The following is a 144,179-nucleotide window of genomic DNA, read 5'->3' on the forward strand; positions in this document are numbered from 1 at the left end:
GAATAAAAATATATATAAAATAGACTTATCACAGAGAGAGAGAGAGAGAGAGAGAGAGAGAGAGAGAGAGAGAGAGAGAGAGAGAGAGAGAACTCTATACGAGTTTTTAAACAAAAGAAAAAAAAATACACGAAATACTCTGCGTATCATATTTATTATTGATTGTTAGTTATTAATAATTGTAATACATCTTTCATTTCTTAACATAAAATTGAGCAATACACGCTTTTGAGTTTTGACAATTGTAATAAACCCTTAATTTCTTAACATATAATCAAGCAATATACTTATATACTCTTTTAACAATTAATTAGTGTCGGGAATTTCAAGCAAAAATTGATTTTCCTCCCTTCTTATTGTCATCTTTCTCTATTATGTCTTGGAAATATTTCGAAAAGTTGATTAATCTCTTAAAATTAATGTTTTTTTTATGGAGTGTTATAATTATCTTGAAACTTAAAAGCACCTTTTGATGAATTTTAATCCTTCCTGGTAGTGCTATTGGTGAGAAATAGCTAAGAGCAAGAACTGAAAAAATAGTTAAATTTGAATACACGGGCAAGCTTAGACAAGCTAAGCTAGCTAATTTGACAATAGGTTGCCAACTTGCCATTGGACATATTCTTGTACATAAGTCGTCAAATACAATTATAGTTTTCTTACTTAATTTGCATGACTAATAAATGTAAAAAGAAGAGGCAAGGGTAATGTTAAGTGTATGTTACACTGTTAGTTTTTCGATACAAATATGTTGTGAGAGGTAATAATTTAGTGGTAATGGTTACCGGCCCCTAGAGAATGCACGAACTGTGTTAGTCTATCTTTAACATTTTTTTTTTGAACACTTGATAAAAGAAACAGTTATTTGATTCCATTTTCACCCATACCAGACATGTTCTACATGAAACATAAAATTAGCTTATAGTAAGAACGAAAATCAAGCAGTCAAATTTATGGGGTTTAGGACAGGAGTGGACCGAACCGAATACCAAAAAAATAAATTTCTCAACCTAGAGACCGGATCAGTTAATTCGGTCCGGTCAGGTCCAGGTCATTTTTTCCGGCCCGAATTGATTTTTGGACACCCCTATTTATAATAGTATTAAAATTGATCTAATCAATCTCTATATTTAATTTAGTTACAATCAATTAATATACAACTCGTCTTGTGTGTGGCTAGCCACACCGTGTGTCCAATCATTAAAGAACAACGTAACCCATATGACACTGACCACGTAACCCCTGCAATACTGATCAAGTAACCCCTATAACATTAACCGAGTAACCCTATAACACTGACGAAGTAACTCCTTTAACACTGATCAAGTAACCCCTATAATGATATTATACTGACGAAGTAACCCCTATCACACGATGTTACTAGCCACATATAAGACTTTGTGATTAACATAAGATTGAACACATTTCAAAACCTAATGATAATGAAAGTTCGTGATAAGATGATGGTTGCTATTTTCATCTATCTTAGAAGGCAACCTCGCTCACTCGTACAACGATGCTTTTTTTTTGAGGGAACCGTAGAATGAGTTTTCATTCACAATCACTCCAACTATTTGGTTTGACAATTTTGTAGTAGCTTGATCTTATTCACACATTCATAATACAATTATTGAACTATTTTCAAAGATCATAATCTTGTTTTAATTAAGGTAGGAAAAATTGATTCTAATAATCCCACCTTTACTCGGTTCGCTATTAATAGTCCCACCTTTAGATTATTATTTAATAATCCCACCTTTATAGGAGATCTTCTTTTATTGGTCCCTTATGACCGGTAACCTGTACTATGGGTAAACTTTTTAAAAAAAAAAAAAAAAAAAAAAAAATTTGAGTGACACATGTCACTAAATAATTGGTCAAAAAAATTAAAATAACTATTTTTTTTTGGTTAAAAAAAAAAAAAAAAAAAAAAAACCAGCCCACCCCCTGTTTCAACCTTTTGCCGGCAGCCCCCTCTCCTTGCCCCGTCGACGACAATGCCACACTCCCCCGCCGGTCGCCAAAACCTCCCCCAACGGCGAGATCCATCCCGACACTCGCCAGCTCCACTACCAAAAATCGCCCCTCAAACCACCAAAAACCCCAACGAAATTACCCAAATTAATCCAATTCGAACCCAAATCAAACACGAGTAGCAGGAATAGGGTGGTTCAAAGAGGTTTCGACGATTTTCAGGGAGTTTTCGACTGTTTTCGGCGGATTCAAGGTTGTGGCTGTGGTGGTTATGGTGGTTTCGAGAGGGAGATTTGGTTCAGGTGTTGATTTCGGGGGTGACTTTGGGTCGACGGGGTGGTTTTAGGTATTGGGGGTTCCGTGGCTGGCCGTTTTCGAGGGTTTAGGGTGGCTGCCGGCGGGTTTTGGTGGGGCTAGGGTAGGGAAGATCGAGGGTTTCACGGTGGGTGGGAGAAAGTTGGTAGGTGGTGGTGGGTTTTTTTTTGACCAATTACAAAATGACATGTGGCATCTTAATCCATCAAAACCAGTTACCAACAAGTTAGGGACCAGTAGAAGAAGATCCCCTATAAAGGTGGGATTATTGAATAATAATCTAAAGGTAGAATTATTAATAGCGAACCGAGCAAAGGTGGGATTATTAGAATCAAATTTTCCTTTAAGGTATCTCATTAATATTATTAAGTGTTGAGCCCATGAACAACCACATGTGAGCATTCTCTTGTCCAACACTAAAAACACTAAACACTAAAAGGGAGAGTGTAGTGGTAATGAAATCCCACATTGAAAGAATTCAAGAGTTACCACCACAATATAAGACTAAGGGGCTACTCCTCTCGTTGTCATATGGTTGTGAGGTGGAACCTCCTTGGTCTTGTAAAGTGGTGCACTTACACTCTCCCATGACGGGTCTGGCCTAGACTCATATTTATTAACATTAAGGTATCTTATACAGCCTAAAAAGCTCTTTAGTCAAACTAGATTTAGTCACAAATTATTATTTTTTTTATTCAGATCTCATCTCTTCATTTCGTAATTAATAACAGAGTATGGACTACATTGTATCGGGTCTGGCCCAGACCCGTATTTATTAGCATTAAGGTATCTTATTCAGGCTAAAAAGCTCTTTAGTCAAACTAGATTTAATCACAAATTATTTTTTTTTATTCATTTCGTAATTAATTACGGAGTATATGGACTACATTGTATCGTACCTTAATTAAATAAAATTTCATTTTTTGTGTGCACGTGTTTTACAAGGCATTAAAATTAAAGCCGGTAAATGTGGCATGGTATGACAATATGATATTAACCAGTTATGAAAAAATAATAGGGCTAGCTTCGTATCAAGAGTTTTTGACACAAAATGGGTCAAAAACACGATATGACAAATTAACTTAAATAAGGAAAAAAAAAGGACATTTAAACGACAACACAACACAAAGTCGTACGTAAACATAGAAAAAACGAATGAGTGTTCAATTAAACGAGACAACACGACATGACACATTTGTAATATGGGTCGATTACGTGGTGTCGTGGTGATGAGGAGGTGGTAACGTAGGGGTGGTTATGGAGGAGTGGTGGTGGTGAACAAGGTGGTGAGGTGGGAGACATTATAGATTTTTTTTAATGTGATGAGGAGGTGGTAGCGTAGGGGTGATGTACTTAATGTGAAAATTATTTATTTATTTATTTATTTTTACTATAATTTGATGTGAATTGAAGAATTTTCGTCCATAATATTGCATGTTTTACATTTGTTCAAAAAAATAAAATAAAAATTGTCATCATGTCAAAAATTGACATTTTGCACATTTAGCTCAAAATAAATTCATATATCTCATTTTAAGGATCTTTAATTTTTGTATGGTATGATTTTGTAACACGTACTATTAGACGCGTGATTGTATCATAAATTTTAAAATCATAAAAGTATAAAATCAAGAAAATCCCTCAACTGTAAATGTATTTAAATCGAAATTCATATATCTCATTTTAAGGATCTTTAATTTTTGTATGGTATGATTTTGTAACACGTACTATTAGACGCGTGATTTTATCATAAATTTTTAATTCATAATAGTATAAAATCAAGAAAATCCCTCAAGTTTAAATGTATTTAAATCGAAATTCATATATCTCATTTTAAGGATCTTTAATTTTTGTATAGTATGATTTTGTAACGAGCACGTATTATTAGACACGTGATTTTATCATAAATTTCTAAACCAGAAAAGTATAAAATCAAGATATCCCTCAAGTTTAAATGTATTTAAATCGATAATTATTAATAATTAAATATGCATGTGCTGATGTAATTTATTTTAGCTACTTTCTTGGCCATCCAACCGGCAACCGTAACACTTGAATGTTTTTGGGACTTTACTAATTGAAATGGACTATTTTTGCCTTTTTTTTGTCAACTCTTTAATTACGTATTTTTGTAAAAACTACGTTTCTTTTAAAATTGGGTCGTCTTCACTTACCCTTTAATTTCTTAGTATGGCTTACTTCGTAATTCGTACTTCGACTGGTCTACATATTATAGCTTTATCATCAATCTTCCACAAATTATTTACGTGACAAATAAATACGGAGAGTGTTAAATAGTGATAGAGGGAGCTATATATTGTATGTACTCCATATATTCTAGTTTGCTCCCAATTTTTATCATAAAATAACCAACCAATTAACTAAGTATGTTTTCAGGTGCTTTATGTTTTCGTTTTATGCGATTACATTTTCGCATTACTAATTAACTAGTATACAATTATACAATAATTACTGATTACTAAGCTGAATGTAGGTGTTACATTCATATAAAGAGAGCAAAAAATGGCGTTTACGGTGATTTGTGCTGATGAATCACAAGTATTGCACCAGGATCCTATTGTTTCTTACTCCCTAGCTGTTGCTAATGACAGTAATGACGACGTCGAGGCGAAAAGGGAGCAAAGTGACAATGGCCGGAAAAAGAACACCCCTTGCAGCCTTGACATCAAGGAACCCAAGGCTAACGATGAGCTGACCGGAGAAACGGAAGCTTATATGGCGATTGTTTTGGCAAGATACACGGAGAAATGGCATGAGAGGACCAAAACCAACCTAGGTGACGATCATATTTTGATTTCTCTAATTCTATTTCTAATTGCTGATTATTACTAGTAATCCTTTTTTTTTTTTTTTTTTTGAAATATTATTAGTAATCCTTATTATTAATTTATATGATTTCATAAACTTTTTAGCGCGTATTTTGTGCAGTTTGGCCACGAGTGGTCGATTGTAAAAAACGGGGTAACCCATGTACATTATTTAGTAATCTCTTATTATACTTATTAAATAACCTTAAATAACATAGTATTCCCTATAACATATATTACCAACTAATTAACGCATACAACCCTAACATAGTAGTCTTTATAGCACAAATCGAGTAACCTCGTGAGTGCATGGCCACATCGTGTGGACGTGTGACCAACCACATTAGTGCGAAGTAAAGTTTTTAGTTTTTTTTTTTTTTTTTTTTTTTTTTTTTTTTTTTTTTTTCATAATTAGTATCATTATATATAAAATATAATATATATGTATAGACATGTCTATGCATCAAATTTTTATCCCATGCATGATCACTGCACCCACGTACCATGCTAATATAGGCTAGCTAGGAGGGTTTGGATGCATATATATATATATGTATAAATGAATGTTTACAAGAAAATGGATTGGTAAGTATGGAAGTCAAAAGTTACCGTTGAGCCCATGAGAAAACCCACATGTGAGTGATGTATTGTCCCACATTAAAGAGTGTAGAAAGTGTTGAGAAGTGTATCCCACATTGAAGAAATAAGAAAGTTGTGTCCACTTTATAAGGCTAAGGCGCTATTCCCCTTATTGCTATATGATTTTGAGGTGTAACCTCCTTGATCGTATAAAGTGGTTTCAAGAAATTTTAATGACTATAATTCCTAAGCATGACCACACTTTATTTTTTGTTGAAAAAATTACTATCCAACCATTTTTTTGTTAGATTTTTTTTCGTATTGTATATTTTTGTGGCCATGTTCGACCAACTAATAATCAAGCGCCACAGATTCTTATATGTGGGCAATGCAGTTGGCTACACGGGCGTGACCAGACATTATAGGGGTTATTTCATTAGCATTACAAATGTTACTTTTTCAACGTAATAGGGGTTATTCGGCCGGTGTTAAAGGGCTTAAACAGCCAGTGTTAAATGTATTACTTTGTTGTTTTACAAATGGTCACATGGTGTGACTAGCCGCACACAAAACGGGCTAATCAAGCATGACCAACCTTTGTAATTTAATTGATCGAGCATCATACATTCCATATTTAATTTGTGTTTAAATATTGTCGTATATTATTATTATTATTTTTTTGATAAATATTATTATTATTATTATTATTATTATTATTATTATTATTATTATTATTATTATTACTCGTATTATAATTATTACTGTAATTTTTTTTTTACTGTTATTAAAACTATTACTCTATTATTATTAAGTGGACAAGCTTCTTCTTATAATGGTACATTCAACAAATTATTCTGTTGTTGAAACCCATTGTAGCCCACTTATTTGAGTATCCCACATTGGAGAAAGAGGAGAAATCGTTTCACTTTATAAGGTAGAGGAGTACCTCCTACTATTGCCAATTGGTTTTACTATGGAAGCTCCAAAGTCTTGTTTGTGGACCAAACTTTCCTCCTCCTTATTCAGGTTGCTCGGGGCCATTTCATATTCTCTCGAAATTTAACATCTATTTGATATAAATTATTTTTAAACTTATATGTAATTATTTAATTCAAATTTATTTTATATTAATGAGAAATTCACATAATTTTATTTTTACAATAAAATAAAATAATTCAAAATAAGATGAAACAAACGGATCTAATTAAACATGAAATTTATTGAGCTACAATTAACACGAACGATTAAATGCAGGATTTCAGCTGAATTCAGGCTTTAATTATGATGCTCTTGGTCCTTTGCAACGATTATCAATTAACAACGCCGGTGATCCATTTATTGAGGGCAACTATGGTGTGCACTCGAGGGACTTCGAAGTAGGTGTTTTAGATTGGTTTGCTCGTCTTTGGGAGATCAATAAGGGTGAATATTGGGGATATGTTACCAGTGGTGGAACAGAAGGAAACCTCCATGGCCTACTTGTAGGGTAAGTGAGCACGATATTAAATTTTCAGTCAATAAAAATAGTAAATAATACTTCGTATATACGGTGTATGATAAAAAACACTAAATTTATTAAAATCAATTTATTCTATTCTGTATAAAAGTTTGTTTTAGTAAAATCACTATTCGCTGTTTTTTACATTTAAAATTAAACTAGTGTGTGGCACGGGCGATGCCCCGGTTGCTAGTTTGTAGTTGTTGGTTTCGAGTTTAAGTCTTGCTATCACATTTTTTAGTTGTCAAACTCAATCATTACCTAATGAAAATAGTATAATAAAACACCCATTAACTTATCTAAGTTAATTATAATTTTGTTAGATAAGAAGACACAATTAATAAATGGTTAAGATGGTAAGACTTGTAACTTAAGACTTGTTGGTCTTGAGTTCAAATCATGTTATGAAGGTGACATGTCATGTTTATAGTGACATGTGGCACATATTGTTGACATGTCGAAGTTAAAAAAGATGACACGTGAAACATATTCTACGCTTTTTAACATATAAGTATAGATTGTCAAATCTCATTCGTTAATTTTACTGATGTGATAATTGTATATTTTTTTAATTTAGAAATAAAATGCAAATCTCTTTTTATCATTGTTTAAAATAAGCCCTTGCATGCTTAACCGTTTAGTTATTTTTTTAGGATTAACTTTATTCAAGTTAATGTTTATTAGAAATCATAATTTGTTACGTTTTAAAAAATCATAATCTTACGTGGTGCTCATTTTTTTTTAAAAAAAATCAAAATCCTACGCAATGCGAAGTTGTAGACATATTAATCATATTTTTTATTAATTTTTTTTTTCGTCCGTAGGAGAGAAATATTTCCTGATGGAATTTTGTATGCTTCGAAAGAGGCACACTACTCGGTCTTTAAAGTAGCACGTATGTACCGAATGAATTGTGTTAAGGTGGAAACACTATCTTCTGGGGTGATTGATTGCGGAGATTTGAAAGAACGTCTTCTTAAGAACAAAGATAAACCTGCCATCATGAATTTAACCATAGGTAATAATCTTGAGTACATGATGATGCTCGATCTTTCAGTGTTATAGATAATAAGAATATATTTTGTTCACAAAAAATATTGTACTTATAAAATTAGACTTATATCAATTAACCCATATAAACGCGATGGTATATGACCCATTTGCGGTCTCTTGTTGCAGGGACTACGGTAAAAGGTGCAATTGATGATATCGATCTTGTGGTACAAACACTTGAAGAGTGTGGTTTCCCACGCAATCGGTTCTATATCCATTGTGATGCAGCCTTGTTTGGTCTTATGCTGCCATTCGTAAATCGAGTTAGTAACGACCATCTTATAAAGCGTTTTTCTTGCATTTTAGAACTCTTAAGATCCTTGTATCTCATACCTAGCTTGTCAATTTCATCTCTTTTTATATCTAGCAGTCTAGCTAAACACATTTTGGACTACATGTTTAATACGAAGTATATAGTAAAGACATATTACTCTAATAACACTCACATGGCTAATTGTGACGAAGTGTTACGTTAATCCAAAGACGAATTCTTGTACCAAATTACAAATTTAATTTATCCACCAACCTATCTTACTAGTAGTCATCATCCTAAACAAGTAAGACTAGGGCTTTTGGTTCACCTTATTTTTACTTATTAGAACTGCTTTGATCTGATTTGAACTTATTTGATTTGATATGGTCCGATCCGATCTGATTGTTTGATTTGACCAAATGTTGAACTTAAGTGTACGATTATCTATAAGGAATTAATTTATCAAGTGGGGTTTTGTTAATTCGTAATAATGTGTATTTTATTAATTAATATATGTTTTTTATAATTTTTTTCATTACAAAATTAAAGATATTTAGCGATAAAAATTGCACATAAAACAATGACCTAGTCTGAACTTATTTTTTCTGATTTGATCTGATGTGTACTTAGTTTTTCTAATTTAATCTAATCTGAACTTATTTTTTCTGATTTGATCTGATGTGTACTTATTTTTTCTAATTTAATCTAATCTGAACTTATTTTTTCTGAAATAAGTAAAAATAAATTGAACTAAACAAGGTCGTATACTATTGCCAATGCAAAATGGTGTAATTCGCTTAACTTGCTCATGCATGCATAATTTGTGGTATGGTAATAAGTATTCACTCATCGACTTTCCTCAAGCATGGAAAGTATTCATTCATCGACTTTCCTCAAGCATGGAAAGTATTTATCTGTCGGTTTTCCTCAAGCATGGAAAACATTATCGGTGGATTTCTTCAAGCATAGAAAACCGCCAAAATCATCTGTCGATTTTCCTCAAGCATGGAAAATGTTATCCGGTAGATTTCTTCAAGCATAGAAAGCTACCAGATTCATCAGTCGGCTTTCCTCAGGCATGGAAAGCATTTCAGCGAAATATCATCCGGTAGATTCCTTCAAGCATAGGAAGATACCAAGCATCATTTGTCACCGATACACTGGTGTCAGATACGCATCCTACCCCTTTACACTTTCATCTGTAGAACTAATGTTTTTCTGCAGGTATCGGCGTATACAGAGTGATTTAGGATCGCAGAACGTCTTAAATCATTCTCCGTCCCTATCGAATACTTTGACTATCGTTTTCGAAACTTACGTTTCTACAAACTCAGTCAAAGTGGGGGCTTCTGTAGACACCTAAAAATGTCTCCCCAAAACCAAACCCGATGATGAACAACCTTTCACCGCCACTATTGGTCGGGTTTAGTATTTAATCCCAAGAGTGCTTAAAAATCATATTTAATTAAATTCGTATTTCTGAATAGCCCGTGGATCAGTCTTGATGTTTGGTAAAAGCATAGTTTTAATTTAGGCCCAAACCTTTTATTTATCTCTTTTTAATTATTTCTTATTTTAGCCCGATTTTAATAAATCAGAAAAATGGCCCGAAATTATCAATCGGCACCTAAAATGCTGAATGAAATTAGGGTTTAAAATGAATTTAGACGGAAAAAGGACAAACTGTCCCGTGTCACGACAAGGAATCCCGCGCCACAGGGAACATTTCCGTCTGACGGCAAACTGTCCCGTGTCACGGGAGACCTAATGTGACACGGTACAGTTTGTGTCCCTTCCGCGTTTTCTTCCCCCGTTTGTTTAAAAGTCTCCCGTGTCACTCAAAAGTGTACCGTGTCACGGGATTCTCTCCCGTCTGACGGTGGAATTTACCGTGTCACGGTACACTTTGCCATGTCACGGGATACTGTTTTAGGGTTTCTGTCATTTTAGGGTTCCGTGTGCTCCTTCAGCACATTTTTTCTATAAATAACCCCTCATTTCTGATGTACGGGGCATCAAATAATTCTCTCATTTTCTCTTCTATGCTCTAGCCTAAACACTAGTCTACCCTTCTCTCTTTCAAAATACCTTCTTTAAGCACTCCAAGGAGTCCGTACTTTACCCGGGGTTCTGTCCTTAAGCCACGGCGTGAAAGGTAGAATTGTTTGAGGGTTTGGCCCCAAATCAATTCTCATTTAATTTAATTTAATTCCATTTTAATTATTGTTTAATTATTTTCCTTGAAGTTACTAACGCGTTTATTGTTTTTATAGTAGCAAGCAAACAAAATCAAAGTAAGGAATCATGTTCCTTTTATTTCTATTATTTTTCTAACGATTTTATATTGTTGGAATTATTGTTAGATTGCTTCCAATATTAATGTTTATTCTATATTTTTGATCACCATATTGCATGTTTAAAGGGAATATGTAATTGAATATAACGACTAATAAGATAATTTGGACAACCGGTTTAGGTTCCTTTTAATCTTACTATTAAATTGAAGTGATCACCAATATTATAGAATTATGTGTGCATTAATATTAAACCAATTTAGCATAATAATAGTTTGGAGCAAATTGAATATTTTGTTTGTATTACTTTGAGATCACAGGAATACTTTTCACAATAAGAATCGAGTAGAGGCCAATACGGGCGAATGTGACTCCATGACTCACTTTGTACCATCATCCCCGATCCTCCTTTCGTGGTTCCGAATCATATGGAGTTAGTAATCTCATGGATTATGAATGGGGTGTAACCTTCACGGGTCAATCGTTGTTGCCTATCGTTGTCCCTTAATCGTGGTTGCCTTAAATGATCCGTGAACGGTTTACAAGTTCCTTAAAAACTTGTTGGCGGCTCCCTACTTTATTTGTCCCTAATCGTTATGTCAATTCCCACTTCCTATGAGTGCCAAGCATATTCACACCATGCTTTAAGTAGGCGCACTTCAAACGACGCCTACAGTAATGCGCCTAATTAAACAATGAAACTTACGGAGTATTATATTTAAATTAGATACCATCATGTTTTAGGAAATTAAAGATAATAGATTTTTGAGACAATAATGCATCATCGTATGTAGCACTTCCTTCCTTTTTTTTTTTTTTTTTTTTTTTTTTTCACACTTATGTATTTACATTTTCTTGTCCGAATGTACCATATCATTGTTAATAGGCGCCTCATATAACATTCAAGAAGCCAATTGATAGTGTATGTGTTTCGGGCCACAAATTCGTGGGAAGTCCGATCCGATGCCTTGTGGTGTTCAAATGGTTAGGATGGAACACATTAAGGCTCTATCAAGGAATAATGTCGAGTATTTAGCTACAACGGATACTACAATCTTGGGAAGTAGGAACGGCCTAGCCCCCGTCTACTTATGGTATGCATTGAACCGCAAAGGATACAATGGACTCAAGAAAGAGGTTCAAAATTGCCTAATCATAGCCCGTTACCTTAAAGAACGGCTTAAAGAGGCCGGTGTTAGTGTCATGCTCAATGAGCTAATTTAAGCAACACCGTGGTATTCGAACGTCCACAAGATGAGGAGTTTATACGATACTGGCAGCTCTCTTGTCAAGGGAACATAGCTCATGTAATTGTCATGCCTAATATGACAATGAAGACGTTGGATACTTTCTTCGACGAGCTAGTTGAAAGGCGTTCGATTTGGTTCAAAGACGGGAAGAATCAACCTCCTTGTGTTGCTTCTGATATTGGCAAAGAGAATTGTGTTTGCCCTTTGCATATGTGAACGTACATTTGCTTGCTAATATGGTGGTTTCTATTAAGATGTACAAGTAATTTATTTTTATTTTTATTTATATGCTATAAGTACGTGTATCATGTTATTATTTAATTAAATAGTGTGTTTGAATTATTTATTTATATGCTTAAGTATGTGTGTATCATGTTATTTAATTATATGACATGAAGATATACATGTATATCATATAAATAGTGTGTGTGGATTTTTTTTATTCATTCAATGAATAATGTTTTTTGTTTACAAATTTTAGAGCAATTTTCTAGATGTAATCCTCAAAATTTAAAACCAATTAATAGCTAAATATGGTGGCAACTTTTAATTACTTGAATAGCAAAAACAAAGTAGTGGATCTCCAACATCAATCCTATGATGACACCAAGATTTGATGTAATTGCTTGAGAATTCACCTTGTAATTTAAAGTTGTAAACTAATTGCTTGAGAATTCACCTTGTAACTTAAAGTCGTAAACTCTCAAATGCGATTTATGCAAAGTTGTATGTGCGCGAAGGTGGCAGCCTGAGGCAAGATGGCAATTGCGGAAACCATAGCAATCGAGGCAATTTATAAGCAGTGATACATTTGGTGGCTGCTCTATCGGGCTAGCTTTAGAGGAGCCACGACTTGCTTTGAGTTTCAAGGACCAGCTATGAATAGTGCTCAACAAAAAAATTGGGTAACATCAAAGCATTTTTGGATGATGACAATTGACAAGGGAAGAGTCAAGAGAGAAATTGAAGTCAATTATAAATTTTGGGTCTTATTGGCACTTATAGGCGGCCCTAATCATGCAGGCCCTAAAAGGTTAAAAGACTTTGGGTGCAAAGGGGCAATATATAGTTATATACTTATATACCCACATGTGTTGGGGTGTCATTGCTTGTTTGCAAATTTTAAACATCGGTTATAATTCTTATAAAATATACAAGTATATACGAAGTATGAATTTTGTTTAAAATCATATGTTTTATTTTAACCATCAGTATAAAATCGAGTTATATATATTATCTAAATAGTTTTAAAGTAAAAATGTTGCGTTTTAAAAAAATTGGAGGGACTACTATATGGTTAAAGCTAGACTTGGACTGTCTACTAAAAAAAAACTTGTTAGTGAAATAATATTCAATCAACAAAACAAATTTACAAAAATAAATTGGTAAGTAAAAATATAAAAATAATTTGTAATATTCAATCAACAATAAAACAAATTTACAAAAATAAATTGGTAAGTAAAAATATAAAAATAATTTGTAATAAGCAAAATTTCTTATATATAACACAACGTCACAACCTTAGTACCTAACTCATGAATTTGTGATGCGACAATCAACAAAAGATACGTTTTATTCAACTTAATTTGACATCTTGAATTTCATTTTCTCGATCTCTTGTCATCTAATTTTAACTTGTTGGAACGTATCACCTATGTGAACTGGATTTAATGAAACTTATACATACAAACTTTTGAACTTATCTCTTTCAACTCTAATCTTATTATAATCACATTCTGTGGCCAAAAAGGGAAACAACACCAAGGAAGAGAACTTAAATGATTATCTTATTATAGAAAGATATTTGATTATGTGATAATGACTGTAATTGAATATACAATTAATTTAAAAAATTTATATCAATATTTAACACCTAATACCCATCTGGCCATCTCTCATTTATTTTCTCTTCTTAAAAATGTGTATTGCCCTAGCTCCTACTCCACATGTAGCCAACAATCCTAATGGTATTAATTATAACATAATGAATAAAATAACTTGTGCTCATCAAAGTCACATCTCCCACCTTTTATTCCAAGGAAGAGGTTGGTAGTTGAGGGGTGGAAGGGGGAATAATTAAATCAAATCAAGTTACGTTGTACTTTTGAAATGAAAAAAAGGTCCAACATATATGAAATATTATATCAAATCAATTTACGTCTATTGGGTTCGTTTGACATCATTGTGGTTTTCTGTTTCTTATATTTCAAAACCATATGATATATATATATGTCATACATACGGAGTATAATGAATTAAAAAATAAACTTATAAAAATCATGATAATATTAAAAATTTACAAAAAAAAAAAACAGAAAATTAAAAACTAAAAACGATGTCAAACAAATTGTTCTCATCGCAACATCTACTTGATACAAAACCTAGTAATCTTACAGTCAAACATCACTCGTATTTTGTGTACAGTATGTAGAATTTCTAAGAATTTAGTGTATCTCCGTGTACTCGTACTTGATTTCACATCACCATCAATCAACCACTTCCAAATTTCTAACGAACTCTTCCAAGCACTTTATTGATGTATTTATTTGAGGTAGATACTTTAAATCTCCATTTGTAAAATTATAAATATTGGCCCATACGAAATATAGTTTTGTACATATGGGTGAAGACGTGAAGTTACTGTGAATACCATCATAATATGAGAGCTACTCTTACGGTGAGAATCATATAATGATATAATACTCCCTCCATCCCATAATACAATGCTTCTTTTGAGCATTTATTCCTTACGTAATAAAGAGAAAGAGGTATTGTATTAAGGGACAGAGGGAGTATAATGTATATGGTACATAGCTATGAGGTAAATAATAAAAATGAACAAATTAATTAAAAATAATTTTTTTGAATATATATTAGAATTGAGATATTTATAGAATTGAGATCATGTAAGAACCTAGGTGAATAATAACAACTAGGAACCAGTCTCAGCTATTGATCGCGCTCTATCTGATGGCTCACGTTTTACCCGCCCTCATTAATGGCATTTTGTAACTTCGCAGTTTAAACTTTTTCCAGTTTTTTTAACTTTTAAGATAATTTCATTTACTTTTTAGAAATGAAACTGAAAACTACTTTGTAAAGTTAAAATATTACGAAATGACATTAATGATATTATGGAAAACATGTCAGTCGTCTAATTAACATGATCTAAGGGTTATATAATTAAGAAAATTAATAGCGAACAATTTTATGTTAGTTGGCATGCATGTATGAACATGTACATTGTATGGATTATTAATGATTAATAGTAGTAGTGTAAATTGATAATATATTTCATGAGATAGCTCAATTGATTAAATTTTCTCCGTTCTAATTAAATTAAGATATCTTGAGATCAAATCTCATTATTTTTACTTGTGGCTGTCTAAAGTCTAATAAACACCAAATTCACTAATTAATAAATACAGACAAAGGTAGAATTGATTTCATCACACCACCAAATCTTTTTTATTCGTCGAAACCATATCTAGGTAGCTTATTGTTGTTAGCATATACAAATGAAATTGAAAAAAGAATGATTGTTATATTAGAATTTGATTATAAAAAAAAAAATTTGGTTAAAACTCAAAATAAATAAATAAATAAATTGAAAAAAAAATCACATAATCACATGCACCTCATCAACTGATCATTGAAGGCTTATCCAACTTTGTGGTTCCTTCACCAATGTCATTAAGGGGGTGTTTGGTTCAAGCATATTAGGTATAACGTATGAGTTTGGAATGAGCAAAACCCATACCTTGTGTTTGTTTCTTGAAATTTCATTTTTCAAACCCATACCTCAAACCCCAAGGTATGGGTTTTTGAAACCCAAGGGGGGAGGTGGGTATGGCTTATACCCATACCTTTAGGTTTAAAATTAAAAGGAAAACTATCATTCCTAGATAAAAACCAAACACATGAAATCAAGTATCAAGTTCCAATCCCATACCACCCTGGTTTCATTCCTCATTCCAAACTCATACCATTGTTTGAACCAAACGCCCCCTAATAGTTAGCGTTTATACGTACCTTTCCATATTGGTCAAGTAGTTGTAATTATGTTTTCAAAAAAAAAAAAAAAGTTGTTGTAATTATAATAGAAACTTAATTAGAAAGCTAAAAAGATATAACCTATAAATAACATATATTCTTATAAGTTGTATTATAACCTATATTATAGAAAGATTTTGCTCACGTTTTTTTTTTTAAAATCTAAATAACCGTCTAGCTAGCTAGGTATGTTTTCAGGTGTTATATTTATCTTTTATGCGAATAAATTTTCGCATTACTAACTAATAATAACTCATTACTATGTTAATTTTATTTATTTATTTTTAATAGTAACTCATTAGTCGTTACTAAGATGTATATGTAGGTGTTACGTTGAGTAATAGAGAGCAAAAATGGCGCCGACTGTGGTTTGTGCTGAATCACAAGCATAGCACCAAGATTTTTGCCCAACAAGTTTGGTTTTTGAGTTAGTTCCCACTGTTTCTTACTCTCTGGGCATTAATGACAATAATGTTATTTTTGACGGGAATGACAATGTTGTTGAGGCGAAAAAGGAGCAATGTGATGGCATTGGAAGAAAAGAGATTGCTCAAGGCCAGAATATGCACTCTCCTTGTTGCCTTGACATCAAGGAACCCGAGGCTAACGATGAGCTGACCGGAAAAACGGAGACGTATATGAAGGTTGTTTTGGCAAGATACACGCAGAGATGGCTTGAGAGGACCAAACACCATTTAGGTGATGATTTATCTTCCTTTTCAATTATTTCATCTTTGGACATGTTATTCTCATGATTTATGATATATGATATATCATACTTGTATATCATATATTCATATATGATATGTTTATGAAGTTTTGACCTATGATGGTTGCACCATGCATATTAGTATAGGCTTAAGGGGTTTGAAATTTCGCATTGTTCACAGTTTATAAATTTTCACACATTAACTTTCATTTATTTACTCAACGATTACCTAAAAGATTTAGGTCAAATAATAGGGATATACATTTAAGAGGCCAAAGAGGGTGTCCAAAATTATCAAAGATATATAATACAAAGAACGTATCATATCTGATCTATAATAATGATATCAAAGCTAGTACGCAGTACAACACAACACATATGTATCTCTAGTACTGTAATAAGTGATAATTTATACTACGTATATGGAGTATATATATGTGTGAATTTATTTATTTATTTATTATTAATTTTTGAATATCCTAGTGATAATTTCCTAGCAATGTCCGTTACCTAACTAAATTCATAATTGAACTTGTGCTTGATCAACTTTATTACAAAGCGGATTACCTTTTACGTAGTTTACAGTTAGTTAATTTTGATTTATTATTCCCTTAGATTATTTGAGTATAAGTCTCAATTTTTATTATTTTCAATTAAATCATTAGATGTAGAACTCATGTAGTTGTAAGTTTGTAACTAACATTTAAATGCAGGATATCAAATAAATATGGACTATAATTACGACGATCTTGATCGATTGCAACGATTTTCATTTAACAACTGTGGTGATCCATTTATTGAGGGCAACTATGGTGTGCACTCGAGGGACTTCGAAGTAGGTGTTTTAGATTGGTTTGCTCGTCTTTGGGAGATCAATAAGGGTGAATATTGGGGATATGTTACGAGTGGTGGAACAGAAGGAAACCTTCATGGCCTACTTGTAGGGTAAGTAATATGCAACATAAATTATTAGTCAGTGAAAATCAATAATTTAATACCACGTATAAAGATATACTTTCTCTGTTTTTTTTTCAGTTGACACCTTTTTATTATTACACTTGCCAACACATGTTTTTAACGCTTAATAACTTCAACTAAGCATTATAAAATTATAAAAAGTAGATATTAATAAAATATACATATATACGATTCAAACAAGATCCCACATGAATATGTTTTATCGTATCTATAAACCACAAAAACGAGTCAAAGCGTGTTGTGTGAATAGTGTAAAAGTCAAATGGTGCCAACTAAAAAAACCGGAGGAAGTAATAATTAGTGAATTGATGAAAATCGGAGGAAGTAATAAATATTGATTTTTGAGAATTTTGACTATACGGAATAATCATTTTTGGTTTATATAGCTGATCTCACTTATGGGATTAAGGCTTTGATTAATTGATATTTAGTATCTGATCTGATTTTATCGATCATGAAATATTTTCAGGAGAGAAATGTTTCCTGATGGAATTTTGTATGCCTCTAAAGAGTCACACTACTCGGTCTTTAAAGCTGCGCGTATGTATAGAATGAATTGTGTTAAGGTTGAGACATTAGTTTCCGGCGAAATTGATTGTGTCGATTTAAAGGCAAGTCTTCTCAAGAACAAAGATAAACCTGCCATCATGAATATAACCATAGGTAATTTATACATTCACTTCATTAGTTCATTAATTACCTATATTTATGTTCATGATGTTCATTTGTATTTATTTCACTCACAATGTACGTAATTCTCTCTTAAAAATTAAATAGTACTCATAGTATGTATTGTATATAGCCTAATTGATTCGTATGACCCATTTGTGGCCTCTACTTGTTACAGGTACTACAGTAAAAGGTGCTATTGATGATCTCGATCTAGTGATACAAACTCTTGAGGAGTGTGGCTTCCCTCGTAATCGGTTCTATATCCATTGCGACGGAGCCTTGGTTGGTCTCATGCTGCCATTTCTAAATCGAGTTAGTAAACTATCTTTATAAGTCATTTTTATTACTACCTCTGTTATTTTTTATGTGCAACTTTAGGGTATTATTTGTGAGATATAAAATATTCCAAAGTTGCACATAAAAATTAACGGAGGTAATATTGCATTTTTGGAACATTCATGATATGATCCTAATTGTGCATCATATCTATTGTCTTGCATGCCTATTTCATCTTTCTTATGTTTACATGTTTTTAGTAATGACACTCTTACAACACTCACATGGTTCTATTGTGACGAAATGTGTCAAAAGGCGAATTCTAGTATGAGACGGTAACAAAATTAATGTCACCCAACAAAGTGTAGCTATTATCAAAATGGTGTGATTTGCTGGACGTACTAGCTATTGATCATAGATTCATAATTGAGGGGTTTTGGTAGGGGTTGCGCCTAATTAATGCCATATTGAATTAGGACCATCATATGATAGACAACTGGTATATATTATACAAAGTACAGAGTATCAATTATTATTTGATGATCGGGACGTTTTTTGAATCTATGTCGTTAATAAAAGTAGATAAGCTATAATTAATAAATAAAAAAAATTCAATTTCTTAAATGAACATATATAATATCAAATCAGTAAAATTAAATTTTTAATTGTAAAATTAATTTAATAGTAACCATAGTTTAATTTTAGTAAAAATATATTATGCATTTATTTAAGCTAAGTTTTGTAAAAATAATTTCAGTCAAAAATCAAGTGAAGAGAACAAAGACATAACATTACACTTTACATATTTTCTAACTCTTGAACGATTATACCTTTGTCTCTAAATTACACTTTACATATTTTCTAACTTTACATAACATTACACTTTACATATTTTCTAAATTCATCTTGTGTTTTATTAATTATAGGCGCCTCAAATCACATTCAAGAAGCCAATTGATAGTATAAGTGTTTCCGGCCACAAATTCGTCGGATGCCCGATGCCTTGTGGTGTTCAAATGGTAAGGAGGGAACACATTGACTATTTATCAAGGAATGTAGAGTATGTAGCATCACGGGATGTTACAATCATGGGAAGTAGGAATGGTCACGCGCCCATCTTCTTATGGTATGCATTGAGCCGCAAAGGATACAATGGATTAAAGAAAGATGTACAAAAATGCCTACACAATGCACGTTACCTTAAAGACCGGCTTAAAGTGGCCGGACTTAGTGTCATGCTCAATAGGCTAAGCAACACCGTGGTGTTCGAAAGACCTCAAGATGAAGAGTTAATTCGATATTGGCAACTCTCGTGTCAAGGGAATATAGCTCATGTGGTCGTGATGCCTAATGTTACAATAAAGAAGTTGGATACGTTCATAGGTGAGCTAGTTGAGAAGCGTTCGATTTGGTTAAAAGACGGCGAAAATCAACCTCCTTGTGTTGCTTTTGATATTGGCGAAGAGAATTGTGTTTGCCCTTTGCATGTGTGAGAATCTGCTTGCTAATTTGATTGTTTTGTATTAAGATATACTCCATTATTTATTTATTTTTATTTTCATTTATCATGCAATTTGTTTAATAAAAAAAATTGTACAATATGTAGAATATTGAGGTCAAAATCATGAAGATATATATGATTCGTGATGAATGTAAAGACTATTTGTCCAATAGTTTACATTTACAGATAATAGAACAATTTTTATGTGATCCACAAAAATTTAGAAACATGTTACATGCATGTACATTGACATAGATTTATGTTATTAATCACTGTACAACTAGCTTAGAATAGTACGTGACAATATATATACACAACTTAATTGAATGGAAAATAGCAAAAACATAATATAGTGGGGTTCCAATAATGTCAATCCTATCTGTCAATCATCAAGGTTTGGTGTAGACGTATATATAGTTGGTTGTAAGGTCGAATTATCCTAATTGTAGCTATTAGAGGTGAGGATGTCTTAAACTTAACTTTCCCCTTATTTCAAATTAAAGTGTGTAAACATATAAAAACTACTTCCTCCGTTTTCTTTTAGATGCAATACACCCTTTAGCGCAATAATTAAGAAAGGTAGGGTTTACATGATATACAGTAATAAACTTTAAAATAGGATGAGTGGTTGTTAGGAGTGTAATTTAGTGGGTCATGTGTTTTAAATAAGGGATATAGAATAGTTTTCCCTAAAGTAACTTTCCTTTTATGGTGTGTTGCAAGTAGCCAAGTATTGTGAAATTTCCTTTTTAGGAAAGTGTTGCAAGTAAAAGAAAACGGAGAAAGTATATGATATTTATAATTTGATTAATTCAAACTTTCAAAGTGAATAACTAGACTTTTCATTTTAGTGCAAAGGAAGTAATTAATATTAATCCACTTGCCTACTTGCTGCTCATCATTAGTAGATGATATAACCCCTTCACAAAACAAAAAATAAAAAATAAAAAAAAAAAATAAAAAAAAAAGTAGATGATATAATCATTATTAATCGGTAAAAAATTCACGATACTTTTTCCTTAATTCAAGTTGACTTTTTGCTTGATCTGTTTACACAAATGAGTTCAAGTTGACATAATTAATTAAACAATTAATCAAGTAGTAAGTAGTGAGTGGTGATACATGTTTACAAAAGTGGCAAAAACATGGGTCTCCAATATCTTTCATTCCTCTCTACTTGCAAGTCAATCACAAATTTAAGCTCACAAATCAATCATACTTAACCAAAATCTTATGATCAAATCACAAATTTACATCTTACTTATCCTGCTTCTCTCATCCGCATCATCTTAATACAATCACGATGGCGGTTGCAGAAGCCATAGCAATCGAGGCTGCAAAAGCCATGATACAATTAGTGGCTACTCGCCCATTAGAGGAGCTTCGCCTCGCTTGGGGTTTCAAGGATCACCTACGAAAACTCAACTCAAAACTAAATTACATTTTAGCATTTTTAAACGACATGGGAAGCGCCAAGAAAGAAATGGAAGTCCAACTTGTGAATTGTTGGTTACAAAACATCAAAGATGTCGTCTATTTTGCGCAAGATATCATGGATGAATACGCCTATGAAATTCTTCGTAGGAAACTCGAGATAAATAGTAGTAATGCATCGAGGAAACGTTTACGTCTCCAAAATGTGATGTTTAAGCGATCGAATCGAATCAAGTTCCGTTTTCGGATGACTCGTAAGGTCACGGAGATCCTTGCAAAGTTCGATGAGCTAGAAAATGATGCTAAAAATTATGGGCTTAAGGCCGTGAAGTTGGCAACGGATGCACGTACATCTACTTATAATGATGATAATATGAATGAATATTATTGTATGTTGAAGCAAGCTCGTGAGAATGCGGGTTTAGAAGATGCATCTGAGTTTGTTGGAAGGAAGATTGATGAGGAGAAGTTACTGCAAATGATTTGTTCTTCACTTGGAAATAACAGTAATTCTGGCTTGTGTGTTAAGGCCATAGTTGGAATAGGGGGTAAGCTCTCTCTATTTAACACCCTCTCATATATGTACTCTAATGGTAATTGTTTATATGTATTCCCTCCGTCTCTAAAAGTTCTTCCTATTTGACGTTTTGTTGTGAAGTAAAAAAGTCCAACTTAAAGTAGGAAAAAGTTTTAAGGCCTTAGACCCATTTCACATTTCATTCCGAGTATACGGGTCCGGATATCAATGGACCATACTCAGACCCTACGCATTGATATCTCTAACTACACCCATTTCATATTTAATTGCAACGATTAGATATTATTTTTAATATGAAATGGAGGATCTCACCAAAAAATGATTTTAATCCAACTTGAAAATGATTTGAGAACACACTGTTTTTGGGCTGACAGCGAATTTTGGGTACAATTTTTTTAAATCTAACTTGGGCCCTGTTAGACCCGGGCTTGCACATGATCAGGTGATTCAAGTCCAGTAATTGTGTAATATTTTATTTTATTTTATTTTATTTATTTATTTATTTATTTATTTATTTTTTAATCACAATCTTCAATTCACATCTGAATATCAAATCTTCAATACACATCCATTTTGTTTAATGACAGACGATTTACAAATTATATATGATTATTTATAACTTGGATTTAGAGGGGAAAATAAAATAGTACAATAATGTTTAGTTATTTTCCCTTTAACAACTAGTTGATTGAACATTTGATCTAATTTTATTTATTTATTTAATTTTTTTTCTTAAATGACTATCTATGATGATGCAGATAGAGGTGTCAAACCCGAACCGACCCGAAAAAAATTATCCGTTTCGAACTGTAACCGATCCGATTTGATCCGAGAAATTCAAGACCCAAACCCGATCTGTAACCGAACCGAACTTAACCCGAATCCGAACTTGACCCGATCTGAACTTAACCCGGCACCGATTTAACCCGACTTGAACTCAACTCGAATCCGATTTGACCCGACCTGAACTCAAACCGAACCGATTTGACCCGACTCGAGCTCAACCCGATCCGAAATTGACCCGAAAAAATAACCGATCAGATCCGATCTGTTTTGACCCGAACTGATATTAACCCGACCCGATTTTAACTCGATTTGATTTTACCCGATCCGAATTTAACCCGACCATAATTGTTTATTGACCTTTTTATTCAAGTTCTTATACTATATATTTACTAATTATTAATAAATTAACTTTCTTATTACAAAGAAATAGTCTGGAGTCTTAAGTTTACTACAAACCCATCACGTGAGACAATTTGACCAAAAAGTAGGTGGGGTCCATATAAAGAGCTCTCTCTTCCTATCTCTCTCCTTTTTTCTCTCTCTACCATGTGTTTTAAGAATATTTTAATCGTTGTTATGTATTTACAAATACATAACATTCCTTCATTACTACTTCCTCTACAACTCTGCATTATCCTAGAATTATAGGCATTATACATCGTACGGTTATATACACATTACATACATATGCAATAATTTATGCTCAAATAAAAAGAATGTACATAGTAACAATTAACTATCACTATGTATAATGTCAAGTTTTTAATATAAAAATTGAATTAGTAATAAAGTAATTCTAACAACTCTAACAAATATCTTATACAAATTGAATTAGTAATAAACTAAACTAATAGTACAGAACTCATAACCTCGCAAAATGTACAATTAATGAAGAGTTGTAACCTTGTAATAACCTTAAAAAATTGATATTCTATTTTGTATATATCACCATATGTAACTATTATTACTCATCAATACATCACTAGCTCGGTCTCACTTATATAGGTATGATAAGTTATCGATAATTATTCAATCTCAATCTTCCTCTAAGATAAAAATTATACATAACTTGATCAAATGAGAAAACTAAAACTTCGTGCTTCATAATTAATAATCATATTGAACCAATAATAAGGTAAAAACTCAATAATATCTCCAGATTAAAAATAACCTTATTTGGATATGAATTTGGTCAGCTCGACCAAAATCCAGCCAAACATAAAAAGGAATTGAATCGAAACTGACCATTTGATGAATCAACGGATCAACCTTATCTTAATCAAACCGATCTTGACCGAACCGAAATCATCCGAACCGAAATCAACTCGACCCAAATTCATCCGACCCGAAGTTATCCGGTTAAACCCGTTTTAAACCCGATCCAAATTTATCCGAACCGAAAGTGAACCGATCTGGAGTTGACCTGACCCATATCCGACCCGGACTCAATAGACCATGACCCGAATTTGACCCGACCCGAATTTTACCCGATCCGACCCGATCCAAGTTAAAAGGATAATTTTGATCCGAACATATCCGACCCGAGCAGACCCGACCCGAACAGACCCGACCCAAACTCCATCCGGTTATCCGAATTGACACCTCTAGATGCAGATTCTTACAATATATAGACATTGATATATATTTTACCCTCTTAAACAGGTCTTGGCAAGACAACATTAGCAAGGCGATTATATAACCATGAGCAAATTGTTAGGCATTTTGCTAAGCGAATTTGGATATCTATGGCGGAAGATTTTGATGCTAAAAGAGTTTTGAAGGAGATGGTTGAATGTCCTACAAAAAAAACATACTTAACTAGCACTCATGCAATCATAAATCAACTTCAAGAAGAGATGAAGTCGAGTAAATTCTTGCTCGTCTTAGATGATGTATGGAACAAAAATGATGATATGTGGAGTTCTCTACACATTTTGTTGCAGAAAATCGGGAATTCTGCTCAAAGTGTGATTTTAATTACTACTCGTAGCAACGAAGTTGCAATGGAAGCCGAAGCTCACACACACTTGTTGGAAGGATTATCAGATGAGGAAAGTTGGGCTCTTTTCGAGCAACAGTTTAAAGCTAGTGATACATTGCTTAATGTTTCGTGTTTTAAAGATGTTGGGAGAACGATTGTAAAGAAGTGTAAGGGTGTTCCGTTAGCAATAAAAATGATTGGAAGATCACTGGAGTCGAAGAGGTATTTGTATGAGTGGGAAAAAATAGAAAAAAGTGAGCTATGGCATGTAGAATATGCTAAAAACCATATCCTACCATCACTAATGTTGAGCTTTCACCATTTACCTTCTTTGTCATTGAAGCAGTGTTTTGCTTATTGTGCAATTTTCCGTAAAGACCGCCCTATGGAAAGAGTTGATTTGATTGCTCTTTGGATGGCGCAAGGCTTCCTTCACAAACATGAAACAAGCTTAACAATGGAGGAGATTGGTGAGGAGTTTCTAGAAATACTGTCAAAGAATTTGTTCTTAGAAGGAAAAGTAAGTGAGAAAACAGGACAAATCTTTTTTTATGAGATGCATGATTTGGTGCATGATCTAGCAGTGTATGTGTCGCGTAAGGACTTATTGGTATGGAAGGAAGAAGTAAATCCATATAATGACATTGAGTGTAGACATTTAGTAGGCAAGTTTGGTTTACATCAAACATTGCAAGAAATATTTCCTGCAGAATTTTCTACGAAGAAGCTACGAACAATTAATCTTTGGGCAGGTTATCCAAGGAATTTGTATACAGTAAAATACTTGCGTACTCTAATAGCTGATGGGATTGGCCTTCGGTTGGTGTCGGCTTCCATTGGGAACTTGAAACTTCTCAGGTATCTAGATTTGTCAAACAATCCGTTCAAAACATTACCAGAGTCAATCACTAAGCTCTACCAATTACAAACTTTGAAGCTTAAAGGCTGCGAAGAGCTGACAGAGCTACCAAATGAATTGCATAAGTTGACAAACTTAAGACACATTATGACAACAGATCATAGTGTGTTTGCATCTAAAGGGTTACAACAATTAACATGCCTGCAGACCTTACCTGACCTTGCTTTGCGTGATGGAGAAGGATGGACCATTGATGAATTAGGCTCTTTACATGAAGCTAGAGATGGGATCTCTATCTCAGGTCTTGAACATGTGAAGAGTGAAGCTGAAGCAAGGAAAGCTGAGCTCGGAAAAAAGGTCAAGCTTTTGCGATTGCACCTAGTTTGGTCTGGTAATAGAGTAGATAGCAGCAGTAATACTGATGAGGAAATTCTGACTGGCCTTGAACCTCACCCAGGTATAATAGCACTGGCCATAGTTGGCTTCAATGCCGAAAACTTTCCTTCATGGATGATGAAGATGGCTGTTAAATTCGGGGCACCAAGAAGTAAGATTCTACCTCTTAGCAATCTCAAAGCAATAAAACTCGTGCACTGCAGAAGATGTCGAGTTCTTCCCACACTCGGTCAGTTGCCATTTCTTAAGTATCTATACCTAGATAAATTGGCCGTGGAACGCATAGACGTTCACTTCTATGTTAGTGATCAGGATCTTCACAAGCAAATAGAAAAACTATTTCCAGCTTTGCGAGAGCTTCAGATCTGGAACTTTAATAGCCTGACAGAATGGATGCAGCCATCCCCAACTCTAGGGGCAATCACCTTTCCTTGCCTGGAAATTTTAGAAGTTATGAATTGCCCTCTACTAGGAACAATACCAACCCTGAAAAATGGATCACTGAAACGTCTAAGAATTCAAGATTTTACTGGTACTAATTCCTTGGACATGGTCAAATATAGCAGTAGTCTGACATCATTAGAAGTGTGCGAGATTTCAAAAATAAAGAGCTTGCCTCAGGAGGTTTCAAACTGTACAATTCTACAGAAATTGCATATATGGGGATGTCAAGAACTCGAGTATTTGCCCACTGCACTGCCAGCATCTCTGAAGACCTTGGACATAAGAGATTGTCCTGCCCTAGCTTCGCTTCCTGATGATCTTTTTTGGGACCTATTGTCTTTGGGTAAGCTGAGTATTTTCAGATGTAGTGGATTAAAAAAGCTTTCAGCTAGTTTACAGGAATGTGCATCTTTGAAGGAGTTGAACATACAGCATTGTCCAGCAATAGAAGGTCCGCTACCAGATATAAGCAAGTTGATTGGTCTCGACAAGCTCTGGGTTAAAGAAGCAGGAATATTAACGACTTCCACAATGCAGGTACTGCAACATCTGAAATCTTTAATGGAGTTCAGCATTGGTGGATTTAAAGACGAAAAAGAGGTCAACACTTACTTCGCAAACATGGCCCCCTGCCTCACTAGCCAATCCATCAGCCTTAGACGACTGATTTTGGATGGTTATCCAGATGTCAAATCGGTACCTGAACAAATCCAACTCTTTAGCTTCCTTAAAGTCTTGGCTATTTGGAATTTTGATGAATTGGAACACCTTCCAGACTGGATAGGCAATCTGTCATCACTCGAGGAGTTGTCGGTTTGCCAATGCAAGAATATGAAATTTCTACCTTCACAACAGGTCATGCTGCATCTTACTGAGTTTTGGCATCTGGATATTGATGACTGCCCACTGTTAACAGAAAGATATGCCAAAGACAGTGGCCCCGAATGGCATAACATCTCACATATTTCTTATATTGTCATTGATAACAACATTGTCCAAAGTAAAAAATGAAATTGATTCGTTCAGATGTAATAGGCTACCAATGATAAATTAGATTTTTTTTTTGTTAGAACCATAACTTCTGTTATTAGACTTGTTATGATTAAAAATATCAAGCATATGATTTTTCAGATTTGTTATATAGCCACAGGAACATTTACTTGGATATTATAATGTCAAATTCTCTGAGAAAGTTTCAATGGCACAATTTTGGCCTCAAGGTTGTGATTAATTCATTCAAAACATTACCAAAAATCATGCCAGCAAAAGTAAAAATGTTAATCAAGGAAACAAAAGTTTCTATGGAAACTTACGAAATGCTTCTAATAGCGCATATCAGCAATCAGCAATAACATGTCATTGTTATTAAATATAAACTAGCATCTATGATCAGATTATATACCTTGATTCCTTGATATGTAGTCGCCATTTGCCAATGACATGTGCATTGTCGTTTAGGGTGAAATCAGATTTTTTCTGTGCAGAAATGCAAATGTTAAATTAGAACAGAATCCAACAAATTATTTCTCAAAGTGATCAGAACACATGCCTTTGTAATTTAGTAGACTAATAACAACCCTTGTCTATATCACCTTCTAGCCTCGACAAACGATTTAGAGTAACACGGAATTTCAATGCGTAAATTTAATTCAATAATTACATTAGGAATTCCTCTTGCGAGGAGGGTTTCCTAAAAGAGTATCTATGAGTCATGTAAATCCATGAAGAAAGGCGGTGTATATCTTATATAACTATCTTTGAAATGCCAATTGATTTTGCCACTTCAAAATTGACCTTGGGACTCCATCTATGACAGCATACAATGTTGCCACATTTAATTACAGACCTAGATGCTGAAACTTACTTAGCAAATAAATATTAACTGAGCATCAAACCCATAAACAATTTATACAAACTGACCAATTTATCCCCTTAGTGCCTGCAACAAAGCTACCCATAACTACATTTGCAATTAGTCATATTATTCAAATTCTTTACCTAAACTAACCTAAATCGAGCTGCAATCAATACCCAAATCGATTTTCCAATCATGATTAAGAATGCATTAACAATGTTTAACAAACCACATAGAATCATATTAAAAAAAAAAAAACACAAAAAAAAACACACACACAAAAAAAAACAACCATCTTTCTGACAATAATCAAGGCTGATGAAGGCAATTTAGTACTAATTTATCAAAACAATCACCAAAATGCAATCAATTCAACTAATATTAAAAGAAGAGTAACTATCCCAATAAACCAAAATGCACAAATCAATAAGAGATTCAAACCAAAAAAAACCTAATTATACATATACACTAATCTTAAACCGAATGTAAACAATTTGCAACAATAACATAACAAAATTAACAAACCTCATCAGCAATTTCATCTTCGCAGCTCTGCTCTTTGATTTTGTGACAAAAAAAAAAAAAAAAAAAAAAAAAAAAAAAAAAAAAAAAAAAAACAGAGGCGATTTTGTGATTTATAAGAGTATTTTTATTTATTTTTCTCACAAGATAAATGGCAAATTCATAATTTTACTGTTCTAATGAACAACTAGGTTAAAATCCGGTTGTTAAATATTTTTGACAATAATATTACTAATTTAGAAATTTAAGATTATTTCTTTTGCATATATATAGAATACAATTATCAAACTGGAAAGAAAATATCATAAGATACTATAAATAATTTACTTAAAGATTTTGCAAAAAAAAAAAAAAAAAAAAAAAACAACTAAATAAGGCAAGCAAAAAGTTAAAGGCAGGAAATAATTTTACAAGGTATATGGATTTACTTTTAATATAGGTTAATAGACGGATGTATAGATGGGACAAGATTTATAAGGTATGAGAATCCTCTTTTTGCACCTATTGATGTCTCAATGTTTGTTTTTGTGTGATTTAATGATTTTACTTGGTCAATTGAATGTATTGATCGATATAAAAGTTAACATTCGTGTGACAAACATATATTGATATAAAAATTATAATTGGCGACAAATTGGTAATAAAGTTAACATGTGGCAATATATTTGTATATAACCAACGAATTGAAGTAACGAAATTTACCTCTAATTTCTCGTCGAAGGATATGTGTACGCACACGCTTATCCTACCCACTAACATATACTATGTATCTTGTTTTATTAAAGTCAACAATCCATGCATTCACAAGAATCACAACTCTAGCTAGAAAAAACAAAGAAAGAAATACTCTGTTAGATAATGAAGTTGACAAACTTTTAAATAAAACGGATGTTCAGTAATTAATGTTCAGTAAATTACTGAACATCCGTTATAAAGTGACAATAAAATGTGCAAAGGTTACACTAAAACGCACAAAAGTTACCTTGACATATACTTCGTAGTTATTTATGCTTTATTGATAAATTTGACAAAAGTGACACTAAATCTGACAAAAGTGTACTCGATGTACAGTAAATTACTGAAAAACCGGATGTATACAAAAGTTTTCCAATGAAGTTTCGTTGATTCATACTCTAGCTTTGTACTTTGTAGATAATTGTATTTTGATTAAGTAAAGGTAAATAAATAAGGAGGAATATTCAACCATTAAAATTTTAAGGATTAATCTTGTTCATTTATTTGTTTGACTTAAAAAAAAATTAAGGAAAAAAATAATAACTATTTTATTTAAAAAATAACTGTTTGTTTTTTTAAAAAAAAAAAAAAAAAAAAAAATTGTTTTCGTCGCCAACACAAGGAGGTTATTACTTTATTTGATTTACCTAACAAATCTCACCATCTCCGTTAATTGTAAAGTAGATTATTAACATGGTTAACTTGACATTTTCATTAAGAATATGAATATAAGAAATGTTATCCTCAGCTCCGATCCACAATAAAATAATGAACTACTCTGTGGCATCTTCTTTTCCGCAAAACAAAATATCACCCAACACCATTGTTATACAAAATACATCATCATACTAAGGGCCTGTTCACATTTACTTAATTTCAGTTCAGTTAAGCTCCAATCAGTTCAGTTCAGTTCAGTTCAGTTCAGCTCCAATCAGTTCAATTCAGTTCACTTCAGTTCAGCTCTTAATTTCCCTCTCTCATAAAATATTCATTTCAGCTCAGTTCAGTTCAATTCAGCTCCAATCAGTTCAGTTCAGTTCCAATCAGTTCAGTTCAGTTCCAATTAGTTCAGTTCAGCGCAGTTCAGTAAATGTGAACAGACCCTAAGTCGAAATTCGAATCAAACGTATCAATGGAAGAAAGAATTGGGAAATATACTTTAAGGCTTTTCTTAAAAGTAATCGATCAATTTTAATTTTGTTTAAGGAAAAAAACTATAGTAAATTTTATTTATTATTAAAAAAAAAGAAAAAAAAATTACGGAGTGCTCAACTCAATAAACGGTTAAGATTAAATACCAAATTTTAACGGTTGAGATTGATAGATTACAATGGCTACAAAATTAATTATTGTAGTCATTGCAAAACTGTCCGAATAATAAACTTTTATTTTGACGTGAAGGGAGTAATAACTAATAATTAACGTTAATCCACTCCACTTGTCTATTCAATACTAGTAGACGACATACACAATATTAATTGCCAAAAGTTTCACAATATATAAAGTCGTCAAGTTGACATTTTTAATTTGCTTGATTTAATTTGTTTATCAAATGAACTCAAGTTGATATTCTTAAACAATTTACCAAGTAGTTAGTTGTGACTAGTGAGTGCCTGAGTGGTGATACATAACTTTGTTTACAAAAGTGGCAAAAACATGGGTCTCCAACATCTTTCATTTCTCCCTACTTCCAATTAGCTTATCTCATAAATCAATATTAATCATAATAAACCCACAATCTTATTATCAAAACACAAATTTACATCTTACTTATCCTGCTTCTCTCATACACATCGTTGTAATCTCAACCAAAAAAAAAAAAAAAAAAATGGCAATCGCAGAAGCCATAGCAATCGAGGCTGCAAAAGCCATAATACAATTAGTGGCTACTCGGCCATTAGAGGAGCTTCGCCTCGCTTGGGGTTTCAAGGATCACCTACGAAAACTCAACTCAAAATTAAATTACATTTTAGCATTTTTGAATGACATGGGAAGTGCCAAGAAAGAAATGGAAGTCCAACTTGTAAATTGTTGGCTACAAAACATCAAAGATGTCGTCTATTTTGCGCAAGATATAATGGATGAATACGCCTATGAAATCCTTCGTAGGAAACTCGAGATAAATAGTAATAATGCATCGAGGAAACGTTTACGTCTCCATAATGTGATGTTTAAGCGATCGAACCGAATCAAGTTCCGATTTCGGATGACTCGTAAGGTCACGGAGATCCTTGCCAAGTTCGATGAGCTAGAAAATGATGCTAAATATTATGGGCTTAAGGCCGTGAAGTTGGCAACGGATGCACGTACATCTACTTATAATGATGATAATATGAATGAATATTATTGTATGTTGAAGCAAGCTCGACAAAATGCGGGTTTAGAAGATGCATCTGAGTTTGTTGGAAGGAAGATTGATGAGGAGAAGTTACTGCAAATGATTTGTTCTTCAACTGATGAAAACAACAGTAATTCTGGTTTGTCTGTTAAGGCCATAGTTGGAATGGGGGGTAAGTTTTCTCTATATTACACACTCCCTCACATTTCTAATTGTAATGATTTAAATGTATGTATTCCCTATTCCCTCTGTTTTTAGGAGTTTGTTTGGCATCACTGTGATTTTCTGTTTTTTAGTTTTTTGTTTTTTAAAAGTATATTATATATGTCCCATAATGAATCAAAAATTATTTAAGCTTATAAAACTCATAATAATTTTGAAAACTGACAACAGAAAAGTGGAAACACCTTAATCTTGTTTCCTGTTTTTGGTTTTTAGTTTTCAAAAAAATAGAAAAGTCAAAACCAAAAATGATGCCAAATGATTTTTTGTTTTCTGTTTTTTTGGTTGGTTAAGAGAAGGGCCATATCGGGCCGAACCCTCTCACGGGTCCTTTCGATTCGAATTAGAAAGCTAGACATTTTTGGTAGGAGGAAGGCTGAAAGGGTAAGGGAATTATTTGACCTTATTTACTACAGTAGTTTTTAAATTTTTTTTTTATTTATTTTGTTTGAACTTTTTTTCTTTAAATTTTCCTATATTATTTTGTATGAACTTAATGTATTTGAAATTTTTTTTTTACGGAATTTTATTGAAATTATTTAAATAAGATTTTCAATTATTTTTTTATTTTTTGGGTTCAGGACATCTAAAACTATTTTTGGGCTAAATAGTGGATTTTGGGCCCAATTTGTTTGATATAACTTGGGCTCTGTTAGGCCCAACTTGCACATAATCAAACTAATTGTATTACGTAGTATTATTTGTTCTTTCACATAAATATTTGATTCACATGAATCACATCTGCCTATCAAAACTTCAGTACACATCCATATTATTTAAGGAGAGACAATGTACAAATCAAATGTGATGATTAATAACATGTAATCAGAGGAGAAAAAAATTAATATTCAGTAATGACTATCTAATTATCTATAATGATGCAGATTCTTACAATATATAGATAATGATATATACTTTACCCTATACTATAAAAAGTATGCATGTGGAATTAAGAGAAAATTTGTTTTTTTTTTCTGAATATTCTTTTATTAACGTGATAATAAAGCATATATGAGGTCGGATCTAGCTTTAAAATTTTCCTAAAAAAAAAAAGAGTTTTTAAATGACGATGATGCTTATTCTTACAATTTGTGAACATTGATAAATTTACTTAACCTTATTTAACAGGTCTTGGCAAGACTACTTTAGCAAGGCGTTTATACAACAATGACCAAATTAACGGGCATTTCGCAAAGCGAATTTGGATATCTATGTCTGAAGATTTTGATGCTAAAAGTGTTTTGAAGGAGATGGTTGAATGTCCAACAAAAAAAACTTACTTAACTAGCACACATGCAATTATAAATCAGCTTCAAGAAGAGATAAAGTCGAGTAAATTCTTGCTTGTCCTAGATGATGTATGGAACAAAAATGATGATATGTGGAGTTCTCTACACTGTTTGCTACAGAGAATCGGAAATTCTGCTCAAAGTGTGATTTTAATTACTACTCGTAGCAACGAGGTTGCTATGGAAGCCGAAGCTCATACACACTTGTTGACAGGGTTATCAGATGAAGAAAGTTGGGCTCTTTTCAAGCAACAATTTAGTGCTAGTGATACATTGCTTAATGTTCCGCGTTTTGAAGAAGTTGGGAGGATGATTGTTGAGAAGTGTAAGGGTGTTCCGTTAGCAATAAAAATGATCGGAAGATCATTAGAGTCAAAGAGGTATTTGTATGAGTGGGAAAAAATTGAAAAAAGTGAGCTATGGCATGTAGAGTACGCTAAAAAACATATCCTACCTTCGCTATTGTTGAGCTATAACCATTTACCTTCTCTGTCATTGAAGCAATGTTTTGCTTATTGTGCAATTTTCCGTAAAGATCGCCCTATGGAAAGAGGTGATTTGATTGCTCTTTGGATGGCGCAGGGATTCCTTCACAAACACGAAACAAGCTTAACAATGGAGGAGATTGGTGAGGAGTTTTTAGAAATACTGTCAAAGAATTTGTTCTTGGAAGGAAAAGAAAGTGAGAAAACAGGACGAATCTTATCTTATAAGATGCATGATTTGGTGCACGATCTGGCAGTGTATGTATTGCGTAAGGACTTGTTGGTATGGACCAAAGAAGCAAGAACGAATAGTGACATTGAGTGTAGACATTTAGTAGGCAAGTTTAGTGTACAGCAAGCATTTCAAGAAATCATTCCTGCAGAAATTTCTACGAAGAGACTACGAACAATTAATCTTTGGGCTGGTTTGCCAGGGAATTTGTTAACAGTTAGATATCTGCGAACTCTAATAACTGATGGTATTGGCCTTCGAGTGGTGCCAACTTCCATTGGGAAGTTGAAACTTCTCAAGTATCTAGACTTATCAAACAATATGTTCAAATCGTTACCGGAGTCAATCACTAAGCTCTACCAATTACAAACTCTGAAACTTACAGGCTGCAAAGAACTGACAGAGCTACCAAATGATTTGCATAAGTTGGTTAACTTAAGACACATTATGACAACAGATCATAGCGTGTTTGCATCTAAAGGATTACAGCAATTAACATGTCTGCAGACCTTACCTGATCTTGCATTGCGTGATGGAGAAGGATGGACCATTGATGAATTAGCCTCTTTACATGAAGCTAAAGACGGGCTCTCTATCTCGGGTCTTGAACATGTGAAGAGTGAAGCTGAAGCAAGAAAAGTTGAGCTTGTAAAAAAGGTGAAGCTGTTACGATTGCACCTAGTTTGGTCTGGTAATAGAGTAGACAACAATACTGATACTACTGATGAGGAAGTTCTGACTGGCCTTGAACCTCACCCAGGTATAATAGCACTGGCTATAGTTGGCTTCAATGCCGAAAAGTTTCCTGCATGGATTATGAAGATGGCTGTTAAATTTGGGGCACCAAGAAGTAAGATGCTACCTCTCAGCAATCTTAAAGCAATAAAACTCGTGGATTGCAGAAGATGTCGATTTCTTCCCACACTCGGTCAGTTGCCATTTCTTAAGTATCTATATTTAGATAAATTAGCTGTGGAATGCATAGATGATCATTTCTATGTTAGTGATCAGGATCTTCACAAGCAAATAGAAAAGATGTTTCCAGCTTTACAAGAGCTTCAGATCTGGAATTTTGACAGTCTGACAAAATGGATGCAGCCTTCGCCAACACTAGGAGCAATCACCTTTCCTTGCCTTGAAAATTTAGAGGTTATGAACTGCCCACTTTTGGAAACAATCCCAATCCTGAAATTTGAATCCCTGAAACGGTTAAGAATTCAAGGATTTCCCGGTATTCAATCCTTGGACATTGTCAGATACAGCAACAATCTCACATCATTAGAAGTTTGCGAGATACTAAAATTGAAGAGCTTGCCTCATGAAGTATCAAACCATACAAACCTACAAAAATTGAGTATATGGGGTTGTCAAGAACTCGAGTCTTTACCTAATAGACTGCCAGCATCTCTGAAGACCTTGGACATAGGAGAATGTCCTGCCTTAGCTACACTTCCTGATGATCTTTTTCGGGACCTATTGTCTCTGTGTAAGCTGAGTATCTACAGATGCAGTGGGCTAAAAATGATTTCAACTAGTTTGCAGGAATGTGCATCTTTAAAAGAACTGAACATAAAGCAATGTCCATCAATAGAAGGTCCACAAACAGATTTAACCAAGCTGATTGGTCTCGAAGAGTTGTGGGTTAATGAAGCTGGAGAATTAACAACTTCCATACTACAAGCACTGCAATATCTTCCATCTCTAATGGAGTTGAGTATTGGTGGATTTAAAGACAAAAATGTGGTCAAAACTTACTTCGCAAACATGGCCCCTTGCCTCACTAACCAATCCATCAGCCTTAGAAGACTAATTTTGGATGGTTATCCAAATGTCAAAACAGTACCTGAACAAATCCAACTCTTTAGCAACCTTAAAGTCATGTCTATGAGGAATTTCGATAGATTGGAGCAACTTCCAGACTGGATAAGCAATCTGTCCTCGCTTGAAGAGTTGTCGCTTTACCAATGCAAGAACCTGAAATTTCTACCTTCGAAACAAGCCATGTTGTCTCTAAATGAGTTTTGGCATCTAAATGTTGCTGATTGCCCACTGCTGACTGAAAGATATGCCAAAGATGGCCCTAAATGGCATAACATCTCACATCTTTCATATATTGTTTTTGATGATATTATTGTACAAAGTAACGAACGAGAATGATTTGTTCAGATGTAAATAGACTATCAGTTATAAAAGGAGTTTTTTGATTTTTAAGACCATATATAAGTCCATAACTTATGTTGTTAGACTTATTATGAAGCTTACACAAGTAGATTTTTGATTAATTTTTAGATTTTTGATTACTTTTTTCCATACAAAAAATTATTTAAATTGTCCTAAATATAATTATCATAGATATTACACAAATAGTCCATGTTATGTACGACTGGCCACACCGTGTGACCGCTTCTAAAATTCCCCAGATGTCACCCATCACTACCCCAAGTCAAACACACTTAACTAAAAAGTATCTTAGCATATTAGCTCCTTATAAAAAAATACTTATTTTGTTAGTATGGATAGTATATTAAATTAATTTAAAGTAATCATAACGGTATTACAATAACATTAACGAAGTAATCCTTATGGTGACAAACCAAATACGAGGCATAATATTTAACTTAGAGTATAATATTTGATTGATGATGATGAATGAGAAGGACAAGACTTTAACCGTAACATTGTAACACTTTCAAAGTGTTGGCTATTCGTACTCGTATTTACTTCAAAATACATCCATTATTCTAGAGAGTCAGAGGACCAACGAAACAACCGTGGTTGTCGCCGGAAACCACCATCACCGCCGTTGAAGCGCCACCCGATAACTCAGGCAAGAGAGCTTTCTCTCTCCTCCCTCAAAAACCATGAAGAAGATATCTTTCTCTGTTTCATCAAATCAATCTTCTTCAAAATCAAACCCCAAAACCAAGAATGATTCTGCCCCAAAACCCCAAATTAATCGTGAATCAATCACAGAATTCGATTCATCTCAAACCCTAACCCTAGAAAAAGGCCCCAAAAAGATCGTGATCCCCCCGAAACAGAACGAATGGCGTCCCGCAAAGAAGATGAAGAATCTCGATTTACCCCCAATTCATTCCGAAGGAAAACCCCTTGAATTTGAAGTTGAAAACGAAGCTGATGTTGCTGCCCCAGAAGCTGATTCGAAGATTTCATATGGGTTGAATCTGCGCCAAGATTCGGTTAATGGTAAGGGTGAATTTGATGGTCCTAATTCAATTGATACGATTATGCTTAAGAAATTGAGAAATGATTTAGATAAGTTGCCTGAAGATGAGGGTTTTGATCAATTTGAGGAGGTTCCTGTTGAGGGTTTTGGGGAAGCTTTGTTAGCTGGGTATGGGTGGAGACAAGGGATGGGAATTGGGAGAAATGCTAAGGAGGATGTCAAGGTTGTTGAGTATAAACGTCGGACTGCGAAAGAGGGGTTAGGGTTTACTGATGATAATGTGGTTCCTAAGAAAGTTGGTGGGAGTAAGAATGAGAATAAAGGAAAATTTGAGGTTGGGAAAGAGGTAAGGATTGTTGGTGGTAGAAAGATGGGGTATAAGGGTAGGGTTATTGAGGTGTTACCGGGTGGTGATTCGTTGTTTTTGAGGCTTTCGCGTAGTGATGAGGAAGTGAAGGTTCGAGTGGATGAAGTGGCTGAGTTGGGTTCTTTGGAGGAAGATAAGTGTTTGAAGGAATTGAAGGAGTTGAAGATTCAAGGTTCTAAAGAGTCTTCGAGGGGTAGTGATAAGAAGGGGAGTAGAGATTCGTCGAGTGAAAGAAAGGAAAGTGAGAGAGGTAGATATGAGGGTAGGAGAGGTGATGTTGGTGAAGGTAAGAGTGAACGCCGGGTGCGTGTGGATGAGATAAGGACTAGTAGTAGTGGAGTTTCTTGGCTTAGGAGTCATATTAGGGTGAGAATTGTTAGTAAGTCGTTCAAAGGAGGGAAGTTTTACTTGAAGAAGGGTGTGGTAATTGATGCAGTTGGAGCCAGGACCTGTGATATATCGATGGATGATGGTAGGGAGATTATTCAGGGAGTAGAACAGGAGATATTGGAAACTGCCCTTCCTAGGCGAGGTGGTCCTGTTCTTGTTCTGTTCGGAAAGCACAAGGGTACTTATGGCAATCTTGTGGAAAAAGATTCCGAGAGGGAAACTGGTGTAGTTCAAGACGCTGATACACACGAGCTGATACATGTGCAGCTTGAACAAATAGCTGAATTTGTTGGAGACCCAAGCGACATTGGTTATTGATTTTGGATGCCATATTGAACTAGTATAACAAGGTGATATACCAGGCACATTTCACTTATGGCTTGTAGCTCTGGCTTATTTAGTTTTATACAAAGTATCTTACACTTTATCTATTGTTTATTGTGAAATTGTGATGCTTGATTTAGAAAATTCAAGTGATTTGTTATAAGATGCTCTTTGTGGCTATTGCATTGTTTAGTACTTTGTTGTAATTGGTAGCACTTTAACTCCAGTGAATAATTCTTATGTTCTGTCTGAAACATGTAGATACATGATTAATATCTGACCTCTTGATCTTGAAATGTTTATACTTGTTTAATAATCTTAGAATTGTGAAATTGCATTGAAATCATTTTCCCAATGAAACTCATTTGTGGACTTTGATTGATGGATTTGGATTTATCTTTATTCTTGTCTCTTCCTTGTGGATGGGGAAGACCCTTTATTTTCATAGTGAGCACTGAGCAGTCAGTTTCTGTGTTGTTTGTCTGAAATTGGTCCAGGAAATGTTATTTATTGCTATACATTCACAGGAATATTCTGCAAGGTTAAAGCACATAAAGTGTTTTAAAAACTTCTTAACACCCTTTGTTGACTACTTGACTTAGAAAGGCGAGCCAATCGCTGAATGATCTAACAAATAGTTGCATTGAGTCAGATGCCTGTAATTAGCTTATTAATACAAGTTTGGCACCAATATCACCTCCCTTCTGAGACCTTCCTCCCTCCTTTCAAGTTTTTCAGCTTCCACCTTTGTCCATGAATGCCTAGTTGAAACAAAGAATACATAGGCTATCAGTTGCTTTTGAAATTTGACTGGTTCAGCAATTGTTCTTTTTTTTTTTTTTCTTTTTCTTTTTCTTTTTCTTTTTTCCATAGTTGCTCTCATTGTGCTTGTTCATGCATCATCTTGTGATATCACTTTACAGCGTTTCTATCCCGTGGTTAACAATTGGTAAGTATAGGAGTTTATAACTAATGGGATATGGTGGCAGCAGTGGAAGTGGACAGAGTTCCTTGGGCTATTTGTTGGAAGCATTGAAGCTCCGAAACCTGCTTCTTACTAAAGCTCCAGCCAATGTTAGTTCAGAACCAGCTTTGAAAGGAGCAGCAAAGCCTGTTGCTGCTAAAACCTAGCTTATTGATGTCCAGAAGGCTCCTGCAGGAGTTAATACTAACTGTGAACAGAAATTTGGGGATAGACTACGTGGATTTGTATTTGGTGTTTTACGGTTTTATTCACAACTATAGACCCGGCTTGAACAAAGAGGTCTTTGAAGAGTTGCATTTGGAATTCATTTGGAATGGCATGGAGAAATGCCTTGAATTAGGCCTATGTAATGCTATTGGCGTTACAAACTTCAACCCCTTCTAGATGCACTGATTCTGTATGCCCTGATGCTAATCAGGTATCTTTTTGTTTTCGTACCTTTCCTCAATTTTTCTAATATAATTGCTGTACGTTTAATTGAGAATTTGTCCTTGAATTTGTTGGTGTCTTTCTCTGATTAAATTGCCAATTACCTCTGAGGCTCTGAGTTTTCCCCAGATTGTACCTTTTTTCATAGCAAGTGCTCAGACACACATGTGCGCCCGCACACACCCACCCACATACACAGTGTTCTGCATTTCATTTTCAAACATTTTAGGGATTTAATGTGATAGCATAGTATGGTGTATAGTACAGTTTATACGTATGTAGCATGGAAACGGCTTAGGTTTTGCAGGCAGATATGTTTTGAAAATAAGTATGAAAATGATCTGGGTTTTAAAATATTGGGGAAACTTCTCGTCTCAGAAATTTTCGTGCTTCCTAAGTTTATGCTATTGTGTGTATTATGAACTTAATGGTGGTTTGTTAGATCTGTATATCCTTGTATTTGAAGGTGAGTTGGCTATCACTACTGCTGCCAATCTAATATCACTTTCTTATTTGTGAATATCAAAGTTATATGCCACCCTTTATGGGCATATATTGGAAGATATAGAGCATATATTAGAATCTCTTAACTTTAGGATCTTTTTTTGAGCATTTCAGGTCTCCCAAGTCCCAAGTTTCTTTAGTTGATGTTTAGGATCTAGAATTTAGGAAGATACTTTCTACATGTTTGATTGCAAGCCTACTCAGTGATGTCTGCAATCAGGAAATAAATCTGCTTAGCTTGTGAATTTGTATAAAGATGAGGATTTGTGGAAGAAGTAATACCATTTTATTGTGGCTGAGCTTATGGATCCCCCAAGTATGTTATATCCCTAGTCCAATATAGAGTGGGGTAATCAGTGGAAAGTGAAACCAGCAAGAAACACCTTAGCTGCAAGATTAGAGCTGCTGGTTCTCTGTTCTACGCTCAATCACCGTGTAACTTGTCATTATTCTTCCCTCTTGGTGTTCATTTTCACTTCCATTTGCATGATCATAAAGCTCATTGCTGTCATTTATTGACGTTCCTAATTCAGTTCTATCTTCTATGCTCATTTTGGCTTACATGATCATAACGATAGTTGCTTTCTCTGTTATGCACCAAGCCAAATCACCAGTGACTATCACCTACCAGAGGGGAAGACCAGCTCAGCAGCATCTTAGTAACTAATTTGCATGTCATCAGGAGGGAATAATAGCTGTTGCTATATAAATTTGTTATCAGCAAAATTTAGGTGGAAGGAATCCAAAAGTTGTTAAGGTAGATAATGAATGTTAGAGATCATTGAGAAATATATTGTTGGGAGAAAATTTATGCCTCTTGAAAGTAGGAAGGTCTGTTTGGCTACCTTAAGCCATTCAGGTCTGTTTAGCTTCCGTAAACCATTCTTATCTTTTGCTATCTATTTTTTCCTTGTTGATTCCTGTCACCACACTGAAGCACAACCCTATTCCTCTCATATGTATGGAATTGTTATAATTTGTGCCTGCTGAATTGCTATCTGATGGAATGTTCTGTTCGATTAATTGATAGTGGTTTGTTTCTTTCAGCTGCTAGAAACGCTTTCTGATCCTTTGGAATCAGGCATAATGAATATATTGCTTGTCACGTGGCTGTTAGAGGTGACAGGGCAAGGCAGTTACCCATAATGTGGTTTGAAGGTCAAGGAATAAGAGTCACTGAGAAGAGACTTCACCATATATCTTGGAATCAAGTAATCTATCTTTTGCCCATTAGCATTGTTATGTGGCCATCTGTTGGTGCTGGTACTCTTGCTGCTGCAATTTTTTATTTCAGCTTATCTGATTGTGTATGTTAATCATTAACTTACAATGCTGTCTTTCAAATTTATGACCATGTTGCATATCACTTGAACTTGATAAAGACCCTGAATATATAATTGTGAGGATTGTAAGTTCATTATTCGTATTATGCATAATATTGGTAATACTTCAAATAGCTTTATAGTAGCTATTGCAAGCACAATTAATTTTAGCCGACTTTCTTGGGGTACTGCACCTGTTAGCGTGGTGCAACTAGTAATTGCAACTTTCCCTTCGAACTTACTATCAGTCACTCTTTGAACTAGGATTTATGTTTGGGGGGGGGGGGGGGGGGGGGGGGGGGTAGAATAAACATAACATATGACTGATTAAAATAAATAATAGTAGCGTGGGTTGTAAAAGCATTTAACATTATACAAAGAATTTTACATCTGAGAGCTTCTCTGTTGTTGAAAAATATTTCCTTGGACCTAAAAGTTTGGATAAAATATCTGTAAAAGATTATGGAATTATTGTTTGTTAGTATTGTTCACTAGCATAGAAGCATTGGCCTTGTGTTTTTGTGACATTTTGAAATCTCACACTAGCCTGGAAATGAACCTGCTTATATCTGTATGAAGTAAAGAGTAGTGATTTTAAAGTATTAAAGTTTATGTCTAGTGCTTATTCTTGTTTTATTTTTGAAGCATCTCTAGTGCTTATTCTAGTTGTATTGGAATTTGCTTTTGTTTTGGGTGTATATCTGTATGTTATACACTTTTACCATAACTCTACTCATTAGATGTGATTGAGAAATCTTGGTTTATTGGGTGCAGGACGCCAGGACCAACCCTCAACCAAGTTTCATAATCCCCAAGTGGTGGACGTGCTTTAGACTATCTATGTTCTGGTTACAACCTTACCATTTGAAATATAGATATCGAAAAGTTTAGTTAGTACCTCAAAGGATTATGTAGTGTAAGCTGGGGTTTTGTTATTGTGATTTTTTTAAAAAGGTACAGAGGATTGTTGTTATCATTGCAATATTTTGTTAATGATCTAGGTTGTGTGATATAATTCTGAAATCGCTATATAATTGAATTCAAACTCTTTTTCAATATTTTACAGACCAGTTGGCTTACCTGTTATGGTTCAACACTATGACTTCCGAGTTTCTCCCTAATTTCATTTCAATTTGGGTAGAGAAAATAAAAAATATAAAAAAAAACCTTAAAATTGGTCCGAAAGTGTAGATTAGTCTTCGGTTTTTTGAGTATTGTAGCCTTGGAAGCGAGAATGGACGAGGATCCCACCAGCCGGGAAAAAAAGATTATGTGAATAGTGCACAAAGTTAAATTTATCATCTAATTTAAAACGGAGAAAGTAATTCCACAAGGTTTACTCTTATTTTCATCCATCTTCACATTTATGCTTAATCCATACCCAAAAATGACTTCATATTAAAACCATTTGACCTAACCCGAAATTGACCTGATCAACCGCTTTGACGGGTCTACTTAAAATGCATCCAGATCAATATGGGACGTGGAGAAAGAATGTCCGCAACTCCTGCCTCTCATACGAACCACAAACAGAATTCCAAATGGTCATCTATCACCTTACTAGTTACTACCCCTTCCCCAAGTAAAGGAGAACGCAACAAGTAGAACATTCCTGACACCAAAACACCCCAATATAATCTCAATCAATTTAACCAATTCATTTCATAAAAAACCCAATTCAAAACTTCCCAAAAATCCTTGAAAAAAAATGGGTATGATCTTGGGCAAAATCACAGTAGAAACCCCAAAACATGAAGTATTACAATCAACAAACGAGTATGAAATACGCAAGTACCCATCATCAGTTATAGCCGAAGTAACATATGATCCAACCCAAATGAATGGCAACAAAGATGGTGGGTTCACCATATTAGCCAATTACATTGGCGCTTTGGGTAATCCTCAGAACACCAAGGCTGAAAGTGTTGCTATGACAGCCCCAGTTGTAACACAATCTAAGGCCGTGGATGTCGGGGAGAAGATAGCTATGACAGCCCCAGTTGTAACAAAAGAGCAAAGGAGTGGTGAAGCCGAAGGCGAAGGCGGGGGAAAGAAGATGGTAACTATGCAGTTTATATTGCCTGATAAGTATAAAAGAGTTGAAGACGCGCCGAAGCCGTTGGATGAGAGGGTGGTGATCAAGGAAGAAGGGGAGAGGAAGTATGGTGTAGTGAAGTTTAGTGGAGTTGCGAGTGATGGTGTGGTGAAGGATAAGGTGGAGGGGTTGAGGGTTGCATTGGAAAAAGATGGGTATAAGGTGATTGGGGAGCATTTGTTAGCTAGATATAATCCTCCTTGGACTTTGCCATTTTGTAGGACTAATGAAGTTTTTTTACCAGTTGAGTGAGTGAGATTAAATTAGTATAGGTTGTAATTTATGTTGTAATATTTTATTTTATTTTTTTGTGTGTTTTGTGAAACTATGAAGTAAAAATCTTTTGTTTGTCTTTTAATCAATTGTAAATTGCATTTTTTTTAGCATATATTTCTTGATGTAATAATTGTAAACACAAACATGCAACTAAGTGCAATATGCTATTATGTATGCCATGCCATTATTTAATGGCATGTTGCACTAAGTTGCATGTAAACATAAACTCAAAAAGCCACAATCAGACCCATTATGAAATGAATAATTCATTATGTGAATAATAAGCTTGTGGACAACAAACTTAGATATAAACTCATATATTAACTTATTCATAAACATTAGACTCGGATAATAACAAATCAACTTAAAATTGAACGAATGATAAACTACGTAAGTATGATCTAGATGAATCAAAAATAAGTAGACTTTGTTATTAAGTATAAAAGTGTCCATATTTTAATTTACCATAATTTTGAAAGTTTGATTAACTTGTAATTAAATAGCTGTATAATAACAACAAAATAACTTTTTTGGGTCCATTTAGTATGAATCTACTCAGCTATAGCTAAAAGACTTCCACAAAAAAACAGTTTTGCTTTAGCCAAATTATTCCTTATCTTCCTTATACACCTTACAAAATTTAAACACACTACCTCAGCTTTGTTCTTTGAAACCTCTAAACTATTCTATTATTTCACAAAATAAAACAAACAAATTAAAAAGAGAAAAAAAAAAAGTATGGCTACCATGACTTCTTTACAATCTTATGGGATGCCATCCCCCAATTTCCAGCAGAAAAGGCAGCATTTACCAAGCGGTGTACTCATCAACTGTATTACCAATTCAAATGGCATGATCAAACAGTCCTCGAAAAGCCGAAATGGGGTGCAAAGGAGAGCTGTGAGTGTAGTCAGGTGTAGTAGTAGTGGAATTGGTATAGTAGATTTCATAGGAGGTGATCTTCTGAAGCCTGATATAGGAAAATGGTTATCAGATGTGGAGGAGCATAAGGCCCTTGCTATATACACCCCACATGAGGGTGGTTATGAGGGCCGGTACTTGAACCGCCTTACTCGTCTAGGCTATCACTTTCTCGATGTCTCAGCTCGTGGACTTGGAGACCCGGAATCCACCCTCACCAAGATTCACCCTGTCTGCCCTGTGAGTCTGAAAATCCTGTTCTGATCTATCAGCATTTTGTACTGTTCTATTGATCCATTCTGACAACTGTATGTAGCTTGCATATTATGAGTCAGTAATGTAAATGACAGGAACTTTTAGGCTAAGAAAAAACTGCAGAGATGACTTACATTACAGACAACTATGTTACTCGAACGTGTACTTGTGTAGGACATAGGTAATTGTCTATTAGACTCAGATGTTTCATACAAAATATATGATGATGAAAAAACAAAAGTCTGATATTGCTTCAGAAATAAGTGTGAAAATATATATGTATGTCTGAATGTTAGGATCTGACACAGATACTTGAGGTGAAATTACGAGTTTGAGTAACATAGGCTTACAAACCGCATTTATCAGCTTTCTAGCCTAAGTTTCCCTCTTTCAACTAATTTTTTTTTTCTTTGGTTGAATGGGGTGGTTTATTTCAGCCTCATCTTGGGAAGCAACCTATAGCGAGGTGGTGGTTTCCTCCGGAAGTTGATTATAGACTTGAAGCTCTTCCTTCTGATGCTAAGGGCCTTATTGTCTGGGTCATTGAAGCCAAGGTAATTCAACTATTATTCTTCCTTCAGGAAGAGGACATCTTATTTGATGATCACAACAGAAAGTCAGTGATACTAAATTCTGCATTATGTGATTCTGTCCAGGTTCTTTCTAAATCGGAGCTGCAATTTCTGGCACTGCTTCCATCTCTTCGACCCAAAGTCCGAGTAGTAGCAGAGTGTGGCAATTGGTATGCTATACAGTTTTCTGGGCTTCCTCACATATGACTTTAGTGCAGTGATTTTTTCTTGGATCTGAAAATTTGTTGCTAACATTGATTATATTCATCTTGGTGTATTATGCAAATAGGAGAAAGTTCATGTGGAAGCCGTTGAAGGAGATTGCAGGACTAGCTCCTATGCAGGAACCGTGACAGACGATACTGTAAGGAAATTACAGCTGATCTTGAGAACTTTTTAAGGAATTTATAGTTTATTAAACTCTCTCACTCTAATAGCAGTGATCTTCAAAATGTTTGTGAGTAGTTGTACAGCAATGTAAAATATATGGAGTAACAGATGAAAGTAAAAAGGTGACTGAAATAATGCTTTGTGTACACAGAAAAGAATTAAGATCAGCTGGATAAAATTAACTCAAGTAGGAGATTACAGAATACCACTCATAAATTGCATAAAAAAAAAAAAAAAAAAAAAGCTCTGAATAATTTTTTGACAGACTAAAAAAAGTGTAGTTGGTACGATGTCAAATATTGGTAAAATGGAAACATTAATTTTATAAAATCAGAATTTCCCAATTTCTACTGTAAGAAAAGTCAGCCACCTGTGGTTCTGTACAAAGAGGGTTCAATGTGGTTTGGACACTGTGTATTGAAGTCACCACTATAAAGTATAAACTAATCTATCAATCTGATTCTAACCATAAGCTTGATGGAGTCACAGTAAATGAAAATTCCTGCTGAATGACTGTCAAAGAATAGAAAACCGCCGTATTACCGGACTACTAATCATCTGGATAGTGTCCTGGAGGTACTAGATTGCTGACCATCTTGTCGTCGACCTTTATCTGATTTTTTTGATGAGGATTGTCCTCCCTCTGATTTAAATTTATCGGGTTGCTGCTGATTCTGGGGCAATGAAGTATCTGACTTTGAGCTAAAACCCTTATTATCAATATCCCTATTATCAGTCTTTTTGTTGCTGTCCCTGTTATCAGCTTCTGTTGCAGAACCCTTGCCTGAACTATGTGATGATTGATACACACGATCTTCAGGGTTCCTCGAGAAGTTACCCTCAGGACCTTGATTTTTGTCAGGAGTATGGACTGTATGGATAGGTTCTGGAACTTTTCCCTTCCCAGGACTTAGGATGGGTTGGGTTAATGATCCTCGGCTTTTGTCAATGCTTTGGAGCTCAGTTGCGATTTGTGTACGCCTTTCCTTCAAGAAGTTGAGCCGGGTTGTCAGTTTGGACAGTGCAGAGGTGGTAGAGCTGCTTCCCTGTCATGGACATGTAGATTTTCATTTAGAAACTTCAACTTCCATTGTCAACCACTCACTAAGTCACTATAAAAGTACTGGAATCTTAATTAGAACTGACATTTCACTTAAGGCCTATGTTTACTTGGATCTGATACTCATATCAGGCACAAGTATGTTGGCTCTATAACAAATAAACATGTATTTTTCAAATTGAAGTGTTAAGTGTCCAGCACGGGTACTTGAGGTGAAATATAATATTAGAGTAACATAAAATTAGGTTGGAACTCGGAAATGTCCCCACGGTATTCTCTGTAGTATGAAAACTAATTCACTTCGGCATCCTTTTCTAAGGAATGAACTTATTAAGTTAATTCCTTAATAGGAAAGGTAATTCAGTAGATAATGGCCTTCAATTTTTGAAAGTCGGTAGAAGAAAAAAAAAAGTAGCTCAAGTATTTTCATCACTGCACAACATTCAATGGGGAAGTGATTGGCTGAAGATCCATGATATTTTAATGGTGTCTTAGAATGAACTTTTCATAGATGAAAACCATCACATTATAAAGCCCCTGCTTTAAGCAGAGAATGAAATCTTCTGATCTACTTCGAATGTTAGAATTGAAAGAAAATATTTCAGTTTTGCAATTGAGAATAGACCTACCTCGCCTTTTGAACTTGTCCTCTTTGTAGCGGAGGTATTAGATTTTGGAATAGGGGCTTCCATTGATGTAACATTATTCGGAAGCAATCCCAATTTGGAAATATCTCTTGATAAATCATTTGGTTGATTACTATTTGAGGATACATTTTTTCTATCACTGTCGCGATCAGTTCCATCCAATTTCCGTCCCTGAAAATTCAATCTTTAGCTTATCAACGAAATAATGGCAGAAAAACGATAAAAATCAGAATAATGTTGAAATCACACACTCAACCAAAAGGCAGCTCAATCTGTACTCAATAAGCTTATTAAATAACTGATAATAATAAGCATTCCACATTGAACATTATAAATAGTCTGGCCAGCTCCATTACCTTTGCTGATGCATTTTTCCGATCAATGTCATCCATGTAGCTCTGCTGTCCCTGAAAGACCTTACTTTAATCAGCTAATACTCTTAAAACAACTGATGGTATATAAACATCTCACAGAAAAGAGTAAATGGCAAACGCTATGACATGTGTATAAGAATTAATCATCTGAATTCAGCTTCACAACAGAAAGTGTTCATGCAAATGATGATACAGTAGAGGTCATATTAATACTAAATGACTAAAAGCCTCACAGAAACAGTAATAGGTTTTATCGTACTTGCTTCCTTAATAGCAAGAACACAAAAGAAAACTCATACAGCTAGAGTCAATGCTACCTCACCATATCTTTTTCGATTCTCATATCTGAAACACAAATAATTGATAATCCTTCCACCTACAATGACCTCCTGATTTGTCCCATTCGATTGTCCCTTTTCTTTAAAAGATGCACACTGATCTGAGCATTGTGATATGTTCCTAATATTCTAAAAAGCTACTTATTAAATCTTATTTGGTCATTACACTCAGCATTTGCAAAATATCAAATAGAACATGAAAATATGCAATGTAGTATGGAGTGAGTAGAGTCCCATCCCCCTATATATTTTTATGATAAACCAACACAAACAAATCCTGTAATAAAACCCATTAACAACTAAAAGAAGAGAGCCAAGAAACAACTCCATTCCAATTGAAAACCTCGGTAGATACTCATTCCGTGCATTTCAAAGGGTAAGAGGGATACAAACTCAATCAAAACTATGCATAATTATGTCCCAACACTTAGGCCACTTACTGCTGCTAGCCACTTAACAGGTTCGATCTTAAATTTACTGATGCTAAATGGTGACTTACCTCAATCTTACTCGGTATTTTGACATGATGTAACTCGTCTTTCATTTCATTGTCCTTGTTATATATCCTGCAATGTCAAAAAATAAAAATTACTGGGTAGGATTGGCAAATCGATCATCTTCGTGTAACTGAAAACTGGTACTTGATTTCCAACACAAGTCAGCTAGTAAAGCACTATGTTTCAAATTATACTTTCACAAAAAGCTACAAAAGGATGGGGATAAGAATGGAATAAGTGTTCTTACAACATATTTCCTTTATTTAAACAGTCTTGTACTTTATTATTACTATCCTGCAAAAGGGATGCAGTCTGCTCATGTTGATGAATAAGCTCTGCGTCAATGTCATCAAGCCTCTGCTTCAAGTTACTAAAATTTTCCTCGGCTATAGAAATTTTCTGAAGCTCAACCTTTGTCTTGAACAGATAATGTTGAAAGAATCACAGAACAAAAAAGAGAACATCAAGATACTGGCTAGATGAGTTGCATCATAGATATTTAATCATCAACTTACCTTTTCATTGATAGAGACAGGCAATTGGGAGATATCGAACACAGATCCGGCTTCCAATGCTACTCTTAATTCTCTTTCTTTTTGTAGCTGTTCTTGCAACCTAGCCACCTGTGTGCACCATCAATTCAAGCGGCTTTATGCCTTTAACAAAACCATATGACCAATTATGTTGAATTCATGATCAGTTACTTGGGCTGGGCCTCCTTATCTCAGGAAGTAGCCAGCCCATCACAGCCCTAGCCCCTGGGGGTGAGGTGGAAGATAAGGAAATCCCTCCTCAAAGGTGGCCCTAGTGTGATTAATCCCATGACCTCAACGTCGAATGTTATAAATGGAAATTTGTAAAACATACATCTTTCTCAAGAGCTAAGCGACGCTCATTTAGGGCTTTTTTACGTCTCTCCAAACTTGCTTGTAGAATTGCGTTATTGTTAGCCTATAACAAGGTGTGAAGTACATAAATATAGATATCATCAAATAAAATGACTGGATGATAACAAGAAATACAATGCCAAAATAAGGAAGGCTTGTACCTCCTCTTCAATTTTATTTTCGAGTTCAAGCTTTGTTGCCTCAAGTCGTTGGATTTCATTTCTGTAAAAGAACAAACAAACAAATATACAAAAAGTTCAGGTACATGATCATTTTACAATGAAGGCAAGGCCAAATCAAGATCAATGTAAAGGAAAATTGTCAGACTTTTTATCCCCTTTCACATGCAATATTACACCTTAATAGCTGAAGTGGTTCTTTTCAACTAATTATTTTTTCTACCCAGCTAGGTAACACCATCAGAACTTACTATTAATGTATTGAAAGAAAAAACATTATCTAAATGGAAGGATACTAATCATATTAGACCTTAACATAATAAAGCTCAATATCAGGTAGATCTGAACTTGTTCTTTTTATCTTATTTCAATGACTTGTTATTTAATTTTGCCAGAATCAGTCTGGATCCGAACTTGAATACTACCTAATGCTGAAATTTCAGTACTCTAAACTCTAGAACCATAACCAATTTTATTTCTTCGAAACTAGAGAGGCATATTCTGAACACACTAGCAAAAATTGATGCACAACAAGAATATGATTTGAGTAGATTGCAAAACTATCATGTACATAGAAATCAGCACACTAAGACCAAGTACAGGAACAAAATCAATAAGTCAGAAATATAAACATAAAACATAATTATGTAATTATTCAGAATGGCCAAAGAAAAACTTACTCTTCTTCAAGCGAGAAATCTATTGATTCCATGGAAAGATTCTTTTTTGCCTAGAACAGACAGAAAATTTTTGTAGTTAGTACAGTTTGAGAATTCAATAAGAGACTATTATAAAAGAAAAAACCAATTGAACCGATTATTTATAAGCCCATATCCTATACCAAGTAAGCAAATGAGAGAATTCAACCATAAGAGAGGTGGGGAAGGCATACTAGAAACAACAGACTTACCGATGTTCTTCCCCACCTATGACGTCTGAATTGTGAGGACCCAAGGACCTTAGTTGCTGACATTTTGCTGCCTCTTTGTGGACTCAAACTATCAGACTCTTTTATGGAACTTGTCTCTGCTGGAATATCTCGATGCATTTTAGTAGAGTCAGCAATAGCCACTGATGTATCATTATTTCTTTTTGTGTTTTTGTCAAATATCTGGAGATTATCTTGCTGAGATTCTGGAGTACGAGGTGAAACTGATGATGACCTCTGGCTTTCTAGAAAATCATGAACTTGTTCAGGAGACCTTGAATATGAACTGGACCTTTCACTATGCTGCAGTTTAGAGAGTGTGTGATGTAAGCAATTTGCAAGAGGAAGAGAAGTAACTGAGAATGTGTCCTTAATTTAAGAAAATGAGACGAAACTGCAAATGAATCTGAGACAGATTGGAAATAAAATTTGTTCACAATGTACAATTTATTCTAATTTTCTTTACCAATTGCAATCATATTATACCATTGTTTCAGACCCCAGACCTCATAATGAAGTTTTTCCCTTTAGCATTATACATGGATGCTGGACATGTGGAGTCTTAATGCTGCAATGTAGTATCAGAAGGTTGTTTGTGTTGCAGATTCTATGGAATAGGTAGAATGCCAGAAGTAAGACTTAAAAGCATAATATCTTATTTTGAAGTAGCAGATGGTGGTATGGTTCAACAAGGGTCAATTAGAAACAGCCTTTCTTTTATCGCAAGGCTAAAATTACACATGTTCAGCACCCCAACCCCCTTGCCAAGGGCGGGAAGCTCATTAGGTGCAAGTAAATAATCCAATTTTACAGAACATGTGACTGATTTAGGATCAAGTATGTAATAATAAATGCCATAGTAGCCAAGAATTATATGCATATGTACTAAAGTCTAATAGTGTACTAGCCTTATCATCATCGCAAGAATCACTCTCTCCATGGTCACCACTGCCACTACACGTCTCACATGCTGAATGCTCATAATCATCATCTGTTTCATCATGATCTGATGCATCCTCATGATCATCATCTTCAATATAATCATCATCATCTTCATACATTTCATCATCACTGGCCTCCTCTGTCCCGCTTCCACTCTCATCTGAGTCAGAGAACAATCCACTGTCCGACATCGAACCTTCCTGAAAAGAATTTTAGTGGCCATGAAGTGCAAACCAAGACAGAATGTATAAGCTGAATCCTGAATGTAGATACTTCCACAATATGTATGGGAACAGGCATATGACTAGATATGATCTTCAAATGCAAGAACAACAGAGTTACGACACATTAAGGAACATGATCCTAAAATCCCTAATTCTTCTACACAATGCAAAGTAGAACAACGAAAAGGTAATTTGGGACAGATCGCTAATTCATCCTCACAGCAAAAGTTAAAGAGGAACTTGAAGCTTACCCCAAAAATTTTGTCATATTCATCTAGTAGAGTAATAATGATAGCTTGAGCATGGTTTGCTGCTGCTGCTGCTTGAAGAAGTTGGAAAGAACCATCTCCAGCCACATCCATTTGTGTATCTCCAAGTTCACAATCACCAGCGAGAAGGGGTCGCAGAAGCAAAGGAGACATGCAAGCGGCCACTGCTGATGTGCTCATCCGATTTACTGCCTTGTTGGAAGCCACTGTTTGCATCATCATGAGAATCCTGGAGATACAAACAAAGGGACTAAGGAATGTAGAAATGTGATTAAATAGAAAAAGACAGTACATTATATCACTGCGGCAAACTATCATCTAATGCACCGCACATATGCTCCTTTGATGATTGGCGGCTGCAGAAATCTGTACCTTAAGAGGATTATGCATTTGGCTAAGAAAAACTAAAGTGAATAAAGTAAAGTTATCTATACCACATACCTCTGCAGTAATTGTCTGTTTGGCTCCGGAAATGTTTCTAGTATTGCTGTGCGCATAGCATTAAGTCTGTTGTTTCGTTCACTTCCTACAAATGATAGTTCACATTTGTTTAATAACAACAGTTAAATAACATTTACTTGGACATTATTCTGTCTAAAATTTTCTAAACCATCAGAATCAAATAAAAGAAATGCGGGCATGTCAAATGCTCTGTAAAATTTTACAATGGCCCAAGCCTCATGATTGAAGTTCCATTAAGACAATAACATAATTGTGCCAACAACAACAAAATGTTTATTTCAGAAACAGAGATCTCTATGGCAACTTACGAAATGCTTCTAATAGTGCATTACAACAAGATGCTGGAACTGGAGAAGATGGTAATTCCCTTAAAATGTACTGAAGATTGCAACAAAAAAAAAAAAAAAGCAAATCAGAATATAATGTGAGAATGTTACTGTAGCAAACTTAAAGTTACTAGCATAGATGATCAGAAGATATACCTTAATACAGTCGCCAATGACATGAGCATCCTCGCTGGGGGAGAACTCAGTTTTCCCTGTGTGCATATTGAATTAGACAATAATAAGCCAACAAATAAAGGATGCAGTGCTATTTGTCAAAATGAGTGTAATAAGTATCTTAATTAGTAGACAAATTAGTAATAAAACCTTGGGTCATGTTATGTTGCCTTTGCCTAGACAAATTGTTCAAAGTAACTATGGGTTGAGAATGTAGGACAGATAAATATATGTGAAATAATACGCAAAACTCTTCGGTGCAAGCATTTTTATAAAAACTAATAGCAAAACCCTAGCTGGTTCTTAATTGATTTTTCTGAGATACCCAATAGTCAGTATAAAAACCATCCTTCACACCTTTGACTATTTGTGTAAGGTCTTCACTGTTTAGGACCAACAATAAAGCAAATTTAATGTACATGGTTTTTCAGTTTGGTGAAGAAAACCACATGTTAGCAAATAGACTAACAAAACATTTTAAGGGTTATGTCCCTTTATATCTCCTCGATCATCAGAAAACCAAAAAGAATGAGGCTGAATGACCTGAGTTTATTTTAATGTTGAATCAAGGGGCAAACTGTGTAGTGTATAATTTAAGACTTGTCCACATATAGGGCTCTTCTTAGAAGAATGATATAAATTTTCTAAAAGGACAGAGGGCGGTTAAATGAACCTTGTTCATATTCTCGAACACGGCGATAAACTTCATCTACATCTGCAGCTTGCCGCAAAACTCCTTCAACATTGACTCCTGCACCGTCAATCAATTTTTAAGCAAGAGAAAAACACATTACATAAAGTAAGGCAGTAACTGTTCAACTAGATAACAGCATCAATGTCATTCCTTTAAAAGCTATGCAAATCGATTTGCTTGAGTATAGGTGTATAGCTACATAAGATGCTTGTATCAGTCATCACAAAAGGCTGAGGCAGCTAGATAGAACAAAAGAGAACTTCTATTCAAGAATACTCAAAATTGCTGCCTTTCTCAATCCAACCAGTCAGAACCATCGGAAATGAATTTAAAAGAAATAAAACGACAAGAGGAAAAAGATTTATTTTCACATGAGCAAAATTCCAGAACTAGTACATACTACATAGCTTATCCTAAGGAGTAAGTTCCATAAAAAAATCATGCCTTTCATTTTAGTGGCTCTGTGTACAAAGAACAGAGTTGAGTCAATAGAGTTACGAATTAATGATGCTATAAATTTAATTCAAGCAATACATGTAATAACAACGCTTCAAAAATATCCCAAGCTTGAGAGAAGCTGTAAATAATAATTATTGACAAGTAGATCATTTCAATCTATGAGTTTAGAGAGGCATCCCAAGAAAAAAAAATTCTACCATGATCTTCAATGAATCTGAGGGCTTTCTCCAAGAAAGAAGGTGATCCATCTATATCTTCCAAAGCGAGTAAAATCGGCCTACCAATTACCATAGATTTTCCAGGTGGCCCATCAGTATCTGTAAAAGAAATATGATATTACCCTTACGCCTCTCTTTATAAAAGAAGTACAAGGAAATGAGAGCATGTTCATAAGCTAACATTAAACAGCATAGAAACTTACACAATTGCAGCCAAGGGAAAAGTTAATTGACATATCAACTTGATAATAACAAATGTTAAACAATGACAATAAAAAAAAGATTTTTAAATTATCTAGATGAGATGGACAAAGTTTTATCGAACATGAATGCCGCTAAAAGAGTTTCATGGCTAGCTCTTAGTAAAGCCTCTAAATATTAATGAACAAATAATACTTTTTTTAGATATAACACTACCAACAACAATCAAACAAGAATTTCAGTCAAAATTGTTGATTGAGGTATTGCGTAAGCAAGAAAGTAAAGCAACCCCCTTCACTATCAACCTAAAAGCCATGAATACTTAATTCCCAAGCAGTTTAGCCGTTTAAATTGGGAGATAATACATTGAAATGTTCCTGTAGTTTGCTGGCGTAAATCTGAGTATAAAGGTTATAAGTTAACCATACAACACACTCTTGATTTTTAATATCGTTAATGAAGTCAGCAAGAATTTTAATCTGAAAGCTCAAGTCTCAGCTATAAGAAGTGATGGCTCAAAGTAAGGACTAAGCTAAGTAACACCAAAAGTGCAGCAGACAAGCCGAATATGACAACAAAACAAGAGCATACGTTGATCAGCAGCACCATTAACATCATCAACTTGCTCACTTTTTAAAATCCCATTTTGTCCTGCGCTGTGGGCTGCATTTGGTGCTAGTGCCAAAGCATTCTCAAGTGCTGTCTTCCACTCTTGTAAATCCTCCAAAGTTTCTGCCTGCAGCAATAGGCACAAGATTTTCTAACATCAGTCATCAGCACAAGTTGACCTACTTTTCTTCATTACTTCACTGTAGGGGTAAAAGGAAACAAAAAACTATACTTTGCATTAATCTATTCAACTATAATTTGACATAAATGGGCAACTTCTCAAAATTCATTTGAACCACAAAAATGCTATAAAGGTCAGCAAAGGAAATAAATATGCACTCCACCTTCTCTTCTACAACTCGGATTATTTTGCTTCAATTTCTGAAGTTCTTAACCCATATCCTGAAAGGGGTAATTACTTCGTTAAAGCCTCTGGTCCATAATATTTCTAAGCCACATTTCAAAGGCTCTAACCTTGTACTTAAGCAGAACTACTGAGTTCTTACCCTTGCAAGTTTTATAATATCAACCTTCTTAAGAAAGGAAAGCTTCCACCAACAGAAAAAGAAAGGAAAGCTTTGATGGCAAGTTGAATTGAAATAAGTTATAATACTTATAGCTATTGTGATAATTTCTTAAGCTCCATCTTTGGGAGGGAGGATCCTTCACATAGGAGTCTATATCAACAATTATGAATGAGTTATGTCTCTATAGATCCTCTAGCACATAATTTTATTTTTTGATATAAAGGCCATTTACAAAACTGATAATTAATCACATGATTGTATATAAGTTGACCAACTATATTCATCAACTCATGAACAAGTTAATCAGCAATCTGGTGATATATTAGAGAACAACAGATTTTTTTTTAAAAAAATGCAGGAATGACAAGTGGATAGCTGTGAGCTAAAGAAACAGGTAAACAAATTAATTTCAGTAAAACAGAAAGTTGTATATTTTGATTAGCACTATTAGCTGCTAAAAGATATGGACTAAAGCAGCACCTTAAGTGTAAAAGCTCGGCCATCCCGACCATCAGGGAAGAACACGGTCAATAACTTCTTATCTGTTTTGATCTCCACACTAACAAAACATATAATAAAATAAATAGATCAGGAATGTGACTTCATTCAACAGCATAAGTTACATAAAAATAGTAATATCACCCAACATAGATCCCAAAATTCCAGCACTGGGCCTTGTAAGGTCAATGCTTAAGATACAAGAGGCATTAACCACAGTCAGTGGAAGATGGTAAGGGGTGTAATATCATAAGTAACCCAAGAATTCAATGAACTATCAAGTATTACAATAAGTACCTTACAATAATTTAATGTAATAAAGAAACAATAAAAAATCAAAACAACACACTAACCTGGCGGAGTTGTTTAGGTCTATACCACCAAGGGTTAGATTCACCTCACCACCCTTTTGGGGTGTTGCACTCTGAAAAAGGGGGGAAATTTAAAAATAAATAGTAAAATAGACTTTAAAAAAACAAAAAAAAATTGTTAAGGTTTTCTGTCATTCACACAAACAGGAGATGGTGTTGGAGAAAGGAATACTGCATACTGAAATACAGTGGTTGACATTCATGAAAAACTAAAAGTTAGAATATTATATGCTTTTGAAATTTGTTAGCTGGTAAGTATATTCTCAAATATACAGTCTCCGTCTCATATTAGATTTTTGACTTCAGAACTAAAATTTAGGATTTTTACCCCCAAAAAAATATACTACATATATATAAAAAATAAAGATGTGCAAATGTAGTTCTAGAATAGATAGTTGTTGTTTCATGACACCTCAAATGGACCTTTTACATAATTTTGGGACAACAAGAAAGTTCGGCATATATCTATTAAGATAATCCTAGAATATGATCCCTAATGTTCCACTTCAGACATATCATTCATATGTGACAGTCAATTTTCTGGTTCTTCTTTACAGGATTAACTTTTGCATAAATTCAATCTACTCGTATCAATTTAAAGATACTTAACTCATGCACCTCGAATGGAGCACTAGGAATCATGTGCATAACATAAGCCTAGCAATACTCAATTCTTTCCATGGAGAAAATCTCGGGATCCATTTCAACTGCTGTATGAAAGAGAAAGACCACATGTTTTCACAAACAGTTTTGGCACATTGTTGATAAAAATGAAGATGTTCCCTTGCTCTCTCTGTCCTCCTCCCCACCCCCCTTCCCCCCAATCTTGCATCCTCTCACAGCATATAAATATATAACAGGCGTGACGTGGATACAATCAGTTCTCATCATTCAACATGCATTAAGGAAATTTCATTAGAGAGGACAAAGAGCTTACAGGATCACTTCTAAAAAAGACTAGAGATGTGCGCGTCAAAATGAACCATCTCTTCTTCCAAGAAGTCCACCCAATTCCTGGATGATAGAAGAAACAATATTAGTCACAATTTAAATCCACTTTGACAGTTAGAACATATGCAGCTCTATATAAGTACTTCATATAAATTAGCTGTTATCACTTTAGTCCACATTTCTCAAGCAAACGACAATGTGAGTTTAAGACAACCTTGTACTACAAGAAACTGAAACACACCATATCTTAGTGTGCAATAAACAACCAAAAACAGTAAAACCTCACCTTTGGATGATATATAGAGCGGCCCACTCTTGAACACCTACAAGAAATTGAAACGATTAGAACTTATCTTATACTTCTATCGGAATCACAAGAATATATAAATTAGGGCATTCATTCTTCCATGATAAAAACAGCAAGCATCTCATTCATCCCCTCTTATCTCAAGAAAATCACAACTTATTTTACAATAAATGAACAAACAAACCATAGATCACATGAACAATATATCAAATGTAGCAGTGTCATTTAAAAGCAAATTATACATTCATCAATTATGTACTCCGCATTCACGAGCCAATCCAATATGTAAGAAACTAAGAACAATGTATCAAATGTAAAAATATCAATAAGGGAGCAATGAAACAGCCTTAAATAGTAAACAAATACACAAGAAGAGTCTCACAACTACCTGATTCCGGGACCGTGACGTCTGAAGCTCTGGTGCCCCGGCCTGAGGAGAAGTATCAGTTACATTATCTCCTTGTGATGGTACCTAAAATCAGCACAATGTCATGACACTATTACATTTATAAACTTGACATTGGAACTTGATCATACATATATTGTAATAAAAATAAACCCCATTAATAAATTCTGAAAATCAAGGGTATTCAATATTCACAATTTTCTTTTTATAAATCATCAATACATTGATTATATAATATACTAATAAACTTTCAAATTAAAAAATAAAAAATAAAATTGCACATTTCAATATTAAAAAATAATTATGATTATAATTAGGCAATTACGAGTACCTGGGAAGAACATTCGCCTGATTTGCTCGTCATTGATTGCTCCTTCATTTCAACATCCTATTTAACTAACAAATCACAAAATTTTGGAATAATTTCAACAATTAAAAATCCCACAAAATTCATAACACCAAAATAAAAATAAAAAATCTAAAAATCTAAAAAAAAAATACTTACAAATTCTACAATGTGGGTTACCTTCGAAATTCCATAATTCAATAAAATTATTAAAAATTAAAATGGGTGAAAATTTAGGGAAAAAAATAAAATTGGGTTGAAATTAATTTTCAGGAGAAAAAAAAAGAGAGAGAAGCAGAAAGAGGAAAAAAAATGGAAGCTTAATTTGGATTTTGGTTTTCAACGGAAACCCCGTTGGTGACCCAATTTGAGCGGGCCCGTGTAATACGGCAGTTATACACGTGGCAACCGTAGGTGTTCTTATGCTCATAGAACGTGGGAGTCACTAATGGCATTTTTTTTTTTTTTTTTTTTTTTGAGTTTCTATATTTATATGCAAGTCACTCTAATAATAATCCATAATGTTCTTTCTCAAAAAAAAAAATAAAAAAAAATCCGTAATGAATATTACATTGATGATCATATTAAACAATGTCAAGATGGTATGTTGCATGTAACAGAATGAAGAGAAATATGACGTTAATGATTTTCATAAGAATGTCATATCGTAGGTTTTTTTTTTAAAAAAAAAAAAAAATATATCATATCCTATTATTCAAAAAAAATATATAATATCATTCTAAATACGAGCAGGTTTAATTTAAGAATTTATAAACAAATTATTCATTGATTGACTTAATTAAGGTTTCTGTATTTCGTTTATTATTTTCACGGCTCGTGATATGCATTCCCTTTGAGCTAAATATAACGAGTTATATATATATATATATATATATATATATATATATATATATATATATATATATATATATATATATATATATATATATATATATGTAATATTAATTAATGAAATTTTATTAAAATTTAATAACATTGTTAGAGTCTACTTTTATTCATATCCCGTTAGTCCTTTGAAGAGGTGGAGATGGACACTAATTCATAGACTTTGATACACATAGCATATAAGTAACAATTTCAGCAGCTAAAAGTCATAAGTCATGCATTAGTTATAGTTCATCCAAGCTAAACACTGAAAATTTCATTAACATTGATAGTACAAAGTCACAAGTCTCAATAGCAATGTATTTCCAAGCCTCTATTTCCTTAAGTAACAAGTACATAATTTCGGGAAATGATTTTGAGACACTATAATTGATTTATGCACACCTTTTACTTCGTATGTGAGAGCACGGTTTTCATTCTATGCTCTCTCACATAGAGGTGTGTCAAGATCAATTTATGGTGTGTTAAAATCAATTTCCATGTATATGCTTCAACTTTATAGTTGTGTTGGCAATTGCATCCTAAGTAGTAATGCCAAGCTTGATTATAATTAAATGACCACTAATTTAATCCAATTACTTTCATCATTAGATTGCTTCAAACCTTTGTGTACTTCTTTAAGGTAAGGAGAACTTCCTTGTAAGTAAAGAAGAAATTGGGGATCATACTTGCTTGGGGTGAGAATGAAACCCCTATCACAGGGGTGAAAGGACCGGAGAGCCTCAACCAATTAGGCTAACCTTAATTCTCGCTGCTTGTCTACTTCACTAAGTCTAATAGCACATAAAGATACAACATCCATACTACCCAAACTGACAAATCATTCATGATCTTGTCAAAAAATGAGGAATGAGCAGAGAGGTGGTAAATAAAGGACAATAAATTTGCCTCAGAATTAGTCTAGAGCAAATGGATGAAGCACATATATGCTCCAACATTGGGGTAAGTCAACAAGAATGCCGAATATATGGAGTGATAACTACATACATTACACTTCACCTAAATGACAATGGTCTAAAAAAAATAGTGACAAAAAAAGTAGAAAACTGAACGCAAGAAAGGTGGCATATACTAATAGAAAAAATGACATTTGCTATGATTTTTTTTGAGGGGTATTTGCTACGATTATGAACCCTAGAACAAGTGGGCGTAGTGAATAAGGAATAAACGTAACAATGGGCACAAAACTAATGAGTTGTTAAGAGACAAAATCCATGACGAAATAAAAATAGATTTTAAGCCTTCAAGAATAGCTACATTACTACCGAAGTTAGAGCATTGACTATTACTTTAGTGTCTTCTTCACAGTAAGATTGAAATGTGGTAGATCTCCAATCAACTTGATAGAGTAGAATGGTGTAGAACCTTCTCGGACTTGTATGTGTGTAGAATCCTTCAGAGGAGGTTAAGAAGACTCTAGAAAGAAATGTTCTAGGTAAAAAGGCCTATAAATGAAAAGCCTCCCCTCATTTTTGCATCATCCAATCAATCGTAAACTCTCTTAAACATTGATAAAAGCATCCTTTCATTAACTACTCTCTTTTGAACTTTCTTACTTGTGTATTTAAACTTTTCGCACTTAACTTAGTAGCATAATCACTTAACCTTTCTAAGTACCTCGAGGAGCCTTGACTAACGGGTGGAGATTCTAGTAGGTTGAGCGCAAATGACGTAGCTACTTATCAACTACATACCAAAAAAAAAATCATTCATAAATAATTCAAACTAAGAAAGCTAAAAAATCATCTATATATATTCGTTTACCGTGAAGAAGACACTAATTATGATCTTTGTTTACTGTGAAGAAGACACTAAAAATACCATCATATTATTGCAGTAATTATGGTATATATATAGAGAACAATGAAAGAAAAATACCATCATATTATTTCAGTAATTATGATCTTTAAAAGGGATCTGTTGACTTAATCAAACCCAACATAATTTCATTTGTAAATGTTATGAGATCCAATAAAGCAATTAATTCAATTAACATTTTAACTAAAAAACTAAGCACAACATATACCAAAGTCTTGTATAATTGATGGCTCTCTAATCCGATAAAAGAAATTACTTGCAGAATACACTTTTGCAGTGAGTCAGTGGGCGCATCTAACAAAGCAATTCAATTGTTATTCTAAAAAATTATCTACACGTAGAACATGAAATTTAATGTCATTCGTAAATACTCTGAAATCCAATAAAAATCACTTAAATCAATTTAACAATATAATTCTTCAAAACAAATAGCTTAAGATTTATCTATACCATCTGATATCCAATAACTTATTCCAAAAGGTAATAAGTTCTTTCTTCATCACATAATATGTTATATGAGTTAAGTAATCTTAAAATCTTATATAATCTCATCCTTATTGTTATGATGATTATTTCACTTTTGATAAGCTCTTGTACTTGATCCATTGCCTTTTTGCTAAGGGTTCTACCTTTGACTTTATGCTTGCAAATATAAACTTGAATTCAACATACTATAAGATGTGATATCATGCTTGCAAAAAGGTTAGTATAGAGGTATTTTTTTACTATTCAAACACGGTAAACTCAACTTGAGTTTTGAAGGTGTATTATGAGAACGACATTATTATTCTATTTTTTTAAAAAAAAATATGAGGATGGGTCTATTTACAGAACAAAGACTATCAATAAATAATAATCAATAATCATCGATCAGTATATACAAAAAGACACATTAATAGATGACACGCACACACTAATCTCCTGGTGTGATTTTAGTTATTTTTTACAATTTTTAAAAAATTGTTAGTTATGGAAACAAATCGTTTATCAATATAATACTCATTACTCGAATTATTTTTCATACCTGAAAAAAAATTTATTGCTCAAATTTATTTTGCCTACTTTTATTTTAGTGGTGTACTAGGTTAAACCCCGTGCAATAGATTCACGGTTGTTCAATGAACATTATAAACATTATTTTTTTTAGGCTACGTATAAAGATATATTTGAACAATTAAATATTTTAGAAAGTTTGGTTTATATTTTATATAAAGAAAATGTAATAAATCAAATGCAATTCTTTTTTAGAAATTATAATTTTTAAAGGAAGGATTATTGTGGAAGATAATTAAATGTTTTTAGCAAGTATTATTAGAGGGAAAATTTTTAATAAAATGTTGCCAAGTGTCCCTATTAGTTTCGCCTTTAGTAGTATGTAATAGATAGATTAGAAGCTGCACTTAAAAAATGCAAGTATCAAATCAACCTATCATTTATTTTTATTGTTCCTCGACTAATTTATGATTATAATACTTATCAATCAATAATCTATAGTTATTATATATAACTATAGATCGATCACCGTGCATTGACATGGTATCTAACCTAGTTTTTACAATAACAAAGTTTGTCATTAATATTAATTATCATTAGGGTCTGTTCATATTTACTTAATTTCAGTTCAGTTCAGTTTAGTTCAGCTCCAATCAGTTCAGTTCAGCTCTTAATTTCCCTCTCTCATAAAATATTCATTTCAGCTCAATTCAGCTCAGTTCAGTTCAGTTCAGTTCAGTTCAGTTCAGTTCAGTTCAGCTCCAATCAGTTCACTTCAGTTCAGTTCAGTTCAGCTCTAATCAGTTCAGTTCAGTTCAGCTTAGTTTAGTAAATGTGAACAGGCCCTTAGACTATCTATACCATAACAATTCAACATAACTTTCCAATAAATGTAGGAATTGATCATACAAAATAACATTCTAATATCACTACATAGATTCATTTACATAATTATATCTTAATATTTATATAAAAAATATATCACAATAACATATACTCTATAATTCCCGTCAAAAAAAAAACATATTCTCTATAATTAAAAGCAATTACTTTCCAACATCACCCATTACATTTGGCACTCATTGCAAGTAACTACTATTAATGACCAGTCAATTAAACTTGTGTTATTAGGTGAGAAATAAAACAATTACTTCCTCTGTTTTTTTTTTATATATATATATATATAGTTACTTTCCTTTTCACGCTTGTCGATGCATGATTTCAACCGTTAATATCTTTAATTACCAATGTGAAAAAATTATAAACATTTGATATTAAAATAGTATAAGTCGAAACAAATCTAACAACATCCTACATGACTATTTTTTTTTGTATTACGTATAAATCATCAAAGCTACGGAGTAGTCAAAATGAACCACGTGAATAATGTAAAAAGTCAAACTGTTGCAACTATAAAGAAACGAAGGAAGTATTTTTTTTTTTTGGTGCAAAATTGTTTTGGGTGTTTATAAAATGAGCCGGCCCAGGTTAATAACCGTGCTAAACCTGGGCTGTTTAGCACAGGTCATTTTCGTCTTTTCGCCTTAAAAAGTAAGGGTGAAAATGTCCATCCCCAATTTGAGAGATAACTATCGTTAAGTTGCCGTTTTCTTCTATTCCTTAACCCTGGTTAGTTGTTGTCACTCCTACCACACGTGTCTTCTTCTTCTTCAACTTGACTGGTGGTTCTTCACTCCCCCATTATTTTTTTGTTCTTCCATCGAGCCAGATCTAAGCTTGGGTGATCGACGTTTCGTCGATCTTGAACTCAAATCAATTTTCTTCTAGGTTTAATTCTCTGGTGTTCATAAGGTAGGCATTCAATTGGAACAAATTTGCGATTTAATTTGTCTGTCCCACACACCTTCATCATCTTCTTCGAGCTCCATTAATGGCAGACACCAACCTCAACACCATTCTCGGCGGCTTCGCCGCCGAATCCAACGAAAAACCCTAAGTAAAAATATAGAAATTAAGGGAATGGTTAACCCTTAAGGGAAGGTGTTTTCGTTTGCTTGTTTGATTTCCCCCCTCTTATTGGCATTCACCATTGATGGAGCTTGTGAGCTTAACTCCATGGTTAGCAGTGAGCTTTTACTATGGTTTGCAGTAACGTGCCGTTAGCTTGTTTGTATTAGCACATGGCATTTGTCAGATGCTGCAGTATGGGAAAATATTTGTTTATTGCTTGTACACGAATTCCAAGCCCATTTAATTACAAAATTGCCATGTGCTAAACTTGAATTGGTTTGTTTAGCACGGTTATAAACTTGTATTTTCTCTTATAAAATAGAGGACATGAAGATGAGTAGAGAATGTTAGAGTGATTATTGGTTAAAGACTTAAAGCCAAGTTAATGTGTGACTAGTTTAAGGAGTGAGAAGTTGATCAATTTCTTAAGTAGATAAGGTGATAAACTGATAATGTTGTAAGGGATTCAAATTAAGTGGTGCAGTCTTACAAAATTAAGAAAACTTGTGATGATCGTAAACACATAGTCGTACATGTTGAAGTTACTAACACGGAGGATGATTCTCCAATTATTCTTTACAAGTCACAAACATAACTTTTCTTCAAAAAATTAGGCATGCCAAGTTCAAGAGATGATGTTATATGTTTTGGAACATCTTTAAAAAAAAGTTGCATATTTTCATATGTATATCCTCCATACGATTAAGAGAAAAAATTGATAGAGTGACATGAATTCTTATTATTCATGAATTATGAGTACAATGTGTTGTTGTATACCTCCTAAGTTAAAAATTTGACGATGCTCCATTGATAAGATGTTAGGCAAATGTCCAGTTCATGAAATAAATCCAACTTGCCCTAGTTGATTAAATACCCTATTGAATACATCCAAGACATGACCAAATATGTCATTAAGCCTATATTGAATCGAGCTTACACGTTTAGGGTTTACAAATGATATCACCTAGCTAATTATTATATGGCAACCCAATCAGTATAACCTTTGCACATATTCTTATCATGTCGTGCAGTGGCGGAACCAAGATTTTAACATTAATAGGGCACCTAACCACTATCATTACAAAAGAAATATCATTGATAAAATAATTATTGTCATAGTGCAAAATATGAACCACCTAACCACTATTAAAAAGAACCAAAAGTGAGCACCAAATTGACAAATAACATTTACATACATAAGGGAAAATTTAAAGTCATCAACCTTATCATTATTAGTTTATACTGTTACAATCAAGAAAACTCGCTCATTACTAGTGTGATTAAAAATTAAATAGTAGTAGCACTTAGCAATTGAAAAGAGCAAAATGGACAATCTAATGTAAAACAAAAGACATGAGATTAAACATAATATTCATCCATGCATGCATCTAAATTAAATTAAAATATTATGTATTTGAACTAAGATTAAAAATACTAGACCTGTTTAGATTTAAAACAATATTTTCCTCCAATTGTATACGTAATTTTTTTCGGAGCGAGAGGGGACAATAGAGGCCATAAAACCAGAGCAATTTGTTGCAAATGGAAGAAGTCAAGTGGATTGATTTGAAGTTGCTTTAACTTTCTTCTAACCAACAAAACTTGCCAAAATTATAATTCCACAAATCTTTTATAACATGTGACCAAACTAGACGTATCAACAACAATTCCTCCTTAAATTAAAACACTTTTTTTGTTTTTACTTTCTATTTTTTTTTTTCATGTTTGTTAACACTGTAATAATAATACCAATAAATCGTGTAAATAAATAAAAAAAAAATCTCCAATTTTCTGAATTCATACCCCAAACTAGGAAAAGGGGGAAAAACTAAAACCCAGAACTTCAATCTCTCTCCTTCAATTTCTAACCCCAAATTCAATGGGAATTGAAAATTATCCCCAATTACAAGCTTAAATTTGCTTGTTTGAATCTCGTTACAGAGATATTATCAATCAAATTTCGAATTTTGGAGCTTTATAATTGTACAGTATAGATTTAATCGGAAAAATTAGGGTTTCTTTTTCGATTTAATTTGGTTAATTTTTTCATCAAATTTTGTTTTTTTAGGGTTAAATTGATTGTAGATAAGTAGAAATTAGGGTTATGGAGACGGCAGAGAGCAGTGAGAGAGGGAGGAAAGAGAGAGATGAAGTGAAAGTGAAGTTGAAGACATTGAAAGCAGTTATGGAACAGTGTCAAAGAGCTCTTGAATCTCTTAACGCCGATGGTTTCCACGATGATGCCGAAAATTCTGATGAAAATGAAGATGATGAAGATGATAGCAAAGTAGCTGATGATAGAGATAATTGCCCTCGATCTTCGTCTTCTTCTTCCCCAGATTATGAAGCCGAGGAAGTAAGCTGCTTTTAATTGTTTTTTATTACTAGAATTTATAATTTAGCGTTTAATTGAGTCGCAAAGGCGATGATGTAGACGGGATTTGATTCCGGGTTTTGGGTATTATTCCCGGAGCTTTGTTATTTAAGCTAGCTGGAATCTATATTGTGTGGAAATTAGTTGATTTAATTGATAATCGACCGAATTATAGTTGTTTTGTTGAAGATTGTTGAGGGTTGATCTTTACTGGGTGTTTTGTTATTGTGATTTGGGTGTTTATTGATTTGGTTATCGAATTTTCGGAATGTTTATTTTGGTGTTTGTTTTGTTTGCAGCTGTGTGGTTTGATTAAGTCGAGGTTAGAAGGTCCGGACTTTCTTGAAAGGATAGAGAGTGCTCAGCTCTCAGTTCAACAAAAACTTCCTGGTATGCTTTGATCTATGATGTATTTAGATCAGAAATCTTGTTGTGAATTCGATAATTTTGAATTAATGTAATGTGTGAGTGCAATATGGGATCATCTTATTGAGTGAATACTACTTTGTGGCAGGAGAAGAAGGTAATTCTTGGGACATGGTGAATGATAATGATTTGTGGGAAGGTGGGAGTGCTGAGGATGATGAAGAAGACTTTGTAGTTGTTCGGCAAGAAGACATTGTCGATGGAATTGCGTGCTTCATGGCTGCTTATCTACTGTCTCTTAAACAGACAAAGGTATACATTCAAACTAATGGCTATTTTGGTTTTTGTGATATAGCCTTTCTTTCATATTTGAGGAATTGATTTGGGAAACTAAGCAAGTGGTTTATGTAGAAGAACAACTGAAGTTACCGGGGTTATGATTACATGAGAGATGCTTTCACTTAAACCATTGTCATGGATACACTCACTTTCACCAATTATTCATCGTATAAATAATTGGATAGTATACTTATATTCTACCAAAGACCTAGTGTCTTCTCTTTTATCTTCTCCTATCTGGGGTGAGGTAGGAGATTTAGAAGGTTAAACCTCATCCCAAAATAAATGATAGGTAATTCAGTACATGAAATAAAGCATATTGGGCCTAAGACATGTACTCAATGTGTGGTCAAATATCCCCCAGTTGTTTGTTCTGATGCTTCCTGCAGTACTCAATGTGTGTCAAATGGTGAACAATGTATGAGAACTTTTTAGTTTTTCTTATCTGTCGACTGTCACCTAGGGCGTCTTACAGTTCATAACATATGCAACTTGTAATCTTAGAATCTCTGATAGTTTTAGCAATCCTACACTTTGTCAGTAGGCTATGAGCTCTGGTCCAATCTAATAATGAAGAGCAAGGAAAAAATTATTCTCTAATTTGGAAGTCCAGACTTCTTTGAATTCAAGCTACCTTTTCCATGAAGACAGTAGTTGGCTTATGGCTTTATGCCCATTCTAAAAAAGATACTTCCAATATTTACCTATATAGTAGCTCAAACAAGATATACTTGCAAAGTTTACAATCTTTTTATATGATGGGGGTGAAATCTCCTCTTATTTTTTATGTAAAAAGAGAATTTCCAACTACTACCTGAAAATATCAGCTCCTTGTTAACAAGATATACTTGCTCTTGTTCTCTTGTTGAGAGTTCATAAATTTGCATCAATGCAATGTGTTATGTATTGTTAATGTTGGACTATTGATGCATAATTTCTCCAGTCTTCCAACCAGTTCACTCGTGACAATCTATAAAACAATAAAAGGAAACCAATTTACCATGTGACCTATATGTATACATATATTTTTTTCTAATGATTATAATTGAGGAGAGCATGTCCTTCATGCTTTCTGAAGGTAAAAAATTGGATTAGTGGTACAGTTGTTGATTGGAGTGAGGGGAAGATTTTACTTTGAGCTTGACTTCTTGCTTTTTATTTTGCAGGATCTGAGTCCTAACAAACTCCAAGATGGTAAGCTTGTGAACTTTTCTTTATATTGCTATGAATATAAATCTTTGTCCTTTTCTTTTTAAGCTTTTCCTGTTTTGAATCTGTAATGTCATTGAGCGTTGTCTTTGTGTCACTGGATATGTTACTAACTATAGTTAATCTTTCCACAGCTCTTAGCAAAACTTTCTCCATAAAAAAGAGAAAGGGGAAGCTACGAAAAGCATTGGATGGAACTAAAGTAATCTACAATGTTGCGTCCTGGAGTGCAACTGCAGTTGGGTAGGTTTATTAATCCTTGATGCTTTTGTTCTTTATGTGTAATTTCATTGCAGATGTCATTAGTGCAATTTTTCTTAGTATAATGAGCTGTAGACCAACATTTATTTTGAAGTAATCAAGATTTGTTGCTGAATTGCTACATACATCTAGAAGCATTGTGTTTTGAGACAGACCTGTGAACCAATTGTTGCGTGATTTTGTACACAGTTAATGCCATTCAAGATTCCATTTTCTTTTTTATTGCTAAGTCTTTGCTTAGATATACCAATTATAAACAGTAATGTCAAGATTTGTCATGCTAATTGAAATGTTTTTTTTTTTTTTTTTTGAAAAGATGCTAATTGAAATGTTTGCTGACTAAATTCTTGTGCTTTTTTTATGACAGAATATATCAAAATCCTGCACTTCTTAGAGTTGCGACAACAGCCTTCTGGACCTCTTGCCATGTCATATCGAGGCTATTCTGAATTGTTTTCAGTTAGAAAGTTCATGAGGGCAGATCATGCTTCTATTCTCGGTTAAATTTGTACAATCCTTTCACGTACCACAAAATACTTTAGAAAGCAAGTGCATTCTTTTGTGTGCTGGATTGATTGAATTCTCAGCAGAAACAGAAACAGATCATGTAAATATCTCCATTTAATTTAATTCATCGGTTTCAGGGTGCTTAACAGTTACTCTACGCCTTCTTTTTTTTTTTTTTTTTCTCTCAAGGGTGCTGCTTGTGTAGCAAGCGTGCCTTTTGTGCTACACCTCCGCTGCCTAGGTTAACTAAGAGTAGCTCTCAGAATTTTGCTACCTGTGGAAGTCCTAAGTTTTGGGGGGCTTATATTGCTCCCACCTCCTCACTTTCTGTCGATTCTGATTCGCTATTGAGGCTGCTGCACATTTGCTTTTGACAATTAGGGGAAAAAAAAGGCCAAAAAAGAACAGAAGTTTGGAAGGCGATTTGACGTGGTTGATAGGAAAACGAAAAGAATTTAGGAAGGTGATTGTTTTGGACATGTTTTGCGTGACAGGAAAACGAAATGAATGATGTCAAAGTAATATGCAATTGTAGAGTAGCTGTCAATTGATAATTGAGGCTTCAGCGTAATCGATAGTAAATTAATTGTAATGGGTAATTTATGCCGTGCACGGTGTGCTTAAAGTCCCAAGTATTATTTTAATTTAGTTTATTATAATTTAATGGGATTTTTTTTATATATAAAATTGTTTGTAAATGAAATTTAGGAATGAGTTTCTCATTTTTACGTTGCAACCTCGCTTACCTGTCGATTTAACTCATGGAAACATTTTAATAAGACGTACAGTTACATAATTTGTCCAAACCTTCTTTTTTTTTCCAAATTAAATCATCGTAATTGACTTTATCCTACAATTGCATTAATCTTTATGTGTGAGAGTGAGGGATAGCTCAAGTGGTTAGAGCTTCCCTCCCGATTTCAGGAGATCCTGGGATCGATTCTCACCCCCGCCCTTGTGGCTCTCTAAACACCAAAAAAAACATTAATCTTTATGTGTAAACTTTTGAGCATTATTTGTAAGATACGAAAAATTCAAAAGTTGTATAAAATGATTAACGGAGGTAGTAATTTAATTAATGTTTATCAAGATGTTTAAGTCGCTCTCTTACGAAAGGTTGTGGCCTTGTGGGCAAAGCTGATACATTCGGAATAAAATTTTAGTTATCAAGATATTTCAAGATTAGTGGTATGATGGAGAATTCGTAACAGAGGGACTTACGAGGGAGCCCAAGTTTATCTTTATGATAAACAAAAATAACTTATCTAGTGACATTTATATAAATAAATGAACAAAATATCCCAATCAACATGACTTTTTCATAAATAAATCAACATTGTAGGGCCTGTATTTAATAAAAGTTGTTAATTTTTTTGTTTATTACGAAGATAAACTTGCATTTTCTCAAGACTCACTATCATTACATCACCCAAATTTCCCAAATTTATAAGGAATAGAGTTGTTATTTTGTCAATGACTCATGAGTTCTAGAAGTTCGATTTGGTCAAATTACCAATTTGTTTGCAATACTTACTCGGTATAAAACAATATAAATGTTCATATAATAGTTCTCATATACATTTTGTCAAGCTGCTACGAATCTCTGATATCCATCTCATCTTCAGCTTCACTACTGGAATTTTCAATTTGGAAGTATAACAATATAAATGTTCATATAATAGTTCTGATATACATTTCTAAAATGCCAACAAAATTTATTGTTTTCCGAGCTTACATAAAACCAAAAATTGGACCTAGGATATTATTTTATTAACAAAAGAATTTCTATATATTGATTTTCTTAGACTGCTATTTTAATTTTTTTAATACAGTACTATGAGTACAATTTCTCATTTCACAAAATTGTCATGACTACAATCAGTAAACTTATCTACATTATTCTACATTACTTCAATAGTAGAACGTGTTACTCTTGTGAATTTGAGCGTCTTTACACAACATCGATCTAACTTCCATCATCGAACGAGGAGGCTCAATGTCCTTGTCTTGTAAGGCATGCCCCAAAAGCTGCTGCATCTGAGACGCAAATGTGTCATCAAGAACCTGCCATAGGTTAGACCATGGGTTAGTGACAAGTTAATACAGCTAAAGCAAGTTCTGGATACTTTGTAATCGTTAAGTTTCCTTCCACAAACAAAGTCTTATAAACGAGGCAAAGACATTGTTTTTTTTTTTTTTTTTTTTTTTTTTTTTTTTGACAGCAGAAAAAAAAATAATTAAAAAAAAAACAAATAAAATAAAATCACAAGTATTTTAGTACACCAGTAACAGATAAAATCACTTGTATGTCAGGAGAAAATATGAGTCGGATATAACAAGCTCAAGCAAATACTCACAGAAACAGCAATTGTTGAGCCCTTGTACCACGCTTTATTTTCTTTCCGATTCTCCAAGAAACTAAGAACATCCTGCATCACAAGTATAAGCAGTTTAGACTTTAGAGGGACATCATATTAGACTGTTTAGATGTTTTACATCTCAAGTTTAGGTCCACCTACCTGACCAATTCGGTCCCAGTAACCCCGGCATAGAGCAATAAAGACCTGAGTTTCAAATATGGTGTGCAAATGATTCAATGTGCTTATCAGCTGTTCTTTCAGAGGCTGCATTCTGTTTCTAACATCAGATTCCCCAACGCTTTCTTTGGAATCTTGGAGAATCTTCTTAATTTTTGTAGCGTTTTGTAACCTCGTCTACAAGAAAATAATTTCAAAGTTGAATTAACAAAAGCCAACAGAGCTCTCTCAGCCACAGGAGCAAATGCAGAGAAATACTCACATTTTCAACCAGCTTTTCAACAATGGCTTGCAGGTAGTTTCTGAACTTTGCTCTTAGCATGACAGTAACCTCACTTAAACGCTCTCCTGGTGTCTGATTGCCAGCATTAGGGATACAGGAACCCCATGACTTGAACTGAGTTTCTATCTTGGGCCGAAGAATGTCAAGCATCCTCTTCATTGAATTTAGAAGGATCCCAACCTGCAAAACCAAAAAGAGTGTGTAAAAACAAGCCCTCATGCCAATGAGGGATAATATCATCCATAACAATTTGAATAGACAGAAAAGTACCTCATCTGGAACTGCATATGGAGCCACATTTCGCTTGGTCAGTTTCTGCATATACTTGAAACCAAATTTCTTTGGCGCAAGATTTTCTTTTAGAGGGGCCAAGACATCGGAATATTGTCGGTCTAGAGCCTCCACAATGGACTTCTCTACATCAGCCACAGCCTAAAAGTAGAATTACGTAGTGAGTACATATCAACCCAACTTATAATTTGATTATGCATGTAACAAATATGTATGACATATACTTCTTAGAACTAAGGCCTAATGATAATATAAATCTATTTAGTTCCAAAATAACACAATTTACAGGCCAGCTTGTAATTAGATAATCCATATAGCTAGCTAATTTATGACAACTCCTTAGAGCTAGGGACTAGTGATTATTGTATTTTTAATTTTACAGGAAGCACATAAATGAATCTAGCCATATTCAGAAGAGATACAGCAAAAAGTACACATTTATTATTAAAAAAAAAAAAACCATACATTTTCCAAGAAAAAGCTATATTCTGGCCAGCGGCTAACGATGACTTCATAATCATTCAGTGTATCTTTTAGTCTATCATACATTTCATCAACAAAAGGGGTAGTCGAATGTTGTGTTCGGACACCAGACCATTTGACCTGCAAAAATAAATTGTTAATGGAGAGTATACTAATAATGAGTTAGAGTATTAAAAAAAATGTTAAAGCACTTGCTGAACGGGATTGATAAGAGGGATGATTTTGAGTTGGACAAGAAAAGACTAACAATGAAGTTAACATATCTTTATCATTAACAGATTTAATCTTAAATTTTAGGACAAAACAGAAAAATTATACCCAATAAGGTTGGTATCAATACCTTGTCAAGTTTGCAGGTTTCAAGCAAAGCCAACCGCTTATCCTGAATCCAGACAACTATATACAAGTGGAACAAATCTTTTGCATCAACTCCGCCTTTGATGGGACTACATATGAAAGAAAAAATGATAATCATTTTTTTTATATACTAATTACAGATTAAACACAAAAAAAAAATGAAGGAAAGAAGAGCCAAGAATTTACTTGATATTCCAGTTGACGAGATCTCTTTGGAAATCTGCTGTAGCTATCACAAGTTCTGCCACAGGTTGTGAAGGACCAGACGGAGGGCACGCAATGAGGAATTCACGTATCCGGTTGCAAAGTTCTACACTATATATTGATGAACAAAGATTTGGCAGATCGACAAAACTGCATCAAAAAAAAAAAAAAGCAACCTATTAATAACTGATTTTTTTGGTCTCATCTCAGAGAGAGGGAGGGGGGAGTTTTGCATGATTAGAGGCACCTAGAACTATATATTGTAAGGGAGAAGTGGTCAGGAAGGCATCCAAGCTAGAGCATAGACCCTTCCTTAATGATAAATTTTATATGCTTCAGAGTTTAGACAGACCCCAAGTAATGTTTTACATCAAGGCATATAGGTGGTGCTTCCAAATACCCATACACTCGTGTATGTGCATATTTCCTTAGCTTGCAGCCTTTTTATCAGATGATTACTAATAATCTTATTATTTTTATAATATGGTAAACAGCTTCCATAACCCAAGGCATAAGACTTCCTATATGTTAATTTGTAAACCACACAACACAATGCCCCTTTGGTCTAGTGTTGTATTGTTGTAGCATTGGTAGGTATTGCAATCACATAACTTTACAGTAGAGCAAAGAGCTTAAATTAGCACAAGAAATGAGCAATACATACCTGGGAAGTATGTGCTGGTTGTGGATTTCAATATCCGTGGAAACTTCATTACTGATGTTCAAGCAAAGATTTCTCATTTTCTGGTATGCGGTGGTCATTGTACCGTGATCTAGCATGCTTCCTTCACCAGTATTACTAACATACTCATCTGTCTCAGCCAAATGTCTCTTTGACCTCTTCTTTGCAGCAGCCTGAAAATATTTTGAACATTCAGCGGGACAATCTAAGTTAAAAATCTCCTAATGTACATACTCAAATGGATGGTGCTTAACCTGGAAGTGTCTGCAAAGTTTATTCTGCGCCTCGGGAGACAATATATCGTGAAGAAGAGTGTAAAGTTTGACAGCAGGTTGCAAAGCAGGAGCTGCAGCCCCACTTGCAGGCCTGAAGACTTCTGTCATTCCAGAAGGCAATGATTCATCCAAGGATTTGTAATTCTCAAACGCTAGAGCAAGTATCTGCTCAATTTGATCCTCCACTTCACCTAAGATGCGATTCTAAGCAACCAACAAGCAATGCATCAGGGACACACATAAATTCAAATAGTGTAGTATGCCATTCACATGAATAATGCTAAAGGCAAGAGGAAATTGTATGTATTCAAAGCCTAACATTATACCAACATACCTCCTGATGACTTAATGTGCTCTTAGTGTGGCCCTTCATAACCACAGGATAAAGTAAATCATACACAAGAGTCAGACAATCAGCTGTCGGTGTGGCAACATCCATGACATAAGTAAGGTATCTGTCATTATAGCAAATTGAGTTGCAATTATCTTAGGGCATGACTCACACAGATCTCAAAAGCAATGATGCACAAAATTAATAAAAGAGCAAGGTTTACCTAAGTTTAGTGTATGCATCAGAAACCCCATAATAGGTTGCAAATTCTTCCAATAACCATTTCCACTCGCCATGCAGCAGTAAATGTCTTTGTTGAAAATGTTGAACTTTCATGGCAACTTCTAAAACCAGGTCATAGGCAACAGTCTCTGCCACAGAGCCGCACTAGTAACACCACACACACACACAAATATTATGATAAGTTGACAATAGTAACAATACAAAATTGTAGGAAATCTTCAAAAACATACAGCATAACTCACACATACACAATCTTGTGTGAGAAATCAACTAAGTTAAACAAAGGAGAATTTCCAGAAATACTGCAGAAATTTTCTAGAAATTACATGCTACACAGCAATGGAAAAAACAACACAATTGTATTTGCAAGAAATAATATGATGAACAAGACGTCAAGGTCACCCATTCTGTTAAAATATCAAATGACTAAAATCCTGGATAGCATCTCTATCAACTCTATCAAGGTATCATACCTTATTATTATTGTTCTCCTCAGTACTCGTTGAGAAATTGATATATAGTTGTAGTTTACCGACAAGCTCATGCTCTGGTTCATGAAATATTGACCACCAACGTAGTTTATCATTCTGCAAGATTATTCAACATTTAAATTTCTTACAAATGATATATGATTCTCCACTAGTACATATGATACAAAGATCAGAAAGATTACTGGATCATCAGCAACAGTAGCCACTTGGGCAACAACACGCCCACATGTTTTTCCCTTAGAATCCTGAACTTCAAGAATCAAATCATCTCCCAGACCATCTGGAAAGCTGTAAGGTTGTCAATGATTTTCCCAAGACGACAACTAAATATAAAATGATTCAAAATCAAGAAACATACAATACATGAGTTTCGCCCGAACCGGGTTGCATCCGAACAACATCATCTTCAGGTGAACTTTTTAATCTCAACAGACAGAAATGACTCTCTGGTAGCATCAGAGGAAAAAGGGGATCGTAGATTAGAAAGACTATCAGAAGATTCTTGCACACACTGTAAAAATTCCTAGTTTTACAAAACTTAATTCATGGATTATTTGTTTCTTCAAGACAAATCCTTCAAAGCAAGATATATGACCAAAGAAGCTGTATAAAACATTCACGTCTTGGATAATGCTTAATGGGTTACCTTGCACAGGTTCATATGATGATGCACTGTTACGCAATGTGGTCACTACACCAACTTTTAAAAGACCAGAAACCTGCTTTAAGTACTGACTACTGGCTTGAACATAAGCCAAACTCTTCTTTGATATAGAACCATCTGTAGGCTCATTGAGTACAAAACGCACTCTTCGAAGGGCATTCCATCCAGACAAAACTGACCTCTGCACCTTGGATAACTGTGAGCGGGCAGACCCCAGATTTATAACTGGAGCCTTTACAGAACCAAAACTACAACCAGTAGGTGGGTCCAGTCCCATTCTCACTTTCCGAACTGCAATTAAAGAAATCTCAGACCACTTATGGAAAGTTAATTTATCAAAGTAATCAAGTTTAACAGCAATAGTAAATGATACCTTGGACCTTCATCTTCCCAATAATTTTCTTTGGTTTCTGTGGTGCTCCTTCGACTGCAACTTCTGAGCCACGCTTAGCCAGGATTTCCTCTTCTGACTGCAATAGTATTTGCTGCAAACTGTAATACATGAAACAAATATAAGCCACCAAACATTATAATTATGGGCAAAAGCTTGAAAGCAACAGAGTTCCATTCATGTGATAATTGTTCAAGAAATAAAGCCATTAAATTCTAAAGTTCCAAATAAATCTCGGAAAATTCTCCTACTATTGATTTTTAGGCAATATGCAAATTATGGAACAATCCTAACACCATAAGAAAGAGAACAAATGTCTGAATTCATGGAATGAAAACAAACAGTAACCAGAAGCCATAAATTATAAGACTGATCAAGTGTAAATTGCAGTTGCAGAATTCCAGATGATTCATGATATGCTCATGAGACCACTGCTCACAAAAAAGCTCAATTGGAGGTAACCTTAGTGGAAATGAGCAAAACTCAAAGTAAATGGGAAAAACATAGCACAATGCGCAGAGTATAAAAAAGTCATTTGGCACAGCACTAACAACCACTACTGCAGATTAGAATAAAGATTAAATAAAATCTTCATCCCCATAATAATCGCCAAACACACTGTTAATTGTACACATTTTAATCTTTGAAGTGCTAAAAATTACAAGTATATAGCAACAATGAAAGAATTGATGTAGACTAAACTCACCCAAATGCACTCCGCAATAAAGCACACTCATTTTCGAGAAATACAGGAGCTTCCATGCAACTTCTTGCCCAGGCATTGAGACAAAGACGAACACAAGCATCATACGCAACCACTGAATGCCATGGTCCTTGAGTGCTGAATATTTACCAAAATGAAACAAAGGAAAAGATCTTAGTTAGAGGTAAAAGTTAGATAAGCTAGAATACAACAAGTAGGATAACAATTCCGATATAAGAAAAAATTACCTTGCGTGAAATGTAGGCAGACGAGCAGCATGTGAACCTGAAGACCCTGCAGATTCTGCACCGCCCATAGTTCTGAGAACAAATTAAAACAAAATTATTTTATATTATCAAGTTACCCAGGAAACAAATTAATGTCATTGTTTAGTTAGCAAAAACCCAAAAATCTGTGCATTAACCAAGGATGGCACACTAACCTTGCATGTGGACCAGGATTTGTTTTTTCTGCACTATCCACTTGATGTGACCCAGATAACTTAGCACTAGGAACAATTGGCTCAACTTTGTCAGAAGCATCATGAGAATCAGAAGATACTTTGTTATTGAGTCCAGGCACAGCTTGATTGGCATCCTGACCAGAGTTGCAAACTGGAGGTGCACTTGGGGTATCATCATCATCCTACACAAAAGGGCTTGTTGAGTCCACAGCAATAGAAATTGCAAATATTACAGATGAGCAAAGCAAGAAAGCTGAAAGAAGCAAACAGCCAACCAGGCAGCAAAATTACTGGCTTAAAGAAATGAAGCACTCAAATTTCACGCAGTTGTATGGGCATAACAAGCAAAATAACTTGCTTAAAGGAATGAAGCGCTGAAATCTCACACAAAAATACTCCATTACATTGCCAGCAAGGCAACAAGAACAATTACAAGCAATTTAGGCATGAAAATCTAAGAAATAGACAACAGCAAAATAGTTTATGCATCTATTTGACATTTTTTAAGGAAAAAAAATAAACATGATACAAAAAGACTTGGTCTTCAGGAAATTATGTTTCTACTCTACGTTTCTAAAGTATAGGTCAGCTTTCTTTGTAATCCATCAAACTAACCTAGATTCTCTTGCTGAGACAGGAAGAGAAGTGTCTTTAACTAACCTAGTCAACAATCCATATTTGAACCCCATCTGTTGTGACAAACCAGGACACGAAACAAACAAAATAACAATTTATTCCTTATCTTAGCTATGGACTTCACATGCCATCATAAGCAATTTAGAACTTGCTGGAGTACAAGTTCTCATTTCAAAATCCTCAACCCCCCTACCCCAAATATAAAATTTTACTTGGGTGCATAGTCAGGCATCACAGGTAGCTGACCTATACTACAAATTGATATACTTGAATAGTTGAATGCCATCTACTGACCCTATAAATTTTTCCCAACTGATGTACTTGAATGCCATTTACTGACACTACAAATTATAGATTCATGTTTTAACACAGGTAAGTGGGCAAGTATATCTTCATTTGTTTTTCCAATTGATATACTTGAATGCCATTTATTGACTACAGCTTCATTTTTTAGCACAGGTAAGAGGCATCATTTTCCATTTCAATTGAGTATCAAGAAATGACCCCATATATACTAGTATACTACTACAGTTGCAAGCAAATAAAACATTTATTGAGTTTGGCATTAACACAGGAACAATGCAGCTGCAGTTTAACAAGTTTGGACATGTACACTTACTTCTTTGCTACATGTGCTGACCAAAAACACAAGCTTGTGGCAAATTTGAGTCACACAACCAACCAACCAGAAAGGTTTCACAGAGGGTAAAACAAATACACTCGTATTCTCATACATGTTGGAATCACTTTTACACCTTTATCAAGCTTGTAATAATACAAATTTTAAGAAAGTCGAAATAACATACCTTCCCAATATTCATTTTCGAAGTTATGCTAGATGTATAGCCTTCTGAAACATAAGCTTGTGAGCGAGAAGCTGTGCGGATGTTGCTACCAACTTGAGAAGAAGAAAACTCAGAGCTACCAGCAGAATCTTCAGACTCATCTTCAGCATAACCATTCTGTGCAACTGGGTACCTTCCATTCTTATTACCTAATCGCTCACCCCTCGTCCCACTCAACTCCACCGACGAATATACATCAGAAGACAGATAATCACTTCCATAGCTCATCCGAGTTGGAGGCAATGATCTTGTGTTGGAGTATCTGTAACTACTCGTAATCGAGGGAGGAGCACGGTCATCCTGTGGGGACGAATCCATAGAATACCTCCCGCCGTAAACATCCTCCTCCTCAGATTCCGAGGTGATGTCATTGCCAGAGACAGAAGCAGAGTCATCCCCAGGAATGCCTCTGGATACTGGAATTGCAGTGGGTGGCAAATGCCCACTTCGGAACTTCCCAGGTGGTGGCAACCCAAAACCTCGGCTACTACTTCTGTTTAGAATTGGATCAATCCTTGTCCTATGGTCTAACACTGACAGTGGTTCTTCCTTCTTACCATTCTTAGAACCCTAAAAATACCAACAAAAAAATTAACAAAAAAACAAAGATTTTTGTTAAATTGTAAACTTTACTAGAATTCCATTCAGTCCCTGATTTAACCACTATCAAATATACCAAGATTGGCAAAATTAAAATGATACAATTGAACACCATATAAAACTGATACACAAAATTATAAAATGCAAATATAGCAACATAGTCAAAATTTAGATCATACCCTCAAAAAAATCAAAATAAAGTGCAAAAATCAACAACATTACCAAAATTCAAATCAACCCCTCAATAATAAAATAATCATAAACTGCAAAATTAAAAATGAAGTGCAAAAATTTTTTGAGACAAAGATATATTTAAAATAATTACAGACTTTAGAGTAATACATTGCCAAATTTTCCAATCAAACCTACTATAGAAACAAAAAAAATTACAGAATCCAACATGTAACCAAAATTAGCAACATAACTAATTTAAATCAGACCCACAAAAATTAAACCATAAAAAATTCAAAAATGCAAAAATTACAAAGGGAAAATGTGGAAGTAGAAGAGTACATACCTCTCGAACCCATTGAAGGGCACTGTTATCAAGGCCTTCAGTGAACATTTTTAGGGCGGAAGTTTCAACTTATTGAGAAACTAGTTTAAAAAAAAAACAGATTTTTATTATTTTTATTTATCAAAGTTGAAAAAACAAATGAACCCAGAAAATAAAAAAGACAAATTAAGAAAAGAGGAAGAAAGGAAATTTGAAATGCAGAAAAAAAACAGATAACTCACATAGAAAGCTTGAGTTGGGCCACAAAAACAGAGAAGCTTCCTCTGATTTTGTAGAGAGAGAAACCTGCAACTGGAATTTGATAAAGAAGAAGATGAAGAGAATTTTTAGAGAGAGAAAGATGAACTTTTTTTAGAATGACATACTCAACAACAGTCAAGTACGAGATTAGTATTCCCAGATTAACAAAGAGAGTGTGCGAGGAGCGGTGTTGCTTAGCAAGGAAGAGTGCCAATTTTATGTTTTATTTTTTATTTATTTATTTATTTATTTTTATTTTGGTATGGTTTAATACGGAGTATATGAAAATAACTTTAATTTTGCCTAAAAAAAATAGCGCATTTTGGCTAAGATGTGTTAAACCCCTAATCGAGTAACCCCTTATCAAATAACTTTGATCACACAATGTGACTAGTAAAGATAAAAAATTTAAGTGTACTATGTCACGTTAGCTCCGATACCATGTAAGTGTACTAACTCAACCAAAATTCAAAATTTAAGCTGATGGTTGAGAACAAAAAATATGTTTTATACTATGTCATATGTAAAATAGTGAGAATATTAATTTATCAAAAAAAAAAAAAAGGGAAAAAAAAAACGAAAGTGGCGAAAATAGAGGGAGCACGAAAGTGAGGAGGTGTAGCGAGGGGAGGGGGTGATAAAATAACAAGCGGGTGATAGGCAACAAATGGTAACAGTCGAACGTTGGAGTGTGAACTGAGAGCTTCTCACCTCGTAAAATTTCTACGGCAAATTTAAAAAATTCATGAATGTCACATGGATTGTGGGTCCCACATTTGACCCCACAGTAAACCTCCCCCTGTTTTATTCTTTGGTTATGCTACCAATTTTTGTTGTCTTGTTTTTAAAAAAAATGTGAATTGTTTTGTACTTTATTTAATCAATAAAATTTGCGTTTGGATTATGCAAACCAAATAGATTAATTTCTAATTTGGTATGACATTTTGAGGGTAAACATATAAATTGTGCATGATAAAAATGTTAAGATGTGAATTTTCTATTTTTCTGCACAACGTTTTAAATATCCAAATGTTTTACTACTGTCACTTCTTTTATTTTACATGTGAAAAGAAAAAAAAAAACTCATGTTAACACTCAAAATTTTTAGATTCCGTATTAACAAATAGGCATCTAAAAAATAAGATATATTCGTACCGATAAGGTAATCTCTATTCTCTAACTAAAAATCTTAGTTTAGCAAAATTTGAACTCCATGAATAAATTTATTAATTGTGGGGCAAGTTTTAATTATACATAATAAATATTATACTACTCTAGTACAAGTTACAAGTACTCCCTCCGTCCCTAAATGATAGTCCCTTATGGCCTATTTTTAGTCCCAAATTGATAGTCCCATTTGCTTTTTTTAAGTACCATTAATATCAATTTTTTATCAAAATTTCCTCCAATCACAACAATATTTGTGCAAATTTAAGTTTCCCATGTAAATTTTGTTTTTCAATGTACTTTTATTACTTTCTCTCTCTACTATTTTACATACCCAATGTAAATTTATATTTTCAATGTAATTTTACTACTTTTATTTAAGTTTCTTAATTCCCGTGATTTTTGCCCATAAGGGACTATCATTTGGGGACGGAGGGAGTATGATTTATGATGTAGCTTTGATATGGTCAAAGGTCATGAACTTTGTCATAACTTTTCTATAAATGATATTGAGTTATGATGCGATACTACCATTAAAAGATTTACTATCTTGTACTCCATGATTTTATTTGGGAGTTTACTATGTTGTGAATCTTGTGAGTTGTGATGCAATTGATTTAATTGGTCAACATTGATTAAAATTGACCTCAAAAGTTAAATATGGTCATATGGACAATTATTTTATAATGCATGCTATTGCTATATATCCTTTTAAGGGATGGCCTCACAAGTTAGATATGGACAATCATGTAATGTGTTGATTCATTTCTTTCATTATGGTTGACATTAAGTTGTAATTGCAAATACAAAATAAAGGTTGATGTAGTTGGTTGGAGATTTACCTTATAGTATTGAATTCACAAAATTGAATCCTCTTATCAATTATCAGACCAAAAACAAACTTGAAAACAGGGGTCTTACCAGAGTTAGTAATCCTAAAAGAAAAGTGAGAATTGCAAATATTGTTGTACATTATTATATAGTACAAAATTATACTTCAATGGCCATAACTTTATATATTGGCATAAATATTCATGGCTTTAACGTGAATAACTCACCTTGTAAATTATAACCAACCACGCCTTTTAACCTCATTTTTTTTATTCTCATAGCATCATTCCCATAATTTGTTAGTCTTTTTTTTGGTTTTTGGAAGCCATAAATTGTTAGCTTAGCACTTATATATTGTTGTTATATTAGGAATTAATTGCAACTTACCATCCATTTTTACTTTAACGTGAACATTTAAAGTTAAACCTAAATTGGCGCTTAGAGCCTGTTCACATTTAGGGCCTGTTATCTTCAGCTTATTCTCATTTCAGTTCAGTTCAGCTCCAATAAGTTTCGTTCAGCTCAGTTCAGTTCTTATATTTTTCCTTCTCTCATAAAATATTCAGTTCAATTCAGCTCCAATAAGTTCCGTTCAGTTCAGTTCAATTTAGTCAATCAAATTAGGCCCTTACTGAACTTAGCTAAACTGAACTGAACTGATTGGAGCTTGACCGAACTGAGCTGAACTAAACTGAATATTTCATGAGATAAGGAAATTAGGAGCTGAACTGAATAGCAATTAAGCTGAAGTGAACAGGCCCTTAATTCCTTATTACAGTAGAAAATAACTTTCTTTAAAATGCTTTTCATTTTATTCTTTTTAAGGTTCTTTAAATGATTAAAGTAGCTTGCAATTAAAGAATAGAATGTGGATTTTTATAAATATAAGTAAATTGAAAAAATGTGATAAAAATTTCACTAATTGCGATAAGGAAAAGGAAAAATAAAGTGAAGTTTTTACCAAAATATCAAAAATTAGGTAATTAAAGAAGCCTTTTTAAAGTGTACTTTAATTTGAACATTAGCTGTAGTAATCATAAATTATAGTGGACTTAAATTTTACTAGAGTGTTTTGCTCTTAACGGATAGTTGAATGTTAATCTTTAGTTTATATAAAGTAATAAACCCAAGCTTATAGTATATATTATCCACATATAATTATCAGCATATCATAATCATATAAATAATACTCAATCATTAGCAAAATGCAAACTTCAGAGATGTGTTTCAACAATTTTAAAATGCAAATTTTGGTTTGAAGCTTCAATGTCAACATCAGATGAGTTAATGTACTTTGTACTTTTGTACATTGTTATTGTTTTTTCAGGGTGTTGACATTTTGGAAGATTGTCCACAGTTTGGGTGTTGACGTTTTTTTTTATGCATAATGTTCATAGTTAATGGTGTATGGATGTGTTTTAATGAATTAATATCTCTATGTTAAAATTTTGACTTGTACCTTCAAAGTGTTTTATTGTTAGTATGCTCAAGAAAAAGTGGTCCGATACCATGGTATTCAATACGTAGAATAATAATTTTCGAAATTTAAAACGACTTTCATACATAGTCTTTCCTAGCACAAAATCAATTTCGTGTTGTACTTTGTGAATTTGCTAACTACATAGCAGGAATGAAATCATGCTGCAATTTTCTCAAACTTTGATACTCAGTATAATCTTTGGTCGTCAAGCAGATCAATGATTGGACATTAATCTTGCGCGAAGTTTTGTTATACTAGAGCTTAAAATGTGGAGAATTTTTGTGGAAGTGAGGTTTGTCTGGACATCTTGATGCGAGCAGCAAAAGCCGCTGAAAATGAGAGATGCTATTGTAGTTGCTTAACAAGTTCGCTCTCTTCTAATTGTGTGACTGTAAGCAATGCAAATAGCGTGACTCATTTTTCAAACATTGCCAACAAAATTTCTTTTACCAGTACCAGAAATTTTGTACTTTTGAACAAATGCTATCTGGTTCAAGTTGTTTGTAAATGATTTATTAAAAGAAAAAAGTTATATCATTATTTGGGAAAGAAGCTATATTAGAAAGAATACCAGTATCCAACAGGTCAAGAATTTCCGGGCACAATTTCCTTTTGAGCCAACCCCGGCAGCAAATCCCTAACAATCACAGTTCTAACACTCGAAAATATGTTTTTTCTTCTCTTTTGCACTTTATTATTGCTTCTCTTTTAGTATAACCTACGCATATAGTTCATCGACATTACATTCTCCAAGGAAGGCCTTAATACTTCGAGGAGAGCCACAGTTGCCTTCTGCGAGAACCACTCTATCGTTGGCTGCCATGTGAGCAATTATTTTGTAAATCATTTCAATCTGCAGAAAACAAAGGTCAAATTAGACTTCATTGTCGGTTAGGAATGTAGGATACAGCTCATACAAGAGCACATTATATCCCTTATGGAGAACAAGAAACAGTGATTTACATCTTCGGGGCAATGGCAACGATCAGCCACTTCTTCAATCGTCAATGGCTCAACAGGATCCTTGCAACTATAAACAGGTAAGGACGTTCTTAGCTTTTAGCAGCAATACAGATTACAGAATAACTGAGTGCACAAGCAAAAGAAATGAAGAGCCAAGGCAAACAAACCTGGCCTCATTGAGTACAGCTAGAACCCGTTTCTGAAGACCTAATACTTCTGCTGCAGCTTTTTTACCTGCCTCCACACCTAGAAATTTGGATACAAAAAGCATGCAGATAAGAAACGAGATAAAAATGTTACAATATAAACAGTTTCCTCATTTTGTCACTTAATCCAGATTGGTCCAGCGCATTGTACTGTGCAGTTAACTCATTTAAGTCGATGACACAAGATACCTGGTTGATGATATGCGTTTATGTTGACAAGTGAGGCGTATAACCCAACAGCTCGTTCATATAGTGCTACCATAGCACCAACTGACCTAGGTGTCACTTCTTGCACAGTGACAGAAATAGACTCACGGTTATTTGCATAAAGAGCTGACCTTGTACCCTGCAAAGCACCAATTATAATAATAAGACATCAAGAAAATTTGCAAAATGCATTTGTTTCATGAAGTGAAAAAGCTAGTAGTGGCCAACATTTCAATTTTTAGGCTTTGCAATATTAAGCTTCTCACTAAATAGCCCTCATGGAAAATATTAACAGCTTTTATGCAGTCTCAAATACATGACTGCATACTTATACCCTCACACCCGAAGAATACAGCCACGTCAGAGGTGGGAGCCATGTGAAAGTAATTGGGTTGTTGATAACCCGTGTACTGATGCAGTCATGATTCTGGATAAATGTTATTCCAGAACTACGAAAGCTAAAGTCAACAACTCATGACAGAGGTCATACATTACCTTTAAAATAAGGGTTCAGATAACGGCCAAATAAAGTTCAGACAAGGATTTTTTTTGGAGGAAAAGAATGAAGCCTAAGTCGTCAATCCAAGTTAAGCTTAGTCAAGTTAACATATTGCGGTGGAACAGGAAATGAAAAAGTTTAGGATAAATTAAAAACTATAAATTCTCTACTCTAGACGTAAAGTGTCCTGCAATCTAAACCTGGAAGATTTAAAAGTTACACCATCTACAAGCAGAGCCATCATTATTGCTACTGTATTAGGCATTCACCAAGCAACCATAAAAGAAATCGACTTTTAAGAGTTAGAAAGATCTTCCACAGGATACAGGACTGGGGTAAACATACAGGATAAATTTAGCAACACATTGTAAGCAAACCCAATGAAGTACGGAGTATACACAAAGTCCATAATCATTAAATATGCTATTGAATTTTTTAAAAATCAACTTCAGAAGCTTAACCTGTAACATTCCAAAGAGATAGTCACCACATGTGACACCTGGTTCAAGCTCCCAATCATGACCTGGAGGTCTATCACGCAGTACTTCAATAAATGTGGCAAAGAAGTTGTGAACACCATCCCTCAGTTGTTGAATATAGCTGAAAAAAAAAATAAACAAAATAAAAAAAAATCAGGCCTTGCCTTCCAGAGACAAAGATTGCCATATAGAGCACTTATTGATACATGTTTACAAATTTGCAAAAACCTACGCATGCTGATCTGTGCTTCCTTTATTTCCATAGACACTAATCCCTTGGTTCACCTGTCACGATAGAGAAGATGGTCGTAAGGACAATGAAGTTGAAGCCCAGATACAATAAGGTGAAATGAAAAGGAAACCAATTTGCCTTTTTTTTAAATAAAAAAATTCAACAGCTGGGCTTCCCAATTTGCACCAATGTATGTGACATATTAAGAAAAATAAGTCTTCTTTCAGTTGTGTTACAACTATAAAAAGGCATTAGTTTTTTTTTTTTTTTTTTTTTGAAGGGAGGCAGTAGTTTATATGGAATCAACAATTAGTTTTTAAATGCATTTGTTGAGGGCCATGAGGCATTACTAAATGTGACATCTCGGAATTATCAACACACATGATGCTCCAACTAAATCCAAAAAATCTAATGGCATTGAATAGATTGACACTCGGTGCATGGTTTGCCTCTTTTGCATGCATGGTTGTGTAAAGCATTTACTTTATACAGGAAATATTCAAAAGTTCAAATTCAAATCTAAATTCAACGCGCGCAGGTCTTTTAGAGGATTACATTGCAGCTTGTGCAACTAGTTTTCCAAATTTGCTCCTCTGTTTTCTTTTTCTTTTTCCAATCATACACCACTCATAAATAAGACATTGGTTTTTATTTCCATGCCAGACTGACCATCAATCTATTAAGGACACCTTGATTAAGTAATCTACAAGTTACAACATGGAGATAGTATTGATATAGTGATATTAAAATAAATGTTTTATAGTTGTTAGTCTTGTACCATTATATCTTAAAAAAAAAAAAAATTAATGCTCAAATTTGATAATGAAAAATAAAGCGACATATTTGTGAATGGAAAATTGGAGAGAGTACATGTAATTAGGAAGCACATAAAATGACACTTCTAAGTAACACTTCTGGGTGATACTAATAGAATTCTCCAAACTCGGTATACTTGGAATATGCTTCCCTTATTAAACACGCAGTAGTTTTGTATAAAAACTTTTATCTTCTTATTCATTACCCTGGTTGCTTTTTAAGAAGGTGATATTAAAAATTTTCTCATTAAAGTATGTCCAATTTATTGATCTGGTTTGTATAGTCATTGTTAAGAAAAAAAATGTTAAGAGTTCATGCTCCAAGCAATATCTCTGCCTATGTACCCATGGATTCTATTTCTTCTTGGATATACCCATATGAAAATTGTGCATTACCACATTACTGAGTATTATTTTACCAATTAGTTCACTTGTAGTCTAAGGAAAAATTTATGCTTTGTTGTTATTGTTGTGTTTGAAGTCTAAAGAAAATATTGCCCACCAAATGCATGCAACTACAGCTATGATTTTAATTTTTTTTTTTTCAAATATTTCTTCTTAAGGTGTACAGTAAACAGATTATGCTGCAACTTTATTTTATGTAACACAGTAGTCCCAAAAAAAAATCAGCTAATCCATAGCTGCCTGCTGACACTCACAAAGTCTGTCCAATTGGCATCACCTTCATGTAAATCAGTAAATGGACATAACAATCAATTTAGTAATGATGAAAATGCAAAATAAGTTCTTCAAATACCAGGAATTATGATATGCAGTTTGAAGTTTAAACATCACACATTAAATATATCCAACATGCATACCCTGTTACCATCGAGGTCAAACTCCTTCCCAAGTGACTCCATGACCAGCTGTTGCAGGTACCGGCTAAAGAGTAATAGACTGTCCTTGTAAGGAAGAACAACCATATCCTGCAGAACAAAAAAGAGGATGTCAAAAGCAAACTTACTACAGAGTAGTTAATAGGATGAAACCGCAATAAATTCCAAATCTTCAGATAACACAAAACCTTGAACAGTAAATACCTTTGAACCGACACCATCTGATGCCCAGTACCAGGAGAGAGCTAGCAATGCTGCAGGATTACTTTTCAGCTGCAAAAAGAAACTTATCAAAAATGATGGTGGAGAGAACCAAACTCAACCAAATAAGCAACACAAGAATTTCGATCTCATTTATTCAGTAATAAAAGAATTTCATTTTGGAATTCTTCATAAATGAAAGAATAAAATTGTTGATCCAATATCATTCAGGCACAACAAGAGGGCAATATTTAAAGTTAGATTGCAGCACATTATTGCACCATCTTTCATAATGCATACACCTATATAAGCATCAGAATCTTATGACAAACATGGCAGCAAGACAATCATGAGAGCTTACCACAGGAATCCTAGTTGCCTCGTCCATTAAAGCTGCACCAGCAAGCATTTCTTTTATGTCAATTCCCTACAAAACACTGGCTTCAGACTGAGTACATATACTATAAAGAGGCATATTTCCATCTGTCAGTGAGGCAACTGACCTGAAGAGCAGCTGGAAGTAAACCTACAGCAGACATTTCGGAAGTTCTACCACCCACCCAATCAAACATAGGAAATCTGTCTATCCAGCCTTCAATTCGTGCAGTGTTATCTAACAATGAGTTTTCTTGTGTAATAGCAACACCCTGCCAAAAGTAATTTCAATAGCAAAACAAAGTCCGCCGTCTGAGTGTAATAGAAGAAAATAAATTCTAACAAAATAAAATTCATCACAATAATGCTCATAAATTCATAATTCATTGGACATAAACCAAGCATGATAGAAAAGATGCTATAGTCTTTGAAACAGTGATTCATGGAAGCTCATGGAACATAGATCTCTTAAACGTAATCGCCACAGGCCCACAGCACAAGCAGAGGTGGAGTGTCCAATCAGAAACCCATGTTTTTGGCAGACATTTATGACAAAAAGTAGCAAACAAGGACCTGAGATCAAAACCTGTTTTGCGAACACCAATCCAGCTTCACGAAAGGCTTTTTGTACTTCCAATAGACCATTTCTTGTTTCCGGTGTACCACCACTCTGATGATCACACAGAAAAAAGTAGGCAGCTACTTGAGATAATTGGCATTAATGAAACTCCAGTGCATTCTAAAAGAAAAGCGATTTCGACAAACCTTTGAAATAACAATCACAAGTGTTGTAGCTAGGTCAGGACCAAGTTGAGCAATTTGATGATCAATTCCAGCTGGGTCAGTATTGTCAATAAATCTTATCTGCATGAGTACAAAAGCGTCACGAGTTCACAACTTAGCCAAAAATTGTAAGGCAGGTAGGCGAAGGGAACTAAGTGCAACAAAAGTTGATAGAGTTTCTATGGACAATGGAGGGTTTTAGACAAAAAAAAAAAGACCAAAAAAGGACGAATGGAGAAGAAATGAAGCAAATGGACAATATATCAGATACCTTGAGGGGTGGATTGTCAGGAGCTAGTGCTTCTGCAACAAATTGAGGCCCAAGTGCTGAACCACCAATTCCGACAGAAAGTATTTGGGTAAATCGTTGTCCATTTGGAGCCGTAATCTGCAACAGTTGTACATGGATTACTACAACGAAAAGTCCAAACAAAACATTCATGAAATAGAAATACTTATACATTCTTGATGCTACCACTCTGTAACAATATTTTCTCCTATACAGCACATGAAGACTAGATTTCCTACAGGTGATTCCACTCCATTTTCGACTCTTCTTTATCAACACAGACACAATAAATCAATTATGCCAATGCCAAACTTCAATTGGTAATTAACAATTAGCATATACATCTGATGATCTGATGTACATCTTAAACACTTACTACATAACTTATCATTCATCTGGCCTTGCATGAGATTGACATCGATCATAAGCATTTCCCAATCAGCTGCCCTTATCTATCGTTTTTAGCCCAACTTCAATCATACTCCGGTTAGTTATCTTCGATTACTCAAGACATTGAAATCAACATGAACTTTCAAATATAGATAACTGCTACACATAGCACATAAATCCCCTTTTCAGCTTATGTAAGATACTAAATCCCTCCACTCTAACTTCACTTCCTTTGGTACAAAACCCAACTTCCACATATGCTTGATTGAACCTCATAAGTTATCACATTATATCAACTAATATGATCTCATAAACATAGGGGAAAAAAAAATTACCATACTAATCCAAAACAACCAACTTCACCTTAAATTAGTAGTCACAATCAAATTCCAAATTTCCCTCCAATAAAATTACCCTAACAAACTAAAAATCTCCCTATCATAAATTAGTCCAATTAATTACTAATCTTCCACCAAAAACCCCATACATTGGCATAAATCAATCCAATTTTCTCAATAAATCCACTCAAAACCTTAAACTTCAATTGAACTTTTCACTTTTAATTTTCTGTTCTTACACAAACTTTAACTAAACTGAGCTCCAAAAAACATAAGCCAGCTAGCTTACTGAATTAAAAGTCCATACAATCAGATCAAATCTCGTCCACATCATTGTCGTTCACGGCCCCACAAGGCCACAAAGCAGAATGATCAGAGAAAAAGTACTTAACAAAAACCAAAAAACAGTACCTTGCCAGAAACAACATCATTAGCAAACTGCCAAACACGATCAAGAGTATCATCAATCTGAGTCTTCAAAAACGAGGTAGGAGCAAGATTCGAATTCCTCAACCAATAATGACCCACCATTCTACCTTCATCTGGGTTAGCAATGGCGCCATTTTCAAGCTCCTCCATATCCTTAAAAGCTTTCTGAAATCTTGGCTCCATTTCCTTAACAAATTCCTCAGTAAACCCAATTCTACTCACATCCAAATACAACCCCAAATCTTTGTGCTGATACAACCACTCCACATATCGGGCCCACAAGGCCCGAGGGTCTTTCTCCAAAACCCCATTTTCCTTCTTCTTCTGTAAAGATGGCAGATTATTGGTTGATGAAGAAGATGAAGTAGAAAGATCAGCGGGTATGTCTCGGGCCACAGATGAAATGGGTTTGAAGGAGATTGATTTCGGGCCTGAAATCGGGCTTTTGGTGATGTTTGGGAGGTGGGAAATCTTGGGTTTGAGAGATGTTGATGAATAGAGATTTGAGAGTGAAGAAGCCATTGTTGAATGTTGTTGTCGAAGAAATGTGGAGTGATGTAAACGAGGAGAGGGAGAGAGAGAGAGAGAGAGAAAGGGAGGTTTTTTAGGCCATTGGGGTGGGTTTGGTGGGTTGATATTTTGGTATGCGAAAAGACTGAAAAGTATGGTAATATTGTCTGAATTTGGAGTTCAGATTTTCAGGGTTTTTTATTTTTTTATTTATTTAGTGGCCGAGACTCGAGAGTGTCTGTTATACACCCGAATGTACTTATATATTTATTTAATTTTTGGTAAATTATATTTTTATATAGTTATAAATTATGAATTGATGAGTAAAAAATTGTTTTTGTCGTAGTTGATTATAAGATCGCTCGAGTGTATAATGAAAATCAAGGGGTAAGGGACAACATGAGTTTGTGGATTTCAAAGGAGATTGGAGATTCTCTGGCTGCTTGTGAAGAGGAAAGGTTGTTGTTGTTTGAATATAATACAATTGAGAGGAAAATGGTGGGCTGAATTTGATTGTTTGTTTTCAGGTTGTTAGTGATGATGAATGGTTAATGTAGCTATCATGTAGGATATTGACTTTAATTCCTTTATGCCTTTAGCCTTTTTCTACGGTCAATGATGATTTCTTTTATTGATTTATTTCCAATTTCTCTTCTTATACTCCTACAAATCTAAAGGGGGAGTGCCCCTTAATCAACCCGGTATACTTATTGTGATATCCGGTGGCAAAATAGGTAATTTTTTAAAACTTCTTCCATTTTTATTTTTAATAACTTTTGTATACATCCGGTGTACAGTAATTTACTGTACATCGGGGGTCACTTTTTATCAAATTTAGGGTCATTTTTACAATTTTTTGGGTAACTTTTATTAATAAAGTATAAATATTTTGTAACATTTATTTATGTTAGGGTAACTTTTATCCATATTAGGGTAACTTTTACTTATTTTAGGGATAACTTTATAACGGATGTACAATATTTATTGTACATCCGATTTATTTAAAAGTTTGTGTTTTATTTTTATCTTTATTTTCAAAAATATTTCTTAAGACAAATTGGTCTTCCACCCGCTCCATCACCATCTTAACCACCACCATCACAACAAAACTCATCACAGCCACCACAAATAACAAATTCATCATTTTCATCTACTTAATGTTGTCTTCTTAATCTTTTCTCAATAACAATAATGGCCCTAACACCAGCCACTTTGCAGCGACTGAAAACAAAAAAAAAAAAGACACCCCTGGTAGCAAATAAAATAAACAATAGTCATACTTAACCACTTAGGGAAAGCATCTCATTCGCAGTGGCATCTCCATCTCAACAGCAATGGTGGCTCGTGGGGAGGAATGGCTCGCGTGGAGGAACAAAGTAGAATTTTTGAAGGTGGATTTTGAGCTACCTTGGTCATGGGTGAGAAGAAAAATGGAGGAAGATAGGATTCAAATGACAAATTTACTCTCAATTTCATTGTTAAATGACTAATATATCCCTTGATATACTAGGCTTATGATTTGTCTCAATCCACCCATAAGTTTTAGGAGTCAATATACTAAATACTAAAAGACACACCAGCGATGGCACATGTCATCTCCCGGTGTGTCCTCAATTTTTTTTTTTTTTTAAAATTAAAAAAATTTATTAATTAAGAAAATAAATTTTTTACAAAAATATAATATTATTTTTTTTATACATATTCCATATTAATGTAGTAATTATTATATCTAAAATAAAAAGATTTCACAACTCTTTCTAAAAAAAAATTAGGCAATTATAAACAAAAAATTATACTCTTAAAATAATTTGTGACTTATTTTACAATAAGAAAAAGATTGCTTTTTTTTTTTTTGTCTACTTTTTTTTAGTGGTATATTAGATGTTTCAATTAAAAAATGCAAATATTAAATCAACCTATCACATAATTGTTATTCATCGACTAATTTATAATAATACTTATTAACCAATAATCTATAAGTATAAATATAATTATTGATCACCGTGCATGGCACGGGATCTAGGATCTGTTCTGTTCACCTTATTTTCACTTATTTCAGGTGTAATAAGTTCAGATAAGTTCAGTTAAGTTCAGATAAGTTCAGATCAGGTCTAATAAGTTTTAATAAGGGTTAACCAAGTACAAATTACATCTAAAATAAGTTTTAATAAGGTCTAATAAGTTCAGATAAGTTTAGATAAGTTCAGGTAAGTTCAGATAAGTTCAGATCAGTGAAAATCAGGTGAATAGAACACACCCCAACCTAGTTAATATAAAAGTTGTGTACTTAACTTTAGCATTTGTTGCAAATTAGGTATTGAAATTTGAGTTATTGTAGTTTAAGTAAAGTTTGCCCGCCTGAAATTTTAACCTCTAATAACAGGTTAATAAACATTAATAATTCTAATCTATAACTTTATACTAAAGGCGAAACCAGGAATGACACATGTCATCTCCTGGTTAAATATTTTCCCTCCAAAAGTTTTATTTTTATTTTTTTTAATTTTTTTTGGCCAAAGCTTAATAGAGAAGTTTTTAATACAAACTATACAATAATATTTCATTTCCTATCTAATAAGTATATATTCTATCTGTACACATTCAAACAAAGATATAAAAGTATTTTTTTTATACAATATAATGCAATAATAGTTTCTAATCTATACTTTGTACTGTAATTCTTAATTATTTTTATTAGTGATGCATATATTATTTTCCCTGTTTTCTTTAGTGATAAATTTTTTTATAATTACAAAACTTTCATCCTATTTTGCATTAAGTATAAATTTTTATAGTTAAATAACAGTGTTAAACTAATGATAAGTATTAAGTATTAAAAATTACCGTGCATGGCACGGGATTTTAACCTAGTTTCTAAATATAACAAGATAACGTATAGGTTAGGCGTATAGCTAAGATTATTAGAAGATTATTAAAAATTAAGACGAAAGTGAGTAATTGACATATGTCTTTAAATTGGACCTAATTTTGAATCTTTAGACCATTTGAGGAATGGACCATGGAGCATATCTAAAAGACTAAAAGTCTGGAACTCTCACTAACCTTATTTGTTAGGACATTCATTTACACTACACGTATACTCTGCATTCCCCAGAAATGCAAACCAAGATTATCTGCTTCACCTTCAATATCTAATAGACCCTAGACTAACCCTCTTCTATCTCAAAACCCCAATTCACACAACATAATTTTGCAGATTTTGGTTTTCAGGATTATATATATAAGGGTAAACAAACAATTTGAAGCTTATCCCACAAATTTTGAGGCAAAATGATGTGGGAAGAGAATTGGTTCGATGAACACAACAACAATGATGAGCAACAACAAGAATCTCCCTTCAATTTTGACTTTCTCTCTCTTCTTTCTAAACCCAAGGTATGTTGCTTACATTTTCAGCTAACCCTTAATTTTTAATTTATCATATTTGGATGTTAACTAGTTTAGTTGGTTAAATTTTCGTGATTTAATTCCGGTCTATTTCATTGTCATTTGTGGTTAAGTGGCTCACCTACACCAAAAAAATATTATCTTTTTTTTAAATGGTAATAGTTGATTCCCTTCTCCACCTTATACATGATTTTACTAGAATTATGTTGCTTAACTTCAATAATTGTTGCTGTTTATCCTAGATTATTGGTGATTCATCTGTTTGATAATGGGGTTTTCTTGTTTGAGCTAGTATTAATGCTGATTTTCATGTTTTTGGATGAAAATGATATTGTGTAGGATTCTGGTGTTTAAGCTGATTTTTATGTTTTTGGATGAAATTGATTTTGTGTAGGACTATTATAGAATATTGGAAGTGGATTATGATGCTACAGAGGAAGCAATTCGGTCTAATTACATACGCTTAGCATTGGTTAGTGTTACTTTACTGTTAATTATGGTTTTGAATCCTTTAATTTAATCAATTTGTGGGTTTCAAATTTTGTTCTTAACTGTTGATTTTGTCATTTGGTTTTATTGGGTATTTAAATTAAATGATACTCTGTATTATTGTTGATTGCATTGTAGAAATGGCACCCAGATAAGCAAAAAGGGCAAGATGGTAGTACATCAAAGTTTCAAGAGATAAATGAGGCTTACCAAGGTTAGTGTTCCTTGGTCATTTGACTGTTGAAGTGTTTCATGCTTGTTAATGTTTTTTTAGGCTGAATTGTGGCCGTCTGGGAGTTCATTAACATGGTGCAACTTAGCTTACGTATTAGACAATCGCTTCTTTATGTTGGAATTCAATGTTGATGCTGTGGTTATTTGAATTATGAACATGGGGAAGACTGGAAGAGTGTACGTAGATGTTACAACTTTATTTGCATGTTTATTATTAGTAGTGCGGCAAGTGTTCCCTGAAATTTTGCATTCGTTGCACAATCTGGTTGGGGATTTTGGAAGTGTTTGGGAGTCTCTTTGCTTCCAATGTCAGATGAGCCTACTCAGTCATAAGGCAATAGTATGGTCCGAAAGTTCTGGTATTAGCAAAGAGCACTTCATCTAAGGGGGGCTAGCATGTCTATGTATTGATGCCCTAGCCGGCTAGCCTGATTGGTGGTTGAGATGAGATCATTGTGCTATTCTTTTTTCTATTTATGAAATTTTTGATGCTATGCCTATTTGTGTCTTTTGCAAGAACTTATTTGGATGCATTAAGCTTATTAGAGGTCTGTTCCCGTGAATTTGTTCGGTGAGTATAAAACTGTATAAGGGTATCTACTATCTAATGGACAATTCTGGTAGCTATTTGAGTTCCTGTATCAAAAGCTTTTGTCTATTTGGTGGAGCTGTTGGTGAATCCATCTAGTAATTCCTAATTGGATTTACTCATTTACATAACTTAAATTTCAGGTTTTATCTTGAAAATAGGGAACGATAAATTGAAGAACATAAAAGAAAAGCTTGTTGACTTTCATCTATCCCAGTATCCCTGTCAGTAGTCGTACTGATTTTATGATGAATTCCTCTTTGATGTTTTTTCCCAGTCTTGAGTGATCCCATGAAGCGGCAAGAATATGACATGAAAGGGATGATGACCTATGACTACAATGTAATGGTAAGAATGCTATGTTCTTTGCTCCATTTTTGTAGTCATTGCCCACTTTCCATTGTTGGAGGTTTCTTATGAGTATATTCTTGTGCTGTAGGACTATCTGAATCGCTATAAAGGGCTTATATTAACGTGCAATGGCCTTGGCATGAAGCATTCTATATGGTAGATCTCCTAAACCCCTCAAATTAAAGCAAACATAAGAAATCTTAGAGAACTAGAGCAAGGTATGTGATTCTGGTTCAGATGTAGCTGATGAAATGCAAACCTTATGCCAAGAGCCCAAGATGGGCGAAGCCTCAAGAGTTAGAAGTCTGATTTTTTGTCACAGCACCGGAAAATACATGTATAGCTTAGCCATTTTCCGTGTAACATCTTGCGTTTGTCCTTTGTATGGGCTGTTGTATGAGGCACATTTGTTTATAAACTGGTGGATTCCTACAATTCCCAGTCTGCCGGAAAATTGTTTGATTGCGTTTTATTTCAATAGTTTTTGCTTGTCGCAACTGTATGGACCAAAGAAATAAAAGTTTTTGGAGAATTTCTTAAATTTTTATTTCAAGCAACTCTTCAAACCACATTGAAGTCAAAGTTTTTGAAGAATTTCTTGGCATCCCCACCTTTTGTTGATTTCTATTATCTTGATTTATTTGTGCTCGACTGTTCTACATAAGTCCCAATTAATATGTTTATATTTGCTGTTGGTGGATTATGAAGTGTGTCAAACGTAAATACTTTCACAAGTTCAGTCGCAACAGTTTTTGAGAAGCTTTGAATGGTATGGGTCCATAATAAATGTCTAAGCGTCATTCCTATATCCGTTTATGGAGTGTTCAATATGAGTACTTGAATTGAAATAGAGTTGGGGTAATAGAGTTGGGGCCGTAGGGGTATATAATTGGGACTGCATTTTAAAGTGGTCAATTTAAAATAACTATTCTACCATTACTTAATATTGAATAAATATCTATTATCGTTAAAAGTAAAGTGAGACTGTACAAGTTGTAAAATTGTGAAAGAGGATTGATGCTTATTTGTTACAGTATTAAGAGACTATATAATATGAAGAACTGAGGAACCTTGAGGTTGTTTGGCTTCTAATGAAAAGAAAAGTGTGTGCTGATGGAAATTTGTCTCTCTTTTTCAGTTGCTCACTAATAGTAGTCTTTTTACATCGAGTCCCTGTCTTATTATATCTATGCTTCAAGTATGGATGGAAGACTTCTACGCAGGAAATTGTATACAAGCAAGCTAGCTATATAATTTCTGGCTTGATGATAAACAATATCAAATTAAAATAGATTTTACTTATCTCATGCTCTCTTTTTTATTTTTTATTTTTTGTGTGTGTGTGTGAGACTTGTTCCATTGTAGATGGTTGAGAGGTAGCATGCTAGAGCAGCAGAGCTAGATGAAGGGTATTTCGAGGACAAATATTTTAATTTCACCCCCCCCCCCCCCCCCCCCCAAAAAAAAAAAAAGGAAATTGTATATGATGTGCATTTTTGATGAAAGACGTGCTAATATTGTCACAATGATCATTTGTCTATTAAACTTCTTCGTTGCTTGTTCAACCACGATGTCTATCAGTCTATGTTTTTTTTTTTTTTTTTTTTTTTTTTTTTTTTTTTTTTTTACAGCTAGTCTATGTTTGCTTACTTATTATTCTCATTTTCTGGCAGAAAACTGAGGGAGATCCTCACTTAAACTGACATAGATTCAGAGTCTTCGAGTTTCTTTGATTGTTTCTTGGGAAATAAATGTATATTGTACTCAAAGTGAATTTGTTTGTCCTGTATAGCTAGCCTTGACATCAAGTACAATCTTGCTCATGAACTTGTTCAAACAATTCAATTTTTTTATAGGAAAATTAAAAAACTGGTAAACGGATTTGGGTCCGGGTCTAGGGGCCAGACTTAGATCCAGATCCTTTTTTTCAGCAGCAGGACCCAGATCCGATGGGTCCAAAATTTGAAGATCCAAATCCGATCCACGGATCCGGTTCGGGTTCAGATCCGCTGCCATCCCTATGCAGATCATACCGCTAACTAAAAAAACGTTGGGCTATCGCGCGCGATATCATGCAAATCATACCGCCAACCAATAAAACGCTGGACTATCGCGCGAGAGGACGACTGGTGTTTTTAAAAGGACAAAGATGTTCATCTTTCTGTTCTAAAAAGTTGCAATTCATGCAAATCCAAACTAAATCACCCTCCCTTGTTTCCTCCTGTTGGAATATTTGCTTCAAATTGTTAGTAGTAGTTAGTTAACTCCTAATGCTAGTGGAGTCATAATAATGGTGAGTTAGTTTATTAAGGGTAGGTTAATGTTAGCATGATCAATTTATGTTCCTTATTTTTAATTTTATTTTGCACTATATATACATTGCTATGTAGTACAATTTTATATGGATTGAATACAACTTTTATTTTTCTTTCCCTTCTCTCATCTCTATTTATTATTTCAACACCTCCATATTCTTTGCTGAATTTAATGAGAGAGGGATAAACAATTCAGTGGGGGCAAGGACAAAAGAAGAATACAGGAGTGCTCCTTTTAAGACAAATATAATTTAAAATAGAGGATTACATCTTCGAGCACTAATTTCTGTTTTCTTTCTCCACTATAGAGCAATTGACTGCAAAGCATAATAAATTTTTACTTCATACTATATGCGTAGTACTGTATGATGATGATATTGTTTGTTGCTATCCTAAATGAAATATCCAACCAAATGCTTGGTAAATTAAATGACTACTAAGCTGTAGGTTTACAGGTTTGAGTAATGCTTGGTAATCATTAAAAATTCTAGCGTAGTTGTCGACTAATTACAATTATAACCATGTTTATCCATGTGAAGTATGCTCATGAGGAGATTGTTGGGACTTTCATTGGAGGAAGTTTCAGTTAATCAATTTGATAAACAAAATTTGTTTATCAAATGGCAAAATGATAAATAAAACAACATAAATGCACAGTACGTCATCATGGCATTTTCGTAAATATATCAACAACAATGGGACCCATATTTAATAAAAAGTTGTTGATTTATTTACAATTGTACCATTTGATAAACAAATTTTGTTTATCAAATTGATAAACTTGAATTTTCCCTATTGCTGGGACTAGGGGTGCTAATTGAGTTGAGCAGCTCGCGAGCAACTCGTACTCGACTCGGTCAACGCTCGGTCAAAACTCGACTCGACTCGAGATGTTAACGAGCACGAGTTGAGCAAGCTCTAACTCGACTCATTAAGCTCGTGGGCAACTCGATAATTTATTATTAATATAGGATTTACAAACAAAGTTACTATGTTTAAACAAATTTGACACTTATTAAATCTTAATTTATGTCATAAAAAAAAAGAGTAAATCTTTAATAATATCTATATATAATAAGGAAAACAATATAAATTGAACAATAAATAATTAAAAGACACATAATAATAAAAGGACCAAAATTTAAACGAGCATGTCGTGAGCTACTCGACTCGACTCGAAACTTTAACGAGCACGAGTCGAGCAGGTTTTATTTGCTCGAAACTTTAGCGAGCATGAATTGAGCACATGTAAAAAGTTTTCAAGTTGAGTCGAGCACCACTCAGCTCGTGATCGACTCGTTCGATAAGCACCCCTAGCTGGGACATACATTGTTGTGAAGTATAGGAAAGAGGTAAATTATGTTCCACATTATTTTAGATAGCATTATTTTCTTTTTTAGAAGTACTTTACATTGCCTTATATCTTTGCTGAAATCAATTCAAGGTTTCTTGGTTCTTCGACATTGATTTATCGTCTTACTAGTTTTTTGCCCGAGCAAATGCTCGGATATTCAATTCAAAAGGATTTTTTTTTAAAAAAAATTATACGTAGTACCCATTTATATTACCAAATATATATAGATTAAATACATTAATGTAAAGTACTTCTCTCTAATTTAAGTTTGCTGACATGTTATGAATTTAAAATTGAGTGAAAATCCTTTTCTTAAATGAAAAACAAATTGTACATAGATTAAAGGGAATATTTAATTCATTTTATACATTAACGATTAATATTTATTTATTTATTTATCTAAGTTGTTATTGTTGTTCTATTTTTTAGGTTGTTTATTAGGTTGTATATTCTATTTTTATTTATTTATTAGCTATCTTATTATTTTGAAAAAAAAAAAGGATTTTTGGCGGGAAAATTTTTAATGTGAGTGTGACACGTGTAATTTGGGGATAATGCTGGTGATTACTTTAGTATATAGTATTGATTGATTGATTGAATGCCTTGCGGAAACTATTAGAAGTAATATTACTGGCAATTGGATTTGGCTAATGATTGACTAATTTTTTAATTGGAAAATTTGTCAAAAAAAACCTTTTAAAGCACCCTTTTTGTTGGAAAAAACCTTTTAAAATTTTTTTGGCAATCTAAAACCTGATTCCAAAATTATTTTGTTAAAGACAACCAAAAACTCTAATTACCCTAATTATCCTCTAATTTTCCTTAACTAGCACCCCCAATATTCCTCTCCTTTGGACATGAACTCAGCCCCGAAACCCCCTTCTCAAAAAATCCCCAAATGCTCAATCTATCATTCCTCCCAAAACGAAATCAAAATAAGATCATTAAGCTAGAGAGGCGGAGAATATCTTGATTTAGGGTTAAAGATGTGCTTCACCACTCGATTAGGTTCATATCTGGATATTGTTCAGAACTAAACTTCGTCGGTGGCCTTGGTGGAGTGTTGCGTCGGATTTGGGGGGTTTTGTGGTGGTGAATTTGAGGAGAGAGGGTTTGGTTCTGGGGAGTTGTATCGGGTGGGGCGTTGCCGACAGGGTGCCGCCAGGGGTGGCTAGATCGAGTGTAAGAGGCTGGCTAGATCCAATTTTATGTTTTTCTAATTAATATAATTTTTTAATAGTTAATTGGGAGTTAAAAGGATAATAAGGGAAAATTAGAGGATAATTAGAGTATTTGGTTGTCTTCAACAAAATACTTTTAGAATCTGGTTTTAGATTGCCAAAAAATTTTTAAAAGGTTTTTTCCAACAAAAAGAGTGCTTTAAATGGTTTTTTCCGACAAATTTTCCTTTTTAATTTCATTTTCTTGCTTTAATTTGATTTAATCTTACTTTTGAGGTTTAACTTACGGTTTATCAATATTCTTTTGAAGTAATGATATGATCGTAATTGTGTATACAACTTTGTTTAATATCCCTTCAATCACTAATCTTTGTTTGATACTTTTCAATTTGCTTTAGCTGCTTAATTTTTCGTAGTACAATATCATGTACCTTTGCCATTTTAGCTTGTGTTTGTGTTTTAGACATTTTAGCTTGTGTTTTGCATTTTGGCATACATTCAGTGGAACAAGAGGTGATCCATTCGGCCCTCTCACAAAACATTGGCAATGGGAAGAAGAGGTGATCAATTCTTTGTCCATATCAAAGAGAAGAAGTAAGATTGATGCGCTCACTACCTTCCAATTTAAATCTAGGTCAAACAAGATTAACAATGCCTTCTTTCTACAGTGAGAGTGACGTGAGAGCTAACTTCAAGTTATTAAAAAGCTACTCCGTAGGAGGTAAAACTTACATGCAATAATAGAGATATAGCTCCAGATTGTAAAACTTTGGAGGTACGCTAACTTTCGTAGACCTGGATATGAAGTTGAATCTATGGCTTGATACTAATTTGGAGTTTCTGTGTGCCTTTTCTTCTATAATTTTTTCTGTTTCATTTGTAGATTTAAAGATTACAATAGTCTGCTGCAAGAAACTATGGCCCTGTTTGGGAGAAAGCTGAAAGATGAATCTGATTGAGTTAGCTGATTTTGACTAGTTGATTTTATTAACTGATTTTGACTAGTTGATTTTATTAACTGATTTGACTAACTTATTGTATCAACTGATTATATAAAAGTGTTTGGTAAATAGCTGATAGCTTAAAGGTGATTGAGTATGTGAAATGACCAATAAGCTAATTGTGGGGTAGGTAGTTTAGATAGGATTTTAAATTAAATGAGGTTATAAGTGTCATTTCACAATAATTAATGAATAAGCTAATTGAAAAATCTCCTAAAATGAACTTTTTCAAAAAGAGCTTATTTAGTGGAATAAGCTCTTTCAATAAGCTTACTACCAAACACTTGTATTAGCTTGTTTGACTAGTCAATCAACTAAAGTTAGTCAAATAAGCTAATATACCCCCAATAAGCTTACTACCAAACAAGGCCTGTTAAACTCAAGCCATATTGGAGAAAACGGCTTAGCCTTTTGTATTGATACTCAACAAATATATACACAATACAAAACATGACTAACTCGCCTAAAACTCCTAACAAGATAAACTTTCCAAACATACAATATTAACATAATTAATTAAACCAAACTCTAATACTCCCCCTCAAGTTGGAGCATGTAAATTACAATTGCCCAACTTGCATAAGAGAAAACCAAACTGTTGCCGTCCAAGAGCCTTGGTTAGAATATCTGCCAACTGATGACCTGCAGAAACATAGGAGGTAGATATAGTACAGTTCGTTTATCAACTCATCACGAACAAAATGACAGTCTACCCCAACCTGCTTCGTACGTTCATGAAATACCGGATTCTTAGCTATATGCAACGCTAACTGACTATCACAAAACAACTACATAGGCTTTGAAAGATTGACACCAAGAACCAACAACAACTGCTTCAACCATTTCAACTCGCGAGTAGTGAAAGCCATAAACATGTATTCAGCTTCAGACGAGAATGTGGCTATAGTAGGCTGTTTCTTAGTCTTCCAAGAAACAGGGGAACAACCTAAGAAAACTAAATAACCTGACAAGGAACGCCGAGTCAATGGACACGTCGCCCAATCACTATCACAGAACTCCATCAAGCGTAAATCCTTCATAGGTCGCAACAAGATGCCTTGTCATGAACTACCCTTGAGGTAGCGCAAGACACGAATGGCCACATCTTAATGAGAAACATGTGGTTCACTAAAAAACTATGCCAAAACATGCACTGAAAAGCTAAACTCTGGTCGAGTGACCGACAAATATACCAATCGTCCAACCAACCGACGATACTGTTCTGGTTGAGGGAAGGACTCACCGGAAGCATGGGCAAGACGATGATTTTGCTGCATCAAAGTGTCAATGGGTTTGCAACCCAATATACCTACCTTAGTCAAAATATCCAGAGCGTACTGTCGTTGACTCCGAAAGATACCATTCGGGCTTTTCGGGTTTTTTAGGCTGGGTTCGAGCTTTTTAACTCAAAATGTTTTTTTACACTTGCCCAAACTCGCCCTATTTTCGTGCCGGGCTAGCGGGCCGAGCCAATGTTGATCACCTCTAAATTGAGGCATAACTTGGAATTGAATTGCAAGAAACAAAATTTAGGTTTAACAGTAACTTCTCTTGCTTCACCACTCCAATAATTCCACAAAAAGTTTGCTTAACTACTGCGTTTTGGAACTTAATTTGGGGTTTTTTTCAATTGAATTAAGGGTTTAGGGTTTTCACTTTGAGAATTAATTATCTTTAGGGTTTTTAATTTGGAAATTTAATTACTGATTTAGGAGTTGAGATTAATTTAGGGGTTTTCAATTGTATTGAATTTAGAGTTTAGGGTTTTCAATTTGATTACAACTAAACTAAAACAGATTAAACCCTAATTTCAATTGATTGATTAATAACATAACCAATTCCCAAATTGATAAAATCCTTATAGCAATTGAAAAATTCCCAAGTAAATTAGCTCAGAGCATGAATTTTGCAGACATAACTTTTTTCATAACCACATTGGAGATTCAAAGCAAGAACAATGAATTTTGAAACTTAATTTTTTATTTTAGTAATTTGATTTTAATATTTGTGCAAAATTAAATAGGAAATGAAGGAGAAAGACTGAATATCGAAAGAGGAAGGAAGGAAAATGAGGGAAAATGAGGGAAAATGAGGAGAAGATTGTTTGTGGGCCCCACCATGACGTCATCTTTCAAAAATAGTGGGAAGTTTTATCATTTTTATAAAATGTAGGTGGTAAATTTAAATAAAAAAAACTATAGGTGGTAATTCCTAAAACAGCAAAAATTGTAGGTGGTAATCGTTTAAATTTTTTTTTTAATAAAAAGTACGTCAAATGTGGCTTTTCTTCCATGTAGATGAATTAAGTAGAATACTCACCCACACACTCCACCAAACAAAAAAGAAAAAAAAAAAATAAAAAAAATCAAAGAATAGAATTTCAAAGACTATTAATATTGCATAGCAGAAGCAAATTTTTGAATCCCACTGGGGGTTTAACTCTAATCTCTAACCCATCGACACGGAAAATTATTTGTGAACGGTCCCAAGATTAATTTGGCTTTATTTGATACCATGACAAATTAGATAGAAAATAGAATAGCATGACTTTGTTTTATTTGATAATTATTCATACTAGATGGAGCCCGTACGATGCACGGTTTGTTTATTTGAATTTTTTGAAATATATATTTTTTTTGTATTTATGTGCTAAAATTTGTTTCATATTTAGATAAAATTCCTAATATCATTCGCCAATATTGCTTATGTGTGTATGGCTCTCTAAAACTTTGGGAAAAAACTCTCTTTTTATAAAAGATATATTAGCATAACCATATTCTTTAAATAATATTAACACAAATATCCTAAATATTTTATGCTCTTAATGATAAATACGAAAAAATATCACACATATATAATCGATATCTCATATCTCTAACAGATTTACATATTTGTAATATCTTAGATTCTTAGGTTATAATAATGTTATCTATTGGTAGTATTAGAATTTTATCTTGTTATAATTCCTAGTTTTATTAGTGCTACGTTGAGTTGTTATGTATAAATAGTGTATTGATCGATGATAACTAACAATGACAAGTTTTGCTATTAAACCTCAGCTCTACCCCAAAACTATCAAGCATAATCAATTTTTATAATTTTTTTTTGTTGTTAATAAAAATAATAATAATAATAAAAAAAAATAAATAAAAATAAAAAAAAAAAAAAAAAAAACTATTGCTATTAAACCTCAGCAAAATTATCAGTCTCAAACTAGACTCCTACTCGATCGAATAATGTCGTGGCCATCGTATGATGTTAAGAAGTTATTGTTTCCCGATGATCTAGGCGTTAAAATACCTTGCAACCATAATCAATTTTTGCCTTGTTCTTCTTCAAAATTTTTCAAAATTCGGCTAATCTTTGAGAACCACGAACGTTTAATTTATCATAATAAGAATGGTGAACAGTTATTGAGTTTACGCTATTCACATAGCAAGAAGTACCTCTATGCTAATCCTTTTTGCTGTGGTTGCCTGGTTGATATCGTAAAGTTTCTGTATGACAGTTACTCTTATAAAGGCAAGTGTCGTACAATAGAAGAATTGAGGCCAGAGATAGAACGTCTCAACAACGAGGCATGGTTTAAACTACAACAATTCAAACAACAAGAAGATGCAAATGATGTTGAGATGATATACGATTACAAAGCCACTTTTATCAATTTAACTCGTAACAAGTTTTGTAATGCAGACGAGTTTGGTGCGTGCATCGCTGCCGGTAACCATGTTTATCGCTATGTGGGAAAGGGACCAGTTATAAAGGGATTGGTAAAGGTTATCACTGAAAAGGAGGAGCTCGACCCGTTTAAAAAGTGGATATTCAATAACAACGCTGATAAATATATTTATTGGAGTAAGTTACCGAATATCAATGATATTGATAACACTTGTGCGATTTGTCTAGAAGAATTGGTAAGTTTGGAGATTCAAAAGTATAATTGCGAGGCTTATACTGATTGTAATATTCGTAATTTTGAAGAGTCGCTTGGATCGATTGTGAGGTTGCCATGCGACTTGCATATGTTTCATGAGCCTTGTATTCTCAGATGGCTATATGAAAATCCAGTGTGTCCGATATGCAGGATTTGTATACCGTCTCGTTTTAATGGGTCGTATCCTGTTCGTCCCGATTTGCGATTACAAGATTTGTGATAAACTAGTTTTTGGTTCGGGCGATGCTTCTGGTCATTATTTATATAAAAAATTAAAACAAAACAAAGTGAGTTATATTAGTAGATTTATAAAAATAATATTATTTGTTAAATTTTGTAAATATAATTAAATATCAAAATTCATTATAAATGTTATTTTGTATCAGTTTGTATTTGTTAAAGGGTTTTTTTTAGTAATCAGCTATTAAAAGAAATTCCTTCGGGTAAATATATTTTGTGGTTAAAAAAAAATTGTAAAATTGTTATGCATTTTTGTGTTACATATTTTAATTAACTTTGAATTATGGTTGAGTAACTGCAAGAAACGAAAATAAATTTGTAATCATATTATTATTAAAATATCTACATATAAGTTCACAATTATAATTTTAGAATTTATGAACCAAACAACTATTTTTAATATAACTTTATTATCATACATATAAGATGGGTCATTGGAGTGATGGTTATTAAGTTATGGCTTATGGGTTCAAATATTAATGCTAACAATTAATAAATTTTTGTGAGGAAACATTATTGATAATTAATAATAGTAAGTGATATGGCGACACGTGGCAAAATTGGCAACACATAGTAAGATTACAATCCTTGCCATGAGTCTTAATATTTATATTTATATTGATTGATTGATTGATATTACAAGGTTCATTTGCCCTAATTTCTTTTATCATTGTATTGGTTTACAATTAACGTACTCTTTTGATCTCTTCCTTCACAATTTAATTATTTATTTTATGATTTTTTTTTGTGAAAAACTACCTTTTAAACTCCGGATTTTGCGATGATGTCAGCAATGTTTTGTTTTAGTAATATTTAATAGATTATGCAGCTAAGCTATTAGCTAGTAGAAACTTTTTACTTCCTCCGTTAATGGTTATTTGCAACAAAGGGGTATTATTTGTGAGATATAAAATATTCCTTTGTTGCAAATAACCTAACGGAGGAAGTATATCCCTCTTGTTTGTTAAACTGAAGAAAACTCACTCCTTGTGCACTTTGATTATTTTCTATATATATTATTTTTTAATCCACTATAGTTCAAAGCAAATCAACCACAACACTTCTTACTTCATAACAAGCAAAATACTTTCATGAAATCAAAGGTGTATTAGAGCATTCACAATGAATAGATGCTTCCCTTGTAGCTTTGGCCTGGGTTGCCACATCATTACTCCCAAAACTACATTAATTAATAGCTACAACCTCCACAATGACAAACTATTATTTTCATAGCTACTATTTTGGTCGATTAAAAGTCCTAGTCTCTAGCCGTTGACTTTTTCTCCATTTTCATTAATAATTTTACTTCTATTTCTTCACTTTGTTAATTTTACCTTTTGACAAATTCAAAGAAAACCCTAGGAAAAATATAGAAATTAAGGAAATGGGTTAATCCTATAGTGCTAGATGTTTGTCGTGTAGAAAGAGAGAAAAATAGAAATGTGATGAACGACTTCAAATGGAAGGGTTTACACCATTACTAAACTGATATAGGTCATTTACAATCAAAGTTATAAACTTGTATTTACTCAATAAATTACTCTTTTGAATGACCTTGCTCTTTATTGAACTTAAAACTTTTTTCTTTACTTAAGAGATACATATTGCATATAGTATTTATATTTAACTATTTGAGCGCATAAGTGCATATGTATGTAACCACAATTCCTCAAATGCTAGCTTCGTTCAGTTTAAATGATTTGATAGAAAAAAAAGTAACATTTCATTAATATGAACAAAACTACAGAAGTTTACTAAATTCAGAATGCGATTAGCTGAAGTAATTGACATCTTTATTCAAACATAAAATCAGACCCACTAAATACTTTTCTGGTCAAAAGACTGAAATTAGAAGATTGCTAGTGCTAGTGCTATTACTGATACTACTTATATTAAGCTTATCTTTGACTAAAATATAATTATTTCGATAATGGCTTATGTTCTAAATTACATGTTCTAAACAATAAACTTATTTTCTAAAGTTCATGTTCTAATTCAAATCTTTTTCTCCTATCAAGTAGCATAGTCAATGCATAAAGTAGTAACTTTGGCTGAAATATAATTATTTCGGTAATGGCTTTAGCTAAAGTGTTGTTACTAATAGTCTCTATTTATTCCATCTATGCATAAAATCTTAGAACATAAAAAGATTAGAACATAAGTAGAAAAAAAAATTTTAAAAATTTAGAACATAGGAAAAAAAAAATTTAGAACTTAAGAAATGGTGTAGAACATAGGAAAATAATTTAGAACATAAAAGAAAAGTTAGAACATAAGTTTTAAACATAGGGTGAAAAAATTTAGAACATATGAAAATAATTTAAAAGATATATTTAGAGCTTAGACAGAAAATTTAGAACATAGATGGACAATTTTAGAACATAGGAAAAAATTTAAAACATAGATAAAGAAAAATGTCGAATATGAAAAAAAAAGTTTAGAACATAGTCAAAAAGTTTAGAACATAGGGTGAAAATATTTAGAACATAGGGTGAAAAAAATTTAGAACATAGGAAAAAAGTTTAGAACATAGAACATAGGAAAAAAGTTTAGAACATAGGGTGAAATAATTTAGAAATTAGAAATTTTAAGATTATAGATAGAAAAAATTTAGAACATAGGGTGAAAATTTTCAAAAATATAAGAAAAATTCAGAGCATAGACAGAATAATTTAAAGTAATGGATGAAAAACTTTAGATGATAGGAAAATAATTTAGAACATATAAAAAAGCGTATGGAGAATATGCTAAAACCTATTAGGTCAATTGGTAGAGCACTACGCAAATGCATAGAGGATGTAGGTTCGATTCCTACATAGGTTATCTCTAAAAATAAAATTAAAAAAAAATCGAAATTAAACCATAATAACTTAATAGTAAAACATGAAAATATATCGAATTATTTTTTCAACTTATGTTCTAAATTTTTGTATACTTATGTTCAAAATTTTTTCTGCTTATGTTCTAAATTATTTCAGCTTATGTTATAAAATTTTTCTTAGGCTCTAAATTTTTTTTATGTTTGACTATTAGTATTTTTTGTCTGTACATTATAATCTTAGATACTTAATATGGAGTACTACTTAACAAATAGCAAATGCAAAAGAGTCTAGTCGATTAGAGAATAAGAATCGAACAAATTTAATCTAACTCCTCTCTCCTCCTTTCTCTCTCCAAAACTCTAGCCTCCATTGTTGAATTTTGTAGGGGCTTCCATCGATTTTAATCGGTGGAAAGCCCAAATCCTTGTTTCTTTATAGTTTTTTTTAGGTTTATAATAATGCTTCCTCCTTTTGGGAGTAACTTTTCTCCTTCGAAAGAAAGGGTTTCCGATCTCTTTCGAAAGACAAGGGTTTTTCGACCTCCTTCGAAAGACAAGGTTTATCTCCTCTTTTCTAGGGAGAAATTTCTTAGTTTTGAATCCATGATAGTAGATCTAATGGATTGTCGTGAAATTATTTTGTTGGTGAAAAAGTTATCAAGTTTTCGAATACGGACAAATGAATCAGAAGGAAAACATCCTCACGGCTACAAAGGGTCGTTAGAAGAACAAGGCTGTAATATTCAGCGATATAAGCGGGAGATGCTCCGCAGTGCAAGATCTACTCGACGATCATAGTTTTTATGAAGGAAAGTTCTATTTGATTCAATATCTTATGTATTTGTTAACATCGAATCTCTATTGTAAATGTCGTATGACTTTTAATTAATGAAATATTTTTGCTAGTAAAAAAAAAAAAATAGCAAATGCAAAAGTAAATTGAAAAACACAATTATGATCTACATTAACTATATTTAGAAAGAATAATTAAACAAAATTATTAGATGGCAAAGGTGGTATGACATCTAATTCATTTTTAATGGACTCGAGTTTAATTCTTGATATAAACATGGCAACTGATTGAGTTATTGTTTTGGGACATTCTCATTGGCAAACATGTGAATTTGACATATATATATATATATATATATATATATATATATATATAGGGGAAGGATCCGGTGAGAATAGGTCCATATGTGAGAATTCATACTTATATGAGAACTGATTTAAATTTTAGAACATGTGAGTAAAATTTTAGAACATGTGAGTAAAAATTTAGAACACGCGAGTTAAAATTTAGAACATGTGAATCAAATTAAAATTTGAACATATGAGTAATAAATTAGAACATTTGTGTGAGTAATATGTTTAGAACATCTGATTTTAGAATTAGAACAAGTGATTAAAAATTTAAAAAATTTGCTTTATGAAATTTTAAACATATGAGTAAAATTTAGAACATCTGACTTAAGATTATGAACATGTGAATAAAAATTTAGAACAAACTGATATAGAATATAGAAAGTGTTAGTAAAGAATTTAGAACATACGTGTAAAAAAAAAACATACGCTTTAAAATCTAGAACATATAATTAAAAATCTTAGAACACAAGTTTTAAAATTTAGAATATATATTAAAATTTTGGAACAAGTTATTTAAAATTTATGACATCAAACTTAACTAATTTATGGTTTAGAACATGTGAGTACAAAATTAGAACATTTGATTTAATTTAGAACACCTAAGGAAAAGTTTAGAACATCAGATTTAAAATTTAGAACATACGAGTAAAAATTTAGAACATAAAGAGTGTTCTCACATATGAAAAATTCTCACATAAGAAAAATTCTCACAAGAGCCTTCCCATATATATATATATATATATATATATATATATATATATATATATATATATATATATATATATTTTCTATGGTAAACTATTAAAAAAAATTAATATATTTGGTAATTTTTAACTTTTGATTCATCTTTCTATGACATAAGATAGATTAGCATACAACGAACTATACAAAGAATTTTCCTCTATAATCTCTTTAAAAAAAAAAAAAAAAAAAAAAAAACATAATCTCCCATGTTGATTTTTGAAAGGGCTTTCAATCAGTGAAAAGTCTCAACCTTTCTTTGTTTAAACTCTTGTTGTTTGTTTTACATTTAGAATAATGATTTCACCCTTGAAAGAAAGGGTTTTCGATCTGCTTCAAAATACAAGGTTTTTTCGATATTCTACGAAAAATAAGGTTTTTCAATCTCTTTCGAAAAATAGGGTGTATATCCTTGGGATATATCTTTAGTTTAAAATTTGTAATAGATAATAGATCTGATGGATTGCCTGAAATTGTTTCGTTGGTGGAAAATTATGTAGGGTCGCAAAGGTTATTAATTTTTCTAATACAATTAGATGAATTCGATGTAAATAATATCCTCTCGGCTACAAGGGAACGTTAAATTTTCGATCTAACAAGGCTGTATTTTCCAACGATATAAGCGGAAAATGTTTCATATATGTGCTTGACAATTGTAGTATTCATATAGTTGATTCAACTTTTGTATTTGTTAAATATTTGTGGATGTCGTATAACTTTTTATTAATGAATTAATTTTTTTTTTAAAAAAAAAAAATAAAAAAAAAAAAAAAAAACTCTATGGCATAGTGTTAGTGATTTGTAACAAATTAATAATCAACCCGCCATTAACGAACTACTTTGAGCAAGCACGGCAACCTTGAATAGTTTTTATCAATTAGGGATATCGAATATTAGTTTATTGGTATTTGCTTAGAGCTTAGATCTAGCTCGATTAATGCTGGATTGCTGAGCTGGTTGATTATGGCAGATTTGAGGTTGGATTTGATCTCTACTTTTCAGTGTTTTTCTCTTTGATGTAAATTTGGGTCATACCTTGAGATACCGGATGCTAAGTGTGAATTGCCTAAGTAGATTAATTCAAAAGGATTTGATTATAAATTATTGCTATATATTTTTCATATAAATCTTGTGATATCACTCCGTATTTACTATTTAGGAAAGGATATACATATTTGTGATATCTTAGGATATAATTATATTATCTATTGATGGCATTAAAAATTTAAAATATTATCTTGTTATAATTCCTTGTTTTATTAGTGTTATACTTCTTCCGTTTTCTTTTACTTGCAACACTTCTCTAAAAGGAAATGTTACAATACTTGCAACACACTATAAAAGGAAATTTACTTTAGAGAAAAACTATACTATTTCCCTTATTTAAAGCACATGACCCACTAAATTACACTTCTAACAATCACTCATCCCTTTTTAAAGTGTATTATATCATGTGAACCCGACATTTCATAAATACCGTGAAAAAGTGTGTGTTGCATCTAAAAGAAAACGGAGGAAGTATATGTTTAGTTGTTATGTATAAATAGTGTATTGGTGATAATTAACAATGACAAGTTTTGCTATTAAACCTCAGCTCTTTCCAAAATTATCGAATAATGTCGTGGCCATCGTTTGATGTTAAGAAGTTATTATCACCCAATGATCTAGGCGTTAAGATACCTTGTGACCATAATCAAATTTTGCCTCGTTTTTCTTCTCCAAAGATATTCAACATTTGACTGATCTTTGAGAACTATGCACGCTTAATTTATCATAATAAGAGGAAATTTTGACAATTACCACCTTCTGTTATGTCCATTTTAGCAATTACCACCTTCTATTTTTTTTTTTTGAAAATTACCACCTTCTATTTTCAAAAACATCAAAAGTTACCACCTTCTTGCCCCCCAATTACCACGTAACGTCATTTTGGGCCAATTCTTTCCCTTCCTTCCCTATTTCCCTCACATTTCTCATTCCTATTTGGATTCTCATCTCCCCTTTCACTTTTTTCCCCCAAACCACCAATAATTGTTCGTCAATTTTGATTTGGAAGAGTGAATTGAAGTGTTTTTTATTGTTTAGGGGAAAAGAAGTGAAAGGGGGGATGAGAATCGAGTTAGGAATGAGAAATGTGAGGAAAATAAGGAGGAAAGGGAAAGAATGAGCCCAAAATGATGTCACGTGGTAGTAGAGGGACAAGAAGGTGGTAACTTTTGATGTTTTTGAAAATAGAAGGTGGTAATTTTCAAAAAAAAAAAATAGAAGATGGTAATTGCTAAAATTGACATAACAGAAGGTAGTAATTGTCAAATTTTCCAAATAAGAATGGCGAATAATTATTGAGTTTACGCTATTTACATAGCAAGAAATACCTCTATGCTAATCCTTTTTGCTATGTTTGCCTGATTGATATCGTAAATTTTCTGCGTAACAGTTATTTTGATAAAGGCATGTAATTTGGGATAAATTACAACAGTTCAAACAACAAGAGGATACAGATGATGTTGAGATGATATATGATTACAAAACACTTTTATCAATTTAACTCGTAACAAGTGTTGTAATGCAGAAGAGTTTAGTGCGTGGATCGTTGCCGGTAACCATGTTTATCGCTATAGAGGATCAGTTATAAAGGGATTGGTAAAGGTTATCACTGAAAAGGAAGAGCTCGACCCGTTAAAATTTTTGAAGCCGTGGACATTCGATAACAACGCTGATAAATATTTTTTTGGAATAAGTTACCGTATATCAACTATATTGATAAAACTTGTGCGATTTGTCTTGAAGAATTGTTAAGGACGGACATTCAAAAGTATGATTGCGAGGCTTATACTAATCGTAATATTCGTAATTGCTTGTTTGCAGTTGAAGAGTCGCTTGGATCGATTGTGAAGTTGCCGTGCAACTTGCATATGTTTCATGAGCCTTGTATTCTCAAATGGCTTTATGAAAATCCATTTTGTCCAATATGCCACATTCATATGCCGTCTTAAATTGATGTGCCGCATCGTGTTATTCCCAATTTGCGATTACAAGATTTGTGATTTATAAAGAAATATTACAAGTTTCATTTGTCCTATACGTCATACGAAGTATATGATATCAATAAAAATTTCTTTTATCATTGTATTGCACTATTGCTGTACATAGTTGCCGCGTGAGTTCCGCAATTTCTATTATGCTCCCGGGGTACCGTGAGCATGGTACTCCGGATTAATTTTATTAAAATTTTAAAAAATAGAAAAGGGGAAAAAGGAGGGTGCGTGCGATAAAAATTAGAGTAAAACGGAGCAAGAAACTTAAAAATCATATTTCAATATAATTAGAGGAAGACGGAGATGTATATTAGATTGGACGAACCTCCAGTGGGTTGGGTGTGTCTTCACACGGATGGTGCAGCTAAAGGGAATCCAGGCCCAGCTGGGGCAGGTGGGATTATTCGGGGTGCAAGTGGTGAGTTGTTCGAGATATTTGCTATGAACTGTGGTCATTGTACTTGCAGTCGAGCGGAGCTATTAGCTGTGCTTCGTGGTCTAGCCATTGCTTGGAATGGTAGGCATCGTAAGGTTCAGTTGAGAATTGATTCGCAAGTGGTGGTGTGTATGTTAGTCGAGGAAACTCCGACTAACTCTCCTTTTATTCATTTAATCCGAAAGTGTAAATCTCTTATTGCTCGCGAAGGTTGGGAGGTCACTATCGGACACTGTTTTAGAGAAGCCAATAGAGCAGCTGATTGATTGGCTAATTAACTATGGGGTTTCGTCAGAACAGAAGCTAATTATCTTTGAAGCGGTCCCGAGGGATCTTCGAACCGTTTTATTGGAGGACTTGCGGGGAGTAGCCTTTCCTAGGCAGTCTAGGAGAGCTTTTGTTTTTTATTGCTTTAGTTTTTGTTTTGTTTGCTGTTTGTTTTCTTTTTTTTTTTGTCTTTCTAGCTTTGTAAGGTTTTCCTTTCGTTTTTGGGGCTTGCCCCTCGTGCTCACCAAAAAAAAAATATTTCAATATAATTAATGATGGCTAATTGAAAATTATGTTGAAATTCTGGAAAAAAAAAACTATAAACACGAATAGCTAAATTGTGATGAAGAAATCTGAAAGAAAAGGTGAAACTGTAAAATGAAGCAAGCAAAAATTTGAAAAATCAAAATAACTTAAATTTTAAACAAAATAATACAAGTTGTAAGTAAAATAAGGGTGTGTTCTATTCACCTGATTTTCACTGATCTGAACTTATCTTAACTTATCTGAACTTACCTGAACTTATCTGAACTTATCTGAACTTATTAGACCTTATTAAAACTTATCTTAGATGTAATTTGTACTTGGTTAACCCTTATTAAAACTTATTAGACCTGATCTGAACTTATCTGAACTTAACTGAACTTATCTGAACTTATTACACCTGAAATAAGTGAAAATAAGGTGAACAGAACAGACCCTAACACAATTTTTCAAAAAAAAAAAAAATGATGTTCACACAATATAACTAACTGATTTATATATATATATATATATATATATATATATATATATATATATATATATATATATATATATATATATATATAACTAGGTTAAATCCCGTGCAATGCACGGTTGTTAAATATTTTTGACAATTTTATTCTAAATTTTTTTAATACAATGACTTGAGTATTAAAAAATGTAGAGTATATTAAAAATAAAGGCATGCAAGAGAAAATAATTAAAAGACATGTAATAGTTATAAACTTATAATGGATAGTTTAATCTTTTAGGAAAAGATTTATATTTTATATAAAACAAATTATGTCATAATTTAGATATAATTTTTATTTTTTTTAAGTAACAATAATTTTTTAGAAGGTACTTTTGGCGGGAAATTTTTTAACAATACATTGACAAGTGTGTCTTTAGATTCGCTTTTAGTAGTATGTAATTGATAACACAAGATGTAAGCAAAAATAACATTATATGTGAGCAAAATAACAGAAGGTACATATAATCTAAAATAACACCATATTTAAACAAAATAACAAAGGAAATATATAGCACTATTTATAAGAGCAATAACATTAAATCATATAAAGAATAATATTAGGTTTTATACTAAATAGCACACCATAACAATAAAAACAACACGATCATAGTAACATAATACAAATTTTATTAAATTAAAAAATCCAATGTAGTTTAGGTAAGATATATAGCACATGGTTTTAACAAAATAACACAAGGTGTAAGCAAAAATAACATTATATTTGAGAAAAATAACATAAGGTATAATCTAAGCTCAACAAGAGCAGATTCAGTACCACTACTTTAACAGTATTTTGAGCAAATTAAATGCAACAATTCAAAATTTAACAAAAATTAAACCCTAATTAACAAAACACAAAGTATTGGGTCAGTCAAGCGTGACCCAATGTTTTGTACGACAACGAAGATATTGCGAGTTAGCGACCATGACGACGACGCTGACAACGATGACGACACCTTCTCCTTCTTAGATATCTAAAGCTTTGGTCATTAGTAATGGTCGTTAGTCGGAAGCCACCTTTCATGGCGTTGCCGTTCAAAGCAGGCTCAAGAGTCTCGTAACAACATTTTCTCAGATCTCTAAAAGGTAGTTTGCTAGAACTTTGAAAATTAAGTAAAAAAAAGTTAGTGTGAATTTCATTGGTGATAATAATTGACTAATTGTGATTAATTTTTTTGTTGCAAAGCTTTGAGAAAATAGAGGATTCAGATTGCTCTTTTGGAGCAAATAGGCTGGATTAAAGGGAGGAGAAAATGATGATATGACGTGATAACCAAGGGTAGAAGATGAATTAGTAGATGTGTTTGTGACTTTGTGTTACTTTTTTTTTATTTTTTTGATATCATCTATTGGTTTTATGATATCCTCGATCTACTGGCTGGATGATATTTTATTGGTTATATGGTATTATAGTTGGATGAAATTCTCTATTGGCTATATGATATCATTTATGGTTGTGTCTATGATATTCTTTATTGGCTGGGTGATATATATATATATATCCTCTATTAGCTATATGATATCTAGGGGTGAGCAAATATTCAGGGTACCCTGATATGGAATCGGAACCTGTTCACCCAGAACCTGTTGATTAGGTTTCGGTTCCGGGTAATAAAATTAGGAACCTGTTGCAACAGGTTCCGGTTCCGGGGTAATAAAATTTTGGATCTGGAACCTGTAGGGTACCCTGTTAGTCAGGTTCCCTGTAGGGTACATGAAACCGGAACCTATATGGTATTAAATATTCTAGACAATCAGTGTTGGTTTGTTATATTTGAAGTACTATACTAAAGTTGTAAGCTTTTATTGTGGTCATCTATTTTTTTTTTAAAAAAAAAAAAATAAATTTGTCACAATTTATCAAGTAACTATTAAGCTTACTTTGACAGACAGGGTACCCTGTTTAGGAACCGAAACCTGCAGGTTCCGGTTCCGGTTCCCAATTCTTAGGAACCTGTTGCAACAGGTTTCGGTTCCGGTTCCTATTTTTAGGAACCTGTTGCAACAGGTTCCGGTTCCGGGTCCTGATATTTTTACAGGGTACCCTGCTATGCTCACCCCTAATGATATCATATTGGATGATATCCTCTATATGGTATTATGGTTGGTTGATATCCTCTATTACTGATATCATATAGCCAATAGAGGATATCATCCCGTCAATAAAGGATATCATCCAGCCAGTAGATTTATCATCCAACTATTAAAGATATCATATTTCTAATAAAGGATATCATCCAGTTAGTAAAGGATATCATCCAGGTAATAGAGTATATCATCCAACCAATAAAGGACATCATCCAGTCAATTAAAGGATATTAAAATCTGCATTTCATCAGTCCGGATTGACGAAATAACACAATACCTTCTCTTAACAAAATAATTTACAATTCTTCAAATACTTACTTCTCTTGATGCCATTAAAAGTATTTTAGCTGGTTAATTTTGGGCATGCTTGAGGAGAAATTTTATTTTAAAAGGATGCAATTGAAGAATTTTCAACCATTTCAAATGGTAAAATACAGAGAGCAAAAAGAAGAGTGAATTTCGTCCTCTTGTGATCTGTTATATATATATATATATATATATATATATATATATATATATATATATGGGTATGTTTTATGTTATTACATTCTGCTTATTTGTTATTTCACAAAATAAATCTTAGCGCACTTTCTTAAGTTGGGTTTCTAGCCCATTAATTGGATTGGGTCTGGAGTACAATACTAGATACTCCAGGATGGAAAACTTTTGTATACACCCGGTTTTCAGTAATTTACTGAACAACGGGTTCACTTTTGTCAAATTTAGTGTCACTTTTGTCAAATTTATTGTCACTTTTGTCAAATTTATCAATTAAGCATAAATAACTCTTATATATGTCAAAACAACTTTTGTGCATTTTTGTGTAACTTTTGCGCATTTTATTGTCACTTTATAACGGATGGTCAATAATTTACTAAACATCCGTTTTATTTAAAAGTTTGTCCTCCGGTATTACCTAATACCAATTGTGGTAGTATTTATATATGAGCGCATTAGTGCATATGTATGTAAATAATGTAATCACAAATGCTAGATTCAGTTTAAATGATTTGAAAATCAAAAGTAACATTCATTAATATGAACAGAAGTTTACCAATTCAGAATGCAATTGACATCTTTATTCAAACATAAAATCACACCCATTAAATACTATTCTGTTTAAAACATTGATTTTAGAAGATTGCTAGTGCTAATACTAGAGACTACTAGGACTGATAGTTCATATAGGGAAAATTTGTTTAGAACTACCCGCAAGATGGGGTGGTTTGTTAACAACCACCCATTTTTTTTTTTTTAATAAGTTTACAACTACCCGCAAGATGGAAACCGTTTGGGTAGCACTACCCATTAACGTTTTCCGTCCAATTTACACGTTTATGGGGCCCACCATTAACTTTTTCCACCCAATTTATTCCCCCACCTACCTTTCTCTCTCCTCTAATATTCCTCCATTATCACTCCACTCTCTTCTTTTACTCTCTTCAATTGACCTTCAACCTTTCTGAACTTAACAGCAAATATTCACCATCATCTTCGTCCCTTTTTCAGAAATTTACAGCCCTACCATCCCTGTCTTTGCTTCATCTTCTCCTAGGGTTTTTTGTAGTCCACGAAGTCTCCAGTTTAGGCGGAATGCCACAATTGCATTTGTTTGGATGAAATCGCATAGCTGAATGGTATGAAGAATTGGACATCCTACAAAATAAAATGTCAATTTAGTTATTAAAGTCAGCATTACTGATTCCCATTTCTCAATTTACCCCCCAAACCATAGAAATCAAAAACCCCCAAATGTTATTGAAAACATAAACTCTAAATTGAAAACAGTAATTTAAACCCTAATTCTTGTAATTCCAATCAATTAAAACTTGTAAATAAACTCGAAAATCAATGAATTAGAAGAAAAGTGTGAGAGATTATCTACAGTTGTCTTTAATTGCTTGAATTCTTCAATTGAATTTTATACTGTTATTGGAGGGAAAGGGATTAAAGAGCAGAGAGAAAAGGTAGTTGGGGGAGTAAATTGGGTGGGAAAGGTTAATGGTGGGCCCCATTAACGTGAAAATTAGACGGAAAACGTTAATGGGTAGTGCTACCCAAACGTTTTCCATCTTGCGGGTAGTTGTAAACAATTATATAAAAAATGGGTAGTTGTTAACAAAACACCCTATCTTACGGGTAGTTCTAGACAAAACACCCTACTTCATATAGTACTAAGTAGCCTCTTAACACCTTAGAGGTGTCCACCCTCAAACTTGAAACCCTGAGGCATTACCCCCGGAATGGTTATACCTCCTTTCGAATCCTCCATCATTGGTGCGTGGTGATACTGATTCATCACGGCGAAGTTAAAAAACCCCATCCTCCGAGACATATTGGAAAAATGGGTAACATCTCGACCACATTCCAAATCAAATTCATTCATCATATGAACCTCATTCATGAACCTGAACTTGTAACTCTAAGAAACATCCACATTAGCAACCTTATCCTCCCCTGCAATTGAACAACTAATCAACATCGCAAGAAATTTGAGAACTCATCCGCTTGGTTCATCAAAACATATATGCAAGTGTTAGGTTGTAATTCATATTATAATGCTCTATAGCTTTCAAATAATTACTTGCTTTCCTGACAGCTGAAGACCCTATTGTCGAGGATAGTACACATCAATCAATGATAAATTCAACCATTTTTTATTGATTGAAAAATTTGTTTAAAAGGATCATTTTAGAACAACTCCAATGGTTGTAGTTAGGGACTTGCTTGCAATTTTAAATAGTTTCTAGCTACTAGCTTGACCATTGGAGCCAAAATATGTAATTAGTTTAATCTAGCAAATTAGCTTTGCCAAGCTAATTTAAGCTAATTTGCTTGAAAAAAACTTGTCAAAAAGAAAATGTTAAAAGTCAATTAGTAATTAAAATAAAAATAATAAATTGATAATTTAAATAGTAAGCTAATAGCTAGCCATTGGAGATGAAACTAGCTACAAACATAATTAGCTTGAAAGCTTATGTGGCATGACAAGCTAAATTGACAATTGGCTTGCCATTGAAGTTGCTCTAAGTAGTATTTTAGTAATTTTTTTTTTAGAAGGACCTAATGATTAAAAAGGTTGTTAAAAAGGACCATGTAAAACACTTAAGATTGTGTAGGGGGTTAACCCTATAGAGTTAGATGTTTGTCGTGGAGGAAGATATTCAATAATGGAAAAAAGAAGATTAGTTAACATGAGGGAAAAGAAAAGTAGAAACGTGATGAACGGCATCATATGGAAGGGTTAACACCAATTTATTACTAAAATGGATATATTTCATTTACAATCAAAACTTATACTACGTACTTTTCAATAAATTACTCTTTTGGATGACCTTGATCTTTATTCTGTGAAAACTTTTTTTTTGTTATTTAAGAGATACATAGTGCAGTATTTACTGTATTTATATATGAGCGTATAAGTGTATACTATGTAATGACAAATGCTAGCTTCAGTTTAAATGATTTGAAAGAAAAAAGTAACATTTCATTAATATGAAATGAAGCTTATCAATTTCAGAATGCGTTTAACGGAAGCAATTGATATCTTTATTGAAACATAAACACACCCATTAAATACTTTTTTGTCTAATAGACTGAATTTAAAAGATTGCTAATGCTAAGATTGCTAATACTAGTACTGATACTTCTTAAGCAGCCTCAATTCCTCAAATCAGTCAAATGAAAAACTCAACCCACCCTTAGAGTTGTCCACCCTCAAACTTGAAACCCTGAGGCATTACACCCGGATTGGTTATACCTCCTTTTGAATCCTCCATCACTGGTGCTTGATGATACTGATTCATCACGGTGAAATTAAAAACCCCCATCCTCTGAGACAGATTAAAATGGGAAACATCTCGACTACATTCCAAATCAAATTCATTCATCATATGAACCTCATTCATGAACCTGAACTTGTAACTCTGAGAAACATCTACATTAGCAACCTTATCCTCCCCTGCTATGAGATGACTGCTATTGCTCATCATCCCTAGCACAGGATTCTCAAAATCGCGAACATTGTCCCAAAAATCCATATTCCCAATGGTACTAGACCCCGAAGAATTGCAACCTACATCATTGCTCAAATTTTGATTAGTGTCTAACTGATCAATAACAACATTACCTGCTTGACAGGATGAGTATAGCAAAGTGTTCTCAGTTAGCTCCTCGGCTTTCTTAGCAACATTCTTCCTAAGTTCCATAAGACACGCCTTAAACTGTTCGAGTTCACACAATGCCATCTCATCAACAGCAGCTTCTTCCCACCAGTTTCCACACCCTTCATTTGTATCACTCGACTGACAAATCTTCTCATCATCAAGAGGCTCACCCACCTTTTTTTTCTCCACAACATTGCGATTCGTAGCCCTCTTTTTCTCATCAGTCTTTCTCTTTATCTCATCGCGCTGTCTGTTCTGTTCTTCCACCATCAAATCAAACCCAGCAGGCCCATCATAGAAGGACCCAAGATTCAGGTAACGGCGAATGATACTGTCAGAGTTTGGATGACCAAAGCAGAACAGCTTGCCCCTCTCAGAGAAAGTCAAGACCGCCATTTCCACCCCACATAGTGCACATAACTCGCTTGCTTTCTTGAACAACCCTAGACGTCGTTTCGAGAACGTAACATGTTTTCTAGTTTGGTCTGCGATTCTCTCAATAGGGATCTTCCTTCTTCCATTGCTTCTTGTCCTGATTACTTCCTTCTTACCATCCTCTGTCTCCTTATTGTTGGCCATTAATAATGATGAAATTTGATGGGAAACAAGAGAGTTTTTGTTATTATTATAGGACTAGCTTAATTATTAATCTTACAATGTCATTTTATATAAGGCACACTTTAGAAAATCTTTAATTTTCAAAGAGAATAAGGAGCTTCAGTAATGACTAATGAGATCTTGATATTAATTACATAATATTTACCATATAATTCATTCAAGATACATATGATTTTTATATTTGAAAAAGATTTGATTAGTGCATAATTTTTTACAGTATCTTGTTTAAAAATAAAATTGCTAAAAATGTTATGATTTGATCATTTGATGAATAGATAAATGGATGGTTATAATACACATATATTGGGTGATTATATATGTTTCCTTTTTTTCTTCAAATTTCCGCTGAATATTCCTATTTTCCCTGTGAAGATCAGAAATAAAAGATGTATGTGGACTTTTCATTTAAATGTGCAAGAGCCACTATTGAGATTCATTTTACTGTATGATTTTCAAACGCCCAATTATGGATGGTATCATGGTAGTTTAATCTATCGACAGTAAAGGTCAAATCATGGAAAAACAAAAGTGATAAAGTCAATAGGAGTGTTAACCAAAGTAGCATTTCATAGATGTAGAATTTGACAAGGAAAACTTTTCTATACACCCGGTTTTCAGTAATTTACTGTAAATCGGGTGCACTTTTGTCAAATTTAACAATGAAGCATACATAACTCATATATAAGTTGAGTAACTTTTGTGCGTTTTAGTATAACTTTTGCATTTTATTGTCACTTTGTAACGGATGTTCAGTAATTAATGAACATCCGTTTTATTTAAAAGTTTGTGATTTGACAAATATTTACTCTGTTATCATCATTATAGATTATAATTAAGAGCTAGCTATTGAGCATTTTAAGTAGACATAGCTCGTTTTTTCCCTACTTTCAATCGATTACTAAAGTTCAAATTTGACCTAAAATTCTTCAAATTAAAAATAAAAGCATATGTCTTCCCAAAGTGTCTCAATATTTATTTTCAAAATATTAATTTATGTTTCATAATTAGTAATGATATAGAACTTAATATTCATCTTCGTCCCCAAATATAAATAAATAAAAATTCTTAGTCAAGCTAATACATTGAATAATATTTTTTTTTAAAAATTGCAGTTATCTAGTGACAGAGAATGTATTGAGTTGGTGTAGTCAAGGTTAATACCTTAAACTTTAAAATTCAAAATAAAAGGAAAGGATATATATATATCAAGTAAAGGTATACAAATATACAAGGCAAGATTAATAAAATAAAAATAAAAATAAAATGGTCAAATGAACCTCAGATTTTTTTTTTTTTTGGAACAGTTGACAAAATATTCCAATAATATTTCATAAGAAAATATTCTTCCAATAAAATCATTTTAATTTCCATTAAATCACATAGACGATAAGGTTTAATGTGATCATACTCCAAGGTTTGCTCTTGCATTGCATTAGTGTTGCCGGAAAGGGTGGCAGACCTATGCTGCAAGAACACATTAGTAGCACTCCAACAACTCCCAATTCACAATCAAGAGAATACAGGGAAATTAAATCTACTTCGAGCGCTACTTTGTATCATCATTTTTCGAGTTGATCAACAATCTGTGCTTCACCTAACCAATTTCATATGTTAGGTTCCTAGTGTGGTTGAATGATCAGAACTTCAGAAGTTAAGAACAGAGGGGGATAATTATTAAAGATATAGACACAACCATCAACTGATATGGTACATTAGACAGTCTTTAATCTCATATTCGAGAAATGAAAGAAGTCATCCAAAGTCGGTAAAGACTGACATTTGTCAGTTAAGCACCCTGGATTTCAAGCCTTAGCAGTAAATAGTTGTTTCAGGCCATCCAGCTGCGCGTACTTTACATTTTACAATAACCAGTTTGGCTCTCTAGACGTTTGACACACTCTCAGTACCTCAGACTCTCCACCACCGCCAGCGACACTGTCACTATTGAATGGATTAAGGCACCTGAGGCATATGTTTAAGACTTTAAGACAGACCTCCTAAGCACCCCACCCTCCCCAAAACTTCAAACATCCCCCCCCCCCCCCCCCCCACACACACACACACACACAAGTTGGAAAGTTCTCACGAGTGCGGCTTAGGCTAACAGAGAATGCCGAGGAGAAGATGTAGAGTACTGACAGTGATAGTGCATGAGAAATTGAGAATGAAGAGAATATGCCTGAGGATAAATCCATTGACATCACTTTCAAAACACTTTTATTGGAAATCATTGAATTACGGACTACTGATGCTCTACTTGTGTAGAGGTGAATAAAACCCAAGAAAAAGTAGTTCTGTAAATTTTTAAACCAAAAAATTAAAACAAAACTATATTTTGATTCAAGCTATGCTTGATTTGTATCTCATCTCAACATATGAAGCAGATCAACCAGCAACTATATGGACCTGTGTCTTGGTATGCCTCTTCAAAGCACAAAACTTTTTTAAAAACCAGATAAAAGCAGAAAATGCATTACGAGGGTCCAAATGAAACATAGTTTCATGTGCGATACTTGAATCCATGTAACAAGTTGACGGCAGTATCTTCAAACAAGAAACGAAACAATTAACACAACCTATTAACCACAGTCACCAGCGCTTTACATCCTCTATGATTCGTCCAATTGATCCTGCATATATAAGAAACACGGTTAGACAAACTAGGATTCCTAATCTTGCAGATTGTATACACGATTGCCGAAGATAAATATACACTAATCTACTTTGTATACTCGTAACCAATAATGAAACACATGAATGTAGAGTTTACAATAGCTGTACAGACCTGGTCTGATGTCCAGAGGGTGAGGTTGTCCCTCAGAAGTTGCATGATAAGAGTGCTGTCCTTGTAAGATTCTTCACCCAAAGTATCCAGCTCTGCTATGGCTTCTTCAAATGCCTGTCAATATTTATAAAATGCAGCGAATTATTATTAGATACCCTACCACATGGAAACTGTCAAATTGAAAGTATCAAATATATAACCAATGTAAGGCAACATCTAGGAATAAAACTGATTAATATAAACAGGCATCCACAAGCTAAGCTAAAAAACCTGAAAATACATTCAAGGTTCTCAATACAAATATCAAATCATTACATATGCAATTGGCTCCCATTTGGTGACCACAACTCACAACAAAATTAATTTCAAAGAGAGCAAAATTAATTTCAAAGAGATATTTACATTCAAAGATCTCAATTCATCAAGTCGAAAACCCTGCAAATGCATTCCACATAACCATTTGTATACACATATACACATATACCAAACATAAGTTAAGCCATTTTAAGGTCATGAAAGCTATGGCATGTTCCTCCATAGTATCAAATGCAATATGCATCTATACAACTTTCAAACAACTAGACAAAAACCAGCTAACAGAGAACATGATACCATCTTAACATCAGAAAATCAGAAACTACACCCAATGATGCAATTAATAGATAGAAAGGTGGGAGTGGGAGAGATGCATCTTCGTCATATAATGTTCTGTTTATCAGGCACTTCAGGAAGACAGACGAATCAACTCTAGCAACCAGATAATTCCCCTAAAAACAACAAATATTTGAGTTATATACATGGGGAATAGCTTATTACCTGTTTGGCCATGCTACAAGCTTTGTCAGCAGAATTGAGTATCTCATAGTAAAACACTGAGAAGTTGAGAGCAAGACCCAATCTGATGGGATGAGTTGGTGGCAAATCTGTAAGAGCAATTTCCTGGAAGCCGAATTAAAAAAAAATATATATGTCAGATTATAAGCTCAATACCATACTTGCTGTTTAAAATATGTCTAAGCCAAATCCAGAGTGGTGAAGAAATATCTTCCGAATTCCAGACAACGGCAATGAGATTGAAATACATGAGAAAATAGCCACAGGAAAGCTAGACTGAATACTATTGAAACACGTCAACAGATCAACAACATACAATCTCTTAGATCCAAGCAGCATAAACCCATACACCTCAACCCCTTTATTTTACACCACCACAGAGATCAATTGACATGTGCAGGACAGATATGTCAAGCCAAATATATGCAACTCATATTGGTTATCTTTTCTTGTCACAGCTTTCAAGACAATATGCAAAGACATCGTTGACCCAAAACACACTCCTAGACAAATCTTATTTGTAAAGAGTCAATGACTGAAGGCTATAATAAACCTGGTAGCAAGGATCTATGGTTACATCACAAACCCTCAATATCTGCTTTCTGCCGATCATACCATTCCTAAGACTCTAATTCAGCTAAGCTTACAGAAATTTAGAACTGAAAGAAGCCTTCAAGATAGGGTCTAATTAAATTATGCCAAGAATTCCAGAAAAGCAATCATCGAATACATTCCTCAATACCGCCTCACTCTATCCTTGCACTCCACTTCCAAGACGAAACAAGCGTGAGCAGCTAGTATACTACCAGTACGTAAGTAATTAGTACTGAAACAAATCTTTGAATTAAACTTCATCCAATTCCAGAAGAATCAACAATCCAGTTCAAAGAATAACTCATTTCAATCTAGCACTCAAAGCCATTAAATCAAAACATTCTTCTCACCAACATTCTCATCCTAATTCTTCATTTCAACTACAATATTCCGCCGACACATATCGTATCCACAACACATCAATATTCCTATTAAACTGCAGGTGTGTTCTCATATATCCAAAATAAATCCAAATATTCCTATTAAAACTGCAGAAATTTTCTCAAATATCCAAAATACATCCAAACCCCTATTAAACTGCAAGAATTTTCTCAAATATCCTAAATACATGATACATCCTATAAATCTGCAGGAATTTCGCAATTATCCAATATATGCATATTCATGTATCAAATCTCAGTCATTCCATCAAAATGCTCATTTCAGTAACTAATCAAACAGCATTAATCACTCATTCAGCGATTATTAGCTTGAATCTCAGTTATTCTTCCTAACCTCAGCATAAAAAGCAGCAAAATCGAAGCATAAATTCAAAGATTCTATCAAAAGAATAAAGTAATACACAAAAAATAACAAATACAAATCGAATTAAAACTTTTAGGTCAAAATCAATTCAGACAGATCTCCGCAAAATCGAACATCTAAACCCTAAAAAAACGGCAAAAAAATCAAAAAAATAAAAGAAAAAGCACACAAACCTGAGCAGCTTTGTAAGCATTCATAGTATCTTCAGCAGCAGTTTTCCTTTCATCACCAGATTTAAACTCAGCCATATAACGATGATAATCTCCCTTCATCTTCAAGTAGAAGACTCTAGATTCACTAACAGAAGCAGTAGGAGTGAGATGAGAATCAAGAAGCTTGAGAATACAAGCACAGATATCAGAAAGCTCAGATTCAACTTTTCCACGGTAATCTCTAACAAGAGCGACATGGTCGTCGTTCTTGCGACCTTCTTCCTTCTGCTCAATGGAGGAGACGATGCGCCAAGCAGCACGAAGAGAACCGATGACGTTTTTGTAGGCGACGGAGAGGAGATTGCGCTCTTCGACGGTGAGTTCGCCGCCGGAAGAGGTGGTGGTGACGACGAGTTTGTCCATGTATTTCGCCATTTCTTCGTAGCGTTCAGCTTGTTCGGCGAGTTTCGCCATGTAAACGTACTGTTCTCTGGTTAGGTTGTCTGGAATCGCCATTGTTGAGAGGTTGAAGAAGAAGGAGGAGGAGGAGAGAGAAAATGGTGGTTTTTTGGGGGGAAAAGAGGGGCGAGGAAGAAGAGGAGGTTTTGGTTTTATGAGAAGGGTGAGAAGAAGAATCTTGGAATGTGGGCCGTTTTTTTAGTATGAGGTGGAAATAGAAATATTAAGGGGGAAATATAATATTGTCAAATTGATGAAATTGTTAAGCAAGCTGTGTTGTATATGGAAAATATCTCAAAGGGGTGGTGAAATTGATGATTGAGGGATGTGCAAATGTGTAGGTGGATAATTTTAACAATATTTTATGATTTTGTATTGTTTTTTTTTTTTGTATTGATTTTGTATTGTTGAAAATAACCCTTTTTCTAAATGGATATAATATGGAGTACGGAGTATATGGGTTAGTTGGTGTGGTTATACGGGTTAACACTTGAAAATTGGAGAAAAAGGTAACATAATTTCCACTCCAAAGCACAAGATGTTCAAAGACCATCTTTTTTTTTTTATGCTAATCATTGAGGACCTGTTCTCTTCATATTATTTTTAGTTCAGTTTCTAATATCCTCCTCTCGTAAAATATTTAGTTCAGTTCAGTCGATTAGAACAGACCCTAAGTTGATCAAGACTTGCTTGGCCGATTGGCTTGACCAGGAAAATTCTCGAGTTCGAGTAGAATTTTTGGGCCAGCCTAGCCCTATGTTTTCCAATTTTTTAATTAAGTGATCACAGAGTATCGTTGGATGTTGTAATGTTACTCTGTATAGTATATACTCTCTCGGTTCTTTTAGTTAATGACAAACTTTGACTTTTACGCTATTCACGATTTAGCTAGTTTTTACAAGTTTGTGTTGGCAAAGTAATGACTTTGACACCCTTAACCGTATTTTACCTCCTCCAATTTACCAAATTAAAAACCACAATCAATCAATTATAAAACATTAAAACCCATTCCTTCTTCTTTCCACCCATATATACCGACAAGCTAGATTTGTTCATGTAGACTGTAGAAGGCCTTACATAAACAGAGAGGATGATTTATGACCATTCTACTACCCTAGTTAGTTTTTTTTTTGATTCATATGAGCCACAAAGGCGGGTACAACGGGGGGCCGGGGAAATTCCAGCATAAGTTGGGGCAAGGATCGATCCCGTAACCTCGAGGTTACGAGATGGGAGTGCTACCATCAAGCCAACTCCACATCCTTTACTACCCTAGTTAGTAGTAACTCTACCAAAACTTTATTACAGCTCTTTAGGATTACCATGAATCTGACGGATGGATTTTAACTTTTAAGCATATATTATAAGTTTGTGTATAGAATCATTTACTAATTCAAATGGAGGACCTTTATGATTGCATGATTTTTTTTTAAGGAAAAATTGCCCGGAATAATCCCACCTTTTGCCCGTCCGCTGAAAATAATCCCACCTTTCGATTATTTTTTAATAATCCCACCTTTACCCTCCGATCTTTTTTAATGGTCCCATTTTACCTGGAACCGGTTGAGTAGGTTTTTTTTTTTTTTTGAAGTTTAATTTACACGTGTCGTGACTTGATTGGCCAAAAATTAAAAGTAAAAAAAAAAAAAAACAAAACAAAACAAAAACCACCAGTCACCCCAATTCAGCCACCACCGTTCCCACCACCACCCAAACTCAAAGCCTAGCATGCCTGAAACCACCGCCACCTAGAAGCCGCCGCGCTGACGACCCCACCCAGCCAACCCAACCACAGACCCCCAATAACCCTTTAATTCAAGACCACAAAACCCACCAACCAAACCCGACGGATTGGGTTGGCTGGAATTCGGGAATCGGGGCAAGGATTTAATGGGGGTTTGTGGTTTTTAATGGGGGATGGGGGTGGTTGCGAGGCCGAAATAGGTGATGGGAGGTTTGGGGTTTGCCGATTTTGTGTCGTTTTGGTCCGGGAAGGAGGTGGTTTACTGGTATAGGTGGGTTTGGTGGTCGGGGAAGGAGGTGGTTTAGGTGTGTTGGGTGGTCGGGGAAGGAGCGGATTTAGGTGGTCAGGGAAGGAGGTGGTCGGGGTTGGTCGTTAGGGAGGTTGTCGTGCCGGAATGGGTTGCTGGGTGGTCGGGGTTGGTTGTTAGGGAGGTCGCCGCTCGGGATCGGTGGTTGGGGAGGTGGTTTTGGCTGGTGGTGGCTTTAATTTTAATTAATTGTTTTTTTTTAACTTTTTTTTAAAAAAAAATTATTTTATTATTTAGACTAATCGGGTGCCAACACGTGTCAAGTAACTTGCTGCAGCAAGTTAAGTGACCGGTTGGGACCATTAAAAAAGATCGGGGGGTAAAGGTGGGATTATTAAAAAATAATCGAAAGGTGGGATTATTTTCAGCGGACGAGCCAAAGGTGGGATTATTGCGGGCAATTTTTCCTTTTTTAAGGACACATTTAAAAATTAACTTTATAAGGGAAAAAAAAAACCGCACATAAAAATTAACTTGTCAAAAAAAATTAAAACAATTTTAATTCATTAATGAGTTATGCTAGGATATATTTATGTTAGGTTAACATAACATAAATATGTCCTATCCTAACAAGTCAAGAATCACAATCAATCAAGTTTACAGAAACGACTCATTTTATGAGGATAGGTTAAGGTGTTTATTCGGATTTGGAATACAACAAACTTATTTTTGTCCTATTACAAAGGATATACATCAATAAATTATTATTATTATTTTTTTAATCAAACCAAATCAAAATCTAAGGCCATATTACGAATACCAAGTGCAATAAAAACATAAACTTCTAAAAATCCTTATTACAAGAGTTTCATAATACCTATCAATACCAAACACTTACATAATCACACAATACAGAATTGACCAACATCAAACTAAGAGAAATCCCCTTTATATTATTGCAAGATTAGCATCTATAAAATTAGTAGAGCAAGAAATTAAATGTAGACTCTGTAGAAATATTTAGGTTCGTTGAGTATAATTAATAATAATACTAACCTCAATCATGAAATTACGGAAATAATCAAATTAAATGCCCTAAATTATACCACAAATCTTTATAAATAACATAAATCATACATTAACCGGATTCCGGCAAAAAGGACAAACATTATTTTTATGGAGCCATCTAAGTACACAAGGCTCATGAAACACATGCTCGCAAGGCAACTTCCCAAGAGATTTTGACCACTTCTTTATAAAACTAACAACCTTATGATCTTCGCCTTTGTTCTTTTTGTCCGTGGTTTTCAATTTTTGTAGACATATACCACACACATCCTCTCTTTTCAAAAACGCATCAACATCATCAATACTAAGGCTTTCCAACCCCTTGATAACTAGTATTTTCTCCTCAAAGACATGGTCATTGGCAGCAACACACGCCTCGAACTCGTCTTCATTGCAAACTCGATCAGAAACAATACGATCAAGCCTTAAATCAGGAATTTCAATTTGCTTTAGAAAATTACTTTGATGTTCGACACTTTGTCCTCCTTGTTTCTTTAGAGATTCAACTTCTTCCCATATTTTGTAGCTTAAAGTATTCAACTTTTCCATCAACCAATCACCAACAAAAATGTTTTTCTTAGAGGCTACAAGATCTTTAACAATATCTACCCTACACAATATGCAAAATGGGTTAATCATGAGACCTTTCTTTGGGGGTAATTTTCGTTTGATCACCATTCGTCGACCATTAGTATGATAATAAACTAAGTTTTCGTAGTAATCGTAGTTTAAACTAACTTCGAATCTTGTAGAGGAAGTACACGAGTCATCGCCTGGTATGGGATTAATTGTATAATCGTCATGGCTACAAGGAATTACGATACCAAGATTGTGAAGCTCTTCATACCTAGCGATTAGACCTCTTTTTCCTTCCATACTGATTAACCCTAGAGAAATTTTGAGGAGAAATAGAGTATGTCTAGTTTAGGTTTTTTAATTATCAAATTATTATGTGCAAACAACAATTAAACCCGTATATATACACAATCTAGATAGCTCATGTCCTAAGTTTGGTAGTATTCCTAGGTAAATCGGTATAATTTAGGAAACTATTGTACGGAGTAGTAACTAACTGATGAAAAACTTTATGCATATGCTATTCTCTCAATAAAATAAAATAAATACTACAAAAGTATAAACCGCGTATGCATAATACATTAATACTGTAGTAAACAATTAAATAATATAAATCGCCCAACAAAAGTACGCAATGTATGGGCCGGGATTTTATACATATTCTGAATTTCTGATACTCCTAAATTGTACCTTAATTCATTAAATTACATTTAACTTCTTTAATCTTATGCCTAAACCATAATGTATAAGTTTCTAGTTTTGTAAGGTGAAGGAAAACTAAATACCTTTATCTAATGAGTTTACTGAACTATACAATCTCCTCTGTGAAATTTTATGCACGATTGGTTTAAAGTTGGGTGAAATTCTATCCATGGGCTGCCACATTTTTATTAGATGGGATCATTGGGCATTTGGGCGGGGCGGGTTTGGGTAGTTCCAAGGTAAGAATTTTTTTTTACCTAGACTCTAGTCTAGGATGAAATCCCTGCACCCCCTTGCAAACGACGTCGTATCACTATTGTTTATAATTTCTTTCACCTGCAAACTACTCTAACTTGATCTCCATCTTACATCTTTGTTGATTTCTCTGCCATTTCTACTTCTCCGTCGATCACAAAATAACTTTCGGTAGAATCACTACATTAGCATACTTTAGATATATTTATGAATTGCATAGATTATTGTGTATTGATTTGATCAAAAATTGATTGTCGTAACTTATGATCAATTAGTTCAACAAGCAAATAACGAGCTTAATCAAACAGGCAAGCCATATCAAGAAACTAACACAAAAATTATAAAAACAATTTGATCCAATATTTCCTGATTTTTTTTTGTGGGATGAAGATCTGGAATTATATATGCTAGTTTACTGTTGTGGTGGAGGCGATGACGACGCAACTAAAGTTGTGGATTACTTATTGTTCCAATTTTTAATTTACTTTGTAGTTGATGCCAAATATGAAAGTAATAGAGAAGGAGAAGAAAAAGAAAAAGATGAAGAATGAAGCTTAGAGGATTGTAGAGTATTAAGAAAGAGAGAGAAAATAATGAAGACTAAAGCTCAAGAAAAGACACCAGAAACACCGTACCGTACTGTATAATGAATTTGTTCATGAATGAAAGACAAACATAAATGAACATATAATATTTTGTAATTGAACATTTATGTAATACCCCGTATTTTCATACGTATTTTCCTAATTATTAATTAGGAATTATTTTATAAAAAGGGTATTTTAGTAAATTTATTATTTGGAGCCAAAATAATATTTGAATTTTGGCGCTAAAAGCATTTTTGAAAACTAATCATTATTTTGGATAAGATTTATTATCCATTTATCTTATTTTAATAACTGGATTATTTACATATTTCGGATATTTTAATTTAAGAAAAATAATATTTTATAAATTAATTATTATGGCCGAAAATTTCCATTTATTTAGCTAGGAAATTTGGATTTTCTATGTATAGAAAATATGATTTTCTTAGTTAATTATTGGTGAATAATTGGTATTTTAATTAATTAATTATTTATTTAATTATTCTATATTATTTACACAATTATTTTTATTCCTTAAACCGAGCAAAATCTTCCTAAATACTAGTAAGGGAATCTCCTATTTTACTTAATTCTAATTCTCCATCTTTTTAGTATTCAATCATCATATTCTCTTGCCTTTTGTTCCTCTTGATTATTCCCCAAGTAATACTAATTTTCTTATTATTTTTCATGACATACATACCTTCCATATTCAAGTATACACAATCACCTTAATATCCAAACTTTCCTTAATTCTTTATTCACTTCTCCAAGTAATCTCTTAAACCCTAATTACCATAATTCTTCCTACATTTTCCTACCATAATTCATGCTCATACTAGCCTATAAATACCCCTTCATACCTCTCACATTCTTCACACCAATTCTCTTCTTTTCTTCTTCTCAATTTTATACAAATCATCCCGTTTATCTTTGAAGCCAGTTTTCGGGCACTTCTGGTCAGTTTTTGGGGTATTGACGTTTCACATAAGATTGTTCCTCTCGAAAAATCCTTGAGGTTAGGCTCAAGAATCACCCAATTCGAAGTTATATCAAAGGAGTTATAGCCTCTGCAAGTTCTGCCTATTATTTCCTACGAAATTCCAATTCTTATCTTTTCTTCTTCTCTTCTTTTATTCAATTATTGTTATTATTATTATGGGAGATTAATATAAAATTATTTTTAATTATATAAAATTATTTTTAAAATCATATTTTAATGATGTTTATGAGAAATTAATTAAAAGGTTCATGTACATATAGTTGGGGTTTTTTAATTATTTGTTAACCTTATATTGATTAAGGTTATATTTATTTGTAGGGTGTATTCTATCAAGATTCTTGAAGTTCTTTTGGTGTGTTTGCTAAGCAAGGATCAAGGTACGTTAGGTGGCTAGATACCTTTGAAAGTGATTGGTTTGAATAACATGTTTTATATGATTTGATTTGTGATTGAATTAAATTGATTTGAATTGTGGTTTTGAAATAAATTATGTTTGGAGGTATTGATAAAAGTATTTTGAATGATTGATTTTTAAATCATGTTTTGAATGGTTTGATCGAATTACTTATCATGTTTAAAGGAATTGATTTGAAAAGTTTATTGAATTAAACAAAAGGTTTCTCAAGGAAGAGTTATTGATTTTGAAATTTATTAATATGAGATTTTATTCTCAAGTATTTATTTATTAAGAGGTTTTGATTTTGATAGTATGTGGAATTATTAAAAGGAGTTTGAATTATGTTGGATTTATTGAACCATTGAAATATTATTATTAATACTTTATAAGCATGTTGGTAATCCCACTATGCGGATTTGGTTTATTGATAAGACTATGGACTTTATATGACCTAGTCTTTCCTCAAGAATAGCCTTGTAATATAAGGAGACTAGCTTGGGGGGTGTGCACACTTGGGTGAGGAATTGGATTTAAAGAAATTGGTTCAAAAAGGGAATTGGATTTTTAAAGGAATTGGTTTATCAATTATTTTGAATGTTGAATCATTGGAATTGGTTTTGAATCATGAGTTTTGGAATTATTGGATTATTTATTGAAACTGGTTTTAAAAGCATGTTTGCAAATAAATTGAGTTTACATTATCTTGTACTTATCGTACATAGCATATTTTGCTAATCCGTATTTCCTATTTGTTTTGGTTCGCCCTGTTTACCGTAATGGTAAGCAGTGTTGACTATTTTCAGGTGGAGTCATGAATGAGCATATGGGAGTCCCGGAATTTGCTTCACCTAGTTTAGGAATGTTGGTCTTGTGTTTATTTTGAGTACTCATAACAATGTTAGTATTTTCATAAGTATTAATAAAAGAAAGTTGAGTTTCCGCTGCAAAGTATTGGTTTTATTTAGTAAGTTTGAGTAGCCTTGCGTAATCACGCGGCGGTAACACGCCCAAGTCTATCTCTACGGTATAATTATACGTATTATACTAGTATTTCCGTAGAGGGAGATTTGGGGGTGTTACAATTTAATTATGGTTTGATAGAACATTTACTTATTTTAATAGATGATAAAAAATTTATAAAAGTTATCTTTTTTGTATTATTAAAGGAATTTGAGGATAATAATTGAGGCTTATGTTAAAAATAAACATATATTAAAAATTTGTGGAGTATATAAAGTATATAATATTTATTCATATGAAAATGAACATCAAATAATATATAAATGAGCATTTATTTTTTTTATCATTTTCATGAAAAGCTATAGAAAATCAAATTGTTTTTGAAATTCCTTATTAAATATGTAGAAAATATATACAGATCGAAGATGGAAAAAGTGTGGACATTTATCAGAAATCTAATGATCGTCTATTAATATGCGAATAATTATCATATACTAATATATAAATGAACATTTATCAAAATGAAAATGAACATTCAACAAAAAGAATGTATTGTAGTTCATCAAGTAAACACTATAGGTTGTGCAATATGAGTTTGTTCTCCTGTAGCTATTGATTTCACTATATTGTCAATATATCCATAACTTGATGTACATGTATAAATATGACAATGAACATGCATCCATTTCTAGATGAGCATATTTCAATACAAGAATGAACATTTATTAAAATATCCTGAAATTAAAACAAAAATTAACAGATATCTTGACCGTGCATTTAAAAAATGGGATTGAACAATTGCAATACTATATGTATAAACATCTACTAAAAAATCGAAATATACATCTATTAATATCCTGGCTATGTATCTACATGAGAATGAGCAAAAGGCTTTGATAAGAACATCAAATTTATTTATAAGTAGTTTAAATATAATAAATATGAACATTAGACGCTATATATGTATATGATAGGAAAAATAAAACATGAAAAACTATTTTAAAAAAAACAATATATACATAAAAATGAACCTAAAAGAGTATAGAAACAGACGTGATCAACATAATATATAATGAGCATCTACTCACATATAAATGAACTTATATTGGAATGATAATGAACATGGCATAAACTTAATGAGCATTAAAAATTATATGTGGTTAAACATATAAAGCTCTACTCAATGTTTTTAGTATCTTACTGCTTGCATAAAATATACTTTTATCTTAGGTGTGACATACAAATGATATAGGCAGGCTAAGTAGTAAGTACTACATATACTTAATTACCTACTACTCCATACTATACATATAAAAGAGTACATATTTGTAACAATCAATACACATTATTTACAAAATGTGAATGAACGTCTATCAACATTGAAATAATAAACTTATCAAAATAAAAATGAACATTTAACAATATGAAAATGAACATTTATTAATACGAAAACGAACATACACCATGTATGTATCAATACCGCAATAAATATATATAAAATAAAGTGATCTTGTATCAATATGGAAATGAACATTTATCAATATGAAAATGAACATTAATAAAGTTAAAATAAAAATAAAATAAAATAAAACTACTTTAATAAATTTTTTTGATTTGGGAAAGAAAATGAAAGCAGCTATGCTTATGATAACTGTCAATTAGAAAGAGAAAGTAGAATTAGAGACTAAAAAATTTAAGAGGGACAAAAATTGATGGGGAATTCAATCAATGAAATTTTTGTTGATTGAATTTCCATGGAAATTACTAGTAGAAGAACAAATCACACAATTCTAAGTTACATAAACAATAAATCGATTATTCATCTCCGCCATCGTCGCCGTCGACGACTTTAGTGTTGGAGGTTTTGGAATGCAGAACCATGGAGGTAGTTTGGGGAGTGTTCAATAGTTAGATCATTACTTGCTAGAAATTTTATTGTTGACGAGCGATCTCGATGGTTTTATGAAGCATGTCATTTTGATGGGTTTAGATACTGGGTTAATAAGGAGGCTAAACACATCGTTTCAGAGGGAGTGTAGGTAGAGCTACATACACTAGAGTTTAGGGATATATAATTATAAGAAAAATCAACTCATTTTTCAGGCTGGGTCAAATTTTGAGCTGAAAAGTTTGTGCCCAAACCCATCCAAAATGGCAGGTTCGTGCGGCTTTCTGGGCCATTTTCATTCGGACTTGGCAAATTAAAAAACCAACTAAATATGCGTTTATAAAACCGTCTTCCCAAACCTGCCTAAACTTTTTGAAAAGTTGGACCACGCTGGAAAATTCTGCCCAAAACCCGCCCGAATTTGGGTCGCGCCAACGGGCCGGTTCACCTTTGATCAGCTCTAATTTCCATCCCTAGTACATCATCCATAGTATGATCCTATAGAACAAAATATGTTCAAGTAAGGTTGTACATCATCTACACTAATGTAAATCGTCTAAGCCAATAATCAACTATGATAATCAATTATGTTATAACACTGCAAGTCACAAGGACTAATTAAAAAAAAATATACAGTACATACTATAATTGTAAAATACATATAATCACAAGGTCTAATTTAAATAACAACATAGTACAACACTTAGGCCATACACTTGTAATTAATTAAAACTAATATGATTAAATAAGTCAACTAATTTAAGTTTGATACTTATTTCATAAATAATTACACACATCAACACAAGTAAGAGCAATCACAATTCACAACCCAAGTCCAATGCTTGCATTTATTTATCACTTATTTACATCAATCTTCTTAAACGACAATCAATTTTGCATCCATTTGGAAGCCTAACACCACTGCATCCGCTTCGACTATCACCGGGTCTATATTTTGCTGATGGCTGTTGACAATTATTAAAACAAATTCAGATAAAACATCAAATTAGACACCTTATATATGAATATATCACAAACAAATTAAAGTAGGCAAAATCAAGGAGAACAAATCCCAAAAATTTGTATTACTTCGTCATTTTAACGACACTTTACTATTTCACTTTGTTTTTTTAAAATTTCACAAATAACTAGTACTCATATATACATATAATATAGCAAAAAAAAACTCAATTTCATCCAAATAAAACAAAAAAAAAAAAAATCAAGTAGCCCATTGTTTAGCATAAATTCGATAAGAACTACTCCGTAATTATTAAAGTGTTTGATGATTATCCCCCATTGCAGCCTCCCCAGTCCCGACCCAATGCAATTAATATCGTCAAAGTAAGTAAAATTAGTGAAATAAAAGCATAAATATTAATCAAATAAAAGCATAAATGAAGTCCCTCCATTACCGTGATTATCGATCAGTTTGCCATCAACTCCGTCCTGGCCTCTTATGATTAATCGAATCATCGAAGTGAGTCTGATAGAAAAAAAAGAGGAAATGTTGTGAATTGGTAATAAGAAAGATAATTTTAATTTGTTGAGAGTTAGTAATTCATACAATTGAGTTGGTAAAATGTACGGAGTAATTCGTTAAAATAAATAAATAAATACCTTGGTTGTATGGATACAAGCAGACTCCATGGTCCATCATCATTTTCTGTGGTCTTGTATAATTTCACCATCGATCTCAACATAGGGAACATCTGAGATTTTGTGCCATTCAGATCCAGAATCTTCTTTGGCACTTATTCTTTCTTTCAAAATTGGACAACCACAAATTTCGATTGTTTTGAGATTTTGGGGAAGATGCACTTTGGCAGGTAGATTTCTCAACTTCTTGCAATAGAATAACGCCAAATATTCAAGAGATGAGAGGGTGCCTATCCACTCTGGAAGTCTTTCCAACTCTTCAAATTCATGAAGACCCAGAGTTTCAAGGTTAGGGAGGTGGAGTTGAAGTAGTTGTTGAGGCAGACTTTTCATTTTTTGCTGCTTATTTTTTGATCTCTCAAACAACGAAAGTTCTATAAGGGAGTTATTGGGTTTATGGGGTGGAGGAGTGATGGTGTGGTGGTTGTCATTACAGAACACCGTCAAATAAGACATACACCTTGTACTTGTACTAGGACTAGGACTATTATCTCTGCTTTCTATTTCATGCTCCACGTAAGCTCCTAAAGATTGAAGGTGAGGAAGATGTGGAATCCACTCTAGCACTGAACTTGTTACATCATAAATTAATGTTAATTCAACAAGGCCCTGCAATTTACTCAAATCTGGGATGGGATGCTTTACTGATTCACAACCTGATATCACTAGTTTTTCCAAAGATGTGCATTCTGTGACACTAGTTGGGATATTTTCTAAACTTCCACAATCAGAAATACTAAGTGTACGCAAGGAGGTAAGACCCTTGAACATATCATCAGGTAAACAAACCAAGCTGGAACAATACTCTATATTTAACTCACAAAGGGAAGAGAGACTAGACCCATTGAACATATCATCTGGAAGACTAACTAAGGCTCTGCACCTATACAGTTTCAAATACTTAAGAGAGGTGAGGGAACTCAAACCACTGGGTAAACACACTAATTTTGGACAATCATATAAATACAAAGTCTCTAGCCTAGAACAATTTGACAGAGATTGAGGTAGGCTTTTCATCCCAGGCATCTTTTTAACAATGAGAGAAGTTAGACTACCACTTTTGTGATACTTGATTATATCCAAGGGTTCTTCACTCTCACCAAATTCCTCAAGATTTAAACTTCTTAGGGAATTAAAACTCAAGGCTGGACTTGTTTCCACAACTTCTAGCTTTGGACACTCGGCTATTTCTAAAACCTCAAGACATGGGAATGGGTCTATTGTTGCTAATGTGGTAGCATTAGTAGGGGGGAGAAGATTCAAATTTTTCAAACTTTGAAATCTGTGAATCCGAAGCTCTCTTAAAAATGGGAAAAAACCTTTCTCTAGACTTTTATTGAAGTGATTATTCTCATTCTCACTACTGTTTAACTCTTCGCCAATATATTCTACATTAGGGAAATCATATAGACACAAACCCCTCAAACTAGGCAACTTCCCAAGATCGTTCAAAGAAAGGTATTGGCATTCACAACCTGATATTGTAAGTCGTCTAAGACTGACCAACTTACGCAATACTTTTGGTAGCTCCTTTAGCCTCGTCTTTAAGAGAATCAATACCTGCAGCTGATAGAGTTTGCATATTGAGTCTGGTAAAGTTTCTATTGGGTTGGAAGACAGATCAAGATATCTCAAATGCTTCAATTTCCCAATGATAACCAACACTTCTTCTGTCATCCCTTTGTCAACTAATATCAAAGTTCGCAAGTATCTTGCTTGAGCTAACACATTCCAACATGGGAACTTACCACTCCATACATTCATTGTTCGTACATGTTGTATTATTTCGTCCTTCAAAGCTTTGCTTTTTTCCTCATTAAAATCAAATAATACAAGATGGTGATGATTCAATGAAGTGTATGGATCAACAACTTTAGCGTCCCAAATGAACAACTCCTGTTTGAAGATATGAATTGCAAGATCATGTACTAAGTCGTGCATCTTGCATTTCCATATTTCTCTTTTTGTGTTCTCCTTTCTCCAATCAACCTCTAATTGTAAGAAATAAATATTCACCAACGTATTGAAAAAATCTTCCCCCTTCTCTTCCATTGCTAAAGTCGAGTTGCTTGTATCAGCTTTAAGGAATCCCTGAGCAATCCAAAGATCAATTAACTCATTCTTATCCATTATGTGGTCTTTGGGGAAGGTCGCACAATAGGCAAAGCATTGCTTCAAAGAAAGCGAAGGCAAATGCTGATAGCTCAAAAACAACGACGGTAGAATGTAATTTGTATCATTTTCCGACGAAGTAGCCCATACTTCATTATTCTCTATCGATTCCCAATCTTGTATCCTTTCCTTCGATTGAAGTAAACCTCCCACAGTTGTTATTGCCAAAGGAACACCGTTACACTTTTTAACAATCCTATGTCCTACCTCCTTATGAGAAGGAGTAGGAATATTGACCTGTTTTTCAAATAATGTCCAACTATCCTCGTCTGATAATCCTTTCAACTCATATGGTTCACGAACCCCAGCACTCGTTGCAACCTTTTTACTACGAGTGGTAACCAAAATCACACTACCTTGACGACCCTCAATTGTCCTCAATTGGTTTTTCAATGAATCCCATAAGGCTTTGTCTTCTTTCCAAACATCATCAAGTACAAGCAAGAACCTTTTGCCTTTCAAATCTTGTTGAAGTTCTTTCATAATTACTTCCATGTTGGTCAAGTCGCATTTCTTTGATGAAAGCGATTCAACCATTTCCTTCAAAATTCTATCAACATTGAAATCCTCAGACACACATACCCACATTTTATTATCAAAATGTTTTGCAACTTTCTCTTCTTTCTGGTATAGAGCTCTTGTTAAAGTTGTCTTACCAAAACCTGATTATTGAACAATAACAGAATTCAATAATATAATAATGAGGATTTGATAATATTGTAAGGATAAAATATTGATCTTTATTTACCAAAATAGAATAAATCACAACCTTACAACGTTAGAAAGAGAATAGAGAAAAAAAAATAGTATAGTGAAGAAAAGTAATTATTTGCTATTTTATGTCATTTGCATTTTTGTTATTATTTTATTTTCTTTTTTTATATTGTTATTTTATTAATCGGAAATTCTCCATATAAGAGAAGTAGACTAATTTATTTCCTATCTCCCATAGCGAGAATAAAATCTAAAATTTTCATGTCATACCACCCAGTCAGACAGGCACTTCAGGTCTTCAGTAGTCATAAAACCTAATAACTACCTGTTTTTTATTTGTAACATTCACCAAATTGATAGATACACATTACAACTTTTTATCTTATTCACTAGTATACATTTTCTAAGCAAGCTTACGACTTAAATATATCAGTGATAAATTTTATATGCATTAACTTTATTTGGCATCATTTTTTTTTACTTAGGCCATGTTTACTTCACCTTTTAAAAAAAAAAATAATATTTAGTGAAAATAATTTCAGTTCAGTCATATAAAATCTGTTCAGTAAAATTAATTTCAGTTTAATAAAAATAAGTTCAGTTTAGTAAAATTCAATTTTCTTAAATAAGAATTATTATATAAAATCAGTAAGAATAATTTCTGTTCAGCAGAAAAAATTTCAGTTCAATGAAATTAATTTAATTAAGTTCAGTAAAAATAATTTAAGTTCTGCAAATATATATATATAAAATACTTCTCAATCTTTTTTATTTTTTTGAATCGCTAATACTTCTCAATCTCTTTCAAGAGTTTCAACGAACTACTTCAATTTAGATTCTCACAAAAACTTTAATTCAATACAAAATATACTTCTTTGTTGTCTCATATCATAACAATATCTTTTAATTAAAAAATCATACTGTAAAATTCCTCCAAAATTATATGCTATAATAAATCAAACTTGATTAAGTTGAGGGAGTATAAACGTCAAATACATGTATAGATATCATATGTTTAAAGAGTATATTAAAGTATTATTTTTAAAAAATAAATATCGATTTTTTTGTGAAAATATCTTAGGTGTAATATCTAAATATACTAAAGTAGCAACCGGTGACGTCATCTTTCCCCCAATCCTGTACACATATC

General features: G+C 33.4%; 12 protein-coding genes and 2 pseudogenes across 20 annotated transcripts in view; 9 read left to right on the top strand and 5 right to left on the bottom strand.

The window, feature by feature from the left end:
- The first annotated feature begins 4,812 nt into the window (after positions 1–4,812).
- On the top strand, positions 4,813–12,260 carry LOC145613612 (serine decarboxylase-like; annotated as a pseudogene).
- A 1,602-nt stretch (positions 12,261–13,862) lies between these two features.
- Positions 13,863–20,225, top strand: LOC145613613 (serine decarboxylase-like). Its single transcript, XM_081668709.1, has 6 exons — positions 13,863–13,868; positions 16,490–16,796; positions 17,520–17,751; positions 18,254–18,447; positions 18,632–18,768; positions 19,659–20,225. The coding sequence occupies exons 1-6, from the start codon at positions 13,863–13,865 to the stop codon at positions 20,223–20,225; spliced, it is 1,443 nt and encodes a 480-aa protein (XP_081524835.1).
- A 1,311-nt stretch (positions 20,226–21,536) lies between these two features.
- On the top strand, positions 21,537–28,023 carry LOC145613614 (putative disease resistance protein RGA1). The gene is made up of 3 exons (XM_081668710.1): positions 21,537–22,215; positions 24,654–27,671; positions 27,803–28,023. The coding sequence occupies exons 1-3, from the start codon at positions 21,537–21,539 to the stop codon at positions 28,021–28,023; spliced, it is 3,918 nt and encodes a 1,305-aa protein (XP_081524836.1).
- Positions 28,024–31,611: 3,588 nt separating this feature from the next.
- On the top strand, positions 31,612–36,506 carry LOC145613615 (putative disease resistance protein RGA4). Its single transcript, XM_081668711.1, has 2 exons — positions 31,612–32,293; positions 33,472–36,506. Exons 1-2 carry the CDS (start codon positions 31,612–31,614, stop codon positions 36,504–36,506), a joined length of 3,717 nt encoding a protein of 1,238 aa, XP_081524837.1.
- A 521-nt stretch (positions 36,507–37,027) lies between these two features.
- LOC145614779 (protein MOS2 pseudogene) lies at positions 37,028–42,880 on the top strand (annotated as a pseudogene). Of its 7 annotated transcripts, none has more exons than XR_014107150.1 (3): positions 37,028–38,643; positions 41,583–41,746; positions 42,632–42,880. The product of XR_014107150.1 is annotated as a protein MOS2 pseudogene, transcript variant X1 (transcript). The 7 variants fall into 7 exon arrangements; XR_014107152.1 differs by having other exon boundaries at positions 42,640–42,880; XR_014107156.1 differs by lacking the exon at positions 37,028–38,643 and adding an exon at positions 39,754–40,020.
- A 546-nt stretch (positions 42,881–43,426) lies between these two features.
- LOC145614813 (heme-binding-like protein At3g10130, chloroplastic) lies at positions 43,427–44,310 on the top strand. The gene has a single exon (XM_081669877.1). It carries the CDS (start codon positions 43,566–43,568, stop codon positions 44,202–44,204), a length of 639 nt encoding a protein of 212 aa, XP_081526003.1. The 5' UTR covers positions 43,427–43,565; the 3' UTR covers positions 44,205–44,310.
- Positions 44,311–44,834: 524 nt separating this feature from the next.
- Positions 44,835–46,524, top strand: LOC145615635 (NAD(P)H-quinone oxidoreductase subunit N, chloroplastic-like). Its single transcript, XM_081670704.1, has 4 exons — positions 44,835–45,389; positions 45,842–45,958; positions 46,061–46,146; positions 46,266–46,524. The coding sequence occupies exons 1-4, from the start codon at positions 44,967–44,969 to the stop codon at positions 46,327–46,329; spliced, it is 690 nt and encodes a 229-aa protein (XP_081526830.1). The 5' UTR covers positions 44,835–44,966; the 3' UTR covers positions 46,330–46,524.
- A 247-nt stretch (positions 46,525–46,771) lies between these two features.
- Positions 46,772–59,683, bottom strand: LOC145615634 (rho GTPase-activating protein REN1-like). 2 transcript variants are annotated; one of them, XM_081670703.1, is made up of 25 exons: positions 59,420–59,683; positions 59,246–59,310; positions 58,897–58,980; positions 58,488–58,524; positions 58,188–58,264; positions 57,233–57,303; positions 56,862–56,940; positions 55,876–55,981; positions 55,024–55,143; positions 54,347–54,424; positions 53,656–53,711; positions 53,482–53,551; positions 53,153–53,237; positions 52,694–52,940; positions 52,185–52,418; positions 51,259–51,579; positions 51,029–51,078; positions 50,331–50,391; positions 50,150–50,233; positions 49,798–49,905; positions 49,530–49,699; positions 49,285–49,351; positions 48,430–48,480; positions 48,056–48,244; positions 46,772–47,412 (listed from the first exon to the last, which is right to left on the bottom strand). In XM_081670703.1, exons 2-25 carry the CDS (start codon positions 59,291–59,293, stop codon positions 46,921–46,923), a joined length of 2,985 nt encoding a protein of 994 aa, XP_081526829.1. In that variant the 5' UTR covers positions 59,294–59,310; positions 59,420–59,683; the 3' UTR covers positions 46,772–46,920. The 2 variants fall into 2 exon arrangements, with proteins under 2 accessions (XP_081526829.1, XP_081526828.1); XM_081670702.1 differs by having other exon boundaries at positions 55,837–55,981.
- A 6,849-nt stretch (positions 59,684–66,532) lies between these two features.
- On the top strand, positions 66,533–70,691 carry LOC145614607 (uncharacterized). Its single transcript, XM_081669670.1, has 6 exons — positions 66,533–67,304; positions 67,622–67,712; positions 67,837–68,000; positions 69,194–69,221; positions 69,371–69,479; positions 69,865–70,691. Exons 1-6 carry the CDS (start codon positions 67,053–67,055, stop codon positions 69,944–69,946), a joined length of 726 nt encoding a protein of 241 aa, XP_081525796.1. The 5' UTR covers positions 66,533–67,052; the 3' UTR covers positions 69,947–70,691.
- A 996-nt stretch (positions 70,692–71,687) lies between these two features.
- LOC145614192 (uncharacterized) lies at positions 71,688–81,358 on the bottom strand. The gene is made up of 23 exons (XM_081669204.1): positions 81,222–81,358; positions 81,001–81,080; positions 79,845–80,453; positions 78,382–78,584; positions 78,188–78,259; positions 77,943–78,077; positions 77,219–77,337; positions 76,828–77,136; positions 76,540–76,627; positions 76,364–76,469; positions 76,164–76,277; positions 75,671–75,834; positions 75,451–75,571; positions 75,096–75,320; positions 74,824–75,014; positions 74,142–74,309; positions 73,939–74,044; positions 73,581–73,718; positions 73,095–73,256; positions 72,804–73,004; positions 72,524–72,718; positions 72,362–72,433; positions 71,688–72,068 (listed from the first exon to the last, which is right to left on the bottom strand). Exons 2-23 carry the CDS (start codon positions 81,046–81,048, stop codon positions 71,916–71,918), a joined length of 3,699 nt encoding a protein of 1,232 aa, XP_081525330.1. The 5' UTR covers positions 81,049–81,080; positions 81,222–81,358; the 3' UTR covers positions 71,688–71,915.
- Positions 81,359–85,215: 3,857 nt separating this feature from the next.
- LOC145614248 (glucose-6-phosphate isomerase 1, chloroplastic-like) lies at positions 85,216–92,456 on the bottom strand. Its single transcript, XM_081669268.1, has 14 exons — positions 91,746–92,456; positions 90,589–90,705; positions 90,300–90,398; positions 90,121–90,204; positions 89,663–89,806; positions 89,521–89,586; positions 89,163–89,231; positions 88,941–89,048; positions 87,305–87,357; positions 87,055–87,193; positions 86,077–86,233; positions 85,849–85,927; positions 85,682–85,748; positions 85,216–85,571 (listed from the first exon to the last, which is right to left on the bottom strand). Exons 1-14 carry the CDS (start codon positions 92,283–92,285, stop codon positions 85,437–85,439), a joined length of 1,857 nt encoding a protein of 618 aa, XP_081525394.1. The 5' UTR covers positions 92,286–92,456; the 3' UTR covers positions 85,216–85,436.
- Positions 92,457–95,360: 2,904 nt separating this feature from the next.
- On the top strand, positions 95,361–97,885 carry LOC145615182 (uncharacterized). The gene is made up of 5 exons (XM_081670253.1): positions 95,361–95,669; positions 96,076–96,153; positions 96,309–96,384; positions 97,271–97,341; positions 97,433–97,885. Exons 1-5 carry the CDS (start codon positions 95,565–95,567, stop codon positions 97,502–97,504), a joined length of 402 nt encoding a protein of 133 aa, XP_081526379.1. The 5' UTR covers positions 95,361–95,564; the 3' UTR covers positions 97,505–97,885.
- A 27,994-nt stretch (positions 97,886–125,879) lies between these two features.
- On the bottom strand, positions 125,880–129,221 carry LOC145615047 (14-3-3 protein 10-like). Its single transcript, XM_081670125.1, has 4 exons — positions 128,620–129,221; positions 127,070–127,192; positions 126,254–126,367; positions 125,880–126,098 (listed from the first exon to the last, which is right to left on the bottom strand). Exons 1-4 carry the CDS (start codon positions 129,112–129,114, stop codon positions 126,078–126,080), a joined length of 753 nt encoding a protein of 250 aa, XP_081526251.1. The 5' UTR covers positions 129,115–129,221; the 3' UTR covers positions 125,880–126,077.
- A 9,945-nt stretch (positions 129,222–139,166) lies between these two features.
- Positions 139,167–144,179, bottom strand: part of LOC145614474 (putative disease resistance RPP13-like protein 3) — a 7,399-nt gene continuing 2,386 nt past the window's right edge. Inside the window, exons 2-4 of the mRNA XM_081669529.1 lie at positions 140,105–142,977; positions 139,900–139,970; positions 139,167–139,449 (exon numbers count right to left, since the gene is read on the bottom strand). Coding sequence (XP_081525655.1) covers positions 140,144–142,977 — 2,834 coding nt within the window. The 3' untranslated portion in view covers positions 139,167–139,449; positions 139,900–139,970; positions 140,105–140,143. The remainder of the gene's footprint in view (positions 139,450–139,899; positions 139,971–140,104; positions 142,978–144,179) is intronic.

Source organism: Chenopodium album, chromosome 25 (assembly GCF_948465745.1).
Source record: "Chenopodium album chromosome 25, dcCheAlbu1.1, whole genome shotgun sequence".
NCBI lineage: Eukaryota > Viridiplantae > Streptophyta > Magnoliopsida > Caryophyllales > Amaranthaceae > Chenopodium > Chenopodium album.

What these genes read in the sequence shown, in the direction of transcription:
- LOC145614192 (XM_081669204.1), bottom strand. Translation starts at nt 81,048, where the DNA reads ATGTTCACTGAAGGCCTTGATAACAGTGCCCTTCAATGGGTTCGAGAG. An exon ending in ATCATATGAACCTGTGCAAG is followed by an intron (nt 76,628 to 76,827) that starts GTAACCCATTAA and finishes TGATGCTACCAG; the next exon opens with AGAGTCATTTCTGTCTGTTG. An exon ending in ATAGCTTTTTCTTGGAAAAT is followed by an intron (nt 73,257 to 73,580) that starts GTATGGTTTTTT and finishes TTCTACTTTTAG; the next exon opens with GCTGTGGCTGATGTAGAGAA.
- LOC145613615 (XM_081668711.1), top strand. Translation starts at nt 31,612, where the DNA reads ATGGCAATCGCAGAAGCCATAGCAATCGAGGCTGCAAAAGCCATAATA. An exon ending in GGCCATAGTTGGAATGGGGG is followed by an intron (nt 32,294 to 33,471) that starts GTAAGTTTTCTC and finishes CTTATTTAACAG; the next exon opens with GTCTTGGCAAGACTACTTTA.
- LOC145614607 (XM_081669670.1), top strand. Translation starts at nt 67,053, where the DNA reads ATGGAGACGGCAGAGAGCAGTGAGAGAGGGAGGAAAGAGAGAGATGAA. An exon ending in CAGATTATGAAGCCGAGGAA is followed by an intron (nt 67,305 to 67,621) that starts GTAAGCTGCTTT and finishes TTTTGTTTGCAG; the next exon opens with CTGTGTGGTTTGATTAAGTC. An exon ending in TGTCTCTTAAACAGACAAAG is followed by an intron (nt 68,001 to 69,193) that starts GTATACATTCAA and finishes TTTATTTTGCAG; the next exon opens with GATCTGAGTCCTAACAAACT.
- LOC145613613 (XM_081668709.1), top strand. An exon ending in GAGGACCAAACACCATTTAG is followed by an intron (nt 16,797 to 17,519) that starts GTGATGATTTAT and finishes ATTTAAATGCAG; the next exon opens with GATATCAAATAAATATGGAC. An exon ending in CATCATGAATATAACCATAG is followed by an intron (nt 18,448 to 18,631) that starts GTAATTTATACA and finishes TACTTGTTACAG; the next exon opens with GTACTACAGTAAAAGGTGCT.
- LOC145615182 (XM_081670253.1), top strand. Translation starts at nt 95,565, where the DNA reads ATGATGTGGGAAGAGAATTGGTTCGATGAACACAACAACAATGATGAG. An exon ending in CTCTTCTTTCTAAACCCAAG is followed by an intron (nt 95,670 to 96,075) that starts GTATGTTGCTTA and finishes GATTTTGTGTAG; the next exon opens with GACTATTATAGAATATTGGA. An exon ending in GATAAATGAGGCTTACCAAG is followed by an intron (nt 96,385 to 97,270) that starts GTTAGTGTTCCT and finishes GTTTTTTCCCAG; the next exon opens with TCTTGAGTGATCCCATGAAG.
- LOC145614248 (XM_081669268.1), bottom strand. Translation starts at nt 92,285, where the DNA reads ATGGCTTCTTCACTCTCAAATCTCTATTCATCAACATCTCTCAAACCC. An exon ending in AGGCAACTAGGATTCCTGTG is followed by an intron (nt 89,232 to 89,520) that starts GTAAGCTCTCAT and finishes TTCTTTTTGCAG; the next exon opens with CTGAAAAGTAATCCTGCAGC. An exon ending in TTGACCTCGATGGTAACAGG is followed by an intron (nt 87,358 to 88,940) that starts GTATGCATGTTG and finishes CTATCGTGACAG; the next exon opens with GTGAACCAAGGGATTAGTGT.
- LOC145615634 (XM_081670702.1), bottom strand. Translation starts at nt 59,293, where the DNA reads ATGAAGGAGCAATCAATGACGAGCAAATCAGGCGAATGTTCTTCCCAG. An exon ending in AATATGACAAAATTTTTGGG is followed by an intron (nt 52,419 to 52,693) that starts GTAAGCTTCAAG and finishes AATTCTTTTCAG; the next exon opens with GAAGGTTCGATGTCGGACAG. An exon ending in GGAAAAATGCATCAGCAAAG is followed by an intron (nt 48,245 to 48,429) that starts GTAATGGAGCTG and finishes TTGAATTTTCAG; the next exon opens with GGACGGAAATTGGATGGAAC.
- LOC145613614 (XM_081668710.1), top strand. Translation starts at nt 21,537, where the DNA reads ATGGCGGTTGCAGAAGCCATAGCAATCGAGGCTGCAAAAGCCATGATA. An exon ending in GGCCATAGTTGGAATAGGGG is followed by an intron (nt 22,216 to 24,653) that starts GTAAGCTCTCTC and finishes CCTCTTAAACAG; the next exon opens with GTCTTGGCAAGACAACATTA. An exon ending in TGATAACAACATTGTCCAAA is followed by an intron (nt 27,672 to 27,802) that starts GTAAAAAATGAA and finishes ATGATTTTTCAG; the next exon opens with ATTTGTTATATAGCCACAGG.
- LOC145615635 (XM_081670704.1), top strand. Translation starts at nt 44,967, where the DNA reads ATGGCTACCATGACTTCTTTACAATCTTATGGGATGCCATCCCCCAAT. An exon ending in AGATTCACCCTGTCTGCCCT is followed by an intron (nt 45,390 to 45,841) that starts GTGAGTCTGAAA and finishes GGTTTATTTCAG; the next exon opens with CCTCATCTTGGGAAGCAACC. An exon ending in GTAGCAGAGTGTGGCAATTG is followed by an intron (nt 46,147 to 46,265) that starts GTATGCTATACA and finishes TTATGCAAATAG; the next exon opens with GAGAAAGTTCATGTGGAAGC.
- LOC145614813 (XM_081669877.1), top strand. Translation starts at nt 43,566, where the DNA reads ATGGGTATGATCTTGGGCAAAATCACAGTAGAAACCCCAAAACATGAA.
- LOC145615047 (XM_081670125.1), bottom strand. Translation starts at nt 129,114, where the DNA reads ATGGCGATTCCAGACAACCTAACCAGAGAACAGTACGTTTACATGGCG. An exon ending in CTTGTAGCATGGCCAAACAG is followed by an intron (nt 126,368 to 127,069) that starts GTAATAAGCTAT and finishes AAATATTGACAG; the next exon opens with GCATTTGAAGAAGCCATAGC. An exon ending in CCCTCTGGACATCAGACCAG is followed by an intron (nt 126,099 to 126,253) that starts GTCTGTACAGCT and finishes TTATATATGCAG; the next exon opens with GATCAATTGGACGAATCATA.